This window comes from Anolis sagrei, chromosome X (assembly GCF_037176765.1).
Source record: "Anolis sagrei isolate rAnoSag1 chromosome X, rAnoSag1.mat, whole genome shotgun sequence".
NCBI classification, from domain to species: Eukaryota; Metazoa; Chordata; class Lepidosauria; order Squamata; family Dactyloidae; genus Anolis; species Anolis sagrei.
This window is the reverse complement of record NC_090034.1, coordinates 51,695,390-51,839,568: the sequence shown is the minus strand read 5'-3', so window position 1 is coordinate 51,839,568 and position 144,179 is coordinate 51,695,390. Positions and strand designations below refer to the sequence as shown.

Genomic DNA, 144,179 nt, shown 5'->3' with positions numbered 1-144,179 from the left:
CCCTCTGATGGTAGATACCAAAATGCACCTTATAATAGAAGAAATACACCTTATAAGAAATACAGTATGTATCTAAATAGATTGAGTAATATATTCCAGATGAGACCCATGGTTAGAAAATAGCATTCTCTAGTGGTAGATCCCAAGTACCATACAAATATATATACTATATATAACCTGATGCATTCCATGGTTAGAAAACAGCACCTTCTAGTGGTGATCTCAAAATGCAGACATTTGATAGCACCTTATAATGGAAGAAATATGGTATGTATCCAAATAGATAGAGTAAAATATTCCTGATGAATCCTATGGTTAGAAAACACTGCATCTAGTGGTAGGTCCCAGATACTATACAACCGCAAACAACTGATTGTCCCTTATATTGGAAGAAATAGGTATCTAAATAGATACAGAAATATATTCCTGATGACATCCATGGTTAGAAAATAGCGCATTCTGGTGGCAGATCCTGGGTACTATACAAATGCAAACAATTAGATGGTCCGTCATAATAGATGGAATACGGTATGTATTTAAATTGAGTAATATATTCCTGATGAGTCCCATGGCTAGAAAACAGCGCCCTGTAGTGATAGATCCCAGGTACTATATAAATGCAAGCAATTGATGGGCCCTTACAATAGAAGAAATACAATATGTATCTAAACAGATATGGCACCCTATAATTGAAGAAATACGGTATGTATCTAAATAGAGACAGATATATTCCTGATGAATCCCATGGTTAGAAAACAGCACCCTCTGGTGGTAGATCCCAGGTACTATGGAAATGCACACAATCAATAATAATAATAATAATAATAATAGTAATAATAATAATAAATTGTCGAAGGCTTTCATGGCCGGAATCACTCAGTTCTTGTGGGTTTTTTCGGGCTATATGGCCATGTTCTAGAGGCATTCCTCTAGAACATGGCCATATAGCCCGAAAAAATCCACAAGAACTGAATAATAATAAAGTTTATTTGTACCCCGCCACCATCTCCCTGATGGGGACTCGGAGCGGCTTACATGGGGCCAAGTCCGGTGGGGTATTATAATGGAAGAAATACAGTATGTATCCAAATAGAGATATATAACTCAATGAATGCCAAGGTTAGAAAACAGCACCCACTAGTGGTAGATCTCAAAATGCACACAAGCGATGGCCCCGTATAATAGAAGAAATACGGTATGTATCTGAATAGAGAGATAGATACATTCTTGAGGGGATAGAAAAGTGTGCCATCTAGTGGTAAACCCCGGGTACTATAAAATGCAAACAATTGATGGTGCCTTATAATTGAAGAAATGCGGTATATATCTAAATAGATAAATATATTCCTGATGAGCCCCATGGTTATCTCCCAGGTACTACACGAATGCACTTGCAAACCAATACCGTATTTCCTCAAGTATAAGATGCATTCTATAAACATCTCCGTACACTTACTTGTGTTTCAGCCCCCGGACCTCTTGAGCGTGGGTCTCCACTTCAGGGTGGTCCTGAGCGTTCTGCTTGGCCAATTGGAGCTGTGCCGTCTGGGAAAAGAGGGAATGAGGAAAAACGATGGACAGAGGACAACACCATGACATCATAATAATTTATTATTATTATTATTATTATTATTATTGTTGTTGTTACTATTATTTGAAACACAACAAGATGAGTCCAGAGTAGACAAAATCACTCTGCTGGCTGTTGTATTGGATCACACGTAGGATTATTATTATTATTATTATTATTACTATTATTCCTGGCATGGCATTCAGACGAGACGACCCTTGCAACTCTTCCAATTTTACAGCTCTAATTTATTATTATTATTATTATTATTATTATTATCATTATTTATTAGAGTCATAAAATCAGAAGAGTTGTGAGGGTCATCTCATCTATTAAGTGTGTATACACACACACACACACACACTTTCTGTCCTCCCTTCCTTTGTGGAAAAATATATTACTTTCATAGTACAGGTTGAGCCTCTCTTATGCCATCTACATTATTATTATTATTATTATTATTATTATTATTATGAACAGTTCATGCTACACTATTATTATTATGGGGAACGGCTGTTTACACTACTATTAATATTGTTATTATGGAGATCGGCTCAGTCTACACTACTATAAATACCATTATTATTATTATTATTATTATTATTATTATTTGAAACACAACAAGATGAGTCCAGAGCAGACAATCTCTGCTGCCTGTTGTATTGGATCACACGTTGGATTATTATTATTATTATTATTATTATTATTATTACTATTATTCCTGGCATGGCATTCAGACGAGATGACCCTTGCAACTCTTCCAATTTTACAGCTCTAATTTATTATTATTATTATTATTATTATTATTATCATTATTTATTAGAGTCATAAAATCAGAAGAGTTGTGAGGGTCATCTCATCTATTAATTGTATACACACACACACACTTTCTGTCCTCCCTTCCTTTGTGGAAAAATATATTACTTTCATAATACAGGTTGAGCCTCTCTTGTGCCATCTACATGATTATTATTATTATTATTATTATTATTATTGAGAACAGTTCAGGCTACACTATTATTATTATGGGGAACGGCCATTTACCCTACTATTAATATTGTTATTATGGAGATCGGCTCAGTCTACACTACTATAAATACCATTATTATTATTATTATTATTATTATTATTGAGATCGGCTCAGTCTACACTATTATTATCATCATTATTACAGAGAATGGCTCAGTCTACACAATGATGATGGAGAATGGCTCATATTATTGCTATTATTAATAATAATATCCTGTTTGGTAGTGATGTGCAGAGGAAGGGGCTTGCACTCACCAGTTGCAGCTTCTCACTCTCTTGCTCCTGGATGCGGGTCAGATGCCGGGCCAGGTCCCTCCGCCCATGGGGCCCCTCCAGTTGGGCCTTGATTCCCAGGATCTCCTGGGAGATCCCGGTGAAGGCTGCCGTGATCTCATGGACCAGCTGCCGGTACTGTGGGAAGTCGTAATCCGGACCACTCCGGAGGTAGGCCTGGTGACCCCTGCGGAAGAGGAAGAGGAGATGCAGTCATAGTAGAATAATAATAATAATAATAATAATAATAATAATAATAATAATATATGTGTGTGTGTGTGTGTGTGTGAAATCCAGTATATATATCTTGTTTGCTGTGTCATACTGTGTTTTGTGTACGTAAAATAATAATAATGTGTGTGAAAAATGTATCATCAAATCTTAAGACTTGGAAGAGACCTCCCTAAGGGCCACCCAGTCCAACCCCCTTCTGCCAGGAAGACACCTTCTGATCCCTCCAGACAGATGGCCATCAGCTATAGATATGACAGATAAGACTGAGAGATACGTAGGATAGGTATACCATAGAATCCTAGGGTTGCGAAAGACCCCCAAGGGCCATCCAGTCCTTCTGCCTGGCAGGAAGACACCATCAAAACCCTTCCAACAGATGGCCATCCTGAATCATACTCAACACATATAATCATCATCATCATCATCATCATCATCATCATATTATTATTATTATTATTCCAAATCAGCAACGTATCCTTCATCCTATTATTATTATATCCACATCTCCATCATCCTGTTGCTATTAGTATTAATATTAATATTCCCAATCAGCAATGTCTCCTTCTTAATCCTATTATATTTTATTATGATTATGACTGTATTATATATTATTCTATTTTCTTATAGTATTATTATATTGTTTTACTACTATTTTATTATATTTTTATATTATATATTTCCAACATTATTCTTATTTCTCTTCCTGTTACTATTATTATTCTTTTCAGATCAGCAGCATCTCTTTTTTCAACTTATATTATTATTATATTTCATTATGAATATGATTGTATTGTATATTATTATTATTATTATTAGTAGTAGTAGTAGTAGTAGTAGTATATTGTTTTATTATTTTATCATATATTACTATCATACATTTTTCTTATATTATTATTATTATTAGAATCATAGAATCATAGAATCAAAGAGTTGGAAGAGACCTCATGGGTCATCCAGTCCAACCCCCTGCCAAGAAGCAGGAATATTGCATTCAAATCACCCCTGACAAATGGCCATCCAGTCTCTGCTTAAAAGCTTCCAAAGAAGGAGCCTCCACCACACTCCGGGGCAGAGAGTTCCACTGCTGAACGGCTCTCACAGTCAGGAAGTTCTTCCTAATGTTCAGATGGAATCTCCTCTCTATTATTTTTGTTGTTATTATTATTATTATTATTATTATTATTTCTCTTCCAGTTGCTATTATTATTATTCCAGATCACCAACATTTCATCCTATTATTATTATGATTTTTGACTTTTTAATATTTTCTTATGTTATTATTAGTTTTCTTCACGTTGCTATTATTATTCTCCTTCTTCATCCTATTGCTGTTATTATTATTATTATTATTATTATTATTATTATTATATTTTCTTCTTTCCACATCTCCTTCATCCTGTTGCTATTATCATCATTGTTGTTGTTGTTATTATTATTATTCCAGATCAATAACTCACTCTTCAAAAAGGCGATAGGCTTCCACCCGTTCGCTCTGCAACGCATAGAAGCGGCGCACCAGGGCTTGTGTGTCCTCTCCCAGCTAGAAAAGTAATAGGGAAAAGGTCAATAAAAGGGAGCCAATGCACAAATACATTATTATTATTATTATTATTATTATTATTATTATTATTATTTTGCTTTCAAATAAACACAAAACAATGATTGGCCGCTGCTAGGTATTTATTTATCATGTCAGCAGCAAATTGAGAATACAGTTGGTCCTTTCATTACTGGCTATGTCCCTATGGATGTCAGGTGGTGTAATACAAACTGAACAGTATAATTTGTCCAGCAGGTTGAGCTTCCTTTGTCAGCTCCAGCTCCCCGTGTGGGGACATGAGAAAAACCTCCCACAAGGATGGTAAAACATCAAACATCCGGGCATTCCCTGGGCAATGTCCTTGCAGGCGGCCAATTTTATCACACCAGAAGCGACTTGCTTTTTCTCATGTCGCTGCTGACACAGGGAAAAAATATTATTCCTGCCTGGCATGGCATTCAGGCAGCTTTTTGGATTTTGTAGTTCTAACAACAACAACAACAACAACACCAAAACAACAATACCCACCTGTCCTCTCAGCTTGAGGCAAGGCAAACCATTGTTAAATTCATTATTATTATTATTATTATTATTATTATTATTATTTCTGTTTAGCATGGTATTCAGACTAGCTGACCCTTACAAGCCTACTGATTTTACAGCTCTAATTAATAACAACAACAACAACAACAACAACAACATGATTTGTAAGAGTTGTAGGTACTGGGATGTATAGTTCACCTGCAATCTAAGAGCATTCTGAACTGGAACTAACTTGGCACACGGAACGCCCATAACCAACAAAAAACACTGGAGGTCTTTGGAGGTTTAGAGGAGTTGCTGTTCACCTACATCCAGAGCACACTATGAACCCAAACAACAATGGATCTGGACCAAACTTGCTATGCATACCTGATATGCCCAGTTTAAAATACTGCTGGGTTATGAGAGGAATTGGCCTGGACATTTTGGAGTTGTAGGTACTGGGATTTATAGTCCACCTGCGAACAATGAGCAGGTGTTCCACCAAAGATGGAATTGGACCAAACTTGGCACACAGAGCCCCCATGAACACCAAAAAAATAGTGGAGGTCTCTGGGGGAAAATTCACCTTGATTTGGGAGAGATGTAGTACACCTACATCCAAAGACCACTGTGAATCCAAACATTGATGGATCTCCACCATTCTTGGTGCATGTACCCGATATGCCAAAATTTGATTACTGGGGGGCTTGGGGGGAACTGACCTTCCTTTCTGGGAATTGTAGTTCACCCACAACCAAAGAAACGGTGACCTACACCAATGACGGACCTGGACCCAACTTGGCACACAGAACCTCCACAACTAACTCAACCTACTGGAGGGGTTGGAGGTGACTGACTCACCATAGTGGGAGTTGTAGTTTACCCTACAGCCAGAGAGCACACTGAACCCCAACTTGCCCAACATAATAAACTTTAAGTACTGATGGTGTTTCAGGGGGTTAACTTTCATGATGTGAGTTGTAGTTCACCCACAACCTTATTACAGAATTGACTTTTTCAAATAACCTGGGCAACACAGGGTACCTAAGCTAGTGATTTAAAACAATGTTAATGCAATGTTAGCGGATTTAAATGGGCTCATTGGAAACAGAGCCTTTGATGGACATTCCTTGGATCCTGTCTTGTTTTGATGTTTATTTCTCACGGAATGGAAGCCAGTGCTTTTCATCCCGCCAAACACAGTAAAAGTTGCCAATTCTGTTGCCAAGAAACACCCCATAAGAAATGTTTTTTAGGATCAAAACAGCTGCAATGCTTTGGCGCAGCGCCTTGGCAAAACTTTGCAAAAGGTGGGATCTTTTCCAAAACGCTTCCCAGGAAAAAGACGCTCCAAAAGCCAAAGTTTTCCCCTAATTAAAAAAGAATCATCGCCATGTGGTCTTCAGGCCTCTTTTCCCCAAACCACACTAGGACCATTAAGATGTGCTATTATTATTATTATTATTATTATTATTACTTTTATAATTATTATTATCTGTGTATTTTTATATATGCATTTCATGGAAATATGTTTTAATATATGTATTTCACATGTCGTTTTCTAATGATATGTTAGAATCATAGAATCATAGAATCAAAGAGTTGGAAGAGACCTCATGGGCCATCCAGTCCAACCCCCTGCCAAGAAGCAGGAATATTGCATTCAAATCACTCCTGACAGATGGCCATCCAGCCTCTGTTTAAAAGCTTCCAAAGAAGGAGCCTCCACCACACTCTGGGGCAGAGAGTTCCACTGCTGAACAGCTCTCACAGTCAGGAAGTTCTTCCTCATGTTCAGATGGAATCTCCTCTCTTGTAGTTTGAATGACGAACAGATGACGAACAGAGCATACTGCAGGTGTTTATGGGGAGGACAGACCCACCCTGCGTGGGAGTTGTAGTTCACCCTCCATACAAGCACTCTGAACTCCACCAATGACGGATCTGGACCAAACATGGCACACGGAAACCTGATGACCAACACAACATACTGGCAGTGTTTGGGGGGGGGGGGCAACCCACTCGCATGGGAGTTGTAGTTCACCCTGCAACCAGGATACTCTGAACCCCAATAACAGATCTGGCCCAAACATGGCACACAGAACCCTAGTGTGCAACAGAACATACTGGAGGTATTTGTGGGGGACTGACCCACCTGCACGGGAGAGCACTCTGAACTCCACCAATGACGGATCTGGACCAAACATGGCACACGGAATCCTGGTGACCAACCAAGCACACTGAAAGAGTTTGGGGAAAGACTAGCCCACCCAGATGGCAGTTGTAGTTCATTCTGCACCCAGAGAGCATTTTCATGCCCTCAGTGGCAGATCTGGAATACACGTGGCACACAGAACCCTGATGGCCAACAGAATATACTGGAGGGGTTGGGGAGGGAATGACCCACGTGCATGAGAGTTGTGGTTCACCCTGCATTCAGAATACTCTGAACCCCATCAACAATGGATCTGGACCAAACTTGGTACACAGGTCCAACATGCCCAAATGTGAAGACAGGCGGAGTTTGGGAGTGATTGCCCTCAAAATCTGGGAATTGTAGTTCACCTGCATCCAGAGAAACTGTGACAATGGACCAGGACCAAACTTGTCAAAGAGAAGCCCCATGACCAACTGTAGTTTGAATGACGAACAGATGACGAACAGAGCATACTGCAGGTGTTTATGGGGAGGGGTTTGTGGGAATTGACATACAGCAGGGGTTTGTGGGAATTGACCTTGATTTGGGGAGTTGTAATTTACCTGAATCCCGAGAGCACTCAATCGGATCTAGACCAAACTTGGCACACAGACCCAACATGGCTAACTGTAAATGCTGACAGGGTTTGGGGGTGACTGCCCTTGGCATATGGGGGTTGTAGTTCACTTGCATCCAGAGAGCACTGAACCCAGTCATCGACGGATCTGGACCACACTTGACACACAGACCCAACATGGCCAACTGTGCATAGAGGCCTGCTTTGGCGAGGACTGACCCACGATTCTGGGAACTGTAGGTGACCCACAGCATTATGTATTTTCTAATGGGATCATTCATAAAAAACAAAATCAAAGACTGGCTTCTTTCTACTAGAGCTACAAATTAACTAAATGATATTAGCTAACACCCCAAAACAAACCATGCCTTTTTCAAATAACCTGGGCACCGCCGGGTACCCAAGTTAGTATTATAATAAATATAATTATTATTTGTATTATCATTATTTGTATTATTATTATATTTTGTTCTGTGTATTTTAATATATGTATTTCACAGAAAAAAATTGTTAAAAATGTGTTAAAAATGTAATACAATTGTCTGGTTGATACTGACACGATAAATAAATAAATACAGAAAAATGTTTTAATCATAATAATAAATGTTATTATTTGTATTATTAATTATAAAAATACATTTTATTAGAAAATGTATTATAATAAATTTTATTAATAGTAATTGTATCACTATTTATTTAATCTTTTGTTCTGGGTATTTCAATATATATATTTCACAGAAATATATTTTAATATATGCACCTTACATAATGTTTTATAGTGATGTGTTTTTAACTGTGTTGTGCCCCATCTTGAGGAGAAGCAGGTAAGAAATAATTATAGTAATAATAATAATAATAATAATATGTTCCAGAAGGAGACGAAATGGACTGTAGTTGAGTAAGTGTAGATTTTTTTTGGACAGGAATGAATGATTCAATACAAATAAATACATGAATAATATTGACATAAAATAATAATAGTAATATGTTTCAGAAGGAGATGACGTGGACTGGATTTGAATAAATGTAGATTTTTGGACATAAATGAATAAATCATTAAAGATAAATAAAATAATATTGTTGAGATAAAATAATAAAATAACAACAAATGAAATAACATACTAATATATAATAATAAAATAAATTAAAATAATAAGAATAATATTATCACAATGTTCCAGAAGGAGATGGCATTGACTGTAATTTAATATAGATTTTTGAACAAACGAATGAAATATAAATAAAATAATATGATTACCATAGAGCAGGGGTCCTCAAACTAAGGCTGACAGGGTTTGCTCAGGGTCAACCTAAGTCTGAAACGAAAGCACACAACAACAATCCTATCTCGTCAGCCAAAAGCAGGCCCACACTTCCCATTGAAATACTAATAAGTTTATATTTGTTAAAATTGTTCTTCATTTTAATTATTGTATTGTTTTAAACTGGTTTTTGCACTACAAATAAGACATGCGCAGTGAGCACAGGAATTCATGTATTTTCAAATTATAATCTGACCCTCCAACAGTTTGAGGGACTGTCAGCTGACCCTTTGTTTAAAAAGTTTGAGGATACCTGCCATAGAGCAATGAAATAATGAAATAATGAAAATAAAATAATAATAAATAAAATATGATGGCCATAAAATAATGAAAATAAAATAATGAATATAATGGTCAAAAATAATATAAGTAATAAAATATAATAATAATAATAATAATAATAATAATGAATATAACTGCAATAAAATAATATAAACAATAAAAATAAAATAAGATATACAACAATATGATTGGAAAAAAAATATGGGTTGTTGTGAGTTTTCCGGGCATGTTTGATTAGCACTGAATGGCCTTGCAGGTTCAAATCCTGCCTGGGAGAATCCTTTGTTAGGAGCTATTAGCTGGCCCTGATTGTTTCTTGTTTTTTGAGTGTTGTTCTTTATTTACTGATTTTAAATAAAGAACAACATTTTAGAGTTTTTTTTAATACTGCTAGCCAGATTTTGTTCATTTTCATGGTTTCCTCCTTCCTATTGAAATTGTCCACATGCTTGTGGATTTCAATGGCTTCTCTGTGTCGTCTGACATGATGGTTGTTAGAGTGGTCCAGCATTTCTGTGTTCTCCAATAATATGCTGTGCCCAGCTTGGTTCATCAGGTGCTCTGCTATGGCTGACTTCTCTGGTTGACTTAAGTCTGCAGTGCCTTTCCTGTTCCTTGATTCGCGTCTGCATTTGGTGTTCCCTATGTAAACTTGTCCACTGCTGCATGGTATACCGCAGATTCCTGCAGAGGTGAGAGGATCCCTCTTGTCCTTTGCTCAACACAGCATGTTAGATTTTCTCAGTGGGTATGTAGATAGTTTGTAGGCTGTGTTTCTTCATCAGCTTTCCTATGCGGTCAGTGGTTCTCTTGATGTATGGTAAGATCAGGAAGGAAGCAGCCAGGCTTTGAAACTGCAAGGCCATTCAGTGCTAATCAAGCTGGGCAACTGCAACATTCACACCTGCCTCAAACAGACAAGAGTTCTTTCTCCCATTTATTTATTTATTTATTTAGCAATTTTGTATACCGGTCTTCTCCCCTCTATCGGGGGACTTGGGCCGGTTTCCAACAATAAAATCACAAAACAATCATTAAAAACATCATATAACATACTCAATTAAAACGTTATAACAGCCAAATGCAATCACATAATAACAATGGTCAGTCGTCATAGTGAATTCGTTGTCCATCATTCATTGTCATCTATCCGATCACAGAAATATTGATTCATTCGTCGAAAGCCAAACCCCATAGCCAGGTTTTCACCCGTTTTCTGAACAACAGAATGGAGGGGGCAGTTCTGATCTCAAGTGGGAGAGAGTTCCAGAGTCGAGGGGCCACCACCAACAAGGCCCTGTCCCTCGTCCCCACCAGACGCGCCTGAGAGGCCGGTGGGACCGAGAGCAGGGCCCCTCCAGACGATCTTAACAACCTAGATGGTTCATAGGGGAGAATACGTTCGGACAGGTAAACTGGGCTGGAGTCGTTTAGGGCTTTATAGGTTAACACCAGCACTTTGAATTGTGCTCGGAAGCTAATTGGCTCGGAAGCTAATCTCCCACCCTGGACATTCCACAGATATATAAACCTCACTTGCCTAGTTTCCTCACAATTTATTTATTTATTTATTTACTTCGCTTATATACTGCAGTCCTCAGCCCAGGGGCGACTCACTGCGGTGTACAACATAGCAAAAAACAAGGTGCAAAATATAAGACACAGTATAAAATAATCCACAATTCAACATTATCAGAAAACATCCTCATCAAAAACATCATCATTACTACAAAAGCCATTCCGTGTCGTCTCATCGCCAAAACCACAATCCAGTATCAATTTCCGTTGTTCATTCCTATAGTCAATTACCAATCATTGCACTTCTTGTTCAAACGCCTTCTTAAACAGCCAGGTCTTTAATTTCCTGTGGAATATCAGCAGGGAGGGAGCTAGTCTGATGTCCACGGGGAGGGTGTTCCACAGCCGAGGAGCCACCACCGAGAAGGCCCTATCTCTCGTCCCCGCCAGCCGTGCCTGTGAAGCAGGCGGGATCGAGAGCAGAGCCTCCCCGGAAGATCTCAAAGTCCTCGTGGGCTCATAGGTCGAGAGGCGGTCAGTTAGGTATCTTGGGCCAACCTCTGAGGATGCCCGCCATAGACCTGGGCAAAACGTCAGGAGAGAATGCTTCTGGAGCATGGCCAGACAGCCCGGAAAACTCACAGCAACCCACTATAAAATAATATAATTGACATAAAATAAAGAACTAATGAATAGATTTCCCATAAAATATAATAATAATAATATGATTGCAATAAAATAATATTAAATAAAATAGGATGGCCATAAAGTAATAAAATATAATAATAAATACAATTGACATTAAATAATGAAATAAAACAATAGTAATAGGATGGCCATAAAATAATATAAATTAAAAAAATATGATTGATATAAAATAAATAATAAAATAATATATATAATAATATTATAATGTTCCAGGAGATGGCAGGGAGTGTATAGCCTTGAGTCAGGGTTCTTTCCTTAAGAGCAATAGCAATCATCATCATCCTGGAGAGGCCTTCACTTCCTGCCAAGCCTGCCTCCTTACCATGGCAGCAGCCAGTTCTGTCCTCACCTCAGAGGCAACTACAAGAGCCCATGCTCACTTTCCTATTCAACTTCCGGTCTGAAAAGGGGCGGGGGGTGCCTTAAAGGCGCCGCGACGTCTGCTGCCACCTTCAGGCCAATTGGGTCCATAGCAAGGAATGGCGATGACCGTGTGCTCTCTGCTGCCCTCTTCAGGCCAGAGAGAGCCATGGCAAGGCTAAAACTGCATGTCTTTGGAACTGTTTTCTTCTATAGAAGGCTGCAACTCCCACTTGTTTAACAGTGTTGAGGTGGGCTACATTATTAACACAGTAATAATAATAATAATAATAATAATAATAATAATAATAATAATAATAATAATAATAATATTTCAATAGTGTTTTTATCTCTTGAACATTATTAAAATATTAGGTTCTTGTAGGCTTTTTCGGGCTATAGGGCCATGTTCTAGAGCAGTGGTTCTTAACCTTCCTAATGCCGTGACCCCTTAATACAGTCCTTCATGTTGTGGTGACCCCCAACCATAATATTGCTTTCATTGCTACTTCATAACAGTTTTACTATTGTTATAAATCATAATGTAAATATCTGATATGCAGGATGCATTTTCATTCACTAGACCAAACTGGGCACAATACCCAATACACTCAAATGTGAATGCTAGTGGGGTTGGGGGAGGATTGATTTTATAATTTGGGAGTTGTAGTTGCTGGGATTTATAGTTCACTACCATCAAAGAACATTCTGAACTCCACCAATGATACAATTGGCTCAGACTTCCCACATGGAATCCCCATGACCATCAGAAAATACTGTGTTTTCTTATGGTGTTTGGTGACCCCTCTGACACCCCCTCGCGACCCCCTCAGAGGTCCCGACCCCCAGGTTGAGAAACACTGTTCTAGAGGCATTTCTTCTGACGTTTCGCCTGCATCTATGGCAAGCATCCTCAGAGGTAGTGAGGTCCAACAGACGCTGACAATATTACCATTGGCCAGCTGCAAAAGCCCACCCTACTTGGATCTGCACACATTATTCGCTGATACTTCACACAGTCCTAGACACTTGGGAAGAACTTTATAAAGGAGAACTTTATTCCAGGAGAACAATTGTGTTCTGTTATATTTGTAACTTAGTATTTGCATGTTTGTATTATATGAACATACTTGCTATTAAGAAACCTTCCTAGCCACTCTTTTCGTTCCACTTTAATAATAATAATAATAATAATAATAATAATAATAATAAAACTTTATTTATGCCCCGCCACCAGGGGCGGCTCAACCCATTACGCAAAGTAAGCATTTGCAGTATAGTTGATTTTGGTCAGGGGTGCTCTTGGGGGAAAATAGACCTTGACATATGCGGGTTGTAGTTACTGGGATATATAGTTCACCTACAATCAAAGAGCATTCTGAACTCCACCAATGATGGAATTGAACCAAATATGGCACACAGAACTCCCACGACGAACAGAAAATATATATAACAGTGATTGGTTGGGGGGGGGGGGTGCCAAAATACTGTTTGCTTACCGTTGAAAATTACCTAGGGCCACCTCTGCCCGCCACCATCTCCCCCAATGGGGACTTGGAGCAGCTTACATGGGGCCAAGCCCGAACAACAAATTACAATACAAAAAAATACAAAATTACAATAAAATAAACAACATAATAATAAAGGGGAAAAATCAAAGGATATAAACAATACACATAAAACATAAAACCAAAACATAATAACAGAGAGCGGGCCGCATGTACATAAAATGATTAAAAAACTCCGGGTGCGATAAGAGGGTAAAACTAACTGTAGGGAGAATTCATGGAGAGACGGGATGATAAACAAACCTACATACGGGGGGGGGGGGGGGGGGGAAATATGGTTTTATTTTGTAAAACCATATTTCTCCACCTGAAGAACACTTTGTATAAGTTGAAACCGGTCATGAGGAATATCTGTGCTCAGGAACTGATGCTGAACACGAATTTGGGAGGCCCTGCCTAGGCAGAGACCGACCAGACCCAAAAAGAGGATCCGGGACACCTGGCGAGACAGCAAGCACCAAGAAATATTTTCCCCTTAATTTTCCCAAACAAAGTCTCACCAGGTTGAAGCAAAAGCCACTGAGGTTTTATTTCATTCCAGCTGGAACAGATGATGACCGCAGTGATCTGCCCAAGGAGCCAACATGCTGGCTGGGCAGAGAAAAACAATATTTATAGGGCTGTCAGATTCAAAAATTCCCATGCCCACCCTCCTGAGCTGTGACGTCAGCAAGCCAGCAGGAGATCCAATGAAAGCCTGAGCCTTGCTTTGGCCGCTCAGCCAATGAGGTGGAATGAAGTGGGCAACAGGGAAACAATGAACAAAATGCCATGATGATGGGTTATGAATGGCCCTTTCCACGCCTATATTGATAAGGGGCCAAAGCGATAGCTACAGCCCTCAAGCTTCAGCCCAGGCGACAATAGCCTTTAGTCTTGAAATAACATCTTCTGCCTGGCCCCAAAAAGCCAGTTCCATTGTCTCATAGTCCTGTAATATTTACTTGATGATGGGAGTTGAAACACCTTTTCGGAGATTGGGAAATGGCACAGTGGGGAAGGTAGTGACACATCCCGGTTCCTCACGGTTGGGAAGTGTCCTTTGTGTTGGGTGATTCCATATGTCCATAGGTTCCATGGTCCTGGATGGTCTGGCCTATCTACCTTTCCATTACTGATCTACCTGCCTGCCTACCTTTCTATTTACCTATCTACCTGTATATTTTTCTACTTGTATATCTACCTACCTGTCTCATCATTCCGTTTTCCTACCTACCTGTCCATCTTTCTATATACCTTTCTATCTACCTGTGTACCTATCTATAATTTCTGGTTCCGAGCAGCCTTTGGGATCTCCATTTAGGGATGCATTGCGATCATTTCCTGGGAAGGAATGAGCTCCCCCCCCCCCCCCCATCTCCCTGTGTGAAGGATGTGAATCAGTCTCCAGGCAACTTGGACTTGGCAGAGCCTCCTCCTTCCTGGTGGCGTGCCTCCCGCCATTGAGATCCTGGCAAGATTTATTTATTTATTTATCATGTCAGGAGCGAACCAAAACAGTTGTATTGCATTTAAAAAACAGACAAACAAACAAACAAAACACAAAATTTGCAGATTTGGTATTCCATTAAATGTCCTTTGACCAGTATCTGGCCACTTGGAGTGCCTCTGGTGTTGCCGCAAGGAGGTCCTCCATTGTGCATGTGGCAGGGCTCAGGGTGCATTGCAGCAGGTTGTCTGTGGTTTGCTCTTCTCCACACTCGCATGTTGTGGATTCCACTTTGTAGCCCCATTTCTTGAGGTTGGCTCTGCATCTCGTGGTGCCAGAGCACAGTCTGTTCAGCGCCTTCCAAGTCGCCCAGTTTTCTGTGTGCCCAGGGGGGAGTCTCTCATTTGGTATCAGCCATTGATTGAGGTTCTGGGTTTGAGCCTGCCACTTTTGGACTCTCGCTTGCTGGGGTGTTCCAGCGAGTGTCTCTGTAGATCTTAGAAAACTATTTCTTGATTTAAGTTGTTGGCGTGCTGTCTGATACCCAAACAAGGGATGAGCTGGGGATGTCACTGCCTTGGTCCTTTCACTATTGGTTGCTACTTCCCGGCGAATGTCAGGTGGTGCAATACCGGCTAAACAGTGTAATTTCTCCAGTGGTGTAGGGCGCAGACACCCGTGATAATGTGACATGTCTTATTAAGAGCCATGTCCACTGTTTTAGCATGGTGAGATGTGTTCCACATTGGGCATGCTTACTCAGCAGCAGAGTGGAATAGGGCAAGGGCAGATGTTTTCACTGTATCTGGTTGTGATCCCCAGGTTGTGCCAGTCATCTTTTGTATGATATTATTTCTAGCGCCCACGTTTTGCTTGATATTCAGGCAGTGCTTCTTGTAGGCCAGAGCACGGTTCAGAGTAACTCCCAGGTATTTGGGTGTCCAGTGGGATTCCTTCCCAGGTAATCCTCAAGAGCTCGGGATGCTTTTCTGTTCTTAAGATGAAAAGCACGTCTGTGTTTTAGATGGATTAGGGATCAGCTGGTTTTCCCTGTAATAGGCAGTAAGAGCACCTAGAGCAATGGTTCTCAACCTGGGGTCCCCAGATGTTTTTGGCCTACAACTCCCAGAAATCCCAGCCAGTATACCAGCTGTTAGGATTTCTGGGAGTTGAAGGCCAAAAACATCTGGGGACCCCAGGTTGAGAACCACTGACCTAGAGCTTCGGAGAGCTTCTGTTCAACCATCTCAAAGTTCCCTGCTTGAGCAGTAATGGCACGATCATCAGCATAGATGAAACTCTCTGTCCCTTCTGGCAGTGGCTGGTCATTTGTGTAAATGTTAAACAAGATGACCTTTGATCTCTGGATCTAAGCCACTGAGAAAGAAAGGGAAGGAGGAAGAGGACAGAGTTGAAGGGTGGTGGAGGCCTCCTTCCCAGCCATGAAGCAGAGCAAGGCCCCTCTGGGCTAGCTGACAGAGTCCCCTTGCCCTTTCCTCTCTACCTTTCTATCTACCTTGGGGCTGGGTTCAGCACAGCAGGTTAAACCACCAGCTGCAGAAAATCTTGCCAATCAAAAGGTTGACAGTTCAAGCCCGGGTTGGGGTGAGCTCCCACCGTCAGACCAGGTTCTGCTCACCTAGCAGTTCAAAAACAGCAATGTGAGTAGATAAATAGGTACCACTTTAGGAGGCAAGAAAAGGCACCCATGCGGACATGCCAGCAATTCAATCAGAAGATGGAGCAACAGAACCCCCCGTGGCTGGAGTTGAGCACAGCCTCCAGATGCCCAAGATGGAAAGCCTTTACTTCTGTTTATGTACAGTCTGTCTTTGTCAGTTCCATTGGCCAGCCCATAGGGGCATGGCTGGGTAAAGGAACAGGTAGATAGAAAGGTATGTAGATAGGTAACAGAAAGGTGGATTTTAATGTTGAGATAAATGATTTTAATGATTTCAATGTTTATGTATAGTCTATTTATGTCCCGGCATTGAATATTTGCCATTTATACGTTGTGCTCTGTCCTGAATCCGCTTCAGCATGAGAAGGGCGGAATATAAATGCTTTAGATAAATTTAAATAAATAATATACTTTATTTATATTCCTTCCTATCTCCCTGAGGGGACTCGTGGCAGATTACAGTAGACATATACGGCAAGCACTCAATGCCGTTATACAATTTCTGGCTCCTCCAATCATGCTCTTGGGCCTTTTATGCAGGCCTTCATGCCAAAGAAATACGCTAATCCATTTGGTAGGATTCGAATTTGCCTCCCTGTTGAGCAGCCACTTTTTATGCTCCTGCATCAAGGTCTTGCAGAGCTATAAAAATACCTGTTTTATGGCCATCACGAGCCCTTTTATTCCCACTAACTTGGATATCAGGCCAGAGACCAAAGGAAACAGAGTCAACCCAGAGAAAACCAGGTAAGTCGACCATGGCGGAAATAGATTTGCATCCCTGGTTGCTGGAGAGAAATGGAGGAAACCTAATAATAATAATAATAATAATAACAACAATAATAGGGGGATTTTGCCTATGTAAAACAATCTAGCCACTAAAGAAGAAAGGACAAACGTGTATGAAAGCATTCAGAAAATGGTTGAAAACTTGAGCGTGAAGAGACCTGAATGGACATGTTTTCAGACAGGAAAGGCTGCTGCTTGGTTCAGACTCCAGCTGCAGGGCAGGCAATGAGGAAACACACAGGGATCAGGTGCAGCGGTTGAGCTTTATTGGAACAGGTAAAGGAGGGGAGAGGGAAAGGCTGCTTCCTGGCAGATCAAGAGGCCCAAAGCCTTTACTTGACCTTCTTCTTGGGGCGCAGGTTGTTGGTGTGGCCACACTTCTTCTTGCGGCAGTTGACAGCCCGGGGATGCAGGCGGGCATAGCACCTGCGGGAGGGAAAGTATTATTATTATGTTGCATGGACTCCACAATGCTGACTGAGCAGTTATTGGTTGGGGATGGTGGGAGCTATATAGCACCAGACACAAAGAGAGGCAGGCAATACAATTATTGTTATTATTTTGACACTACCCCATTCAAACCTGATTATTACTAAGTCACCACAGCCCTTAAAATCAAATGATTATAGTATTATTTTCATCATGATATATTATATTATTATTATCACCACCCCCTTTAAAAACCTAACCATTATTATTATTTGATACACAACAAGATGAGTACACAGCAAACAAGATCTCTATGCTGGCTTTTTAATTTGTTTACATGTTGTACACTTCCCAAGTGTCTAGGACTGTGTGATGTATCGGCGAATAATGCGTGCAGACCCAAGTAGGGTGGCCTTTTGCAGCTGACAGATGGTAAATTTGTCAGTGCCTATTGTTTTCAAGTGCAGGCCAAGGTCTTTAGGCACAACACCCAGTGTGCCAATCACCACTGGGACCCCCTTGACTGGTTTGTGCCAGAGTCTTTGCAGTTCTATCTTTAAATCTCTGTATTGTGTCAGCTTTTCCAGTTGCTTCTCATCAATTCTGCTGTGACCTGGGATTGTAACATCAATGATCCACACTATCTTTTTTTTCACGATCGTGAGGTCAGGAGTATTGTGCTCAAAAACTCCTGAATTCAGAAGTCCCAGAGCAGTTTAACGTTTTCATTTTCTGTAACTTTTTCCAGCTTGTAATCCCACCAGTTCTTTGTCACAGGCAGATGGTATTTGTGGCACAAGTTCCAATGGATCATCTGAGCAACGGTGTTATGCCTCTGCTTGCAGTCTGTGCAATCTTCTTGCAGCAGCTGAGGATGGGATCCATCGTTTTGCTTGCTTCCTTGCAGAGTCTACACTTGGAATCTGTCATCGACTTTTCAGTTCTGGCTTGGATGGCATCAGTTCTAATGTCTTGTTATTGTGCTGCCAGAATCAGGCCCTCCGTCTCCTTTTTCAGAGTTCCATTTGTGAGCCACATCTATGTTTTTTCCTTGTCAATTTTGCTATCAATTTTTTCCAGGAACTGTCCGTGGAGAGTCTTCTTTTGCCAGTTTTCTCTTCTGCTCTGCTTTGTATTTTTACGGTATTCACTCTTTTGTCTTTTCAACTTTAAGCAGTTTTCTACTATTGACTTCCATCAATGTTGGTTCTTGACTGCCATTCAATTTGCTTTTAAAAATTCATCTGACCATTTGGACATATTCTTTGCTGACCACATTTTTCACATGTCCATGCTTGATATTGTCCAGTTGTAGTATGCCCAGGTATTTATAGGCTTCAGGCCGATTTCACTTTTTGGTTTGTCGATTTGGTATCTCTATGCCCTTATCTGAGTAATTTTCCCTTTCTTTAACGCCATTCTGGTGTATTTGTCTAAGCCAAACTCCATACTGATGTCAGTGCTGAAGATTCTGTATTGGTCAGTGACTGGATTTCAGTTTCCGATTTTATTATTATTTTCTGATTATTATTATTATGTCGCCATCCCCTTAGAAACCTGATTTTGACTATTACTAAGTTGGCACCCTCTTTAAAACCTTATTATTTTTACTGACACAAAAACACAGCAAACGAGAGACATATGCTGGAGTCGAACACTTCCCAAGCGTTTAGGGAATAATATAATGATGATGATACTTATTACCATTATTACATTATTCCTATTATTATTATTATTATTAGGAGCTTTTTTTTTTTTTTTGTCGTGTCAGGAGCGACTTGAGAAACTGCAAGTCACTTCTGGTGTGAGAGAATTGGCCGTCTGCAAGGACGTAGCCCAGTAGACGCCTGGATGAATTGATGTTTTTATCATCCTTGTGGGAGGCTTCTCTCATGTCCCCACATGAGGAGCTGGAGCTGATAGAGGGAGCTCATCCGCCTCTTCCCGGATTCGAGCCTGCGACCTGTCGGTCTTCAGTCCTGCTGGGACAGGGGTTTAACCCATTGCGCCACCCATTATTAGGAGCTACTGGTGGCGCAATGGGTTAAACCCTTGTGCCGGCAGGACTGAAGACCGACAGGTCGGAGGTTTGAATCCAGGGAGAGCGCGGAAGAGCTCACTCTGTCAGCTCCAGAGGATGGGCTGGAGATGTCACTGCCTTGGCCCTTTTATTACTGGCTGCTACGTCCCCATGGATGTCAGGTGGTGCAATACCGGCTAAACAGTATAATTTGTCCAGCAGGTTGAGCTCCCTCTGTCAGCTCCAGCTCCCCATGTGGGGACATGAGAGAAGCCTCCCACAAGGATGGTAAAACATCAAAACATCTGGGTGTCTCCTGGGCAGTGTCCTTGCAGACGGCCAATTCTCTCACACCAGAAACGACTTGCAGTTTCTCAAGTTGCTCCTGACACAACCAAATAATAATAATAATAATAATTATTATTATTATTATTATTATTATTATGATGTCGCAATCCCTTTCAAAACCTGATTGTCACTATTAGTAAGTTGCCACCCTCTTTAAAAACCTAACTATTATTATTTTTATATTATGTCACCATCCTCTTCAAAACCTGATTCTTAGTAATCTTGTTCTTGACTCATGATTTTGAGACAGGCTTGGCTGAAAAGTAGGCCACTTAAGTGTTTCTTTTTTGGAGAGAAAGAGGGATACAAATAATAATAATACTGTATTTACTTGAGTCTAATGGTCCATTGAACCTAATGCCTATCCTAATTTTAGCTAAGTAATATTGCCAAAAAAGAGATGAAAATTAGATTCAAGTAAATAGATTAATAATATTAATATCATAATTATGAAGTCACGACTCCTTCAAAACCTGATTATCACTATTACCAAGTCGCTATCCCCTTCAAAACCTAACAATAATGATCATTATATTATTATTATTATTTCACCATCCTCTTCAAAACCTGATTATTATTATTATTATTATTATTATTTAGTTGCCACTCCCTTCGAAATCTGAAGAGCAGGAGGAAGTCTAAACAAAGGTTGATTAGGCCTCTGCACTGTATCTGCGTCTTTCTGCATGACAAGGGTTGAACTAGATGGCTTTTGGGGTCCCCTTCCAATGCGACAATCTCAAGGACGCAATTGCAACAATCTGTCTGAACAGCAAACCCTGTTGGAGCTCAACCACATCCTGCACAAGTATTTAGTCCCCCTCAAGGACTTCGATAGGCAGGGAAAAGCCCTCCTCCTACTGGCCAATCTGTCTTTCCCCGTTCCCTCCTCCTATTGCCTTTCCTGTTAGACTGATACTTCTCAGGGACAGGCCCCCTTGTTCAGAGCCCATTCTGTTCTCCTGTGATCATGGAGAGAGGCAAGGTGTCTGCTGGGAGTTAATATAGCTAAACCTTGTGTTGACTCCCCTATCTTGTGAATAAAGTTTTTGATAACTTTTTGAAAGTTTGACTCTGCTCCTGTAAATTGCTGAAGCTCAATGGCTCTACTGCTGGCACTCGAAGCTTCGGCCAAACTGCTGCTGATGCTGCTGAATGATTTTCAAATGTGTTTTCCTACTTTTGGAAATTAGCCCCCAACAAGCCCACCATAAACATCACCACATACTTGCGGCAAATCATCTTGTCGCAGTTGTACTTCTGGGCCAGCTGGCGGAGGGAAGGCTCGATGATCCCGCCACGGAGACGCAGAACTAAGTGGAGGGTGGACTCTATTTATGTCAAGGAGAAAGAAAGGAAGGGAAAGGTGAGGAAAGGAGGGGAGGAAGGAAAGGAAGAGGGAAAGGGAGGGAGGGAACAAAATGAAGGGAAGGAAAGAAATAAAGGAAAGAAGGAAGGAAAGAAGAGAAAGTAAGGGAAAGGAAGGAAGGAAATGAAGGAAAGGAAAGAAGGAAGACAGGGAAGGAAGGAAAGGAAAGGAAAGGAAGAGAAAGGAAGAGAAAGGAAGGAAGGAAAAAAGCAAACAAGGAAGGGAAAGAAAGGTAAGGAAGAAAGGGAAAAAAGGAAAGGAGAAAAAATGGGTTAGTAGCAGTTTGAGAAGTCTCCCAAATGAGGGTCAAGAGATCAAACGTCACATCTTCACCATGGGGGCATATATCAAGAACTTTACAAACTTTCCAAGTTGACTACACACCCTTTTGAGACATCCCTCCTTTCGCGACATCATTCAGTTTTACTAGCAAAGCAGAGGCTGAAGTATTATATATATTGTGTGAAACTCTTCTAAAGGGTTGGTTCAACCTCCACTTGTATAAGTTTCATCTAAACCTTTACTTATAAAAGTGAAGTTTGGGAATTTTCCCCTTTTGATGCCCTACAGTCTTGGGTAGATTTCCTCTAGAGCCGCTCCACGGGGTTCATCACAAACATTGATGTGAACAGATTTTCTTAAGTGGCAGCTGCTACAACTCGATCAACGAATGGTGGAAATTAAACCTTTCTGGAGGTATTTAAACGGAGGCTGGATAGCGATCTGTTTGGAGGATTTGGATTGTGCAATTTTCCTTGGCAGAAGGGAGTTAGACTAGATGCCCTTTGGGGACTCCTTCCAACTCTAGTGATGTATAGACTGCCTGGGATTCAAGAGGAGTCTCTTTCTCTTGATGTTTTTGAACTGGGCTTTGACTCTGTCTTCCTGCCTGAAAGGGGTTAGACTGGATGCCCTTTGGGGGTCCCCGCTGTAAAGATTACCTTTCTGGATGTTGTAGTCCGAGAGAGTGCGCCCGTCCTCCAGCTGCTTCCCTGCAAAGATCAGACGCTGCTGGTCGGGAGGGATACCTAGGAAAAGGAGGAACAATTATTATTATTATTATCATCATCAAATTTTGTTACATAGTGTTATGGGCCTTTAATGGCAGACAGCCTACATACTTTGTGGACAGACAAAGTATATATATACCCGCCCCCACACACACACACAACAGTCCCTCGAGTTGTTATTTAGGATATCATGGAATAAAACTGACTGGACGATGTCTGCCATATTTCCGTTATTATTATCTTTATGTATCCTGCTTTTCCCTTCTTAAAAATAGACACAGACTGGCGGCTCACAATAAAGGCTTTCAGATTTGTGTGTTTCCTCCACCATCTCTGTGTGTATGTGTGTGTATATATATATATATATACACACACACACACATATATATATCCATCTATCATCTATCTGTATATCTGAATACAGACAGTCCTCAAGTTATGAACAAGAAATTTGTTAAGTTAAATTTGTTTGTAAGTCGGAACAGAGACATGTTTAAAGTGTAACTTCAGCGAGATAGGTAGATATAAAAGCTTTGGCTTGCATAGGGAAAGGTGAACATCCCTGTGGTGTTTCCTTTGCTGTCTGTGGCCCTGTTCAGAAGATTTCACCTCACTTCCTCTCCCTGTGAAAACTGGATTTTGGGAAATGTGGCTTGTTGTGGAAACAAGGACTGGGGATAAAACTTTTGCGGAGACCCCTTTTCCCCATGATAACTCTTCCAGGAGTGGATTTACCTTCCAAGGAGTAGCTTGCTCTCACTTCCTGTTCTTTCAGCCCTGTTCTTAACTGTGAGTCGTTTGTAAGCGGGATGTTTGTAAATATTGTTATTGCACAGTACCCTTCAAAACCTGATGATTATTAGTATGTAGTTGCCACCCCCTGCAAAACCTGATGAGGAGGAATCTAAAGAGGTTGGATTGGCCCCTTCCTGAATGAAGGGGGTTGGACTAGATGCCCTTTGGGGAGTCCTTTCCAACTCTTTATAAACTCAGGACAGGAAACCCTGTTGGAGCTCAATCACATCCTGTACAAGTAGTCTGACAAGTTTATTGACAGCAAAAAGCCCTTCCCCTCCACTGGATGTGTTGCTGTCTTGTTTACTTTATTTATTCACCCCATTTCCTGGTCTGGTTTACTTTATTTACTCTCAGAAACATGCCTTTGTCTCCTTGGGATCCATTGAAGGCTCCTCCAGTACATTGCAAGTGCATTGATGACTTTCCTTTCTTCGTTGCCAATTGTTGACACCCATGTCTGTCTGTCTGTCTATCATCTATCGCTATATGGCTGTCAAAGCATGGCAGCAAGAACAAGACAAGGATCAATTTGCTTGCAATGTACTGGAGGAGGCTTTGATAGATCCGAAGAAGACAAAGGAATGTGCCAGAGAGTAAATGGAAGGAGCTGTTTTGGGAGACTGCTTCCCGCTCACCTTCTTTATCCTGGATTTTGGCCTTGACGTTTTCAATGGTGTCACTGGGCTCCACCTCCAAGGTGATGGTTTTGCCCGTCAGGGTCTTCACAAAGATCTGCATGATGGCTGCCTAGTCTAACCTGGAGGGAAAAAAAGAGAGAAGAAATCATTACAATATGCAACCCAAGTTTTGTCCCTGGGTTATTAATGTCATTTCCTCATTGGTTTGATCATAAAAACATGGACAAAGTTGATTAAACTGCACAAACTTTGTCTTTGCGGGAGCACATTTTGCAACAGTTTTTCAATGAATATCTCATTGAGTCTCAACCCATTCAACATAATTTGTGGTACAACGTTTCTGGAATAGAACAACTACTTGCAAATTAAGGACTGCACAACAGGAAATAACACTTTCAAACAAGAAAAAGAAAATGTTTCAAATCTTATTACATAGTGTTATATTATTGTTATATTTATTTATACCTGGCTTTATCTCCCCAAAGGGTAATATATAAGTTTTATTATATTTTAGATATACACACCTTTAAATATAATTACAGAATATGTATTATATATATAATGTACAATAGTCTCAAATCTGCACATGCCCACTTTTTTTGCCTACTGGTTGTTCGATGTCTGGTTTATGTTTTATGATGTTTTACATTTCATTGGTTTTACTGTTTTAATATATTTTACTGTTAAATGTTTTTAATTGTGTTATTTGTAACCTTTGTTTATATCGGGTTGGTTCCCCATGTAAGCCACCCCAAGTCTCTTCGGGAAGATAATCTCGACTTGCATATGTTTGTGCTCGCAAAACTTGAAAAGTAGTCAGTCAATTGACTTGGCATTTTGACACAACGCTGCTTTCCAATACATGCATTTTTTTTACAGGAAAATGAAATTTTGACAGCATTTGAATACATGCGAGTATTTAGCGTAAAACTAGCAGTCCGGGAATAGACACAGTGAAATCTGTGATGCCCAAAGCAACCGCTTTCATTTTACCTCAGTAGTATAAGTAATGAAAACTGAACTCTAGCAACCAATCGCTGCGCAGCTTTCCTTTTACCTCTGCAGTAAAATAAATAACCTATTTCTAAGCACCTTTCATTTTATCACAGCAGTATAAGAAATAACAACCAATCACAGCACAGCTTTCCTTATACCTCAACCATATAAGAAATACCACCCAATCACAGAGAATTTCACCTCAGCAGTATAAGAAATGTTATTTTACTATATAATTTTATAATATTTTATATTTATGGAAAAGGTCCCAATCTGGGGGTGGGTGCTCATGTCAATTTCTAAGCCAAAGAGCCGGCGTTGTCCATAAAAGTTTTCAAGGTCATGATTTGCATTTTCTCAGTGTTTTCTTGGTGAATCTATGTTCGTGGCAATACTTTTATTTATTATCTCATTCATTTCATATCAGACTGAGCCTCAGCGAAGTGTGGTCAGGTTTTGGTAGTTTTAAATATAGGTAAAGTCTCCTCTGACATTCAGTCCAGTCGTGTCTGACTCTGGGGGTTGTGCTCTTCTCCATTTCTAAACCGAAGAGCCGGAGTTGTCAGTACATGCCTCCAAGGTCATGTGGCCAGCATGACTGCATGGAGCGTCGTTACCTTTCAGCCAGAGCGGTACCTATTATTTTACTCACATTTGCAAGTTTACGAACTGTTAGGTTGGCAGAAGCTGGGGCTAACAGTAGGAGCTCCCCCAGCTCCCCAGATATGAACTGCCGACCTTTTGGTTGGCAAGTTCAGCAGCTCAGCAGTTTAATCTGCTGCACCACCGAGGGATCCTATTTTTATATATGCACATCTTTTTTAAAAATTACATGATATATATTGTATGTTAAAATATACCTTATATAATTTTATATTCATCTTTAAACATATAACTATATTATATACATATATAACTTTCACATATATATAATCACATAACATTATATATATATTTATAATATTTTACATATATACACATCTATATAAATAAAAATGTGATGTTCATTTGTGGGATTAACATAACTGAAAAACAACTGGACGAATTGACACCAAATTTGGGCACAATACACCTATCAGGCCAATGAGTGACCATCACTCATACAAACACTGAAAAACTTAAAATCCAAAAAAGCTAAAAGACACTACAGCGCATGCGCAAAAATGACTCCCCCAGCAAACAAAATACACAATAGCATATCCACACTCTCTTCCGGTCTACAGCTCCCAGCATCCCCTAGACCAGGCCCTTTAGGAGAGGATGATCCAAATGCACTTTTTCCTTTTAAAAAAATGTTTTATTGGTTTTTCCCACTCCCACCCTCCCCTCCTTCTACATGCAATTTATACATCAAACTACAGAAGTCACATTTGAAATATCAGTCTCAGTCTTAATTTTTCTACTCCACATCTTAACACATTCTCTAAATAATTCCTAACTGATTAATTGGTATAACTATATAGTTAATATGTTAAATGTGGAAATAACAAATTGCAAATGGAATAATACAGATAAAATTGAAAAGGTTACAATAACTAAGAGGATGTGGGAACCAACAAATGCACTTTTTCCAAGCTACAAGCTTTCTTCTCATTGGATTTCTTTGAGAGCATCCCAATCCCTGCATATTTACAATTTCCTATTCCTGGACTGCAACTCCCAGCAATCCTCCAGAAAAATAGATTAGATAGAGACAGATAGGTAGGTAGATAGATCACGAGGACTGCTGGGAGTTGAAGTCCAAGAATAGGTAGAGAAGGAAGAACGGGGAGAAGGGGGGAAGGGAAAGAAAAAGGGGGAAAGGAAGGGAAAAGGAAGGAGAGAAGGAAAGAAAATAGGGAAGGAAGGAGAGAAAGAAAGAAGGAGAGAAAGAGGGAGGGAAGGTTGGCCACAGCAACACGTGGCGGGTACAGCTAGTATTTAAATAAAATTATATCTATAACTATATTGTATTATGTGAGAGAATTGGCTGTCTACAAAGATGTTGCCCAGGGGGACGTCCGGATGTGTTACCATCCTTTGGGAGGATTCTCTTGTGTACCCGCATGGGAAGCAGGAGCTGGCAGACGTGAGTTTACTCCATCTCACGGATTACAAACACCGACCTTTTGGTCAGCAGTTCTGCCAGCACAAGGGTTTAACCCACTGCGCTGCGAGGGGCTCAATTATATATATATTATTTTGTATTTATGTATCTATTTGTATTTATACACATTTTAATATAATTATATATGTAATTTTATATATTATAATATAATACATATATTATAATATAATACATTATATATATATTTATATATTTATTTTAAATATACACATATTTAAATATAATTATACATATATACATGAATTGTAAAGATATACATATTTTAATATACTTATATACATATATATATTATATTTACACATATTTAAATATAATTCCATATATACTATATAGATACTATAATACTATGTAACTTTATATACTTATATACATACCATATATATATATATATATATATATATATATATAATATTTACACATATTTAAATATAATTCCATATATACTATCTAGATACTATAATACTATATAACTTTATATACTTATATACATACAATATATATATATATATATATTACATTTACACATATTTAAATATAATTCCATATATACTATCTAGATACTATAATACTATGTAACTTTATATACTTATATACATACAATTTATATATATATATTATATTTACACATATTTAAATATAATTCCATATATACTATATAGATACTATAAAACTATATAACTTTATATACTTATATACATACAATTTATATATACAATATATATATTTATATTTACACATATTTAAATCTAATTCCATATATACTATATAGATACTATAAAACTATATAACTTTATATACTTATATACATATATTTACACATATTTAAATATAATTCCATATATAGTATCTAGATACTATAATACTATGTAACTTTATATACTTATATACATACCATTTATATATATATATTATATTTACACATATTTAAATCTAATTCCATATATACTATCTTAATACTATATACTATATAACTTTATATACATACAATTTATATATATATATATATATATATATATACACATATTTAAATCTAATTCCATATATACTATAATACTATATAACTTTATAAATACTTATTGTATATCGGTTATATATCTTTTAAAAGGTATTGAGGGGCTCCTCATGCCCTTCCGAGAGCGACCCACCTTCCACGCGCCTCCTCGCGTCTCCTCGCCGACCGGAAAGAGGAAGCAACCCCTGCCGGAAGCGGAAATCCAGAGCGCACTTTCGCCCCGCCCCTTTTGCTTTTTCTGTCCGCCTCGCTCTCAACTTATAAGCCCCGCCCATTTGTGGTCGGAGTCATAGACGTCGCCGTGGTGACGGGCAGGGCGATGGCTCCGCCTCGCACGTGACGTCACCAGGAGACCACGCCTCCCAACCCAAATGGCTCTTCCCATATACTGGGACTCAAGGCAGGCTGCTTCTGCAATAGGAGTGTAAATGCCATCTATTATTATATTATTACCATTATTATTGTTATATTATTATTATCCTGCCTTTCTCCCCACTAGAACCTCCAATATGAGTGTAGATGCCATCGATTATTATGTTATTACCATTATTATTATTATATTAATATAATTTTATTATATTATAATTATAATCATATTATTATTGCCTCATTGGGACCTTATGCAATATGGATGTAGATGATATCTATTATATTATTACCATTATTATTATAGTATTATCTTGCCTTTCTCCCCATTGGGATCTTTTGCAATATGAGTGTAGATGCCATCTATTATATTATTACCATGTTTAAATTATTATTATTATTATTATTATTATTATTATTATTATTATTATCCTGCTTCCTCCCCATTGGGACCTTCTGCAATATGAGTGTAAAAGGTAAAGGTAGTCCCCTGACATTAAGTCCAGTCATGTCTGACTCTGGGGTGTGGTGCTCATCTCCAATATGAGTGTAGATGCAATCTATTATATTATTACCATTTTTAAATTATTATTATTATTATTACCATCATCATCTTGCCTTTCTCCCCATTGGGACCATCTGCAATATGAGTGTAGATGCCATCTATTATATTATTACCATGTTTAAATTATTATTATTATTATTATTATTGTATTATTATCTTGCCTTTCTCCCCATTGGGACCTTCTGCAATATGAGTGTAGATACACTCTATTATATTATTACCATTTCAAATTTATTATTATTATTATTATTATTATTATTATTATTATTATCCTGCTTCCTCCCCATTGGGACCTTCTGCAATATGAGTGTAGATGCAATCTATTATATTATTACCATTTTTAAATTATTATTATTATTATTATTATTATTATCCTGCTTCTTCCCCATTGGGACCTTCTGCAATATGAGTGTAGATGCCATCTATTATATTATTACCATTATTGAATTATTACTATTATTATTATTATTATTATTATTATTATTATTATCCTGCTTCCTCCCCATTGGGACCTTCTGCAATATGAGTGTAGATGCCATCTATTATATTATTACCATTATTGAATTATTACTATTATTATTATTATTATCCTGCTTCCTCCCCATTGGGACCTTCTGCAATATGAGTGTAGATGCCATCTATTATATTATTACCATTATTGAATTATTACTATTATTATTATTATTATCCTGCTTCTTCCCCATTGGGACCTTCTGCAATATGAGTGTAGATGCCATCTATTATATTATTACCATTATTGAATTATTACTATTATTATTATTATTATCCTGCTTCCTCCCCATTGGGACCTTCTGCAATATGAGTGTAGATGCCATCTATTATATTATTACCATTTTTATATTATTATTATTATTATTATTATCATTATCATTGTCATCATCACCCCACTTCCTCCCCATTGGGACCATCTGCAATATGAGTGTAGATGCCATCTATTATATTATTACCATTTTTAAATTATTATTATTTAAACAGAGACTGGATGGCCATCTGTCAGGGGTGATTTGAATGCAATATTCCTGCTTCTTGGCAGAATGGGGTTGGACTGGATGGCCCATGAGGTCTCTTCCAACTCTTTGATTCTATGATTCTATTATCCTGCTTCCTCCCCATTGGGACCTTCTGCAATATGAGTGCAGATACTATCTATTATGTATTTATTTGTTTGTTTGTTTCTATTCCCGCCTTGTCCCCCATAGGGACTCAAATCACACCACACTACTATTAAGTACGTAGCCGACTTTCCACATTTTCTTCTATATTATCATTACTTTGCAATTATAATTATTATAATATTATATAATTGTATTCAATTATTAATATATAATCAATATATAATATATTATAGAAATTATAATAATTATTATAGTATATTTTATTCTTATATATTTATTATATAATTCTATTATTGTCACTGCTATATTATTATTATATTATATTCTTGTATTCTTATATTCTTACATCTTATATAATTCTATTATAACCATCATATTCTTATTATAATTATTATATAATTCTATTATAACCATTATTATTGTTGTTGTTGTATTGTATTCTTATAGTGAAGGCAAAAGTTTCCCCTGACATTAAGTCTAGTCGTGTCTGACTCTGGGGGGTGTTGCCCATCTCCATTTCTAAGCCGAAGGGGTGCCGTTGTCTGTAGACACCTCCAAGGTCATGTGGTCGGCATGACTGCATAGAGCGTCATTACCTTCCCGCCGGAGCGGTACCTGTTGATCTACTCACATGTGCATGTTTTCAAACTGCTAGGTTGGCAGAAGTGGGAGCTCACCCTGCTCCCTGGATTCGAACTGTCAACCTTTCGGTCAGCAAGTTCAGCAGCTCAGTTCTTACCTACAAAGCTCTGAACGGTTTGGGACCTGCCAACCTGCACGGCCGCATTTCTGTGTACGAACCCACACGATCTCTTCGATCATCTGGAGAGGCCCTACTCGCGCTCCCACTTGCATCGCAAGCACGATTGGTGGAGACGAGAGAGAGAGCCTTCTCGGTGGTGGCCCCACGACTCTGGAACTCACTTCCTAAGGACACCAGGCATGCCCCAACTTTGGCAGTCTTTAGGAGGAGCTTGAAAATGTGGTTGTTCCAGTGTGCCTTCCCAGAATAATGAACCCTTAGCATTATGTTCTCTAAAAGCACTTTATACTGATTTAGGACTGCTTATACGTTTCCACCAACGCCCCACCTCCTCTGTCTTGTTCATGCCCAGCATTATTTTTTAACTTTAATTACATATGGCCCAGCCATAGATTTTAAATGTGTTTTGTGCTATTGTTCAATGTTTATGCTATTTGTGTATGAGATTTATTTTTAATTGCTTTGTATTACTATTTGTATTTGGCTTTGTATTGTGGTTGTTATTGCTTGTACTGATGTATTGTGGGCTCGACCTCATGTAAGCCGCACCGAGTCACTTGGGAGATGGTAGCAGGGTATAAATAAAGTATTATTATTATTATTATTATTATTATTATTATTCAGTGCCACTGTCAAACGTTTGTCCAAACCAAATTCCATGTTGATATCCATGCTAAAGATTCGGACAGCATTAGTCAGAGACTGGATTTCAGTTTTCCCATACAGCTTCAGGTCATCCATGTACAGCAGATGTGAAGTTTTGTGAGATTTCTGAGATGTTTGATAGCCAAGGTTTGTTTGTTATACTATTATAACAATTTATTATTATTATTATTATTATTATTATTTGGACGCCCAATTTCAGATTTATTATTATATTGTTATAACCATTATAATATGATTACTGTTGTTCTTATATTATATAAATGTATTATTCTATTCTTATATAATTATTATATTGTATTATTATAACCAGTATAATATTATTATTGTTATTACATTATGATATAATTGTATTCTTATATTATTATTATTATTATTATTATTATTATTATTATTATTTGGCCAGCCAATTTCAGATGTATTTCATATTCCAGGATAATACCAGTAGAGGAATGTATTGATCTGTTAAGTGTATTATATGTTAGATCCTCAAAAGCTGTTTAATAGATGAAAGTTACGTCTGGAAACTTATGTTGACCTTTGGGCTTCTATAGCCGACGCATAAGAAAAGATCGGGATGCAAACATAGCAAAAATATATATAAAATAGGCTCTTTAAAACATTAGAAAGAGAGCAAGACGTCAAGGGAGAAAAGGAGGGTCTGCGTCATACAGAGCGCGACAACATGCTTTGGGTTTAAATTATATACATATATAAGAGACTCCATAGAACCATAGAAAAGCCTCGGTGACCTCGGGCGACCTTCTCGGCCGATCGATATAAATTAAAGGCGGTTGGTCCGTTTGTTCTGCAGGAATAAATACCGGCGAAACCCAGACTGTCCGTTAATGGCAGCAAATGCCTTTTTGGGGCCAAGGAAGCAGAAAGCGGGCTTTAGATGTAATTTTCTTCGGCATCATCTTCTAGGTCCATCGAGGATTTGTTTGAGGCTGGAGAAACAAAGCGGAAAAGATGTCAACGTTTAATGTTTAAAATCTCCAAAAGGAGATGGTACCATTCTGCAATGCAAGAAGGATTTGGAACTCCCTTTGGAGCCTGGGCCCCGATCCAGTCTTACCTGCGCACCCGCCATAATGCCGGACCCCGATGGAGCGGCCCAGGAAGCAGGTGGCTCGGCGCAGGTGACAGGTGGAGGGGTAGGTGGCATTGTTGTTGCCACAGAGGGGCCGGTCCAGGGCGGTGGGCTCTGGGCAGGGGGCCGCACGGCAGACCACACAATGGGCGCTCCCTGTCTGGTCCACCACGCAGGTGTGCGTCCCCGGGCAGGCCACGGCCAAGCAGGACTCTGCGGAGGAAGGACACACTTCCCAATCAGTATTGCTATTCATAATAATAATAATATTAAATCTCTAGGCACATGTATGTTCCCTAGTGTGATCCTATTACTATTATTAATAACAGTAATAACTAGCTATCCGTTGCCACGCATTGCTGTGGCCTAGTCTGTTGATCTGGAAAATAAAATAATGAGAAAGTGTTGGTTTCTAATCTATATTATTTCTTTCTGCTTGTGGGTAAACAGTATTTCTTGTTGTTTCTTTGTCAGTGTTGATGTGGAGAGTGTCTGGTTTGCTCACCCTGGAACTGGGTGCAGTGCCTAAAGACCTTGGCCTGCACTTAAACACAATCAGCGCTGACAAAATTACCATCTGCCAGCTGCAAAAGCCCACCTTACTGGGATCTTCATTCATTATTCGCCAATACATCACACAGCCCTAGACACTTGGGACGTGTCCGATGTCTAATCCAATATAACAGCCAGCAGAGTGATCTTGTCTGCTATGGACTCGTCCTGTCATGTTTCAAATAATAATAATAATAGTAATAGTAATAGTAATAATAAATCTCTAGGTAGCTCTAGGATCCTAATAAAATGAGAGTTATCCGGAAAGTAAGATTACAAAGTATGTATACAATCATAGAATCCTTGAGTTGGAAGAGACCTCGTGGGCCATCCAGTCCAACCCCATTCTGCCAAGAAGCAGGAAAATCGCATTCAAAGCACCCCCGACAGATGGCCATCCAGCCTCTGTTTCAAAGCCTCCAAAGAAGGAGCCTCCACCATACTCGGGGGCAGAGGGTTCCATTGCTGAACAGCTGTCACAGTCATGAAGTTTGTCCTAATGTTCAGGTGGAATCTCCTTTCTTTCCTGTAGTTTGAAGCCATTGCCCCACATCCTAGTTTCTAGGACAACAGAAAACAAGCTTGCTCCCTCCTCCCTATGAATTCCTCAAATTTGGCCTAATTCGGACCGCTTATCTACATTAACAATCCCCAACCGGTCTCCTAAGGTAAATTGGTGTAACCAGGTGAGCGGGCCCTCTGGATTGAAGGTGGTGCTGTTGAACGCCAGATCTGTCAACGGAAAAACGACCTGGATCCAGGATCTAATTCTGGATGAGCGGGCAGATCTGGCGTGCATCACGGAGACCTGGTTGGATGAAGCTGGAGGCGTAAATCTTACCCAGCTTTGTCCTCCAGGCTTCTCCGTACAGCACCAACCGAGATCCGGAGGACGGGGAGGCGGGGTCGCAGTGGTCTATAGAGATTCCATCCATCTGACCAGGAGTCCCATCCCGCAGACTACAAATTTCGAATGCGTCCACCTGAGGGTGGGTGACCGGGACAGAATAGGGATTCTGCTAGTGTACCGTCCACCTCGCTGCACTACAGTCTCCCTACCTGAGCTAGCGGGGGTGGTCTCGAGCCTGGTGGTGGAGTCTCAACGGCTTCTTGTGCTGGGGGACTTCAACATCCATGCCGAGGCGACCCTCACAGGAGCGGCTCAGGACTTCATGTCTGCCATGGCAACCATGGGGCTGTCCCAACAAATAACTGGCCCCACCCACTGTGCTGGACATACATTGGACTTGGTTTTCTGCCAGGGATGGGAGCAGGGTGGCGGTGTGGAGGAGTTGTCCATCTCTCCGTTGCCATGGACCGACCACTTCCTGATCAGATTTAGGCTCACTGCGCCCCCTAACCTCCGCAAAGGCGGAGGACCCATTAAGATGGTCCGCCCCAGGAGGCTTATGGATCCGAATGGATTCCTGACGGCTCTTGGGGATTTTCCCGCCACCTCGGTAGGTGACCATGTCGAGGCCTTGGTCGCTCTCTGGAATGGGGAGATGACCAGGGCAATTGACATGATCGCTCCGGAACGTCCCCTCTCAAGTAGCCGAGCTAAACCAGCTCCTTGGTTTACTGAGGAGCTGGCAGTGATGAAGCGAAGGAAGAGGGAACTAGAGAGCGTGTGGCGCTCGGACCCAAGCGAGCCAAATCGAGCACGGTTTGTGTCCTTTCTAAGGGCATATGCTGCGGCAATAAAAGCCGCAAAGAAAACTTTCTTTGCGGCCACTATTGCGTCTGCAAAAAACCGTCCGGCGGAGTTGTTTCGGATTGTCAGAGGTCTTTTAACTCCCGCCACTTCAGGCGGGAGCCCTGACAATTCGGTCACGCGCTGTGAAGCATTTGCTCGGTTCTTTGCAGACAAAGTCGCTTTGATCCGTTCTGGGCTGGACACCATGTTAAATGCAGTCTCTGAGGATGTGACACGAGCACCTGCTTGTCCTATTTTGATGGATTCTTTTCAGTTTGTGAAGCCCGAGGATGTGGACAAGATACTTGGAGGAATGAGGCCCACCACGTCCATCCTAGACCCCTGCCCATCCTGGCTTCTGAAGGAGGCCAGAGGGGGATTGGCTGAGTGGGTAACGGTGGTGGTTAATGCCTCCCTTCGGGAAGGCAAGATTCCAGCGAGCTTAAAACAAGCTATTATAAAACCGCTGTTGAAGAAACCATCACTAGACCCCACTAAATTTGACAACTTTCGGCCTGTTTCCAATCTTCCCTTTTTGGGCAAAGTCATGGAAAGCGTGGTGGCCTCACAACTCCAGGTATTCTTGAGAGACACGGATTATCTGGATCCGGCACAGTCTGGTTTCAGACCGGGACATGGTACCGAGACGGTCTTGGTCGCCTTAGTGGATGATCTGCGCCGGGAGCTAGACAGGGGGAGTGTGTCCCTGTTGGTGCTCCTGGACCTCTCAGCGGCCTTCGATACCGTCGACCACGGTATCCTTCTGGGGCGTCTTGCGGAAATGGGTCTTGGGGGCACTGCTTTGCAGTGGCTCCAGTCATTTCTGGAGGGCTGTACCCAGAAGGTGTTATTGGGGGACTCCTGTTCAACACCACAGCCTTTGACCTGTGGGGTTCCACAGGGCTCTATATTGTCCCCCATGCTGTTTAATATCTACATGAAGCCGCTGGGTGAGATCATCCGGAGTTTCAGGGTGCGGTGTCATCTGTACGCAGATGATGTCCAACTCTGTCACTCCTTTCCACCTGCTACTAAGGAGGCTGTCGAGGTCCTGAACCGGTGCCTGGCCGCTGTAATGGTCTGGATGAGGGCGAACAAACTGAAATTAAATCCAGACAAGACAGAGGTACTCCTGGTCAGTCGCAAGGCCGAGCAGGGTATAGGGTTACAGCCTGTGCTGGATGGGGTCGCACTCCCCTTGAAGGCGCAGGTTCGCAGCTTGGGTGTGATCCTGGATTCATCGTTGAGCCTGGATCCCCAGGTCTCGGCGGTGACCAGGGGAGCATTTGCACAGCTTAGGCTCGTGCGCCAGCTGCGCCCGTACCTTGGGAAGTCTGACTTGGCCACGGTGGTACATGCTCTGGTCACATCCCGCCTTGACTACTGCAATGCTCTCTACGTGGGGCTGCCCTTGAAGACGGCCCGGAATCTTCAGCTAGTCCAGCGCGCGGCAGCCATGTTACTAACAGGAGCAGGACGCAGGGAGCATACAACGCCCTTGCTGTTCCAGCTCCATTGGCTGCCGATCTGCTACTGGGCCCAATTTAAGGTGCTGGTGCTATCCTACAAAGCCCTAAACGGTTCCGGCCCAAAGTACCTCTCGGACCGCATCTCGGCCTATGAGCCCACGAGGACCTTGAGATCATCTGGGGAGGCCCTTCTCTCGATCCCGCCTGCCTCACAGGCACGTCTGGCGGGGACGAGAGAGACGGCCTTCTCGGTGGTGGCCCCCCGGCTGTGGAACACCCTCCCTGCTGACATCAGACAGGCGCCCTCCCTTATGGCCTTCCGTAAGAGCCTGAAGACATGGCTATTCGATAAGGCATTTAACTGAGTGCTATAGTAACTGGAAATGACAACTGGAACGGACTACGACTACGAGATTGATTATGATTCTACGATAAGACGGAGCGGATTATTTTAGTGTAATTAGATGATGTGTAGTAGTGATATGTTGGTTTTGTCGTCTTGGCTCATTGTAAATTGTCTTTTGTGTGCTGTACACCGCTGCGAGTCGCCCTAGGGCTGAGAGCGGCGGTTAATAAATGCAGGAATAAATAAATAAATAAATAAATAAATAAATAAAATTCCCCTAACATATTTATCCATGGCTCTCATCATGTCTCCTCTAAGACTTCTCTTCTGCAGTCTAAACATGCCTAGCTCTTTAAGCCACTCCTCATAGGGCTTGTTCTCCAGACCCTTGATCCTTTGAGTCACTCTCTGCTGGACACATTCCAGCTTAGAGTCAACATCTCCCTTCAATTGCGTTGCCCAGAATAGAATAGAATAGAATAGAATAGAATAGAATAGAATTGAATAGAGGGGTAGCATGACTATCTTGGATCTAGGCACTAGACTCCTATTGATGCAGGACAAAATCCGATTGGCTTTTTTTTGCCGCCGCCGCATAACATTTTTGGCTTATGTTCACCTTCCTCCCCACAAGGACTCCAAGATTTTTCTCATACGTCCTGCTGTTGAGCCAGGCATCGTCCCCCATTCTGTATCTTTGCCTTTCCTATTTTCTGCCTAAGTGGAGTATCTTGCATTTGGCCCTGTTGAGTAGTTCAGTAGCTCATTGACTGGCATTGTGGTGAAGGTTAGAGATGAGCGTCCTCATCCCGTTTCCTTCCAAGTGCAAAGTTTGCGCTGTAATATACTACTTAAATGCTAAGGGTATGAATGCCACTGTGATTCATGTGAAATTGTTTCAGTTTATGGAGAGGACGTAATGTCAAGACAGCATGTGACAAAGTGGGTGCGGAATATATTGTGAGACTACAAAGAAACTTTGCAGAGCCGTCCAAAACAAATGTCGTGGGATGCTGACTGCAGGAGTCCGATTGGTAAGATGTACTGCTGCTGGTGACTAACCAGCTGTGCTAAAGCCCGGCCATGATGATGATGATGATGATGATGATGATGATGATGATGGTGATTATTATTATTATTATTATTATTATTATTATTATTATTTACTAGCTGTACCCGCCACGCTTTGCTGTGGCCAACCTTCCCTCTTTCTCTCCTTCTTTCCCTCCTTCCTTCACTCCCTCTTTCCTTCCTTCCTTCACTCCCTCTTTCCTCCTTCCTTCCCATCTTTCCTTCTCTTCTTCCTTCCTTCTCTATCTCTTGTCTTCCTTCCCCCTTTTTCTTTCTCTTCTGCTGTCTGTCTTTTCTTCCTTCTCTCTTTCCTTTTTTCCTTCCTTCCCTCTTTCTCTATATCTTCCCCCTTCCTTCACTCCCTCTTTCCTTCCTTCTTTCCCTTTTTTCTTTCCTTCTCTCCTTCCTTCCTTCTCTAACTTTCCTTCCTCCCCCCTTTTCTTTCCCTCCCTCTCTTTCTCCTCTTTTCCTTCTCTACCTCTTGCCTTCCTTCCCTTCCTTCGCTCCCTCTTTCCTTCCTTCTTTCCCTTTTTTCTTTCCTTCTCTCCTTCCTTCCTTCTCTAACTTTCCTTCCTCCCCCTTTTTCTTTCCTTCCCTCTCTTTTTCCTTTTTTCCTTCTCTACCTCTTGCCTTCCTTCCTTCTCTCTTTGCTTCCATGCTTCTTTCTCCCTTTCCTTCTTTCTTTCCCCCTTTTCTCCCCTTCCCTCCCTCTTTCTTCCCCTTTTCCTGTATTGTCTTTAGCTTTTCGTCATTTAGCTTTTGGGGGCTTTTTAAGTCCCTTCTGCTGTGTTTTTCAGTGTTTTTGTGAGTGAAGGACATACATTGGGTTGTTAGGTGTCTTGTGTCCAAATTTGGTGTCAATTTGTCCAGTGGTTTCTGAGTTCTGTTAATCCCAGAAACGAACATTACATTTTTATTTATATAGATCTCTAGGCCTCTGTATGTTCCCTAGTGTGTTCCTAATAGTAGTAGCAATAATAATAGTAGTAGTAGTAGTAGTAGTAGCCAACTTCCAGTAAAATAAGCCATATAATAATATTATTACTATTACACTAGGGAACATACAAATGCCTAGAGGTGTCATGCCAGAGTGCCTAAATAGAACACTTCAGGCATCTGGATGTTCCCTAGTGTGAGTCTAATAGAATTACTAATAAAATCAATAACAACAACAGTAACAACAACAATAATATTCCATAGCTTATCTCATTGGAAGTTGGCCACAGAATCACACTACAGAGCCTAAAAAGAACACTTAGATGTTGGCTATAGAGCAGGCCTGGACCAGTTTTGGCCCTCCAGGTGCTTTGGACTTCCAACTCCCAATTGTGGGAGTTCAAGTCCAAAACACCTGGAGGGCCAAAGTTGTCCCAGGCCTGCTATAGAGTCACGCCAGAGGACCTAGAGAGCTAGGATATGAATAGGATTCTAAACATCATCATCATCATCATCATCATCATCATCATCTGTGGGAACAACTTGCTTACTTTTGCATCGTCCCTGGTACATGACCTCCAGGTCCGGGTGGCCACGGCACTTGGCGGTCAGCAGGTCACACTCGTCCCGGTAGGTGAAGCCATCTGAGCCGCAGACCTGCAGCTTCCGGGGCAGACTGGAGCAATCCGGGGCGCAAGTGCAGTGCGGACGCCCGTGCTTCATGCGGCAGACCTTGCCTGGACCGCAGTCCACCCCATCACAGGTCTCTAGGAAGAAGAGAAGGAAGGACATGTCAAAATAGACGAAGCTAGGATGGCCACAAGCTGTGCCAAGAGTGTGACACAGCAGCGAAAAAGGCCAATTCGATTCCAGGCTGTGTCCTTAGGAGTCCAGTGTCTCTCATATGCAGTGTCTCCTATATATCAAGCTGAAATTGAACCTAGATTGTAACGCAGCAGCAAAAAAGGCTAATGTGATTCCAGGCTACATCTGTAGGACTCCAGTGTCTACATCAAGAGAAGTCATAGTCCATGTAAAAAGGATCTAGGGGTCTTAGTGGACCACAAAGTGAGCCACATGTGTGACGCAGCAGCGGAAAAGGCCAATGTGATTCCAGGCTGCGTCCATAGGAGTCCAGTGTCCACGTCAAGGGAAGTCATAGTCCATGTGAAAGGGATCTAGGGGTCTTAGTGGACCACAAAGTGAGCCACAGGTGTGACACAGGCCAATGCCATTTCAGACTGCATCAGTTGGAGTCTATGAATCCCTATGAGGAGCTGTTGAAGAAGCTGGGGAAGTTTAGCTTGGAGAAGAGAAGGTAATAATGAGAGCCATATTGAAACAAAAGTCCCATTGACGAGGAAGGGGGCTGGACAGCCATCTGCTGGGAGGACTTTGATTGTGCCTTCCTGCCTGACAATGAATTGGACTGGATGGTCTTTAGGGTCTTTTGCACTCTAGGAGGCTATGATAATCTATAAACATGAACCCCAATACTATGAAAATTAATAGGTTTTCAGGGGTTCGAAAAATGGGAAGGGAATGGGATTTCGTATTAGTATGTTTATTTATACCCTGATTTGCCCCCAAAACGTTCCGAACGAGACTCCGACCACGAACTGCCCTTTACTGGACAATGGGAGCTCCTGTTTGGGCTGCCGTGACACGAAAACATGAACGAGCTGGGAAAGAAAAGAAGGAAAGAATGAAAGAATGAGCGAGACAGACGCCGGCTTTGTGTCCATAGGTCATATGGGGTCAAAAAAAATGTCTGGTGGGGATAAAAAAAAGATCATTTCCCTTGAAACACAGCAGATGTCTGGCTGTGTGTTTGGGAGGAAAATGGGGAGAAAATGTAAAATTTGAAAGAGATCTAGGAGACTTAATAGATGAACTTGAGTCGACAGTGTGATGCGGCAGCGAGAAAGGCTAATACAATTCTAGGCTGCATCAATAGGAATCTAGTGTCTATGTATAAGAAAGTAATATAAATAAATGGTTTGATAAAAAGGATCTAGGGAGTCTTAACAGACCACAAACAGAATGAGAGCCATGAATGTGATACAGCAGCGAAAAAGGCCAATGCTATTCTAGGCTGCATCAATAGGAGTATAGTCTCTACATATAATTATAATAATTGATAATTATTAATAACTAGTTTGGGTACCTGGCGTTGCCCGGGTTGTTTGAAAAAGTCAATTTATTAATTGTACAAAATGCATAAGGTTGTGAGTGAACTACAACTCACATCATGCCAAGTTAACTCAGAGAAACTCAATCAGTACTTAAAGTTTGTTATATTGGGCAAGTTTGCTCTGGATGCATCATGGGTGGGGTTCAGTGTGCTCTCTCTCTGTAGGGTAAACTACAACTCCCACTATGGTGAGTCAGTTCCCTCAAACCCCTCCAATAGGTTGAGTTAGTCATGAGAGTTCTGTGTGCCAAGTTTGGCCCAGGGTCATCATCAGTGGAGGTTACAGTTTCTCTGATTGTGGGTGAACTACAACTCCCAGAAAGTAAGGTCAGTTCCTCTCAAAGCCCTCCAGTAATCATATTTCGGCATGTCAGGTATGTATGCCTAGTTTGATCCAGATCCATCAGTATTTGGGTTCACGGGGCTCTCTGGATATAGGTGGACTACAACTCCCCCAAATCAAGGTGAATTTTTCCCAAAGATATCCAGTATTTTTGCTGGTCATGGGTGCTCTGTGTGCCAAGTTTGGTCCAATTCCATCATTGGTGGAGTTCACAGTGCTCATTGATTGCAGGTGAACTATACATCCCAGTACCTACAACTCCAAAATGTCCAGGCCAATTCCCCTCAAAACTCACCAGTATTCAAATGTGGGCATATCAGGTATGCATGCCAAGTTTGGTCCTGATCCATCATTGTTTGACTTCATAGTGCACTCTGGATGTAGGTGAACTACAACTCCTATAAATCCCCCAAAGACCTCCAGTATGTTTTGTTGGTCATGGGGGTTCTGCGTGCCAAGTTAGTTCCAGGTCCATTGTTGGTAGGTTCAGAGTGGTCTTATATTGCAGGTGAACTATACATCACATAACCTAAAATTCCCTAAATCATGGTGAATTTCCCCAAACTTCTCTAGTATGTTCAGTTGCTGATCAATTCCTCTGTTTGCTGTGTGTCATAGAAAAGAATAGGAAAAGGTTAAGGGAGAAACAGTAGGTGGGGCTCATGCAAATTCCACACCAATGGGGAGAGTAAGGAACACTGGGATGTCTGTGGTGGAGGATGAAATGGTCCCTATATTAAAGACTTCTCTTGGGAGATGGGGAAGTATGGTGTTTGTGGAGGACACTGGCAGGGCTCTTGTTCATGGTGCTCTCTATAGCCTGCAATGTCATTGGAAGGAGGGCCTTTGGTATCTCAAGAGCAGTGGGAGCTGTAGTTGTTTGTGGAGGCAGGAGCTTGTTTGTGTAACTGGACACCCCAGCCACATACACACATACAGATTTTCACTTTTATTGTGTTTATAGATTTATAGATGGATGGATGTGGGAACACTTTCCTCAGCCTGCTGGTTCCTTGCCATCCCAAGCCGACCTCAAGGCCCTTGGGAGTTGTAGTTCCCCATAGATAGATAGATAGATAGATAGATAGATAGATAGATAGATATAAACATATATAGATATAGTCTTTGCTCCGCAGTGTTGTACCTTTGCAAGGATGGCAGGTGACCAGGCCAAGGATGCGGAGGAGGCTGATCTTGTTGTCTGGGTGGGAGGCATTGGACCAGGCCCGGTCAGCATTCCCGTTGGCACAACATTCCTCCCAGGAGATTCCCGTCCGGAGTATCATGGTGCACTTCGCCTCCCGGCCCTGCTGCAACCAGCAAATGCCTCCTGGTGAATAAGAGAAAGAAATACAAAAAAAAAGGGAAGTTGAATGAGGAAGTAATTTGTTAACTGGCGGAACTCTCTGCCACTAGGGCTTCGGAGGCATCCTTCCAGCATCCAAAGCCTTAGAATAGGAAGGATGGATTAAATTTGCTATTGGAAATAATTTAATTCAATTATGATATTGGCCTAGATGTATAGAGGGAATATATTACAGTTTGATGCTATGTGTGGAGGACAAGAATATGGGATTGGACTGGAGGTAGCCTTTGAGTTATTATAATGATGATGATGATTGATATTATTCTTATTATTGGTGGGCTTATTATTATTGGTATTATTGGTTTGATGCTATGTGCGGAGGACGAGAACATGGGACCGGACTGGAGGCAGTCTTTGAGTTTATTATTATTATTGTTGTTATTATTAGTGATATTATTATTATTGGTATTAGTGGTTTAATGTTATGTGCAGAGGACGAGAATATGGGAATGGACTGGAGGCAGCCTTTGAGCTAGTATAATTATTATTATTGATATTATTATTGGTTGTTGTTGTTGTTCATTCGTTCAGTCGTCTCCGACTCTTCGTGACCTCGTGGACCAGCCCACGCCAGAGCTCCCTGTCGGCCGCCACCACCCCCAGCTCCTTCAAGGTCAGTCCAGTCACTTCAAGGATGCCATCCATCCATCTTGCCCTTGGTCGGCCCCTCTTCCTTTTACCTTCCACTTTCCCCAGCATAATTGTCTTCTCTAGGCTTTGCTGTCTCCTCATGATGTGGCCAAAGTACTTCAACTTTGTCTCTAGTATCCTTCCTTCCAGTGAGCAGCCGGGCTTTATTTCCTGGAGGATGGACTGGTTGGATCTTCTCGCAGTCCAAGGCACTCTCAGCACTTTCCTCCAGCACCACAGCTCAAAAGCATCGATCTTCCTTCGCTCAGCCTTCCCTATGGTCCAGCTCTCACATCCGTATGTGACTACAGGGAATACCATGGCTTGGACTAGGCGGATCTTTGTTGCCAGTCTGATGTCTCTACTCTTTACTATTTTATCGAGACTGGACATTGCTCTCCTCCCAAGAAGTAAGCGTCTTCTGATTTCCTGGCCACAGTCTGCATCTGCAGTAATCTTTGCACCTAGAAATACAAAGTCTGTCACGGCCTCCACATTTTCTCCCTCTATTTCCCAGTTGTCAATCATTCTTGTTGCCATCATCTTGGTTTTTTTGACATTCAGCTGCAACCCGGCTTTTGCGCTTTCTTCTTTCACCTTGATTAGAAGGCTCCTCAGCTCCTCCTCGCTTTCGGCCATCAGAGTGGTGTCATCTGCATATCTGAGGTTGTTAATGTTTCTTCCAGTAATTTTCACCCCAGCTTTGCATTCATCCAGCCCCGCACATCGCATGATGTGTTCTGCATACAAGTTAAAGAGGTTGGGTGAGAGTATGCAGCCTTGCCGTACGCCTTTCCCAATCTTGAACCAGTCTGTTGTTCCGTGGTCAGTTCTTACTGTTGCTACTTGGTCCTTGTACAGATTCCTCAGGAGAGAGACAAGGTGGCTTGGTCTGCCCATCCCACCAAGAACTTGCCACAATTTATTATGATCCACACAGTCAAAGGCTTTAGAATAGTCAATGAAGCAGAAGTAGATGTTTTTCTGAAACTCCCTGCCTTTCTCCATTATCCAGCGGATATTGGCAATCTGGTCTCTCGTTCCTCTGCCTTTTCTAAACCCAGCTTGAACATCTGGCAACTCTCGCTCCATGTATTGCTGGAGTCTTCCTTGCAGGATCTTGAGCATTACCTTACTGGCATGAGAAATAAGGGCCACTGTACGGAAGTTGGAGCAGTCTTTTGCATTTCCCTTTTTTGGTATGGGGATGTAAGTTGATTTTTTCCAGTCTGATGGCCATTCTTGTGTTTTCCATATTTGCTGGCATATGGCATGCATCACCTTGACAGCATCATCTTTTAAGATTTTAAACAGTTCAGCTGGGATCCCGTCGTCTCCTGCTGCCTTGTTGTTAGCAATGCTTCTTAAGGCCCATTCAACCTCACTCCTCAGGATGTCTGGTTCTAATTCATTCACCACACCGTCAAAGCTATCCTCAATATTGTTATCCTTCCTATACAGATCTTCTGTATAATCTCGCCACGTTCTCTTGATCTCTTCAGCTTCTTGGTATTATTGGTATTATTGGTATTAGTGGTTTAATGCTATGTGCAGAGGACGAGAATATGGGACTGGACTGGAGGCAGCCTTTGAGCTATTATTATAATTATTATTGATATTATTATTGGTATTATTATTGCTATTATTGTTTTGATGCTATGTGCGGAGGACGAGAACATGGGACCGGACTGGAGGCAGTCTTTGAGTTATCATTATTATTGTTATTATTATTATTGATATTATTATTATTGGTATTAATTGTTTAATGCTATGTGCAGAGGATGAGAATATGGGACTGGACTGGAGGCAGCCTTTGAGCTATTATTATAATTATTATTGATATTATTGGTTTGATGCTATGTGCGGAGGACGAGAACATGGGACTGGACTGGAGGCAGCCTTTGAGTTATTATAATTATTATAATTATTATTATTTATTGGTGGGATTATTATTATTGGTATTATTGGTTTGATGCTATTTGCAGAGGATGAGAATATGGGACCAGACTTGGTATCATTTGTATTGTTGTTATTATTGTTCTTGTTCTTATTTTCACCTTGGGTGCATCTACACTGTAAAATGAATGTGGTTGGATACCATTTGGGCAAGCTCGGTGCTAAGGAACCCCGTGAGTCACAGTTTGACAAGGTCCTTGGCCTTTCTCTCCTTCATGCGTTTCCCATATCATTTCAATATATGGACCATGGATCTGTCACATGGGTGTATAATGTCAGTTGGCTCTACAATATTATTATTATTATTATTATTATTATTAGGGCCCCCCCAGGCAACACCACTTTCACTGCCATTATCTCAGGGCGATTTGTAGTTTTGGTGTTCTTAAGGTCAGTAAGATGAAGGCCCTTGAGAAACTACAACTCACAGCATCAATAAAGTGGTGGACGACTCCCTCTGGCCATCTGTTGGGAAGGGTTACGTGGTGCCGCCATTGCATTGTGTATAAAAACAGGGTTGGGGTAGATGACCTTTGGGGCTCCATCAGGGTTCCCGACCAAACGCAGGCGTCACAAATGGTTCAACTTTTCGGCAGTTCCCTGATCCCGGCCTCTTTCTTTTGCCTCCTCTTCCAGTCTGGAGCCGAGCATAGTTTCCACAAAGGCCGCCAGCCAGCTGGCAACCCAATCAAAAGCCTGTTTGTTCCTTTATCTCATGAACTAATCTCTCGTGTTTCAAGGAAACGAAGAAGGGGGGAAAAAAGAGAAAAGAAGAAGGAGGAGGAGAAGTAAAAGAGGAGGAGACTCTTCCATCCTTGCCCACGCTCCCACATTGCTGGAACACTGTAAACATTGGGTCCATTTCATAGAATCCTCGAGTTGGAAGAGATCCTAAAGGCTATCTAGTCAAACCTTGTTCTTCCAGGAATGACAATACAATCCGATCCCTCCCGACAGATAACCATCCAGCTTCATAGTCATTTGCAGGTTCATGGAGAAAGAGTGACATCGCATCCTTGAGTGGGATGGGACCCCCAAGGGTTATCTAGTCAAGCTCCGTTCTTCCAGGCAGGAAGGCCACCATCCAAACCCTCCTGACAGGTGGTCATTCAGTTCAACCCACTCCTGCCTTGTATCTCTCTCCCATAAGAAGAGATTTAGCTTGGGGTCAGTCTAGATGGCCCTTAGGGGTCCCCTTTTTGGCAAACTCTGAGAGCTCTCTCCGGAAATGGAGCCTCTCCCTCTGTTTTTTGCGGCTCTGGCGCCTGGGCCAAGAAAGGCATCTGGAGGCCAGGCCTCGGCCTGTGTCTGGATCGAGGCTTTATAGTTTCTGTTTTTCTCCGAAGAAGAGGCACAGCATATCTGATCCAAGACTGGATCCAAGCGGGTTCTTAAACGGACAGCGCCTTTTCGACCGAATCTCCGTGCAGCTCAGGTCTTGCAAAGCTGACCTGATCTACCTTTCTCTGGATGGATTCCATGGGAAGTACGCTTCCACTGACGATCCTCGTTTCAGCAATCCTATTATCCATCGATAATGGGATTTCTACATTCGGGTTCTGCGATCACGGCCTCCATTTTTCAAAAAAACACGATTCCCGGCCTTTAGAGTTATGCAAAACCCATCAATATTTGGGGGATTATGGGTTATTTTTGGTTCATGTTCTAATAGGATCCCGGAGGATGCAAAGCTTGCCCTAAATTTGCCAAGCGATGCAGGATTTCAGGCCTTGGCAGCGGCTGGTTTAGTCTGGATGTTTGGAAAGCCATTCTTCTTCTTCTGTTACTGTTGTTGTTGTTGTTGTTGTTGGCATGTATATCTGGCATTATCCCCCTGCTTCCATCCCTTCTTTCTCTTTCCCCGTTCCTTTCTTCCTCTTTCCTTTTTTTCCTTCCTTCCCTCCTTTTCTTTCCCTCTCCCTTCCTCCTTTCCTTCTTTCTCCCTTTCCTTCCTTTCCCATTTCTTTCTCCCCTCTGCTTTCCATCCTTCCTTCCCCTTTCCTTTCTTTCCTTCCTTCTCTCCTTCTTTTTCTTTTTCCCTTTCCATCCTTTTCTTTCTCACCCTACCTCCCTTCCCCTCACCTTTCTTTCCCTTCCCTCCTTTTCTTCCTTCTCCTTTCCTCCTTTTCCCTTCTTTTCCCCCTTTCTTCCTTCCTTCCTTCCTTCCTTCCTTCCTTCCTTCCTTCCTTCCTTCCTTCTTTCCCCTCTCCCTCCTTTCCTCCTATTTCTTTCTCCCTTCTACTTTCCTTCCTTCCCTTTTCCTTTTCCCTCCTTTTTTTCTCCTCCCACCTTCCTTCCTTTTTCTTTCTTTCCCTTCTTTTTCTCATCATCCTGTCTTTCCTTCCTCTTCCCTCAGTTTTTCTTTCTTTCTACCTTCCTTTCTTCTCCAATCTTTTCTTTCCTCCCTTCCCCTCATACACATGTCACCTTTCTTTCCCAGGGCCACTTCACCCAGCAGCAGCCCACCCAGGGGCCACTTCACCTATTGGCAGCCTCCATGGTACAGACATAGATGGATGGATGGATAGATTACAGTAGAAACTCCTTTCCTTTGAGGCCGAGAGCATGTCTCTAAGTCTGAGCAGGATTTGAACCCTGATCCCTGATGCCAGGCCTCACAAGCATTCAACAAACGCCACATCTTTCCTTCGCCCATGCGAATATTTGGATAACGAATCATTCCGAAGACCATGAACGGTTTGGAAATTGTCAGATATTGGCCGGGGTTGGGTCTTGCATAACAGAGTAAATTCCCCGCTTGCCTTGACATATCCGTCTATGGCACTTTGGACGCGCTCTGGTGCTACTCCAAGGCTTCAGGTGACCCTTTGGAGCCCTTTGGCCATTGGGCTGTGGCGCGTACAGTGCCGACGGACATTACCAAACAGCATCCAGAACACAAAGGCGAAAACCCTTCCGAAAACGAAAAGCCAAGAAAATTTGTTTTAGAATCAATTTTCGAGACACTCTCCAATTCGTTCTTGGGGCTCTGGGTGGTCCCTGCACCAAGGTGGCACTCTGCTTACGCTCAGAGGCCTTCTTGTTGCCGGTTTCCGACCCCGCTTACCTGGCAGAGGGTCTCCTTTCGCCGACCAAAAGACACTCAGTACCAAGAAGAGGACCTTCATGTTGAAGATGAGGAGGAAAAGGCGAGGCGGCAGGAAAAGTTTCGGTCTCGTTCTCCGTCCGATGCTCGTCGTCTTTTCCCCGGACGGTTTGAGAAACGGATCTGGACGGTTTCTCGCCTTTTCCCCCTTCCTAAAAAAAAGAAGCCACCCTCCTTTTCCTCTCCAGAGCGATTGTGTCTGAGTTGTGCGAACCCGCCGCTCTGAAGCCCAACTCTGGGGTAGGCGGCGTCGAGCGCAGCCAGTCGTCTGTCTGGGAAGGGCATTGTGTCTCTTCTTCTTTTTTTTCCCTCCGCTCTCGGGGGACGTCGGGAGCATCCATATCACAGGCATATGGTTGCGGTTTGGCGCTGGGTCGGTTTCCCCCCCTTCCCCTTTCCGCCTCGTCTCCAAGAGTCCAGAAACGAGACTCTCCGAACGATCTCCTTTATTCGCCGCTCGTTGTTATCACAGGGTTTATTAATCCCCCCTCTCTTTTCAATGACAAGGTTCCCATCTTCAGAGGGAAATCCCTGCAGGGACACCCAGTCTGATCCTCTTCGTCAGACAGGAAGGCACCATTCAAGCCCTCCTGACAGATGGCCATGCAGTCCAATCATCCTTTTTGGCAGGAAAGTACCATCTAAGCCTTCTTGACACATGGCCGTCCAGTCCGATGCTCTTCATCAGGCCAGAAGGCACCATCAAACCCATTCTGCCAAGCAGGCACCATGGAAGCCCTCCTAACAGATTACCATCCAATTTGATGCTCTTCGTCGGGCTGGAAGTCACCACCCAAACCCTCCCGACAGATGGCCATACAGTCCGACCCTCTTTGCTAAGCAGCAAGGCACCATTAAAGCCCACTCACATACTGCTGTCCAGTCTGATTCTCTTCATCAGGCCGGAAGGCACCATCAAAGCACTTGCTGTAGATGGCCATACAATCTGACCTTCTTTGTCAAGCAGGAAGGCACCACCAAAGCCATCCCAACAGATCCTCTTCTTCCCAAGCAGGAAGGCACCACCAAAGCCATCCCAAAAGATCCTCTTCATCCAGTCCGATCCTCTTCTTCCAGGGAGGAAGGTACCATCCAAGCCCTCGCAACAGATGGCCATGCAGTCTCACCCTCTTTGCCAAGCAGGAAGATACCATCCAAGTTCAGACTGGACAGATGGCCGTCTAGTCCAAACTTCTTCTCCAGACAGGAAGGCACCATCAAAGCCTTGCTGACAGATGGCCATTCAGTGCAATCCTTTCTGTCAGGCTGGAAGGCACCACCTAAACTTTCCTGACAGATGGCCATACAGTCTGACACTCTTCTGCAAGCACGGAGGCGACACCAAAACTGTCCCAACAGATGGCCAAGCAATCCAAACCTCTTCTTCCAAACAGGAAGGCAACATCAAAGCCCTCACTACATGTGGCCATGCAGTTCAACACACTTCACCTGGTAAGGAAGCACCACCAAAGTCCTCCCGACAGATGGCCGTACAGTCCGACCCTCTTCGCTGAGCAGGAAGGCACCATCAAAGCCTGTCCAACAGATGGCCAAGTAGTCCAAACCCAGTCTGCCAAGAAGGTACTGTCAAAGCCCTCCCAACAAATTGCAGACCACTCCGATGCTCTTTGTCAGACAGGAAGTCACCACCCAAACCCTCCCGACAGATGACCATGCAGTCCGACACTCTTCATCAGGCAGGAAAGCACCATCAAAGTGCTCACTACAGACAGCCTCCAGTCTGATCCTCTTCTTCCAGGGAGGAAGGCACAATCAAAGCCCTGCCAATAGATGGCCGTCCAATCCGACCCTCTTCATCAAGCAGGGAGGTGCCACAAAGCCTTTGCTACATATACAGTCCATATGTACAGACCCTCTTCTTCCAGGCAGGAAGGCATCATCCAAGCCCTCCTGGCAGATGGCTATATTACTCCAACCTGCTTTTCCAAGCAGGAAGATACCATCCAAGCCCTTCAAACAGATGACCATCCAACTGATCCTCTTCTTCCAGGCAGGAAGGCACCATAAAAGGCAGGAAGGCTATAGAGTCCAATCCTCTTTGCCAAGCAAGATGGCACCATCCAAGTACTACCAACAGATGGCCATCCAATCTGGCCCTCTTCTCCTGAGCAGGAAGGCACCATAAAAGCCTTCACTACAGATGGCCGTATAGTCCAATGATCAGACAAGAAGGCACAATCAAAGCCCATACTACAGATGGCTATGCAATCAGACCTTCTTCTTCTGAGCAGGAAGGCACCATCCAGTCTCTCCCAACAGATGGCCACCCAGTCCAACCTCCTTCCACCATTAAGGAAGGCACCATCCAATTCCTCCCGACAGAGGACCATCCAGTCTGTGGGGATTAATGACCCAAACCCTTCTCTTTGCAGCACCCAATGGAACCCTGTGGGCCATCCAGTCCAACTCCATTCACCAGCATTCACCTGGCAGTGAGGTTTGCCTTCCTCTGAGGCCGGGAGAGTGTAGCTAGCCTCTGCTGAAAGAAAGAGGGGATCAATGGCTTGAAAGATCACAAAGTCGATAGATTTGGGGAGGAAAAGAACCCCAAGGAGATCGAATCGGGATTCAGAAGTAGACAGAAGAGAAGAGCATTGTTGTGCCATCCAAGTGGGACTGGTCCAAATGATCCAAAATTGTCTTTGTATGAAGGAAACTGAGAGGGGTAAACGTAAGGTTATTTGGCCAGTTAATTTTGCGTCTGAACCAGGATTCGAACCCAGGCCCAAAACTTCACTAGGCTCGATTGTAGCTGAGGATTCGTTCATGGGTTCTCCATCCGAATGAATGCTGGGAAGAGACGTTATTGTTTTGTATTTTCCCCCATCAGGGCTGAGTCTAGGAAAGGGAACAGTATGTCTAGAGACCCTTTGTTGAAATCCAGACGGATCTTAAAAGATTTGTCCCTCAAATCCCCCTTTCCGGCTTTCAGTATCATCGGGAGACGCACATCCAAGCAAGCCATCAAACTATATAAGGAAAAGGCAGGAGGATTTTGCATTCCTACCAGACTTGTGTCATCACGTCTTTCTTACAGCGGCTGAATTTTGGCTTTTTAATCTGCAAAAGGAGATTCAGTGGGGCCGTGGTCTACTCCGAAGGACCAGCGTTGATGCTAAAAAGCGACCAGTTCTTTATCTAAGTCACAGGAGCCAAAATCCTAATTATTCAATGGGATTTTGGTGATGGAGGAGCCGGATTCCCACACCAAAAAGAACTTGTCACATCATGACTGCTTTCTCTGATAAATTATAAATATATCAATCACTAGCTTGGGTCCCTGGCGTTGCCCGGGTTATTAGGAAAAGTCAGTTTTTTAATGGTAAAAAATGCATACAGTTGTGGGTGAACTACAACTCCCATCATGCCAGGTTCACCCTGAGAAACTCCAGCAGTGGCCTTGCAGGAATGGGGCTTGGAGGTACTGTTTTGCAGTGGCTGCGGTCCTTCTGGAGGGTCATTCCCAGAAGGTGTTGTTGGGGATACAACTCCATTTGAGCTCTGCAAGTGCAGCATTTTTCCAAATGAAGCAGAGAGTGTTTGAGGATCGGGGCATCCGTAGAGAGACCAAGGTGCTTGTTTATAAAGCTATTGTCCTCCCAACCCTGTTATACACCTGCGAAATGTGGACTGTCTACAGACGGTCCTGCAATGATTCCATCAGCGTTGCCTCTGAAAAATCCTGCAAATCTCTTGGGAAGACAGGCGGACAAAGGTCAGTGTGATAGAAGAAGCAAAGACCACCAGAATTGAAGCGATGCTCCTATGCCATCAACTCCGCTGGACTGGCCACCTTGTCCAAATGCCCAAAGATCACCGTCTCCCAAAGCAGTTATTATACTCCCAACTCAAGAATGGGAAACATAATGTTGGTGGACAGGAAAAGAGATTGAAAGATGGGTTTAAAGCCAATCTTAAAAACTGTGGCATAGACACCAAGAACTGGGAAGCCCTGGTCCTTGAGCACTCTAACTAGAAGTCAGCTGAGACCAGCAGTGCTGCAAAATTCGAAGAGGCATGAATGGAGTTTGAAAGGGAGAAACGTGCCAAGAGGAAGATGCATCAAACCAACCCTGATCGGGACTGCCTTCCACTTGGAAACCAATGTTCTTACTGCAGAAGAACATGTGGATCAAGGAAAGGGCCCCATAGCCACCTACTAACCTACTGCCAAGACACTTAACTTGGAGGACCATCATCCTTGAGCTACGAGGGATGGCCTAAGTAAGTAAGTAAGTGTTGGGGGACACCTGCTCGGCTCCGCTGTCTTTGTCCTGTGAGGTGCCACAGGGCTCAATATTGTCCCTCATGTTGTTTAATATCTACATGAAACCACAGGGAGAGATCATCCAAAGTTTTGGAGTTCGATGCCATCTGTACATAGATGACGTTCAACTCTGCTACTCCTTTCCACCTGCTACTAAGGAGGCTGTCCAGGTCCTGAACCGGTGCTTGGCGGCTGTGACGGTCTGGATGAGGGTGAACAAATTGAAACTGAATCCAGACAAGACAAATGTCCCCCTGGTCAGTTGGCAGGCTGAACAGGGCATGGGGTTACAGCCTGTGCTGGATGGGGCTACACTCCCCCTGAAGGCACAGGTTTGCAGCTTGGGAGTTCTCCTGGAATCATTGCTGAGTCTGGAACCCCAGGTTTCGGCAGTGGCCGGGGGAGCTTTTGCACAATTAGAACTTTTGTGCCAGTTGTGCATATACCTTGAGAAGCCAGGCTTGGCTATGGTGGTCCATGCTCTTGTAACATCTCAAATAGACTACTGTAACGCGCTCTACATGGGGTTGCCTTTGAAGACGGTTCAGAAGCTTCAAGTGGTCCAATGAGCAGCTGCCAGATTCCTGACTGGGGGAGCATACAGGGAGCATACAACTCCCCTGTTACATCAGCTCCATTGGCTGTCTGTCTGCTACTGAGTACAAATCAAAATGCTGTCTTTAGGCTATAAAGCCGTAAACGGTTCTGGTCCAACTTACCTGCCCGAATGCATCTCTCCCTATGAACCATCTCGGAGGTTAAGATCTTCTGGGGAGGCCCTGCTCTCAGTTCCACCTCCTTTGCAGGTGCGGTTGGCGGGGACGAGGGACAGGGCCTTCTCAGTGGTGGCCCCTCAGCTATAGAACTCTCTCACCAACTGCTGCTCTGGGCCAGAGTGAAGAGACGGGGGGCCAGGGGACAGTTCCATCTTGTCTCCTGCATATGTCATCAGTTGGGGACCCCTCCCTCCAGCACCAACTACTGCTCTAGGCCAGAGTAAAGATGGGGGTGGGCAGGGGGCAGTTCTACCTTGTCTCCTGTGCTATGATAATAATATATAATATAATAAAATATATTGTATATACATATAATATTTATAATATTATAATGTTATATAATATAATAATATGATATTATAATTATATATTTTATGTTACATGTAATATTACTAATAATATTACAATATAATGGTATATTACAATATAGCAATATTTTAATATACCAATATAGTTACAATATAGTAATATATAATATATAATACAATATATATAGTAATATATAATGCTATGCTAATAATATAATTGCCATCTTGAAGCCAGGCAAAGACCATAATGATCCAAAAAGCTACAGACCAACTGCTGTGCCACCTCTACAAAGTTCTGGAGAGACTTATTCTGCATAGAATTATGGGAAAAAAATAGACCCCTGCCTAATTCCACAGCAAGCTGGCTTCAGGAAAGGCAAAAGCTGCACATCGCAAGTGCTGAACCTGACTCAGCACATAGAAGATGGCTTTGAAAGGTAGCAGATCACAGGAGCTGTCTTCATAGACCTGTCAGCAGCCTATGATACTGTGAACCACCGCCTCCTCCTGAGAAAAATGTATAATATCACAAAGGACGACCACCTCACCCGCCTCATTGGAAACCTGCTACTAAACAGGAGCTTTTTTGTTGAGTTCCAGGGCCAGAGAAGCAGATGTCGGAAACAGAAGAACGGCCTGCCTCAGGGGAGCGTGCTTGTTCCATCCATGTTCAACATCTACACAAATGACCAGCCACTGCCAGAAGGGACAGAGAGTTTCATCTATGCTGATGATCGTGCCATTACTGCTCAAGCAGGGAGCTTTGAGATGGTAGAACAGAAGCTCTCCGAAGCTCTAGGTGCTCTTACTGCCTATTACAGGGAAAACCAACTGATCCCTAATCCATCTAAAACACAGACATGTGCCTTTCACCTTAAGAACAGACAAGCATCCCGAGCTCTGAGGATTACCTGGGAAGGAATCCCACTGGAGCATTGCAGCACATGCAAATACCTGGGAGTCACTCTGGACCGTGCTCTGACCTACAAGAAGCACTGCCTGAACATCAAACAAAAAGTGGGTGCTAGAAACAATATCATACGAAAGCTGACTGGTACAACCTGGGGATCACAACCAGATACAGTGAAGACATCTGCCCTTGTGCTATGCTACTCTGCTGCTGAGTACGCATGCCCAGTGTGGAATACATCTCACCATGCTAAAACAGCGGATGTGGCTCTTAATGAGACATGCCGCATTATCACAGGGTGTCTGCGCCCTACACCACTGGAGAAATTACACTGCTTAGCCGGTATTGCACCACCTGACATCCACCGGGAAGTTGTAGCCAATAGTGAAAGGACCAAGGCAGAGACATCTCCAGCTCATCCCTTGTTGGGGTATCAGCCAGCACGTCAATGACTTAAATCAAGAAATAGTTTTCTAAGATCTACAGAGACACTCGCTGGAACACCTCAGCAAGCGAGAGTCCAAAAGTGGCAGGCTCAAACCCAGCACCTCAATCCGTGGGTAATACCAGATGAGAGACTCCCCCCTGGGCACACAGAAGACTGGGCGACTTGGAAGGCGCTGAACAGACTGCGCTCTGGCACCACGAGATGCAGAGCCAACCTCAAGAAATGGGGCTACAAAGAGGAATCCACGACATGCGAGCGTGAAGAAGAGCAAACCACTGACCACCTGCTGCGATGCAACCTGAGCCCTGCCACATGCACAACGGAGGACTTTCTTGCGGCAACACCAGAGGCACTCCAAGTGGCCAGATACTGGTCAAAGGACATTTAATCAACTACCAAGTGTGCAAAATTTGTGTGTGCGTGTGTGTTATTTATCTGTTTGTTTTGTTCTGCTAGAAATGTAATACAATGTTCTGGTTGCGGATGACACGATAAATAAATAAATAAAATATATTGTATGGATATATATTTTGTAACCCTTCGGGGTGAGAAGGGCGGTATATAAATGTCGTAAATAAATAAATAAATAAAATCAGGTCCACTCCTGCCCTCCTGATCTTCAGAAAGAAATTAAAAATATGGTTGTGGGACCAAGCCTTTGAGCAATAATTCATTGTAATAAGTGGATACGGAATAAAAGCAATTACGACTGAAATGGCTCCTGGGCTATGATTTTGGATTGTGTACTCATAACTGTTGGTTTCAATGTTTATGCATTTTTTAAGTTTTGGGTTTTTAATGTATATGTTTCATTTTTATGTCTGTTTATGTAGCATCGAATTGTTGCCTACTTGTAAGCCCTTCTGAGTCCTGTTCAGGGTGAGAACGGCGGGGTATAAATGTACTTACTTAGGCAATCCCTCGTTGTCCGAGTAGGATAGTCTTCCATGATCGGTGTACTGGTGGGGTGACTGTGGAGCCCTATTCTTGATCTGCATCTTCTCCCGCAGTATTTCCAGGTGGGAGGCAGTCCCTGTCAGGGTTGGCTTGACACGTCTTCCTCTTGGCACGTTTCTCTCTTTGGCACTCCATTCGTGCCGCTTCAAATTCTACAGCACTGCTGGTCACAGCTGACCTCCAGTTGGAGCACTCAAGGGCCAGAGCTTCCCAGTTCTCATTGTCAATGAAAGAATTTTTAAGGTTGGCTTTGAGCCCATCTTTAAATCTCTTTTCCTGTCCTCCAACTTTCCGTTTTCCATTTTTGAGTTCGGAGTAGAGCAACTGCTTTGGGAGACGGTGGTCGGGTATCCGGACAACGTGGCCGGTCCAGTGGAGTTGATGGCAGAGGACCATCGCTTTAGTGCTGGTGGTCTTTGCTCCTTCCATCACGCTGACATTTGTCCGTTTGTCTTCCCAAGAGATTTGCAGGATTTCCCAGAGGCAGCACTGATGACATGGTATAAATGTAGCAGATAAATAAATAGATTAAGAAGGAAGTGTAAAGGCAAAAGTATCTATCTATCTACAAATATATTGATATGGAACTGTAAAGTATCGATCGATCAATTGATATATAGATATAGACAAGGAACTGTAAAGGCGGAAGTATCTATCACTAACTATCACTGTTGATATACAGATTAGATACAGATAATGAATTGAAAAGGCAGAAGTGTCTATCCATCTACAAATATAGATACAGATAGGGAACTATATATATTTATTGATCGATCGATACACAGATACAGATATAGTTAAGGAACTATATATATTTATTGATTGATCGATCGATACACAGATACAGATATAGTTAAGGAACTATATATATTTATTGACTGATCGATCGATACACAGTTACAGATATAGTTAAGGAACTATATATATTTATTGATCGATTGATACACAGATACAGATATACTTAAGGAACTATATATATTTATTGATCGATCGATTGATACACAGATACAGATATACTTAAGGAACTATATATATTTATTGATCGATCGATTGACACACAGATACAGATATACTTAAGGGACTATATATATTTATTGATTGATCGATTGATACACAGATACAGATAAACTTAAGGAACTCTATATATTTATTGATCGATCGATTGATACACAGATAGAGATATACTTAAGATATAAGTAAAGGCAAGAGTATCTATCTATCGATATACAGATACTTATTTAGGTGATCCTTTGTTGTCCGAGTATGATGGCCTTTCAAGTGTAGTGTCTTGGCAGTGGATTTGTAGGTGACTGTTAGAGCCCTTTTCTTGACCCACATGTTCTTCCACAGTTTCCAGATGGAAGGCGGTTTTGGACAGTGTTGGCTTGATGCACCTCCTTCCTCTTGGCTCATTTCTCACTTTCGACCATCATTCATGCCTCTTTGAATTCTGCAGCACTGCTGGTCACAGCTGACTTCCAGTTAGAATGCTCAAGGGCCAGGGCTTCCCAGTTCTTGGTGTCTATGCCACAGTTTTTAAGGTTGGCTTTAAGCCCATCTTTCAATCACTTTTCCTGTCCACCAACATTATGTTTCCCATTCTTGAGTTGGAAATATAATAAATGCTTTGGGAGACGGTGATCTTTGGACATTTGGACAACGTGGCCTTCGGTCCAGCAGAGTTGATGGCATAGGAACATTATTTCAGTGCTGGTGGTCTTTGCATCTTCCATCATGCTGACCTTTGTCCGCCTGTCTTACCAAGAGATTTGCAGGATTTTTCAGAGGCAGTGCTGATGGAATCGTTCCAGGAGTTGCGTGTGACGTCTGTACACAGTCCACGTCTCGCAGGCGTATAGCAGGGTTGGGGGGACAACAGCTTTATGAACAAGTACCTTGGTCTCCCTATGAATGTCCCGATTCTCAAACACTCTCTGCTTAATTTGGGAAAATGTTGCACTCGCAGAGCTCAGGCGGTGTTGTATTTCAGTGTCAATGTTGACTTTTGCGGAGAGGTGACTGCCAAGGGAGTGGAAATGGTCAACATTTTTTAGTAGTACACCATAAAGCTGTATTTCTGGCATTACAGAGAGATTGGCTGGTGACTGCTGGAAGCGCACTTTGGTTTTCTCAATGTTCAGTGAGAGGCCAAGCTTCTCGTATGCTTCTGCAAAGGTGTTTAGAGTGGCCTGTAGATCATCTTCTGAATACGCACAGACTACGTTATCACCAGCATATTGGAGTTCTAGAACAACAACATGTTATAGATAATACAGATAGGGAACTGTAAATGCAAAGGTACCTGCCAGTAGACGGACAGTGAAGAGCAGAATTTGACAGAGACACAGAGTCTTGCAGAGCTTTAAATGTTTATTCTAATGCTTTAATCCAAGAGCTTACAGCATTTTCCTTTCCAAAGGAAGGGGGGCAGGTGGCTTCTGGTGGGATCCCAAAACTGCTGGCAATCAAACTGTCTTGATGACATGACGGACCCAAGAGATGTACTTGGAGACCTGAGTGTAGACATCGGGGCGCCGGCGGTCCCCGCACCTCCTCCCGTTGAAGGAGACAATGCCATGCACTCGGGCCCCACACAAAAGGGGCCCCCCAGAGTCCCCCTAGGAAAAAAAGAGAGAGAGGCCTTGATGAGGTTGGCCTGGGTTTGAAGCCCCGGAAACGACTATGTACTTATGCAATAGGCATTAAAATGGTTCTAAATTCCTTCCAAAAAACAAGGGCACTGGTGCTTCATTTCTAAAGTCTTTCTGAATTTTGGGTGGTGAAAATTTCAGAACTTAACAAAACTTAACAAATATGTGATATGTAGGATGCATTATGCAGCTTCGGGGCGAGGGTCACACTTGCTTTGAGTCTCCTTTGGGAGTGAGAAAATGGAGTATAAATACATAATAATAATAATAATAATAATAATAATAATAATGAACACGTCAAACTACTCTGGGACTTTCGAATTCAGACTGACAAGAGTTTTGGAGCACAATACTCCTGACCTCACAATCGTGTTAAAAAACAAAGTACAGATTGTCAATGTTACAATCCCAGGTGACAGCAGGATTGAAGAGAAACAACTGGAAAACCTGACACGATATGAGGATTTAAAGATCGAGCTGCAAAGACTCTGGCACAAACCAGTCAAGGTGGTCCCAGTGGTGATCGGTACACTGGGTGCAGTGCCTAAAGACTTTGGCCTGCACTTAACACAATCGGCGCTGACAAAATTACCATTTGCCAGCTGCAGAAGGCCACCTTACTGGGATCTGCACGCATTGTTCGCCGATACATCACACAGTCCTAGACACTTGGGAAGTGTCCGACGTGTGATCCAATACAACAGCCAGCAGAGCGATGTTGTTTGCTGTGGACTCATCTTGTTGTGTTTCTAATAATAATAATAATAATAATAATAATAATAATAATAACAATAATAATGGATTTCTGTCCCGAGACTCACTGAGCAGAAGCCGCGCAGAGTTGGACTGCTGTGGGAGGCGCAAAACATCTTGCTATAGACATGGCCAGCCCACGATGCATTGCAGGCGCCCCTGTCGATCACAGTCACGTTGGTTTCCATCAGCTTGGAGGGAATCGTTCCAAAATTTGTGATGTCCCCCCAACCAGCCACTTTGCAGGTGACGCCAGGGAGGAGGAGGCTGTTTTTTCGGGGGAGCCGAACGAGCTTGACCTCCTGGTTGAATTGGACAGACTGGTTCAACTGGAAAAAGAACAGCAAAAGGAAGGAAAGGTTGGACTTCGTCGCCATCTAGTGGCAGAACCTTGTTAAGGTTGTCCTTTGTCTCCATCTAGTGGCAGAAGTGTGTATTTTTTGTTTCTGAGAAACCCATGTTATTTATGAGTATGGCTGTCATAGAATCAAAGAGTTGGAAGAGACCTCCTGGGCCATCCAGTCCAACCCCATTCTGCCAAGAAGCAGGAATATTGCATTCAAATCACCCCTGACAGATGGCCATCCTGCATAAGAGCTTACTAGGGGTGTACAATAGACTCCTGCTCTGTTGCATTCTCTGCTCCATTTTCTGACATTGGAGAGTTGAAACAATTTAGATTAGCCATATATTCCTGTACTACCTTTGCTTTTCCTCTATTGCGCTGTTTCTCAACCTTCCTAATGCTGCAACCCTTTAATATAGTTCCTCATGCTGCAGTAACCTCCAACTATAAAATTATTTTTGTTGCTACTTCATAACTGTAATTTTGCTCCTGTTATGAATCGTAATGTAAATATCTGATATGCAGGATGCATTTTCATTCATTGGACCAAATTTGAGACAAATACTCTATATACCCAAATGAGAATGCTGGTGGGGTTGGGGGAATTATCTTGTCATTTGGGAGTTGTAGTTGCTGGGATTTATAGTTCACCTACAATCAAAGAGCATTCTGAACTCCACCTATGATGGAATCGAACCAAACTTGGCACACAGAACTTTCATGACCAATAGAAAGTATTGGAAGAGTTGTTGTAGTTTTTTCGGGCTATATGGCCATGGTCTAGAGGCATTCTCTCCTGACGTTTCGCCTGCATCTATGGCAAGCATCCAGGCTTTTGATGGGAGGATTTTGATGGGAGGATTTGCGGAGGGACAGGCGGAGAGATCTTCAGCCTTCTCTGCCAAGGGGGTTTCCAAGACCATCAGGGTTTTCTGATGATCTTTGGTGGCCCCTCTGAAACCCCCTCATGACTCTCCCCAAGGGTCCCAACCCCCAGGTTAAGACACGCTACTCTATTACATCCTCTGCTCTATTATCTGGCCCTGAAGACTTGAATCAATTTAGAGTAGTCAAAATTTCTTGTACTGCGGTGGCCCTACCCATTTCCTTGTTTATGGCCATAACAAATAAAGCCTTTTACATTGTTTTAACCTCTCTGAGTCCATCCTGAGCTTTGGCTTTTTCTCACACAAAGAAATAACGTTTGCCTGCTCTGTGTTTGCAGATCCAGGTTTGCGGCCCGTACCTTGAGTAGGCGGATATCGTTCCGGACTGTCACAGGGTCATAGTTCTGGTGGGCCACTGATTCCTGGATGCTGAAGGCTTGTTGAGAGGCCTCAGGCATCTTGAGAGAGTGGGCGCCCAGCACCACACGCACCATGGGCAACCTGCGGGAAAGGGTCACAAACAGTATGTATGTGTTTACATAGCCACACATCATACAACATGACCCACAGAGCTGTTTGTGTGGTGCTTTCTCACTCTGACATACCGGGGAATGAGGCAGTGAGCAGCGGTCAGGACCCACCGGCGCCGCACCAAGAATCCGCCACAGAAGTGCTCCCCATTGAGTTGGATGGAGGCAATGAAGGGCCATGAATGCGGCTTGGCTTCCTGGCCCCCGATGATCCAGCTCCCCATAGCGAAGGAGGCAAACCACAGGCCTACCGGAAAGGCGAGAAGGTTATCTATAAATTCATCCATCCATCCATCAGTCCATTGATTAGTCTGTTTATCTTTTCATCTATCTATCCATCCACCAATCCATCCATCTACCCACTGATCTATCTCTCTGTCCATCCATCTGTCCATCAATCCATCTATCTACCCACTGATCCATCTATCCACCTATCCATCTGTCCATTGGTCAGTTGTCCGTCTATCCATCCATTGATCCTTTTCTCCATTGATCGATCTATCCATCCACCTATCCATTGATCTACCCACCCATTTATCCATTGTTTGGTCTGTTCATCCACTCATCCATTGAACTATCTATCAGCCCTTTTATTTTTTTTCATCTATCTATCCATCCACCAATCCATCCATCTACCCATTGATCTATCTGTCTGTTCATCCATCTGTCCATCAATCCATCTGTCTCCCCACTGATCCATCTATCTATCAATCCATCTATCCATTGGTCAGTTTATCCATCCATCCACTCACTGATCCATCTATCTATTCACCCACCTATTCATTGATCTATCCACCCATCTATCCATTGGTCCATCCTTTGATCTTTTTATCCTTTGATCTACCTATCCATCCACTTATCTATTGATTTATCCACCCTTCTATTCATTGGTTGATCTGTTCATCCATCCGTCCATCCATTGATCTATCTATCAACCCATTAACTTTTCATCTATCTATCCATCCATCTACTCATTGATCTATCTGCCTGTCAATCCACCTGTGCATCCACCCACTGATCCATCTGTCCACCTATCTATCCATCCACTTACCTATTGATCTATCGATCCACCTGTCTATTGATTTATCCACCCATCTTTCCACTGGTTGATCTGTTCATCCATCCATCCATTGATCTATCAACCCATTAACTTTTCATCTGTCTATCCATCCATCTACCTGTTGATCTATCTGCCTGTCAATCCACCTGTGCATCCACCCACTGATCCATCTGTCCACCTATCTATCCATCCACTTACCTATTGATCTATCCATCCACCTATCGATTTATCCACCCATCTATCCATTGGTTGATCTGTTCAGCCATTGATCTATCTATCAACCCATTAACTTTTCATCTGTCTATCCATCCATCTACCCATTGATCTGCCTGTCAATCCACCTGTCCATCCACCCACTGATCCATCTGTCCACCTATCTATCCATCCACTTACCTATTGATCTATCCATCCACCTATCTATTGATTTATCCACCCATCTATCCATTGGTTGATCTGTTCATCCATTCAGTTCTTGTGGGTTTTTTCGGGCTATATGGCCATGTTCTAGAGGCATTTCTCCTGACGTTTCGCCTGCATCTATGGCAAGCATCTTCAGAGGTCTGCTGGAGCTGGGAAAAAGGGGTTTATATATCTGTGGAATGACCAGGGTGAGACAAAAGGCTTTTGTAAGTTGGGCTAGGTGTGAATCTTTTCAACTGACCACCTTGATTAGCATACAATGGGCTGACAGTGCCTGGAGCAAACTCTTCTTGAAAGGTGATTAGATGTCCCTGCCTGTTTTTCTCTCTGCTGTTTTAATTTTAGAGTTTTTTAATACTGGTAGCCAGATTTTGTTCATTTTCATGGTTTCTTCCTTTCTGTTGAAATTGTCCACATGTTTGTGGATTTCAATGGCTTCTCTGTGTAGTCTGACATGGTGGTTGTGAGAGTGGTCCAGCATTTTTGTGTTCTCAAATAAAATGCTGTGTCCAGGTTGGTTCATCAGGTGCTCTGCTATGGCTGACTTCTCTGGTTGAAGGAGTCTGCAGTGCCTTTCATGTTCCTTGATGCGTGTCTGGGCAATGCTGCGTTTGGGGGTCCCTATGTAGACTTGTCCACAGCTGCATGGTATACGGTAGACTCCTGCAGAGGTGAGAGGATCCCTCTTGTCCTTTGCTGAACGTAGCATTTGTTGGATTTTCTTGGTGGGTTTGTAGATTGTTTGTATGTTGTGTTTCCTCATCAGCTTCCCTATGCGATCAGTGGTTCCCTTGATGTATGGCAGGAACACTTTTCCTCCTGGTGGATCTTCATCTTTACTCTTGTGGCTTGTTCTTGGTCTTGCAGCTCTTCTGATGTCTGAGGTGGAGTATCCATTGGCCTGTAGAGCCCAGTTGAGGTGGTTCAGTTCATCTTGGAGGAGGTGGGGTTCGCAGATTCTTTTTGCACGGTCTGCCAAGGCTTTAATGGTGCTTCTTTTTTGACTTGGGTGATGGTTGGAGTTTTATGTAGATATCTATCTGTGTGTGTGGGTTTTCTGTAAACGGTGTGACCCAATTGTTGATCAGGTTTGCGGATGACTAGGACATCTAGAAAAGGCAGTCTTCCTTCCTTTTCTTTTTCCATAGTGAACTGGATGTTAGGGTGGATGCTGTTAAGATGTTCCAGGAACCTGTTGAGTTCTTCATCTCCATGGCTCCAAATGGTGAAAGTGTCATCCACATATCTGAACCATATAGTGGGCTTTTTGGTTGCTGTTTCAAGAGCTTGTTTTTCAAATTGTTCCATGTAGAAGTTAGCTATGACTGGGCTGAGAGGGCTCCCCATAGCTACTCCATCTTTCTGTTCGTAGAATTCATTGTCCCCCACATATGACTTAGCCAAATTTCTTGCTGCACAGTTACAAAGCCACATTGGGCTCACAACACACTACATCAAGGACTCAGCCCACTTCATTGAAAAAATCAGCAATCTCAAGCTAAATCCAAATGACAAACTGATCAGCTTCGATGTGGTGTCTCTATTTACCATGGTCCCAGTTGCAGACACCATGGCACTCATCAACCAGAGGTTCCCAGAAGACATCACGGCGCTGTTTCACCATTGCCTCACCACCAGCTATTTTCAGTGGGACAATGAATTCTACGAACAGAAAGATGGAGTAGCTATGGGGAGCCCTCTCAGCCCAGTCATAGCTAACTTCTACATGGAACAATTTGAAAAACAAGCTCTTGAAACAGCAACCAAAAAGCCCACTATATGGTTCAGATATGTGGATGACACTTTCACCATTTGGAGCCATGGAGATGAAGAACTCAACAGGTTCCTGGAACATCTTAACAGCATCCACCCTAACATCCAGTTCACTATGGAAAAAGAAAAGGAAGGAAGACTGCCTTTTCTAGATGTCCTAGTCATCCGCAAACCTGATCAACAATTGGGTCACACCGTTTACAGAAAACCCACACACACAGATAGATATCTACATAAAAACTCCAACCATCACCCAAGTCAAAAAAGAAGCACCATTAAAGCCTTGGCAGACCGTGCAAAAAGAATCTGCGAACCCCACCTCCTCCAAGATGAACTGAACCACCTCAACTGGGCTCTCCAGGCCAATGGATACTCCACCTCAGACATCAGAAGAGCTGCAAGACCAAGAACAAGCCACAAGAGTAAAGATGAAGATCCACCCAGAGGAAAAGTGTTCCTGCCATACATCAAGGGAACCACTGATCGCATAGGGAAGCTGATGAGGAAACACAACATACAAACAATCTACAAACCCACCAAGAAAATCCAACAAATGCTACGTTCAGCAAAGGACAAGAGGGATCCTCTCACCTCTGCAGGAGTCTACCGTATACCATGCAGCTGTGGACAAGTCTACATAGGGACCACCAAACGCAGCGCCCAAACAAGAATCCAGGAACATGAAAGGCACTGCAGACTACTCCAACCAGAGAAGTCAGCCATAGCAGAGCACCTGATGAACCAACCTGGACACAGCATTTTATTTGAGAACACAAAAATGCTGGACCACTCTCACAACCACCATGTCAGACTACACAGAGAAGCCATTGAAATCCACAAACATGTGGACAATTTCAACAGAAAGGAAGAAACCATGAAAATGAACAAAATCTGGCTACCAGTATTAAAAAACTCTAAAATTAAAACAGCAGAGAGAAAAACAGGCAGGGACATCTAATCACCTTTCAAGAAGAGTTTGCTCCAGGCACTGTCAGCCCATTGTATGCTAATCAAGGTGGTCAGTTGAAAAGATTCACACCTAGCCCAACTTACAAAAGCCTTTTGTCTCACCCTGGTCATTCCACAGATATATAAACCCCTTTTTCCCAGCTCCAGCAGACCTCTGAAGATGCTTGCCATAGATGCAGGCGAAACGTCAGGAGAAATGCCTCTAGAACATGGCCATATAGCCCGAAAAAACCCACAAGAACTGAGTGATTCCGGCCATGAAAGCCTTCGACAATACATTGTTCATCCATTGATCTATCTATCAACCCATTAACTTTTCATCTGTCTATCCATCCATCTACCCATTGATCCATCTACCCACTGCCTGTCAATCCACCTGTCCATCCACCCACTGATCCATCTGTCCACCTATCTATCCATCCACTTATCTATTGATCTATCCATCCATTTATCTATTGGTCAGTCTGTCCATCCATTCACCCATTATCTATTCATTGGTTTCTCTATCCATTGATCTATCTATCTACCCACCTATCAATTTATTTATCCAGCCAGCCAGCCAGCCATTGATCAATTGATATATCTATCGGTCTGTCCGTCCATCCATTTATCCACCCACCGATCTATTGCTCTATCCACCCATCCTTTCGTCCATCCATCTAGCCATTGATCAATTGATTGATCTGTCGAAGACTTTCATGGCTAAATCACTGGGTTGTTGTAAGTTTTTCGGGTTGTATGGCCATGTTCCAAAAGCATTCTCTCCTGATGTTTCGCCTGCATCTGTGGTAAGCATCCTCAGAGGTTGTCTGTCTATCCATTCATCCTCTATTGTATCCATCCATATATACATCTCTCCCTCCCTCCGTCTTTCTAGAGTTCATTGTGACCCATTCAGGGTAGTTGGGCTAGAAAAAGTATGGACCATTCATTTGCAATGTCACCCTGGTTGCTTCAGAATCATAATACTAAAAACGGGAAACGGTTGGGTGAAGCGAGGCCAGGTGAGGAAACCGTTGGAAGAGGAAGAAAGGCAGGAGAGTCCAAGCAGGCAAATTTTGGCAAAGGAAGAATAAATGCTACACTCTATGAACCATCCATCTAAACGGTATACACCTGAAGGTCAATTTATATACCCCATATTTTGAAACATATATTGAACCATCCAAAAGCTGCTTTGAGTCTTTTGAATCCATCCCAATTGAGGGGGGAAATATATTAAGTGTTTACCTGCTTGGAGCACGAGAAGGACTCGTCTCTTCGGGGTTTTCATCCTCGTTCAGGATCCAAAAAAAGCCTAAAGTATCCAAGAGCAAGGAACTGGATCTACCCTCCAGAATGAATGCTGGCGTTGTAAGGTGGCCTCTTCCTCTTCAACGGAGAGGAAGTTGTTGCTCAAGGCTCCAGACGGGGAAATGAGGGCAATTTCAGGACCGTGCGGTCGGGAAAGAAAAGGAAGAACCAACAGTCGGAGGTAACCTCCGCCATAAGATGCTGGAGGAACATCAAGCCAATATAGAGTTTATGGTAAGATATAATAGGAATTAGGGCAGTTTGTAGGAGAAGTTTGGTTGTAAGTTCAAAACATGAGTCGGGAATTTATTTATTTATTTATTTATTTGGGGTTCTTTTACCCCGCCCTTCTCACCCCGAAGGGGACTCAGGGCGGCTTACAAAAGCAAGGCACAATTTGATGCCTGCATCATAAAAACAATCAAACACAAAATTACATCAATACACAGTTAACACCAAATATACATTATAACCATAAAATCAATAATACCAAATACAAAGCCAGTTTCTCCTCTTACATGGTCAGCGTTCGCTACTCATAGATCTAGTTTTACGTTCCACTTCATCAATCCTGCTGGTCTTACTCACCTGATTGTCTGATTTAATTGCCGGAGTGCCCAAAGGCCTTGAATTTTGACCTTGAATTTTGGAGTTGTACTTCACCTACATCCAGAGATCACTGTGGATTCAAAAAATGATGGATCTGGACCAAACTTGGCACAAATACTCAGTATGTCCAAATGTGAACACTGGTGGAGTTTGGGGAAAAATAGACCTTGACCTTTGGAAGTTGTAATTGCTGGGATTTATAGTTCACCTACAATCGAAGAGTATTCTGAACTCCAACGATAGAATTGGGCCAAACTTGGCACACAGAACCCCCGTGACCAACAGAAAATACTGTGTTTTTTGATGGTCTTTGGTGACCCCTCTGACGCCCCCTCGTGACCCCCCCAGGGGTCACGACCCCCAGGTTGAGAAACACTGCCTTAAATCAAGAAATAGCTTCCTAAGATCTACAGAGATCTACAGATATACTTGAACCTCAGCAAATGAGAGTCCAAAAGTGGCAGGCAAAAAAAAAAAAACCTCAGAACCTCAATCAGTGGCTGAGGTTCTGAGAAATTTCCTCCTGGGCACACAGAAGGACTGGGCGACTTGGAAGGTGCTGAACAGACTGCGCTCTGGCACCACAAGTTGCAGAGCTAACCTTAAGAAATGGGGCCACAAAGTGGAGTCCACGATTTGCGAGTGTGGAGAAGAGCAAACCACCGACCACTGATTACAATGCAGCCTGAGCCCTGCCTTCTCACCGCAACACCAGAGACATTCAAAGTGGCCAGCTTCTGTTCAAAGGAAATTTAGCATAATTCCAAGTTTTGAGCTTTGTTTGTGGTTTTTCTATACATTATAACTATTCTCAATTTGCTTGACACGATAAAAAACCCTCCTTTCCTTCCTTTCTCATCCCTTCTTTCCTCTCCTCCTCTCATACCTTTCTCCATTTTTCTTCCTTCTTCTCCTTCATCTTCCTTATTCCCCTTTTCCATTTCCTTCCCTCATACCTTTCTTTTTACTCTTCCTTCTTCTTCCCTCCCTCCCTCCCTTTTCCTGTCCTTTTCTTTCCCACTCCATACCTTGCTTTCTTTCCTCTTCCCACCCCATTCTCTTTCATTCGCCTTTCCCCCTTTGCTTACTGCTGTTTTCCTCTTTTTTTTCTTTCTCTTTCCTGCCTCCCTTTCATTTTTTTCCAAATAAAGAACACCTTAGAAAGCCCTAGAATTGAGAGACTAACACTACCAGTTTCCCAATATCAGGGAAATTCAAAGATGGAGGGGATATTTTATAACCTTTTTACCAGGGTTTGGGGTATTTTTGGCAACCAAAACATATTTATTTTATGAGTCCATTATAATCCTAAGAGGAAATTTCAGCATCATCAGTTATTTGCCCTTTAATGAACTTCATTTGCTGGGGATAATGGGAATACTTCACAGGACACCGACTATGAGGAATCGCTTGTTCTTAAATTCTGGGTTAAATTCGAGTCTTTTTGCACTTGTAAGGAGCCCCCGGTGGCGCAGTGGGTTAAACCACTGAACTGCTGAGCTTGTTGATCGAAATGTCACAGGTTTGATTCCGGGGAGCGGCATGAGCTTCCACTGTCAGCCCTAGCTTCTGCCAACCTGGCAGTTCGAAAACATGCAAATGTGAGTAGATCAATAGGTACCGCTCCGGCGGGAAGGTAACGGCGCTCCATGCAGTCATGCTGGCCACATGACCTTGGAGGTGTCTACGGACAACGCTGGCTCTTCGGCTTAGAAATGGAGATGAGCACCACACCCCAGAGTCAGACATGACTGGACTTAATGTCAGGGGACTACCTTTACCTTTACCTTTAAACCAACCAAATTACAAATCTATAAACCAGGCAGGGCAAACTTTCTAACTTGGGGGCAGTATTAACATTTCCTGCTAAGAGGACTGGCTGCCCGGTGATGGAAAGAAGGAATGGAAGGAGAAAGGAAAGAGAGAAGGAAGGAAGGATGAAAGGGAGTTAATGAAGGGAAGGAGGGAGGTGAGGAGGGAGGAAAGAGAGAAGGAAGGAAAATCAAAAGGGAAGGAAGGACGGAAGAGAAGAGAAGGATGGAAGGAAGAAAGGGAAGGATGAAGGTAAGAGAAAAGGAAGGGGGAAAGGGAGGAAAGGGAGGATGGAAGGAGAAAGGGAGGTAAGGAGGAAGGAAAGAGAAGGAAAGAAAGACAAAAGGGAAAGAAGGAAGGACGAAAGGGTGGAAAGGAGGAAGGAAAGGGAGGAGGAAAGGACAAAAGGGTGGAAGGGAATGGAGGGAGAGGAAAAGAGGGAGGGAGGAAAGAAAAGAAGGAAAGGCAAAAGGGAAGGAAGGAAGGAGAAAGAGGGAGGAAAGAGGGAACAAAGGAAGTACGAAAGGGTGGAAGGAAAGGAGGGAGAGAGGGAAAGAAGGGAGGGAAGAAGGAAAGAGAGAATAGGATGGAGAGAGGGGGGCCTGAGAGAAGAGCCCAAGGGGCCACATCTGGTCCCCGGGCCTGGGTTAGCCTATACATGCTATAAACCAATCACAATACAATCAAATCTTACATGAGAGTCTGTCCGCTGCGTTCTCTGAAGCTCGCTCCACATTCTTGCCTTTGAACGGAAGCCTTTCTATAGGCTTTTCTTGACTGACGATCAATCCAGATGTCTGCCTTTCACTGAGGCTGAGAGAGTGTGACTTGTCCTGCAATTCTTCTGCAACCGAGTTTGGATTTGGACCCTGATCTGCTGGACTCTACACTCAACACAGTGACTTACAGACATACCTAGTACAATCTTATATATTATTATGATTATTAGCCGTTTCCTGCCACTTGTTGCTGTGGCCCAGTCTGTGTATATGTGTTTTGTGTGTGTATATATGCATATATGTGTGTATATATTTGTGTATATGTGTATACATTTCTGTTTACAAACCAACGCGATCTCTCTGATCATCTGAAGAGGCCCTGCTCTTGCTCCCGCCCACTTCGCAGGTGCGATTGGTGGGGACGAGGGAGAGGGCCTTCTTTATGGTGGCCCCTCGACTCTGGAACTCACTCCCCAAGGATATCAGACAAGCCCCCACATTGGTAGTCTTTAGGAGGAGCCTGAAAACGTGGCTGTTCCAGTGTGCCTTCCCTGAATAAAGGAAATAATGCCCTGTTCTGACCAATTCCCTGCAAAATGTCCTCAGAAGTACTTTATCTACCCGTTGGGTTGATCTCTCTACATTACCCTTTAAAACCTCCCTACTTAGATATACCCTACCTTTGTTCACACCCAGTGTTTGTTTTTAATTTTTTAATCTATTACATCTGGCCCGGCCATAGTGTTTTAAAAGTTTGTGTGTTACTGCTTATATGTTAGTTATATTATTTGTACTGTTTTATTTGCTTGCTGCTTTGTTGTTTTACTGGTGTTGTTGGGCTTGGCCTCATGTAAGCCGCCCCGAGTCTCCTTGGGGAGATGGTGGCGAAGAATAAATAAAGCATTATTATTATTATTACTATTATTATTATTATTATTATTATGGTTTTGCGCATGCGTTGTAATGTATTTTTTATTTTTTGGCTTTTTAAGTCCCTTCTGCTGTGTTTTCCAGTATTTTTGTTTGTTGTTCTCATGATGCACTTTCCCCTGTCCTTAATGAAGGCCAAACCCCACTGATCCTCTTTTTTGGGCTCTTTCCTCATAAATACACTTTTTCAATTCCTATCTCACCCAGGGTTTTAATGTTTTAACTTTTTTATTTTGCACATTTGGCCCACCCTTTGTGTTTTTTATTCTGTTATTTTGCAGTTTATTTTGTTACTTTATGTATTTTGTTGTGATGCAATTTTTCTGTTGTTTTGTGTCTAACTTTGCTGTATTATTTTTGGGCTTGGCCTCATGTTAGCCGCCCAGAGTCCCCTTTGGCGAAATGGTGGCGGGGTATAAATAAAGTTTATTATTATAAGATTATTATTTTTATGAGCGATGGTCACTCGTTGGCCTGATAGGTATATTGTGTTGAAATCTGGAGTCAATTCGTCCAGTGATTTTTGAGTTACGTTAATCCCACAAACGGACATGACATTTTTATTTATATAGACTAGAGAAGTTATTAAGCTATGTAAAACGGGTAAAGCACCTGGCCTAGATGACTTACATACTTACTTAAGTAAGAAAGATGACTTAATGATGGAGCAAATCCAACGCTTTGGCCCCAAAGCCGAAAACTGGATTTTAAAATTTTACAATAAATGCTTGGCACACAAACGGATTCCCAGATTATGGAGGAAAACTAAGATCATTACAATTTTGAAACCTGGTAAAGACACTTCCAATGCCAGGAGCTACTGACCAATGTTGCTCCTATGTCATCTATATAAAATATATGACAGCCTGGCCCCTTTTCTTTGTGCTGCTTCAATGCTCTGAGACCCTAGGTGCAGCCGCTTCCTTCCATCCATCCATCTTTCCTTCCTCCCTCCCTCCCTCCTGGCTGGCGGCTTTGCATGACTAAAACTCCCATGCTTCCCTCACGGAGGCAAGGCGCTCTGGGGCCCAAACTGCATCTATTTCACAGTGGAGATGTGCCATCCTTTGCAAAACACAGGCTTTGTTTGTGCTTTTCCTGCACAAAGGCAGGCAGAAAGAGGATGGAATGGATGGCATTTGAATGGCTCTTCCATCTCTGGGATTCTATTATTCTATGACCTTGGGATTGATTTGGAGTCACCAAAGCCTCCTGAAACACAGGAGGGATGGGGGTCCCTTAGTCTTGCCCCCCTCTTGGGCTCACCGGGCCTCTCTTGGGCTCTTCCTCCTCCTCCAGACCTTTGGCTACTCCCTCCTCAGGGCACAAAGTGAAGGTCCGGCAGGAAGAGTGAGAGGGAAGAGGACACTGCCTGAAGCAGCATCTTGGAAATATGTGTTTTCTGATTATCTTAGGCAACCCCTGTTAAATGATCATTTGACCCCCAAAGGAGTCGCGAGCCACAGGCTGAGAACCGCTGTTCTAAGATCTCAAGCAAGAGGAGATTCCATCTGAACATTAGGAAGAACTTCCTGCCTGTGAGAGCCGTTCAGCAGTGGAACTCTCTGCCCCGGAGTGTGGTGGAGGCTCCTTCTTTGGAAGCTTTTAAGCAGAGGCTGGATGGCCATTTGTCAGGGGTGATTTGAATGCAATATTCCTGCTTCTTGGCAGGGGGTTGGACTGGATGGCCCATGAGGTCTCTTCCAACTCTTTGATTCTATGATTCTATGATTCTAACCGGCACAAAAAAAATACCAAAGAAATAATATTTTAAATAAACTCAGCAAAACTTTTGTCAGATGAAGTTTGTCTTCATCGGCGTTTAATTACTGGATTACAATATGGACATCAAGTCAATCCAGAGTTTATGAGATAGTATATTATGGGATGCAAGTAGAACTATCACTCTCAAGCAACCAGATATGACATTTATTTGGCATCAATCAATCCCCATGAGTGTCAGATAATTGGGCATCTAGTACATTTATTAGGGCCGGGCTTTAGCACACCGAGTTAAACCACGAGCAGCAGAAAATCTAGCTGATCGAAAGGTTGACAATTCAAGCATGGGTTGGGGTGAGCTCCCACCGTCAGCCCAACTTCTACTTACCTAGCAGTTCGAAAACAGCAATGTGAGTAAATAGGTACCGCTTTGGCGGGGAGGAATTGCCGGCATGCAGACATGCCGGCAATTCGATCAGGAAAATGTCTATGGACAACAACAAAGCAACCACAGCCTCCAGATGCTGGAGATGGAAAAAGATGGGAAGCCTTTACCTCTGTTTATGTACTGTCTTTGTTAATTGTGTAACGGCATTGAATGTTTGTTGCATATGTGTACTATAATTTGCCCTGAGTCCCCTCAGGAAGATAGAGCAGAATATAAATAAAGTATATTATTATCTTGCCCCTTTCCCGATATAGGTACACAAGGCAACCCTATGCCTGGTCTCAAGGCTTCTGGATCAAGCTCAATAGTGATGTATAGGATATGATTTATCTTTTCCGGCATCCGTTAGGCAAGCTTAAATAACCCAGGTCATTTATCTGCACAAAGGGTGGTTTCAGCAGCATACACTTGAAGATAGGGAAACGACCAGGGAAGAAAAGGCACAACCTCAAATGATTTCACGGTCCTATTTTATTGGCTATTTCCCCAAAAATAAAATAAGGGAAGGAATGTCCAAAGAGGAACGAGACTTCTCTCCCAACAGATTTCAATGCAGAAATTGCACCATTCCAGATCAGGCTCCATCTGTTTTAGTCTCCCCCCCAAAAAGGGAAATGTGTCTTTTTGGGAAGAAAGAAACCTCAATTGTCTACAGACGGCCAGGCAGAGGAGGAAAACACAGACATTTGTCTTAAATAAGCGCTTGGTAATAAATTACACAGGAAAAACAATGAAAGTAACCCATTTGCGTCTCCTAATATTGCCTTCTATTCCTGCCACATCCTTTATTTTGGCAACAAGGAGTGGCCCGTTCCTAATTTTAGATACCCTTGAAGATATGGCGAAATGTCCTCCCATCGCCACTAAAGGGGCCGTAAGTCTCTAAGTGAATATATATATATATATATATATATATATATATATATGGTTGTTCCTCAAAGGCTCCTAAACGGTTTGATGGATCAGGACCAAACTTGGGCACATGCCCCCTTCATGATCCAAACTGAAACACTGGTGGGTTTTCAATGCAAATAAAATCAACCCTGGGTAGTTGTAGGGCCCTCAAAACGAATACATGGGAATGTATGTAGGCACCACTTTCAGAGGCAACCACAAGAGGGCAGTATAGAGATAGAAAGGTGACATCAAAGCGAGAGATGGCCAATGGAAGATATGCATAAATTTGTTTCTCAAAGGCCCATACATGGCTTGATGGATCTTGACCAAACTTGGACAGACCTCCCCTTCATGGTCTAAGTTAAAATACTGACAGGTTTTTAAGAACCCACCTCTTTTCTTTTTTGCCTTAGTTTTGAAACAACCTACGCTGTAGGCCCATGAGCCTCAACCTGCAGTGCAACCGCAAGAGGGCAGTATACAGATTGAAAGCCAACATCAGAGACAGGGATGACAAATTGAAGAGGGATAGAAGGTTGTCATTGAGGCACTCTAGGAGGGCCCTGGCATTGCTATGGAAACGTTCCAAGGGATGCCTTCTCAAAGATGGAAGCAAGCTGGAGAAGGAAGAACGCAATCCTTAAGCTTGTGTCTTATAAAAACTTCAGAGCTGGAGAAGGGAGATTGGAGGGAAGAGGAAGGAAGCGCACGCTTATGTATGCGCTAGTATTTGAATAAACAAAGACTGAACTCCCATCTATGCCCATCACATCTGTAGGATAATGCTGCCGATTCACCCAAATGCATTGGACTACAACTCCCACCCTCCTCATATCATTTGGGACCAACAGTTGGGAAGATGAGGCAACTTCAGGCCTAAAAAGCTACAGTGTTTATGGAGTTCAGGCTGGAGGTAGGCAGAGTCTGGGACAATCCTTTCCATATTCCACAACCAGAATGATGGGTAGCATAGTCCAAAAATAGGAAAGCTGCAGTTTTCCCTAAATCCAGACTTAAGCATCACATTGTTCCTATGTTATTTACAGAGAAGGGGAAGAAAAGAAACCCAGCAAAGGAACCATTTATACAGGGATGCATTTCTGTGTATATATGTTATGGGTAGATAACACATACAGAGAGAGAGAGAGAGAGAGAGACATACACAGCCTCTGGTTTTACATCCAAGACTACACAGCGGTATACACAACGGTCGGTATTTCTGGGCAGAGGGAGGCAACCTCTCCACAAAAAAAAAAAAAAAAGCCATTTGCAAGGAAAATCCAGTTCAGGGACTGAGTCGCTGCCCTGTTCTGGTACATGAATCCTATACATTCTTTGTACAAAGCACACGTCAAACATGGAGTACTGAGGTTCCAAAACAAATATGCAATGAGAACGACAATGAAACCTATGACAAATTAACCATATACATAGAGAGCGCATATGTGTGTATACATAACAAAACCAAAAACAAGGTATAGATATATACATTATAGGGTCTAATGTAGACGTCTAAAGTAGTCCAATCAGCAACATCATTTTCCCCTATCGACCTGAGAACGGATTTGTCTTCCTTTGGGGATTTGGGAAAGGAAGAAAGGTTGGCAGCCCTCTGAGGCTGGGGTTGGAAGGGGGTTTCCACTGAAAAAGCCATAAAGTCCAAGGGAAGGCACCCCTCGGTGGGACTCGATCCCAAACCCTGGCTGCATTAATGGGGGCGGCTGTGAGAGAAAAGCTGGCTGGATTCGTCAAGGATCTGGGCAAACGTTCTTGCTTTCCATTGGACAATGAGGCAGACGCATTCCCCTCTTCATTGCTCTTCTCAAACTGAAAAAATAATAGGAGGGTAATTATTATCCTCATCCTTGTAGATTTGACAACACCGGATCTTCGCAGTGCTTTATTGCCGCCAAAAAGAAGTGCCTTCCAGATTGACCCAAATGAGCCTCTCTCCTGCTTCTTTGGTGTTTTCATCTCAACTGGGAAAAGGGCAAAAAGCTTCACGTTCTGTCTCTCCAAGGGCTCCCTTTCTCTTACTGAATGTGACCCCAAAGCTGTGATGAAATGCACAGCGAAAGGATCCCTTTCCAATTTCCCATTTGGATCGCCAAAGGTTGCTTCATTTTGGCCCATCGAGGAAAGAGAAGTTTCTCATCCCCTGGCTCTGAAAAGGGGCAGAAAACGATGTCGAGATGAAGCCGACCTTGAGCCAAACAAAAAGATTTCCTTTCATCTCGCCTTTTTGGAGGGAGAAGCAATCTGCCTCGTCTTTCAAGGAAAACTCCCCCAATCTGGATTCTCATGGATGAGGAATGTGTACAGCCCTCCAGATGTGAGGGGACGTCTGGAAAGCAGCTGCTGCGCATTTCACAAAACGGAAGACTATGATGAATTTCTCATTCGAAATTGGTTCGCTCTAGCCCTCTCTTCCAATCCAAACAAAGCCTTTTCCACTCCAAAGGAGATGCCGCAGAACAGTTTGAGGAAGACGGTGAAGAAAACATGCCCTCAGGAGGGACAACCGTGGCTCTCTGTGGACTGAATATGGCAAGCACAGGAAGACTGTTTCTCTTCTGATCCACCTCCGGATGCCACTTGATATTTGCCAGGATTTCTATCTTCCTTCCTCAACTAAAGGAAGGCAACCAAATCCTTGTTGTGTGTGTTTTGTTTGCCTTGGAGAGGAAACTCCATCCCAAAAGATGCTGGAGAAGCTTCGGTTGTGCATTTCAAAGCTCTTCCATGTTTCTAATGGACCCAGGACCTGCTGGTTCTCCAAACGGGTGGCCATTTTTCCCCCGTGTGATAATTCCTCCACTCGAATTCCCAGGAAACGAGACAAATTCAACAAAGCTCCCTGACCCAGCAAGCCCCAGGCAGGCCTAAACGTTTGCCTTCTCGCAGATAGGTAAGAAGGCAAAGAGGAATGAAATAAATACATGATTTGGAGACAAAGCGGCAGGGAAAGCAAAAGGAGCTTCACAGTATCACATACAGATAGGTAGCTATAAGTAGTGCACTTTTGGGCAAAGGTGGCCTTCTGGCCCAGAAGTCCGCCGCCCGGCTCAGCTTCAGGCGTCCCAAAGGGCCCTGATTTGGGATGGATATAAATACACGTTTTGGAGAATGGCAGGAAGAACGAGACGCGCCACCTGGCTTTTTTCACTCAGTCCTCTTGTTCCTCCCATCCGAATGATGGCAGGCTCGGCCAAAAAGGAATGCCTCCATCCGGGGCGGCAGTCGGAATGAATGCGCTCCTCTTGGGTCGCCGTTGGGGATTGCATAGAAGTTACTGTGAGAGAGAAATGGAGAAAGAGATTAGCGGAAGGTGGAGAATCGGGGAGTTTGAAGGGGGAAATACCAGTTGAAGAGCCTCAAACAGCATCTGTTTGAGGCTCTTCTGTTTGCATGGAGGCATGGGCTTGCTATCTCGCCAACACTGGAAAATGGTTCTTAAATCTACACTGATCAAAAATCACCAAACTTTGAATCCACAATTGGAACAGAAAAGGTTGTGGGCCCAAATTTACCCACCACTTTGGGGGAAGGACCAAACTGTCCCGTCAAGGACAGGCATATGCAAACTTTCTAACCGGGGGCCACATGCTAGCACTCCCTGCTAGGAGAACTGGCTGTCCGGGTATGGATGGATGGCAGGAAGGAAGGAGGAAGGAAAAAGAAAACAAAGGAAGGACGAAATGGAGGAAGAGAAGGATGAAAGGAGAAAGAGAGAGAGAGGGAAGGGGGGAGGAAAGAGGGAAGGAAGGAAACACAAAAGGGAAAGGAGGAAGGAAGGATGAAAGGGTGGAAGGAAAGGAGGAAGGAAAAAGAAGGAAGGGAAGAAGAGAAGGACAGAGCAAAGGAAGGGAAGGGGGAAGGAAGGAAGAGAAAGACAAGGAAAGAGAGAAGGAAGGAAAGACAAAAGGAAGGAAGGATGAAAGTGAGGAAGGGAAGGCAAAAAGAGGAAAGAGGGAGCAAGGGAAGGAGGGAAGAAAGGAAGGGAAACGAGAAGGACGGAAGAAATGGGGGAAGAGAAGGATGGAAGGAAGGAAGAGAAGGACAAAGGAAAAGAGAAGGAAGCAAAGACAAAAGGGAAGGAAGGCAAAAGATGGCGAGAGGGGGGAAAGAGGGAAGGAAGGACGAAAGGGTGGAAGGGAAGGATTGAAGGAGAAAGGGGGAGGGTGGTACCGAGGAAGGAAAGAGAAGGAAGGAAGAAGAAAGAGAGGGGAAAGGAGGATGGAAAGGAAGGGAAGTTGAAAGAGGGAGGGAAGGCAGAAGGAAAGAGAGAGGGAAGGAAGGATAGGACGGTGAGAGAGAGGAGGGTCTGAGAAAAGAACCCAAGGGGCCGCATTCGGCCCCTGGGCCTGGGTTTGCCCATACTTGCTCTAGAATATCCATTGACGCTAACAATTGTGGCCAAATGGAATATGTGGCTGCCCCAAATTACATTATGTAACAACATTTGAAAATGTTCTATTCCTGGTTAGAAAGTCTTATTTCCTGTTTAATTGTGCGGTCCTCCAGAAACTTCATTTTTATGGTTGCCACAAACTAGGTTGAATTGGTTGAGACTTCATGAGAGATTCATTGAAAAACTAGAGCAAAACGTGCTGCCGGATGTCCCTCCCTCCCACAGAAACAAAGTTTTGCCAGTTTAATACACTTTCCCCATGTTTTTAATTACGAAATGACGTTCATAACCCAGGAACAAAAATGGTGTTACATAGTGTTGTGATGAGACATTCTGGAGCTATGGGCAAACTTCATTTCGCCTTCCTAAAAAATGCTATGTGGCCTTTGGATTCCTCAAATGTTTGCATCAGTAAAACCAGTAGCAAAGGCAGCATACAAGGAAATACACCACAAATTTGTGGCTGCTATAGATCAGCAGCCAGGGGCTGATGGGTTCACTGATGATTCAGAAGGGATTGTGGGATTTCCTGGGGTTTAAAGTGATGTAGATTCAGGTCAGGGAAATGAAACTGGCTCAGACAGTGCTGAGCTCCAAGGTCAGTCACAGGACCTAGAAACAACATCATTAGATAAGGGGTTGAGTGAAGAATTAAGTGAAACGGAAAACTCTCAAGGGAAAGCACCTGGTATTACAGAAATAAGCAAAAGTCTTCGTTTACAGATTAGATCAGAGAACCGGCTCTGTAGGTCCAAGAGATGACGTGGAAAAGAGAGAAAACTCGTGGGAAACGAATGAGTGCTTATTAACAGCCAGTTGTTTACCTTAAAGTTAGTTGGCTTGTGTCAAGTCCTGGTTTTAGATTCAAGTATCCTGGAAGTTTTCTATATTCTTACTTTATGATTCTTGCTCAAGTTTTTCTAAGTATAGCTTTTGTTTATAGATTCATGCTGTACTTGTGAGTTTTGGCTATTCCTGGACTGTATTACATTTGGATTTTTATGAGACATTTGGATTCCTGTGTGGCTATCACCTATTGCTAAACCTGTTTTGGGATTATTCCTCTCCCTTCTTTTTTTAGATATTTTTATGTGTTTTTGCAACGAACTGTTTGCTTATACTCTGGACTCTTGTGTGGTGCTGTGGTCATAGGTGGCTTCAGGCCTGGGGTGCAACAGTGGCAGGTTAAACTCAATCCCTGGGAAGCCAGCCTTCTCCCAGCCCCCAAAAGCCCATGCACGTTTTAGAAAAAAGGAAAGCCACTTACTGTATCACTCTCTGCGTCGGAGACTGACTGGGTTTGAGTGTTATAGTGGAGAGGAGAATAGACCCAGCTCCGCTCATCTGTCGGCGGCTGGACGGCAAAGCAGAAAGCGAGAGGAGGCAAGGAGAGACAGAGAAGAGGGAAAAAAGAGCACAAAGTCAAGAAAGAAAGGGGAAGCGAGAGGAATGGGAAAGAGGGAAGAGAAAGCAGAAGCCTGAAACTCACAGCCAACTCTCTCACCTCGGTTTGTATCTGATCAAGTCACCATGTGTTCGCCAGCTGCTTCCTTTGAATAGATAAGGCTCCAAATGTAACCCTTAGTTTTTTTAGCCTATCTAAGGGACCCTATTGCCCGGTATGAGTCTGTTCCGATTGTAAAATCTTGCAATAAATTTTGCCAACTGGAAGGTTGACAATTCGAAGCCCAGGTCAGGGTGAGCGCCTGACCTTTAGCCCAATTTCTGCCTACCTAGCAGTTCAAAAACAAATGTGAGTAGATAAATAGGAACTGCATTAAAGTGGGGAGGTATTTTAGGTATGGCGTTTCGGTCAGAAAAAAGAGGAAGTTTGCAAAGCAAAGAAAGCTCTTTGGCAAGGCGATGATGCAACAGCATCCCCTGTGGCCGGAACCGAGCACAGCCTCCAAAGATGCAGAAAGGTGGGGAAAGCCTATATATACCCCTATCTGTTGTCTGTCTTGTCATTGTATAATCGGCATTAAATGCTTGCCATATATGTGTTCTGTGATCTGCCCTGAGTCCCCTTCGGGGTGAGAAGGGCGGAATATAAATACTGTAAATAAATAAATAAATAAGGAAGATCCTTCCTTCAAGACTCGTTGGGAGGATGAGAAGGCTCTTTGGATAATGTTCCAACTGGACTGCATAATCTATTAATTTGGAATTTGCTATCTTATTAGTATTGGCTGAGCAAAGGGCTGTTCTAAACAGGGAAGGGAGCTTTGAACGACAACTGGACATCATCCCCTACCCACAATGTTTGAAAAGAAATAATGCAATTCTCTTTTTTAAAAAAAAACACTCTCTGTAAATTAAGAGCAAGGAACATCTTAAAATTTAATCTGCTGAAATTCAAATTTGGAGATGTTTTGTTGGGGTTGCTGGTGCAGCATCAGTCAGGGGTGGGATTTAACAAAGAATATCAGCGTAGTTTAGCTCAAAGCTTGCAAAGGGCCCATAACTCAGCTTTCTCTCTGATTATTCCACTTCAGTGGCCCTGTTTCACATCCCATGGGATCCTGGGAGAGGCGGCTGAGGGACTTAAGGCCCCTTCTATATTGTCCTTATATCCCAGGAGGGTCATTCCATGCCAAGTGGTCTAAAACAAAAGAAGTTCCCACCATTATGTTCTCCAGTTTTGTTCAACTTTTAGCTGTAGCGCCAATCAGGCGTTAAACTAAGTTTACCAAAATGTGAGGTCTCTAACTGCAATAGTTGCTGATCTAGACTCTCTAACCTGAAGGATAGTCAGGCTTCATGTACATGACATTTAACAAAATGCCATTTTGGGGGTCTAATAAAATTGAAACTAATTTATAAGAATGGCTAGTAAGTTGAGACCCCGTACAGTTTTTTTCTGCTGATTCCGATGAAATGAATTTTAACATTATGAATGCAAAATCTAGTCAGACAAGTTGACTCAAAGTGTGCATCAAAAGTTGTGACAAATTTTGACCAATATTCAGATTGCAACAATTGCCATGCAAACAAAGTTACGAACTTGTAACCATTATGCTTGTGCTACACATAATACTGCCAGATTTGGGCCGGGCTTTAGAACAGCTGGTTAATCACTAGCAGCAATTTATCTTTCCCAACCGAAAGGTTGGGAGTTCGAGCCCGGGTCAGGGTGAGCACCTGATCTTCAGCCCAGCTTACTGTCCACCTAAGCAGTTCAAAAAAAGCTGTAGCTGTGAGTAGAGAAATTAGGGACTGCTTAATCTGGGAGGTATTCTACAGCATCATAAAAAAAGTCAGTGATCAAAGAACAAGAGGAAAGTATGTGATCATAGAGCATGAGGTGAGATCACCCCCCTGGAATCGAGCATAACCTCCAGGATGCTGAAGTTGGAAAAAAATGCAGAGACACATACCTCTATCTGTCTGTCTGCCCTGTTATGTCTAACGGCATTGAATGTTTGCTGAGTATGTATTCTGTAATCCGCCCTGAGTCCCCTTCAGGGTGAGAAGGGTGGTATATAAATAAATAAACAAAAGTGCAACTATCCAGCATCTATAACCACCCTGCAGGATCTCTTCAAATTTGACACTGTCAGCACAAATGATAAAATTTACCAAAGTTCAAAACCAATTATTAAAAAAGAGTCTACCTGAATATACTTGTGAATAGTATCATTGGAAACAGAAAAAAATTGCTCTACAAGACTGATACGTATTTGTTTTGCAATGCAACCATTAAGCATCCGTTTACTCAGGTGAAAGTATGTTATATTTTGTGCATTTATGGTCCTGCTAGTACATTTTATTGGCTGCTAAGACAAGATACTTGCTGGATTCCAGAACAACTTATCATTACTGTTATTCCAGCTCAGTGTTTCTCAACCTGGGGGTCGGGACCCCTCATGAACTATAAATTCCAGCAACTACAACTCCCAAATGACAAAATCAATCCTCAGCCCCACCAGTATTAAAATGTGGGCGTATTGGGTATTTGTGCCAAATTTGGTCCAGTGAATGAAAATACATCCTGCATATCAGATATTTACATTATGATTCATAAAAGTAGCAAAATTACAGTTATGAATTAGCAACAAAAATAATGTTATAGTTGGGGGTCACCACAACATCAGGAACTGTATTAAGGGGTTGCGGCATTAGGAAGGTTAAACTACAATCAAAGAGCATTCCGAACTCCACCAACGATGGAATCAAACCAAACTTGGCACACAGAACTCCCATGGCCAACAGAAAATACTGGAAGGGTTTGGTGGGCACTGATCTTGAGTTTTGGAGTTGTAGTTCTCCTACATCCAGAGAGCACTGTGGACTCAAACAACAATGGATCTGGACCAAACTTGGCACGAATACTCAATATGCCCAAATGTGAACAATGGCGGAGTTGGAGAAAACAGATCTTGACATTTGGGAGTTGTAGTTGCTGGGATTTATAGTTCACCTACAATTAAAGAACATCCTGAACCCCAGCAACGACAGGATTGGGTCAAACTTCCCACATAGAACCCCCATGACCAACAGAAAATATTGTGTTTTCTGATGGTCTTTGCTGACCCCTCTGACACCCCCTCATGACCCTCCAGGGACCTCAACCCCAAGGTTGAGAAATGCTGCTGTAAATAAATCAATAAATGCAGTAACAGCCACGGTGGGCATTTTTATTGCAGGATCTCAAGCCTGATTGTGAGTTTTTTTTACTGCAGGTTCCCAAGCTTGTCTTCATCATTCTGAAAGGATCACTGATCTGCAAGAGAATGATTTCAGTGAAACTATATTGCCGACCAGATGATGTCACTGATGGAGCTGGTACAAAAGCAATAACTTGTTCTGGAATCCAGCAAGTATCACATCTTAGCGGCCAATCAAATGGTCCATGACAATGCATAAAGCATAATGTATAAATGCACAAAATGTAACATACTTTGACCTGAGTAAATAAGGTCACATTGCAAAACAAAACATATCAATGGGTTGCTGTAGTTTTTTTCGGGCTATATGGCCATGTTCTAGAGGCATTCTCTCCTGACATTTTCCCTGCCTCTATGGCAAGCATCCTCAGAGGTAGTGAGGTCTGTTGGAACTAGGAAAAAGGGTTTATATATCTGTGGAATGAGCAGGGTGGGACAAAGAACCCCTGTCTGCGGGAGCTAGGTGTGAATGTTTCAACTGACCACCCTGATTAGCATTTGATGGCCTGGCAGTGCCTGGGGCAATCTTTTGTTGAGAGGTGATTAGATGTCCCAGATTGTTTCCTCTCTGTTGTTTTGCTGGCACTGCCAGGCCATCAAATGCTAATCAAGGTGGTCAGCTGAAACATTCACACCTAGCTCCAGCAGACAAGAGTCCTTTGTCCCATCCTGGTCATTCCACAGATATATAAACCCTTTTTCCTAGTTCCAACAGACCTCACGACCTCTGAGGATGCTTGCCATAGATGCAGGTGAAATGTCAGAAGAGAATGCCTCTAGAACATGGCCACATAGCCTGAAAAAACCTACAACAACCCAGTGACTCCGGCCATGAAACCCTTCGACATATTAAAACATATCAATCTTGTAGATCAAAATTTTCTCTAAAATTTGAACAAAATTGGAGACAGGATGGTGGAAAGGTTTAGACCACTTGGCATGGAACAACCCAGGATCTGATCCCAGATTATCTGATTTCCCAGATTATATGGCAGTGGAGACTGCTATAATCCAGTTCAAGGCAGATAGCCTGGAATCAGCTCCTGGGATATAAGAACACTGCAGAATGGGCCTTAGCAGAAGAAAAAGGAGAAAAAAACAGAAGCAGAAGAGGAGTGTCTGTCATCCTAAGAACTCTAGAAAAGACTACAAAATCCAGGATCCAATGGGATAGAACCACGGGAATTCGAGTAGAAGGTTAGCGTTCAAAGAGGCCTTTCGAAGCCAGCTGTATTTGCTGGCGAGTACACTTACATCCTCAGAGGACACTGAGGTGGCCCGGAGCCTGCGCAGGCGAGGGGAGTAAATCCAGTACCTTCCGTCTGTGAACTGGATGCGGATGAGTGAGGGATGCGGCAGGATGAAGAAGAATGGGAGAAAAAAAGAGGGGAGAAGGAAGGAAGGAAGGAAGGAAGGAAGGAAGGAAGGAAGGAAGGAAGGAAGAAAGATGAGAAAGGGCGAAAGAAAAATAAACAAATGATAATGATGCTGGACAGGGTGAGCATGTATGAGCATGGGAGACAAAGTCCAGAGGAAAGGATGTTGCTAGAGCCCAGCGGCAGAGGAAGGCTTTGGCTAGAGCCTCACAGCATCAGGATTTCCCATAGACAAGACATGCATGGTACAGTATGGAGTTCCTGACAATTGTGGACATCACCGAATGCCACCAAATCACCTGAGGTTTGGTCTGAGGATACCCAAAGAGTGGTCCCAAAAGATCTAGAAATCCCTAGAACAGGCATGGGCAAACTTTGGCCTTCCAGGTGTTTTGGACTTCAACTCCCACAATTCTTAACAGCCTACCGGCTGTTAGGAATTGTGGGAGTTGGTGTCCAAATCACCCGGAGGGCTGAAGTTTGCCCATGCCTGCCCTAGAAGCATCCTCTGATAGTGCCCTCAAACCACAGCAGACAAGCAAAGGGCCACTTTCAAACTCTCATGCATCTCAAAGCCACACCAAGCGCCTTTTTATTCAAAGTTAATGCCTTCGAAAAGCAGCACTCCAAACAAGTTCCTTCCGCTGAGACCTGGAGCGTACAGATATGTCTGTTCACTTCCCTCCCAACTTCTCTAAGGTCTCCAGAATGGCTCAGGAGGCCAAAACAGTTTTGAATCTCTTTTATGGATTTTAATCCTAATTATATTTAATTCCATTTGAATGTTTCTATATTTGTAGATTTTCAATTGTATTTTTTTTTAATGTAAGCTGCTTTGAGTCTCCTCATGGAGAGAAAAAGCGGGGTGTAAATACACATAAACATGTATTGTTGAAGGTTTTCATGGCCGGAATCACTGGGTTGCTGTGAGAGTTTTCCAGGCTGTCTGACCATGTTCCAGAAGCATTCTCTCCTGAGGCTTTGCCCACATCTATGTCAGGCATCCTCAGAAGTTGTGAGATCTGTTGAAAACTAGACAAATGGGGTTTATATATCTGTGGAATGATGTCCAGTGTGGGAGAAAGAACTCTTTGAGGCAAGTGTGAATGCTGCCATTGGCTACCTTGATTAGCACTGAATTGCCTTGCAGCTTCAAAGCATGGCTGGTTGCTGCCTGGGGGGGCCCTTTGTTGGGAGGTGTTAGTTGGCTCTGACTGTTTCCTGTCTGGAATTTCCCTGTTTTTTGAGTGTTGCTCTTTATTTACTGTCCTGATTTTGGAGTTTTTTAATACTGGTAGCCAGATTTTGTTCATTTTCAAGGTTTCCTCCTTTCTGATGCAATTGTCCACATGCTTGTGGATTTCAATGGCTTCTCTGTGTAGTCATGATGGATGGTAGACTGGTCCAGGGTTTCTGTGTTCTCAAATAATCTGCTTGTCCAGGTTGGTTCATCGGGTGCTCTGCTATGGCTGACTTCTCTGGTTGAATTAATCTGCAGTGGCTGTTCTGGCCCAACTTATCTGGCCCAGCTTATCTATCTGAATGTATTTCCATCTATGAACCACCTTGGAGATTAAGATCGTCTGGAGAAGCCCTGCTCTTGGTCCCACCTTTGCAGGTGCAGTCGGTGGGGACAAGGGACAGGGCCTTCTCAGTGGTGGCCCCTCAGCTGTTGAACTGTCTCCCCAGCGAAATCAAGTCAGCCCCCTCCCTCCTGACCTTCAGAAAGAAATTAAAAATATGGCTCTGGGACCAAGCCTTTGGATAGAAATGCAGTGCAATAAGTGAAGATGGAATGTGTAGAATCATGACTGGGATGGCCTTGATTATGATTTCAAATTGTTTGGATTTAATAACTGGTTTTAATGTTTATATTGCCCCCTGGTGGCGAAGTGGGTTAAACTGCTGAGCTGCTGAACTTGCGGACCGAAAGGTTGGGGGTTCGAGTCCGAGAAGTTAGCCCCAGCTTCTGCCAACTGAGCAGTTTGAAAACATGCAAATGTGAGTAGATCAATAGGTACCGCTTCTGTGGAAAGGTAACAGCACTCCATGCAGTCATGCCAGCTACATGACCTTGGAGGCGTCTACAGACAACACTGGCTATTTGGCTTAGAAATGGAAATGAGTACCAGCCCCCAGAGTTTGATGTGACTAGACTTAATGTCACAGGAAATCTTTACCTTTTACTATTGCTTTTTAATTGAATGTTTTTAATGTATATGTTTATTTCTATTATGTTTGTTGATATGACATCGAATTGCTGCCTATTGCTGCTCTGAGTCCCCTTCAGGGTGAGAAGGGCAAGGTACAAATACAGGAAATAAAATAAATACTGGGTTTGTGAGTATCCTTCTTTCTCTGAAAGTGCCTAATGCAATCTGTCTTGCTGAAAACAGATTAAATAACATTTTTAAGATTTAAAAAGTATCCATGAATGACAGCCTTGTTTCCGTCCCTCTGGGACTCCCTTTGTGTTTGCCAAGCGCTAACAGAACGAACCGGGCCCAAGATGGCTTCCCTCCCACCCGTCTCAACAGCACACACACACACACACATGCACAGCACACCCCTGGCTGACTTACTCCCCGTCTCGGTCTCCCTAGACCTCCTCCTCCAAACCTGTGTCCACCTGCGGGAGAGGTGGGAAGGAAATGAATCAATTTGCCTACCATTCCCAGAACAACCATAGCATTGATCCTTCATGGAACTGTTGTACAACCCATGAGGAAGGAAACTGGAGCTTGGGAAATGTTTCTACACCTCCCAGAATCCTAGTCTGATGATGTATTCCCCATACTCTCAAAGGTGCCAGGCTTTAGCACAGCAGGTTAACCACCAGCTGCAGCAAACCTTGCTAATCAGAAAGTTGGCAGTTCAAAGCCCAGGTCGGGGTAAGCTCCTGGCCTTCAGCCCAGCTCCTACCAACCTAGCAGATCAAAAATGGCAATTGTGAGTAGATAAATAGGTACTGCTTTAAAAGCTGGGAGGTATTTTAGGCACTCATAAGGAAATGCCAGAAATGCTGGCAATTCAATCAAGGAGGAACTTTACAAACAAAGCTCTTCAACAGGGAAAACAGAATGACAGCACCCCCCATCGCTGGAACCAAGCACAAGCCTCCAAGATGCCAAAGATGGGAAAAGCCTATATATACCCCTATCTTGGTACAGCTGTCTGTCTTGTCAGTGTATAACGGCATTGAATGTTTGCCGTATATGTGTCCTATGATCCGCCCTGTGTTCTCTTCACAGTGAGAGGGTGGAATAGAAATATTTTAAATAAATAAAGGAACTGGGGCCAGCCAAGACCCTTAAATGAAATGAACGAATCAAGGGATGATAATTTCATGTTGAATCAAAAAAATTGAGTCCATTCGTCCTGAGGCTCCCTGACTGGTCTCCATCTTGACCCCTCGAGGATGAAGCTGAAAAAGGGGTACCGAAAAGAAGAAAGTATATATTTTTAAAGGTTCACTTACAAAATAAATATCTGGGACTGGCAACTCCTCCTCGTCCGAAGCTTGGCTGGCTGGTTCGGAGGCCTGGCTGGCTGTCTCCACTTCTGCCATTGCAGATGGTAACGCGGCAGCACACGCGACAGAGGCAGTATCCCTGCAAAAGGGACAAAGAGTGGGGGGGTGATGGGGATTCCAGCAGCAAAAAAAAGAGGTATCTCTGCAGTGGAAAACTTCCAGCTTTGTTCCTTGTGGCAATAATAATATAATGATAAAATTTTGTTTGCATTCCGCCCTATCTCCCCAAAGGGACTCAGGGCGGATCCCAATCACAAAAAGGCAAACATTCAAGGCCTGATTATGACAACCATCTATCTATACACATAATAAAAGTGAAAATATGTATGTGTGTATGTGACTGGGGTGTCCACTTAGACAAGCTCCTGCCTCCACAAACAGCTATAGCTCCCACTACTCAGGAGACACTAAACCGCCCGCCCCATGACATTGCAGGTTATAGAGAGCTCCATGAACATGTCCAAGAGCCCTGACAATGTCCTCCACAAACCCCATACTGCCCCCCACCCAAGTGAAGGCTTTCATATGGAAAAAAATTATCCTAGATTTTATTTGTTTCCTTCCCAGCAAACATCCCAGTGTTTCTGACTCTCTCCATTGGTGTGGTATTTGCATGACCCCGTCCACTGCCTCTCCCTTAACCCTTTCCTATTCTTTTCTATGGCACACAGCGAACAGAGAAATTGATCAGCAAATGAAAATACTAGGGAGGTTTGGAGAGAATTCACCCAATGGACCTGGAACTAAGTTGGCACACAGAACTCCCATGACCAGCAAAAAATAATGGAGGCCTTTGGAGGGATTCATAAGAGTTGTAGTTCACTTACATCCAGAGAGCACTATGAACCCAAACAATGTTGGATCTGGACCAAACTCGACATGCATACTCGATATGCCCAAATTTGAGTACTGGTGGGTTTTGAAGGGAATTGTTCTGGACATTTTGGAGTTGTAGGTATTGGGATGTATAGTTCATCTGCAATCAACGAGCACTCTGAACTCCACCAAAGATAGAATTGGACCAAACTTGGCACACAGAGCCCCCATGTCCAGCAAAAAATTCTGGAGGTCCTTGGGGAAAATTCACCTTTATTTGGAGGAGGCATCGGTTCAGGACCAGGACAGCATTCTTGGAAAGTAGAGTTGGCTGTCTTCTGCATAGATTTGACACCAAACCCCAAAACTCCGGATGATCTCTCCCAGCAGTTTCATGTAAATATTAAACAGCATGGAGGACAGAATTGAACTCTGAGGGACCCCACGGGCCACCATGAAGGGAGTTGAACCGGAGACACTCAGACCCACTATCTGGGTCCGATCGTTCAGGAAGGACCCGAGCCACTGCAAAACAGTGCCCCCAAGCCCCATCCTAGAGATACAACCCAGAAGGATACCGTGGTTGATGGTATCGAATGCCGCAGAGAGGTCCAGGAGAACAAGCAGGGCCCCTATCTAGTTCTCTTCGAAAGAGACTTGTTTGAAACACTGCAGGGATGTTGCAGATTGACCCATCCTCACTATTCTCAAACCTTTCTAGTCCAGAGAAACCCTTGAAGGAAGTCTAGGGTCTCTGCATTGAAAAGGGAGCTATTTAAAATATGACACTTGGCTCTCCACATTGACTAGGGTTAAGGGTGTAGGACACCCACAAAAATAGGGAAACCTACTGCTTTTATCTGTTTGCACCAGAGAACCTGTAGATGCTGGTGCAAAACCCCCAAATGCTGGTGTAATAGGAAAGGGACGAGAACACCTGAAAAGACATATTGGGAGCCCAGGATGGCCAGATTCAGCCTCAGGACTGGATCTGGAACCTTCTGCATGCAAAATGGGTGCCACGAGGCAAAAGGATACTCTCATTCTCACCCTGCGGCAGCCATGTCGGGTATCGCGATCTCGACGTCACACTTGGGCTTCAGCTCCACCGTGATCTGTTGGAGCTCATCTTCTCCCCGGATCTGTTCCCGAGACCTACAGATTTGGGGCCAAAGAAAGCATGTGATTCGGGGCGGAGGAATATTGCCTTCCACTTTCAGCTGGGACCCCTGCCAAAAGTAGGAAATCCTGAGGAAGAAAAAGGCCAAAAGAATGCATCTCTAGGAATCCCTAGGCCCAGAGCTGTGCTGATGTCCTACAAAACCCTATACGGTTCCGGCCCAGTGTATCTGTCCGAACGGATCTCCCTCTACATCCCACCTTGGAGTCTAAGATCTTCTGGGGAGGCCCTGCTCTCGACCCCGCCTCTATCACAAGTGAGATTGGTGGGGACGAGGAGCAGGGCCTTCTCGGTGGTGGCCCCTCACCTGTGGAATTCACTCCCCAGGGAAATTAGATCAGCGACATCCCTCCTTTCCTTTAGGAAAAAATTGAAAACTTGGATTTGGGACCAGGCATTCGGACATTCTGGCAGATAAAGAAAGGACTTTGACGATGGACAGGAATTGACTAAGCAGAATGGAATTATGGAACTCTGAAAGATGAACGCTGAGCATGAGATTAGTTTTATTGATTGTGTTATGTACCGATTGTTTTTAACTATGATAATTGTTTTAACTGCTGTTTTGTATGTATGTGTATCTTGTGTAGACATCGAATTGTGCCTTTTTTGTAAGCCGCCCTGAGTCGTCCCCCCGGGGGTTGAGAAGGGCGGGGTAGAAGTACCCCAAATAAATAAATAATAAATAGATCTTTCAGAACAACTTTATGGCAGAAGTTGATCATCAGCATTGCACTGGAGGACCTACAGAGTCTGTACTAATCAAATTTTCAAATAACCAAGTAACATGTAGAGGGTCTCCCATAATGAGCTTGAGTAGAGTATAAATTGTAAGTCGCTCGGAGCACCTTGGTGGAGAGTGACTAATTAAGAAATAAAGTGAAGTGAAGTGAAGAAAGAGAGGGAGCATGGAGGAGTAGTTCTTGAGGGAGTTCCATTCAGCCATGGAAACCTACTAGATGACTTTGGGCAAGTCTCACTCTCTCCTGGCCTCTGATGAAACCTGGCCAAGGAAACTGTATGATAAATGTGGGAGACTGTTCGAGGACACACCACAATAACAAGAACTTGGGAAAAGTCACTTTTGGGAACCACAGTGTCTGGAATCGCACAGCCAGCTCTGGCTCACCTTCCATCATGCTCGGAAGACTGTGTACGCCGCCTGTGAAAAAAAAACAACAAGGGGCCAAGGTTCGTTTCAAGCTCAAAGATTTAACTCAAGATCTGTCTCCTTTCTCCCATCCCCTCAGCAGCTGACACTCTGGGTGATCCTTATCCAAGTTGCAGGGCAAGAGACCCCGCTAGCATTTCACAAATAAGACTCTTACCTATACCGGGGCTGCTCTGAAGACTCTGAAGGAGACCTTTCAGGGACGGAGAGAGACGTGGAGGAGAGTGTCGTAGCAATGGAAGCCGTGGTTGCTTCTTCGAAAGAAGGAGGAGTGCAAGGGAGCAGGTCGGGACGGCCTGTGGCATCCACAAGGTGGGAAGGAGGGGGAAAACAACACGGAAACTGTTATCTATCCACAGGAGCAACACAATGGTAGTTGACTCTCTCCTTTCTCCATAGAACGATCCATAAGTCTGGCCCCAAAATCCACTGTTAACTTACGAATAAGGTCCGCTTATACAATAGCATGCATTCCAAAAGTTTTTAACTATGTTTTATTATGTGATTTAATAGGTGTATTTAACTATGTTATGCCCCGCATTGAGCTGATGAGAGAGGTGGGTAATAAATTTATTATTATTATTATTATTATTATTATTATTATTATTATTATTAAAATCATTCTACACAGTGGGATGCAACCGCATGCTTCCTAGACCCCTGCCCATCCTGGCTGGCAAAGGAAGCCAGACAGGGGTTGGCAGAGTGGGTGAAGGTGGTGGTTAATGCCTCCTTACAAGAAGGCAAGATTCCAGCGGGCCTAAAGGAGGCCATCATAAAAGATGCTGCTGAAAAGACTATTACTGGACCCCACTCATTTGAACAACTTTCAGCCAATTTACAATCTCCCCTTTTTGGGCAAAGTCATGGAATGTGTGGTGATCTCTCAACTTCAAGTGTTCTTGGAGGAAACTGATTATCTGGATCCAGCACAGGGTCATGGAACTGAAATAGCCTTGGTCGCCTTAGTGGATAATCTACGCCGGGAACTGGACAGGGGGAGTGTGTCCCTGCTGGTTCTCCTCGATCTCTCCGTGGCCTTTTATACCGTAGACCAGGGGTCCTCAAACTAAGGCCCGGGAGCTGGATATGGCCCTCCAAGGCCGTTTACCTGGCCCTCGCTCAGGGTCAACCTAAATCTGAAATAGCTTGAAAGCACACAACAACAACAACAACAACAACAACAACAACAACAACAATCCTATCTCATCAGCCAAAAGCAGGCCTACACTTCCCATTAAAATACTAATAAGTTTATATTTGTTAAAATTGTTCTTCATTTTAATTATTGTATTGTTTTTAAGGGTTTTTTTTGCACTACAAATAAGATATGTGCAGTGTGCATAGGAATTAATTCATGTTTTTTCAAATTATAATCCGGCCCTCCAACAGTTTGAGGGACTGTAACCTGGCCCTCTGTTTAAAATGTTTGAGGACCCCTGCCGTAGATCATGGTATCCTTCTGGAACACCTCGTGGGAATGGGTCTGGGAGGTGCTGTCTTACAGTGGCACCAGTCCTTCCTGGAGGGTCATTCCCAGAAGGTGTTGTTGGGGGACATCTGCTTGGCCCTGTAGCCTTTGTCCTGTGGGGTACTGCAGGTTCCAGTATTGTTCCCCCATGTTGTTTAATATCTACATGAAGCCACTGGGAGAGATCATCCGGAGTTTTGGAGTTGGATGTCATCTGTACATAGATGACGTCCAGCTCTATTCCTCCTTTTCACCTGCTGCTAAGGAGGTCGTTCAGGTCCTGAACTGGTGCTTGGCAGCTGTGACGGTCTGGATGAGGGCAAACAAATTGAAACTGAACCCAGACAAGACAGAGGTACTCCTGGTCAGTTGAAAGGCCGAACAGGGTATAGGGTTAAAGCCTAGTGCTGGATGGGGTCACATTCCCCCTGAAGACACAGGTTTGCAGCTAGGGAGTTCTCCTGGATTCTCCCTTTATGAGCCAGTTAAAGCATTAAGATCAGCTGGGGAGGTCCTGCTCTTGGGCCCGCCACTGCTGCAGGTGCAATTGATGGGGACAAGACAGAGGGCCTTTGCGGTGGTGGCCCCTTGGTTGTAGACACCCTCCCCAGTGAGATTAAATCAGCCCCCTCCCTCCTCATCTTCAGAAAGAGAGCAAAGACATAGCTGCGGGACCAAGCTTTTGGTCAGTGAGGAGTGCAGGAATTGAATAGGGAATATGTGCAATCAACAATTGGAATGGCTTCGGATTATGTTTTTGGATTATGTGATTTTAATGCTTGTACTACGATGTTTTATTTCTATGTTTTAATGTCTAAATGTTGTTTATGCTTTATATTTTAAGATGGTTAATGTGTCTAATTTATAGTTATATGTTACTGTCTAGATATTACGCTTTGGTTTTCACTTGTATGAACAGCACTGAATTTTGCCATTATTATGTTGAAAACCACTCTGAGTCCCCTCAGAGGCGAGAAAAGGAAATGCAGCAAATAAATAAATAAATATGAGATATATGCCAGGGATTGGAAAAAAACACCATACGAAGTGAAAGGCGACACACATACCCACTTATGGAGATGAGTCAAGATATCAGTGCGGCACCTTTCCCATCTCATTGTAAGCAAACTAACTAAATTCTTATAACAGAAGGCCGCAAAGAGAACAGAGAAGACAAGACAAAGCCTACAAGGAAATGCGTGAGAGACTCAACAACTCACATAGTTTCTAAGGGAATAACAAACACATAGGATGGAAATGACGTCACATGTCCTAAATATGACCAGGGGTTTCTAAACATAGAGGTTACAACTAAGAACCATTTCCTCCCTGATGCCATTCCCGTTCGGGGAACTGTAGACAGCTTTTGAGAGCCCAATCAGGAAGATAAAGTGGAATCAATGCCTTGGTGTAGGTTTGAATTGAAGGCAATCTTAAAGTGATCCTCACAATGCTGCCGCCATCTCTGGTCCCCTGAGCGGTAAAGGGACACCTGGGACTACTTTCTACTGACTCACAGAGAGAAGGATCCACATTCTTACCTTCTTTCTTATCATCGTTAACTTTCACGCCTGCAAAAGCATAGTGAAAAGTTGACGGAAAACAAGGGCGGTGCCTAACATATGAGGATTATTTTGACGTCTCCCATTCCCACCCCTCCCTCCACCATTTGCAGCATTGAAAGAGCTTCAAACTAGCCACCCAAAGTAAAAGGTGAAGGAAAATGGAACCAAGTAAACATCCAAGAGAAGAGTGAATGGCTTTCAAGGACTCTCTGGAATGCTGTAAATTTAGGGTGCAATTCCTATTTGAGAGGGCAAGGCCTTCAATTTGGCTGCCCTTGGGAGCTCCTTGGCTCGACTCAGTATCCTCTAAAGCAATTGGTCTATGTCTCCCATCATCCCCAACCAATGTGAATGATTGGAGTTAAGGCCCAACGCATCCATTTGGAAAAGGCCACACCAAGGAATAGGGGTCAACTAAGGGAAGGGCCTTACCTTCGTCATCTAAAGTGGGGTAACTCCTGGCACCCCGGAGGTCATACTGCGTTTCTTCTTTCTCGGAGGGGATTTGGCTTGCTGAAAAGGCAGCCATTGGGCCGGATGGCTTTACAGCTAGCAAGGCGCTCCTCCCTTTCTTGGAGGGAGAGGCTTTCAGGGCTGGAAAAGAAAAATAGGGCCAAATAACAGGTTTGTGTATTCAGAGGATGGAACCACATTCCTCTTGCCTATGGGCTGGTTCTGGACCACATATCAATGTATTGTACGTTCTAGCCATCTCAGTAGCCAGGCAGTTTCCATAGCGAGAAGGGACCATCACCGCCCTAAGTCTCCTATGATTAATCAATCTACAAAGGGTGAGTCAAAAATTATCTCCACTGTGGTTATATTCAAATTCCATTGGCCACACTGTCTCATTAGCCAATGGAAGTTTGAAAATAACCAGAGTGCAAATACCGCATATACTTGAGTATAAGATGAGTATTTCAGCCCTTTTTTAGGTTGAAAAAGGCCCCCTTGGCTTATACTCGATATTTATTATTTTACTCTTTTTATTAGTATTATTTGTATTACATGTATTACTTTACTCTATTTATTATTATTACATTTATTATTTTACTCTATTTATTATTATTACATTTCTCATTTTACTCTATTATTACATTTATTATATTATTCTATGTATTATTATTATTACATTTACATTATTTTACTCTATTATTTTATTACAATTATTATTTTACTCTATTATTACATTTATTATATTATTCTATATATTATTATTACATTTACATTATTTTACTCTATTATTTTATTACATTTATTATTTTACTCTATTTGTTATTACATTTCTCATTTTACTCTATTATTACATTTATTATATTATTCTATGTATTATTATTACATTTACATTATTTTACTCTATTATTTTTATTACATTTATTGTTGTTCATTTGTTCAGTCGTTTCCGACTCTTCGTGACTTCATGGACCAGTCCAAGACAGAGCTCCCTGTCGGTCGTCACCACTCCCAGCACCTTCAAGGTTTACATTTATTATTTTTATCAAGATTACATTTATTATTTTACTCTATTTATTATTGTTATTATTACATTTATTTATTCTATTTATTATTGTTGTTATATTTACATTATTTTATTTCATTTATATTATTACATTTATCATTTTACTCTATTACTATTGTTATTATTACAGTTATTATTTTACTCTACTTATTATTACACTTATCATTTTACTCTGTTTATTATTACTATTACATTTATTATTTTAATCTATTTATTATTACATTTATTTATTTATTTATTATTTACTTTATTTGTATACCGCTGTTCTCAGCCCTTAGGCGACTCACAGCGGTTAACAACAAGAACAGCAAAAATTCAATGCTATCAACACACGGTATAAAAGGCAGTTAACAGTTATTGTTATTACATTTATTATTTCACTCTATTTATTATTACTATTACATTTATTATTTTACTCTTTTCTTATTATTATTACATTTATTATTTTACTCTATTATTACTGTTATTATAACATTTCCATTGTTTTACTCTATTATTAATATTTTATTACATACATTATTTTAGTCTCTTTATTGTTATTGGAAAGATATATAGCACATTTACATTTAGGTCGGCTTACACTAGAGTATATATGGTAATCATATCAGAATGATCTACTGCCATACCTATAAAAACTTCCTTGGCAAAAATGGTGTCACAAAAAGATAAATCTGGTGATTGCTTCTATTTCCGTGCATAGCAAGGTGGACACAGAAGGAAAAGCATTCATTAATAGAATCCCTTCTAAAGTCTATGATTATATTTCCTGAAAACTTGTGCTTGCATATATCTCTGGCCACAGGACAACCAGCCCCACGGAAAAGCAACACCCACCAATTCCCAGCCAGCTGTGAATGATGGGAATCTTTGAGCATCACAACCCCAGAATGGAGAAGCCTCCCTCCTAAATGCACGGCTGAAACAGAAAGAGAAAAGAAGTCTTGCACTTACAGGAGCTCTTCCTGAAGACTGTGTTGGTCATGAACTTAAAGAACCTCTCTGCGTAGAAGCTGGGCCGGTGGACCGAAACCGTGTCCTGCAGAAACAGGGAAAAGAGAAGGGTGTTATAATGATGATGATGATGATAATGAGGTTGGTGGGAGAGGCTTTATCAGCTGCCCGGAGACAAAGCCGTGCAAAGCTATGGGTCGGCGGAGGCATCAGATAACTGCACTTTGCTGAGTTATAAATAAATCTGTGACTCGCTGCCTTTTTGGATTCTGCCGCTGCCTGCTATGACTATGACTGTGCTAGAATTAGGATGTATATCGCCAAGAGGGAGCCCTTGGGATGCTTTTCGATGGCAACTCTCATTAGCCAAGGGAGAGAGAGATGCTCCAGATCCCTTCTGAGCTTGGAAACTTATAAGCAGGGGTCAGGCCTGGTGACAATTTGGATGGGATAGCAGGTTCTCTATGCTCCGTTCCACAGGAAGGAAATGGCAAACCATCTCAGAGTATTCCTTGTCTAAGAAAAATCTCTCAAATTCATAGGAACACTCTAAATCAGGGGTCCTCAAACTACAGCCCGCAGTCCAGACCGGTCCACCTCAATCTTTGCTCCTTCCCACTCCAATTCGTCCTACTTTTCCAGCTATCCCCTTTCCACCTCATTTTCCCACTTTTACAAACACCCCTTCCCATGCTTTCTTTCCCACCTCCTTCCCAAGTCAATCTTTCCCACTTTTCTCATTCATATACACACAGCATTCCCCCAAAACATATACTGTAGTTAAAATAAACTATGGTGATTATTGGATTATTATTGGTTTTGTTGTTATTATTACATTTATTATTTTATTCTATTTATTATTATTATTATTATTATTCTTATTCTCTATTATTGTTATTACATTTATTATTTTACTCTATTGTTGTTATTACATTTATTAATATTATTATTACATTTATTATTTTTCCCTATTGTTATTGCATGTATTACTTTAACTATAGTCCGGCCCTCCGGTCTGAGGGACAGTGAACTGGCCCCCTGTTTAAAAAGTTTGAGGACCCCTGCTCTAAATCAATAGACAACTTGGACATACATGAAGAGCCAACTCGAATGTGAACCTTCAGGAGCAAGGCCAGGAATTAGAGTAGTGGGATTTATGAAATGATACACATAACCATATACTTTTCTGAGCTTTAGAACAGCAGGTTAACAACTAGCTACAATAAATCTTGCCAATCAAAAGATTGACAGTTCAAAACTCCTGGCCTTTAGCCCAGCTTCTGCCTACCTAGCAGTTCGAAAACAAATGCAAGTAGATTATACATAGGTACCACTTTAAAGTGAGGAGGTATTTAAGGCACCCATAAGGAAATGCCAGAAAAATGCTGGCGATTTGATCAAAGGAGGACGTTTTATGAACAAAGCTCTTCGGCAAGGAAGATGGGGCGACAGTACCCCTCTATGGCCAGAACTGAGCACCCTCCAAGTTGCCGAAGATGGGAAAAGCCTGTATATACTTCTATCTATGTACAGTTGTCTGTCTTTTTAGTGTATAACGGCACTGAATGATTGCCGTATTTGTATTCTGTGATTTGCCCTGAGTACCCTTTGGGGTGAGAAGAGTGGAACATAAATACTGTAAATAAATAAATACCATAGATACCCGAGTATAAACTGACCCGAAAATAAGCCAAGGCACCTAATTTTGCCACAAAAAACTGGGAAAACGCATTCACTCGACCATAAGCTAAGGGTGGGAAATGCAGCAGCTACTGGTAAATTTCAAAATAAAAATAAGATACCAATAAAACTACATTAATTGAGGCATCAATAGGTTAAATGTTTTTGAATATTCACATAAAAGTGTAATTTAAGATAAAACTGTCGAACTCGGATTAAATCATTATTATAACCTTCTTCAACGTAAATGTGCTTCTGTATCCTTTCCATAATAAGAGAGCAAAATAATAAATGTAATAATAATAGAATAAAATAATAGAAATGTAATAGTAACAGGAATAATAGAGTAAAATAATAAATGTAATTATAACAATAATAGAGTAAGATAAATGTAGTAATAACAATAATAGAATAAAAAATAAATGTAATAATTAAAAAAGTAAACTAATAAATGTAATAGTAACAATAATAGAGTAAAATAATACATGCACCGGGACTGTGGCGCAGCTGGCTGGAAGTCAGCTGCATTAAGATCACTACTGACCAAAAGGTCATGAGTTCAAAGCCAGCTTGGGTCGGAGTGAGCTTCCTCCAATCAATTTGTGTAGCTTGCTGTCGACCTTTGCAGCCCGAAAGACAGTTGCATCTGTCAAGTAGGAAATTTAGGTACCGCATATGTGGGAGGCTAATTTAACTAATTTACGACATCATAAAAATCTCCAGCAAGCATGCAAAGAATGAGGAAGTATTTCATCAGTGTCACAAATGGACGGTGAAGCGACAGCTCCCCTGGTGGCCAGAATACCCTTATCAAAAAGCTGTGTGTCTGTCTATATATGTTGTGTGTCTATGGCACTGAATGTTTGCCATGTATATGTACATTGTAATCTACCCTGAGTCCCCTGCATGGTGAGAAGGGTGGAATATAAATATTGTAAATAATAAATAAATATAATAAATAATAATAGAGTAAAATAATAAATGTAATAAAATAATAATAATGGCAGAGTAAAATAATAAATAACCTTGACTTGAGTATAAGCCGAGGGGAGTTTTTTCAGCCTTAAAAAAGGTCTGAAAAACCTGGCTTATACTCAAGTAAAAGGGAAAACAAATATTTTGAAGCTGAGTCAGAAATGTAGTCAAAACTCACCCCATCATGAACTAGAGCCTTCCACGTATGTTCCAATTTCTTGATGAACCTGGATTGTGCCAAAAGAGAAAGAAAGTGAGATTAGAAATGTGTGAAATTGGCAGAAAGATTCACACTGCATCCCCTTCCAACTCTAAAGATGATATGGTTGGCCTTCCACATTTGTGGGTCCAATTTTGCATAGGTTCATCCAATTGCCATTCACAGGTGATATCACGAGTGGAGCTGCTTTGTGGCCTCTAGGCACTCACCTGTAAGACTGGAGGATATCGATGATGCCAACGTGAAGGAGCAGGCGTTCCCCTTTGCCGTTCACAGCCGGGATGCCACCCATCCTGAAGAGGAAAGAGAACAGATGTGGCTTGCCAACATTTCTTTGTCACTCAAACTTTACAATAAAACGTGAACGTTCTATCATTGGCAAGAGATGCTACAATGCGATAAAACACTCCTGAAAGATGTCCACCCAGCTGATGTTTGAAGACCTCCAAAGAAGTAGAGTCCATCAGTGTGGAATAACTGTTATAGTTGAGAATATATTCCTAGCATTTATGTGGAATCTTCTTCCTCATAGTTGGAATCTGATCTAGTTATAGTTGGGTCAGTGTATTGTACAAGATGGACTGATGATCTTGTGAAAACAACATTTCCATTTCTGGATTCCCAACAATAGTAGGTAGGCCTTTTTCAAACTCTGGTACTTCCAACGTTCCAGTCTAGATCCCTCTCTGGATATAACCATCTTCAGCTGAGCGATTCCACCAAAGCGGGCACACGTTTTATGTTCAGAGATGTCATTGCATACTACTTACGTGTCATCTGTGTCAATAGACTCTCCACGGGCGGCTCCTCCCTGGATTGACTCCATGGCGGTGGAGTATAGGGCCTTCTGGCCCACAGGGCGCTTCTCATCTGAGGTACTTTGAGCCCCATCCACTTGTCGCTCCCGCTCCTGCTGGTCAATGTTGTGGACCCCAAGCAGCAGGCTGTAGTCCATAATCTTGAAGCTCTCAAGCACCTGCACAAGTGAAGGACAAAGAAGGCAAAAAGAAACAAAATATTTATTTACAGTAGTTTTATTCCGCCCTTCTTACCCTGAAGAGGATTCAGGACGGATCAAGAGAACACATATATGGCAAACATTCAATGCTGATTATAACATGACAAGACAGACAACAGATAGAGGTATGTATAGGCTTTTCCTCATCATTCGGCATCTTTTGGAGGCTGTTCTCGGTTCCAGCACAGGGAGGTGCTGTCGCTCCATCTCCTTGCCAAAAAGCTTTCTTTGTTTGTAAACCTTCCCTTGAAATGCCATGCTTAAAAAACCTCCCTGCGTGATGCGCGTCCTATTCATCTACTCACATTACTCTTTTCGATCTGTTAGGTGGGCGGGGAGCTGGGATGAAGGTCAGGAGCTCACCTTGGATTGCAAGGAGAAGGAGGTGGTCCAAGCCTGCCATTCAAACTCCATCACTGGCTCCTCGTGAGGAAGAAAGGTGAAGGAAGGAAGAATGTGGCACGCTTTCTCCCTTTGGCTGAGCCAGTGGAAGGAAAACCTCTCAGGAGCCTATTCTCCCAGGCTGGATCTTGAAGCCCAAGAACAGGAGCCTAATACTCAGGCTTCAAAAGCCAGTCTGGGAGTCTGCTACTATCAAGATCCAGTCTACTATTACTCAATGCCACAACATGCACATGGCATTGAGAAATGCAAACTCAAAAATCACATTAATTTTTTTCATTACGTCTCATTATGGTGTTTTGTCTTCATATCACTAAATTATATATATATGTGTGTGTGTGTGTGTGTGGATGTTAATATGATGATGAAGACATTCTAGTTATTTAAAAAACTTTTTACATTAATTTTTGTTTGGGTGGAGGGGAGAGGGGTTGATTGATCTTGATGGTCCAATTTTTATCTCAGTGGTCCATGGTCTCTTAAAAGGTTGGGAACCACTGTTCTAGAGAGATGGGTGGAATATATAGTCTGCAGCTGACCTACCAAGCAGTCCCTCTGCAGCGTCTTCACCACGGCGCTGAAAGTGTCTGCATCCAGCATGATGCCTTCCGCATTGTCCTGCATGAAGTCCAGGTCCTTGTAGGTGGGGCTGGACTTCTCCTTCTCCTTCTTGGACGCCCGGCGCTTGTAAGTGGAGCCCTTGAGGTCGTACTTCAGGTGCATCTTCACCACCCGGGGCAGGATGTTGTTCATCACCACCACCCGGATGTTCTTTCCCCCAGACTGAACGCAGTAGAGGCCGTAGAACTTGGGCAGCAGCGTCCGGGGGTTCTGGTTCAAGTTCTACGAACAACAGGAAGGGGGAAATGGCAAAATAAACAGCAGGGAAAAGGGGAAGAAGAGGTGGAACTCCTTCCTAGCAGGGCCACTGAAATGCCCTGGCTTCTCATCCTTCCTTTTGCTTCTCATCTCTACCGTATGATCCCAGTATCTTTGGGGAGTATGTCTTCAGACTTTGTGCAGATATGCAGAAAAACCAACTCAACTAATGACCTACCACAGAGTTGTGATGGAGGATCTAGTCCTAGGAAATGCTTAGCAAGAATTCCAATCTAATCATTAGTAATAACAGTAATAATAACTTTATTCTTATATCCTGCCCCCATCTCCCTGAAGGGACTTGGGTGCCTAAAGTACCTAAAAATAAAACACATGCACATATAAAACATCAACTCTGACTCAATCAAACCGCGGTCCTCTAACTGTGGTGGTAAATTGCTGTAAACTTGGCCAAGCTATAAACATTAGGAATAAAATAAGTGCCAGCTGCAGTAATGGAGAGAGGGCATGGGATAAAGTGCAGGATGTGTAACTACTACGCAGGACAACATGGGACTGTCTAATCTCCTTGGGGAAAGCGTTCCAGAGCCAGGAGACCACCACCAAAAAGGCCTCTCCCTCATGCCCACCAACCGCACTTGCGACAGTGGGGTAACCGAGAGGACGGCCTCCTCGGCAGATCTTAGAGCCTGCGCCACTTCAAAAGGGGAGATACAGTCACAAAGATAGGCAGGATCCACGCTGTTTAGGGCTTTTGTAGGTCATAATCTGAACTTTTAATTGGGACCAAAAACCTATTGGCAGCCAATAGAGCTGCTTTAGTAGGACCATCGTGTACTCCCTATAGCTAGCTCCAGATAGTAGTCTGGCTGTCAATCTTTGTACCAATTGAAGTTCCTGAGCCTTCTTCAAATGCAGCCCCACATAGAGTGCATTGCAATATTAATCTTGATGCAACTAAGGCATGGACTACTGTGGCCAAGTCAGGCCTCTCAAGGTATGGTCAAGCTTGCACACCAGTTTTAACTGTGCAAAGAAGGCCCTCCTGGCCATCACTGACACCTGAGTTTCAAGCTTCAGTGCTGAGTCCAGGGGGACCCCAGACTGCAGACCTGTATCCTCAGGGGGAGTCTAACCCCTTTGAGCACAGGTTTCTACCCTATTACCCTGATCGGCCTCCCAACTGATCAGGAGGACCTCTGTCTTGTTTGGATTAAGCCTCATCTTGTTGGTCCTCACCCATCCATCACAGCTGCCAAGCACCGGTCCAGGATTCAGGGGGCTTCCTTGGATTTTAGTGGAAAGGAGTAACAGAGTTGAGTGTCATTTGCATAGAGATGGCACTGAATTCCAAAACTCCAGATGACCTCACCCAACACTTTCATGAAGATATTAAAAAGCATGGGGGACAGAATGAATCCTAGGCTTCCATAATACGAATAAACAAATACATAGTAGCTTTACAAGCAGCAGCCTTCACACTGGAGCTTTCTCACATGAGGCTTCTCTCACACAGAGGTTTACCTCACACTCCTCAGGACAACGCTCGCTTTGGCCCACTAACTTTAACAGGTCAAAGGCCAAGGGTCCAAGCAGGTGTCCCCCAGAATCACCAACTGGGTGCAATCGATCCTCCAGAAAGGAACGGAGCCACTGCAAAGCAGTGCCTCCAAGACCCATTCCAGAGAGCTGACCCAGAAGGATACCATTGTTGAACCTGCTGAGATTTCCAAGAGAACCAACAAGGACACATTCCCCTTATCAAGCTCTCTGCAGAGGTCATTCACCAGTAGGCCTTCAAAGGTCAATTTCCAGTGGAAGCTTGCTGCAGAATGGTTTGAGGAATTAGAAAACTCCTAAAGAGTCTGTATTTTATAAGCTCATACCAGTTCTGCAACTACAAGGGCTGTACTATGGAAATTTCATTCTGATTTTTCTGACTTCAGGGCATTGTGCAGAAAACTCAGCAGGTGATATGAACTTGAATGTTCCAAACCACTTATTCCATGTAATCCTGAGATTTCATCCTGTTTGCAAAGTTCACTTGGTACAGGGAAAGCTCCAACCAGAATATGACCGAGAATAGTTTACAGGGTTCATCCCTTCCCATCTTGGCTTATAAACGGTCTATTGGGTGAGTGGGCTTATTAACAAAAGACCCTCTTCATAAATGCATAGCAAACTTATCAGCAGCAGCATGACCCAGCTCCAATAGCCCAAAGTAATAAAAAGAACAAAAACACACGGACCAATGTTATCTCTTCCATAGGAGGCTTTTCTTTGTAGCAAAATAATATGGTTGCACTATTTACAAGAACTAGGCTTCCATAACACGAATAAACAAATACATACTAGCTTTACAGGCCGCAACCTTCACACTGGAGCTTTCTCACATGAGGCTTCTCTCACACAGAGGTTTACCTCACTCTCCTTAGGAGAACACTAGCTTTGGCTCACTGATTCTAACAGGCTTTGACCTACTAACTCTTTCAGTGCTTAACTCACACATTTGAAATCAAAATACCTAGTTAATTTTTAACATTTCTGACACGGTCCTTATTACCACCATCCACTCCATCCCAACCCAATCTGGCACGCACCATGTAGTAGCCTGGTAGCAGCTTCTGGAGGAACTCTGCCTCTTTGTGCATCACGGTTTTGATGATGAACTCGTCATCGCTGGTAACGTAGAAGAGGGACCCACTGGCTCCAGGGTTAGAAAGCTCAATCAAAGGTTCGTTACATAATGAATACTAGTTGGGAGAAAGGAAAAGAAGAGGAAGAGAGTCTTTGAGAGCAGGAAGGAAACTAAAACTGGCAGGGAAGACTTAGAATCAGGGGAAGATCCTGAGCTTCTGGATTCTCAGAAAGCCAGCAGGGAAAACTTTTGGAAGCTGTAGCCTAAGGAAGTATTTGTTTTTTTATTTATTTTATTTATACACCACTCTTCTCACCCTGACAGGGACTCAAGGTGGCTTACAAACTACGGCAAAAATTCAATGCCATATTGTGCACATAACATCAATAACAATAAACATATATTAAATTATCGAACAGTTAAAACATAAATACAATAAAACAGATTAAAAACATATAAAATGCCGAGTCGTGATTTCCATACTTCTTGGTTTTCCCATAGTCATTGTTCAGACTGCTAGGTTGAGGTTGAATTCCGTATTACCCTGCTCCTCGAATGTTTATGTACAAAACCAGGTCTTTAGCTTTTTCCTGAAGACCAAGAGAGATGGGGCCAGTCTAATGTCACTGGGGAGGGGGTTCCACAGCCGAGGGCCCAACACTGAGAAGGCCCTGTCTCTCATCCCTACCAGTCACATTTGTGAAGGGGGTGGGACCAAAAGCAGGGTCTCCCCAGCAGATCTTAAAGTTCTAGTTGGATCATAAAGGGAGATATGTTTGGGCAGGTAAGTTGGAACAGAACAATTTAAGGCAGTAGTTCCCAACCTTTTTTTTTTTGACCAGGGACCCCTTTGACCAGGAACCACTCTCCAATTTTAGTACCAAAAGGGTTTCAAATCAGTTTTTAATCAACTTTAGATTTGGTTTGGTTATTTGGGGTGCTGATTCAGAAAACTGCATTGGATAGACCACATCAGCTCTAGTTTCTGATAAAGAACATATCCCATCCAGCAGTCGCCATCTGCTTGCCCAAAGAAACCCATATTTAATAATCTAGAGCTGATGTGGTAGTAATAATCTTTGGTGGGTAGTCAGCCTTTCCCCTCCCAACATCCCTGTTGCCTCGGTACTAGAAGAGGGTTTTGCGAAACCAGTCACTCTTGTTGTTGCGTGGTTTCTAGGCAACGGTGTAGTAATGGTGAGGCCGTGGACCATATTTTTGTTCTTATGTACCACTGGTGGTCCATGGTTGGGAACTACTGGTTTATAGGCCAAAGCCTAACTCTAACCCAAAGCCAGCACTTTGAATTGGCTAGAAAAAAATGGCAGTCAATGAAGCTGACACAACAGGGGGACTGTATGCTCCCTGTATGCCACTCCAGGAAGGAATCTGGTTTCCACCCATTGGACTACTTGAAGCTTTCAGTCTTCAAAGGCAGCCACGTACAGAGCGCATTGCAGTAGTTTATTCAAGATTTAACAAGAGCATGGACGACCGTGGCCAAGTCTGGCTTATCAAGGTACAGGCGCAGCTGGCACACAAGTTTTAATTGTGCAAATACTCCCCTGTCCCAGGCTCAGTGATGAATCCAGGACCCCAAGCTGTGAACCTAGTTCTTCAGGGGGAGTGCTACCTCATCCAAGTATATGGTAGTTCGCTTAGGCTGAAAAGTACTGTCTCAAGAGTGGTGCTAGATTTCCCTCTGTTCATGCCTTACGCTGAAACAGACTATTATGATTATTGCCTTCATCTGGGTCTCCCTTATCTTGGGAACAGAAGAGTTTTTCATATTTTGGAATACCTGTCTTTGCCTGTGTGTGCATCACGAGATACTTTGGAGATGTAATTCAGTCATGTTTTGTATACACCTGGAGGTCATTTTATACACCACAGTTTGTTATAATTTTGGGTATGCTACCAAGTTTAATACAGAGACTCCAATGACAAGCCGCAAGCCGAGTTTTACAAAGTTACTTTTAGGGACTATGAACTAGCTATGGAGTGAAATGATATTTTAAAGCATAAGCAAAGTCCACTAAGAAAGACAAATGGCAGGAGGGCTTCAGACATTGATTGCTTGGCATACTAAATGGAGATCTGGAAAGAGAAAACAAATAATTACCAAATAATCATCTGGACGAATGCCGAAAAGTTCTCGGAAATAGCGGAATGCCACGGGTGCATAGGTTTTGAACCTGAAATCTGGGTAATGGTGCGCCGGAGTGAGGTTGCTCCCTTCACTGCATTTGAGAAGGAGAAACAGAAACACTTATTTTACGAAGTGCCCAAACCCTCTTTGTAATATAGCAAAGAATAGAGCTCTTCTGCGCAACATTTTAACACTCAAACCAAAACACAAAGATTCCTTACGATGAAGCCATGGCGAGATACGCCTTGAAAGGAAGACAAACTCTACCCCGACTCCCACGCACCCTGGATGAGCTCACCTGGGAAAGAAAATGCTCTCCACCACATAGAAGTCCTGCATCAAGACGTCCCGCTCAGGCTTGGAGCTGAGGTTTCCCACGGTGTAACCAATCCCAAGCTGGATAGCCCCTTTGAGTGTGGTAGATGTGGTCTGTGGGAGCCAAATGAGGATGAGGTCAAGGGGAGTTCCTTACAGAAAAAGGCCCCCTCCTCCTGCCTTCCCCCAAGATATTCCTAGATTGAAACCGCCATTGCTCATCACCATTCTGGCTAAGGCTAATGGTAACTGCAATCCAACATCCACCCTTGGGGTGGAAAATAATTTGGGTGGAGGCAAGAAAAGGCATCGGTGACACTTGTTCTTCCAAACACACCGTATCAAGCCTAGAAGGATAGGCCGCTTGCCCATAGTTCCTCTCAAGTGGTCAGCTATGAACTCACTTAACGTTATTTATTTATCGCTTTTCTCACCCCTAGGGGGACTCAAAGTGGTTTACACATAGATAATGGCAAACTTCAATGCCATACAACTACAACAGTAAAACCACACATTAGACATAAATTATATTAACACAGTACATCACCAAATATCAAAACAATTATTAAAACCGTAAAACAATCTCAACAGTCAAGTCGCCGTTCCAGTCCTTGTCCCACTAAAAGCTGCATAGATCTATTGTCCGAAGACCTGGTCCCAGAACCAAGATTTTTTTTTCTAAAACTCAGGAGTGAGGGAGTAGATCTTACCTCCTTTGGGAGTGTGTTCCATAAGCGAGGGGTCACAGCCGAGAAGGCCCTGCTCCTCGTCACCGCAAGACGAATTTGCGCTGTTGACGGGAGCGAGAGCAGGGCCTCCCCGGATGATCTTAAATTACGAAGTGGGACATAGGGGCAGATGCGTTCACACAAGTAAGCTGGGCCAGAACCATATAGAGCTTTATAGGTCAAAACCAGCACTTTGAATTGGGCTTGGAGATGGACCGGCAGACAGTGGAGCTGGCATAATAGGGGGGTGGTATGCTCCCTGTATGCTGCCCCAGTTAGTAATCTGGCTGCCGTCTGTTGAACTAACTGAAGTTTCCAAGCCGTCTTCAAAGGCAGCCCCACGTAGAGTGCGTTGCAGTAATCTATTCGGGATGTAACCAGAGCGTGGACCACCGTGGCCAGATCAGACTTCCCAAGGTACGGGCGCAGCTGGTGCATGAGTTTTAACTGTTCAAAAGCTTCCCTGGCCACCGCCGAAACCTGGGGTTCCAGGCTCAGCAATGAATCCAGGATCACTCCCAAGCTGCAAACCTGAGTCTTCAGGGGGAGTGTGATCCCATCCAACACAGGCTGTAACCCTATGCCATGTTCGGTCTTTCGACTGACCAGGAGGACCTCTGTCTTGTCTGGATTCAATTTCAATTTTCTAGCCCTCATCCAGTCTGACACAGCAGCCAAGCACCAGTTCAAGGTCTGGACAGCTTCCTTAGTAACAGGTGGGAAGGAGTGACAGATTTGGACGTCATCTGCATACAGATAACACCTTACTCCAAAACTCCGGATGATCTCCCCCAGCGGCTTCATGTAGATGTTAAATTACATCGGGGACAGTACTGAACCCTGAGGGACTCCACAAGACAACGGTTGTGGAATTGAACAGGTGTCATCCAGTAACACCTTCTGAGACCGACCTTCCAGGAAAGACTGGAGCTACTGCAGAGCAGTACCTTCAAGTCCCATCCCTGAAAGGCGTCCCAGAAGGATACCGTGGTCGACGGTATCAAAGGCTGCTGAGAGGTCCAGCAGAACCAACAGGGACACACTCCCCCTGTTCAGCTCCCCGCGACCAAGGCTGTTTCAGTGCCATGTCCCGGCCTAAAGCCAGATTGTGACTGATCTAGATAATCAGTGTCTACCAAGAACCCCTGGGGTTGCGAGGCCACCACGCGTTCCATGACTTTGCCCAAATAGGGGAGAGTGGAAACTGGCTGATAGTTGACTAATTGAGTGGGATCCAGTGATGGTTTTTTCAACAGCGGTTTTATAACAGCCTGTTTTAGGCTGGCTGGAATCTTGCCCTCCTGTAAGGAGGCATTAACCACCACCTTAACCCACTCTGCCAAACCCCCTCTGGCTTCTTTGATCAGCCAGGATAGGCAGGGCTCTAGGATGCATGTGGTAGGCCTCCAGTGGATCGTACCTTCTTGTATGTCGTTTCCCCGGATGCATCAACTCCTCGGTGACCAATCTTCTTTCCCTGCCCGGCGCTTGGCTGACCAGTGAGTGACGGGGCCTAAGAAGGAGAGAGTTTGGAAGTGAATGGCAGCAAGTGGCCCTGAATAGCAGACAGAGAAGTGAGGATGGGCCAAAACTAACAAAATGAAGTTCAACAGGTACAAATGCAAGATACTCCATTTAGGCAGAAAAAAATGAAATGCAAAGAAACAGAATGGGGAGAGATGTCTGGCTCGACAGCAGGATGTGTGAAAAAGTTCTTGGAGTTCTCGTGGACAGGAAGGAGAACATGAGCCAACAATGTCATGCGGCAGATAAAAAAGTCAATGGGGTTTTGGCCTGCATCAATAGAAATCTAGTGTCTAGATCCAGGGAAGTCATGCTATCCCTCTTGTCTGCCTTGGTCAGACCACTCCTGGAATCACACTGTGTCCAATTCTGGGCACTGCAATTTAATCATCATCATCATCATTATCATCTTTATTTTTATACCTGCCTATCTCCCCAAAGGGACTCAACATGCAAGGTAAGCATTCAATTGCCATAAAGAAACCATAAAGACAATTACATTGAGATAAACACATTCAACAATATAACACAATCTAATTAAATTTAACAGACAAAAAAACCCTGAAAACATCACAAAATACAAAAGATTCTACTACAACACATCAAAGATAAAAATATTAAAAACTCATTTCATTATGGTTCAACAAAACCAATGGCCAGGGTTACAAATGGATGTGGCCAACTATAAGAGGGCTGGGCATGGGATAGTGTAAACAGCAAATCATAGGGCTAGGGAAGTGGATGAAGTGCTGGACAGACTGCTATCTGGCTACCTGGGAATTGGGCATGGGGACTAATCATTCTCGAAAACTTGCTGGAACATCCAGGTCTTCAAATCCCTGCACAAGGAGAACAGTGTGGGGGCCTGCCTAATCACCCTGGGGAGGGAGTTCCAAAGTCAGGGGGCCACCACCGAGAAGGCCCTCTCCCTTGTTGCTACCAACCGTACTTGTGACGGTGGTGGAAGTGAGAGGATGGCCTCCCTGGCAGATTTTAGAGCCCATGCCGGTTCATTAGGGGAGATGCGATCCCTATCTAGGCAGGGCCCGAACTGTTTAGGGCTTTGTAGGTCATAACCTGCATCTTGAATTGGGATCGGAAACTTATTGGCCGCGTGGATTTAAGGGAGATGTTGACAAGTTGGAATGTGTTCAGAGGAGGGTGATTAAAAGGATCTGGAGAAAAATCCTTATGAGGAGTGGCTGAAGGAGCTGGGCATGTTTAGCCTGCAGAAGAGAAGGCTGAGAGGAGACATGGTGAAAGTCATGGATAAAGAGGTGAGGGGAAATCACAGGGAGGAGGGAGCAAGCCTGTTTTCTGCTGCCCTGGAGACTAGAGTGCAGAACAATGGCTTCAAACTACGGGAAAGAAAGGAGATTCCACCTGAACATTAGGAAGAACTTCCTAACGGTGAGAGTTGTTCAGCAATGGAACTCTTTCTCTGCCCCAGAGTGTGGTGGATGCTCCTTCTTTGGAGGTTTTTAAACAGAGGCTGGATGGCCATCTGTCGGGGGTGCTTTGAATGCAATTTTCCTGCTTCTTGGCAGAATGGGGTTGGACTGGATGGCCCACGAGGTCTCTTCCAATTCTAGGATTCTATGATGGCCCAGCTGACAACACCTACGGCAGGTGAGAATAACCTCTTAGGCCTTGACTCTGTATGTTGTAGAACCCAGAGATTCCTACAGAGATGTTCTCTGTTTTTTAAAAGCATGTTTAAAATCCTCAGTTTTTCTACTTTTGCATGTATGTAACCCCCAAAGAAGCAAAGGGCATAATGTAGCTTTTAAAATGCCCACCCCTTTCCCCAAATCAAGATACCCTAAAGCAGTGGTTCCCAAACTTATTTGGCCTACCCCCTGGAAATCAATTTTTCTAAATCTTCTCTTTTTTCTTTTATGCTTTCACCGCCGCCCCCTTACAGTTATTCATCGCCTCCAAATGCGCCTATGGCCACTACCGCCCCCCCCCCCCGATCGCTGAGCGCCCACCAGGGAGCGGTAACGCCCACTTTGGGAATCACTGCCCTAAAGGTACCAGAATCTGTCTAGTCTTGGAAGCTAAGAATATCCGATACTTTTTAGGCTATATTTTAGAGGCAGGTGATGGCAAAGTACCACTGAGTACTCCCTGCCTAAGTAAACCTAAGGAAATTCATGGGGTCACCATAAGCTCACTGGCAACTTGCAGGCATGAGTGGCATGAGTACTTCAATAATTCTGACTTCTGGATACACAATCCTAGGTTTGTCCTGTTTTTATCAAATTAGCTGGAGGCTCATACTGTATTGGCCTACAACTCCTGTTATCCTCAGTCATGCTACACAACACTAATCTCTGTCGCCTAATCAGATACGCTAAATGCCCTTGTTTACCATAAAGAATGCAGTGTGTGTAGTCAGAAGTATGTCACATAGAGGTGGGCCAAAATCACCCTGTGCATCTCCCCCTCTATGATATCTTGGCAGACGTTGTCAATGGCTGAATTGGGCATTATGGCACTAGAAATGAGATGACATGGGCAGGGAACAGGCCAATTTCAATCCTTCCCCAAAGCCTCCAGGAAACATGATTCATCTCTAAAACAAGACGCCTGCGGACACGTCACTTTGGCTTAATGTCTCAATGCAGCCTTTGGCAAAGGAGAAGTGGGCTTTCCAACTCCGCAAAAGGCAGCTCAGGTTCAGCTGCAATGAAGAGGGCTGCTAAAGTGGACTGGTGCAGATGGTCAGACTCACCAAAACAAAATGAATCAAATGCTGTTAAATACAACAAATAAGTCACCCATCACACGGTCCATAATATTTAAAGATATCCAAAAGGTGGATGTCATACTAAAAAATGTGACCATTGATAAAATACAATGGGATTGGTCTTCTGAAGGCAATCTCATTGCTTACGCCAACATACAAGAAACTCCACTACTCACCTCTGTAAGAACCATCTTCTTCAGCGCCAGACCTGAGAAAAGACGGAAAATGACACAGTAAAGGGTTTGAATATCTGGGTGCATGTCAGTCACATGTCAGTCTTCCAGATTAGAAGCTTAACTGAGGCTATTGTACTTTGGACACATCAGAAGATGACACAGGAACAAACAATAACACCAAAGACTACTAGTAATTAGTAGTAGTAGTAGTATCATAGAATCCTAGAGTTGGAAGACACCGCATGGGCCATTCAGTCCAACAAACTCCCAAGAAGTAGGAAAATCGCATTCAAACCATCCCCGACAGAGGGTCATCCAGCATCTGTTTCAACACCTCCAAAGAAGGAGCCTAAACCACACTCTGGGGCAGAGAGTTCTACCGCTGAATAGCTCTCACCATTAGGAAGTTCTTCCTAATGTTCAGGTGGAATATCCTTTCTTTCCTACAGTTTGAAACCATTGTTCCAAGTCCTAGTCTCCAGAGCAGCCGAAAACAAACTTGCTCCCTCCTCCCTATGACTTCCCCTCACATATTTATAAATGGCTCTCATCATGTCTCCTCTCAGCCTTCTCTTCTGCAGGCTAAACATGCCCAGCTCATTAAGTTACTCCTCATAGGGCTTATTCTCCAGACTCTTGATCATTTTAGTCACCCTTCTCTGGACACATTCCAGCTTGTCAACATCTCCCTTAAATTGCGGTGCCCAGATCTGAACACAGTTTGATTCCAGGTGTGGTCTGACCAAGGCAGACAAGAGGGGGAGCATGACTTCCCAAGATCTAGACACTACGCTCCTATTGATACAGGCCAAAATTCCATTGGCTTTTTAAGCTGCTGCGTGACATTGTTGGCTCATATTCACCTTCCTGTCAAGGAGGACTTCAAGATCTTGAGGAAAAATGCCTGTCAAGCCAGGCATTGCCCCCCATTTTGTCTCTTTGCTTTTATTTTTTTCTACCTTAGTTGGGTATCTTGCATTTGTCCCTGTTGAACTTCATTTTGTTAGTTTTCGCCCATCTCTTAAATTTGTTAAGATCATTTTAAATTCTGTTCCTGCCTTCTGGAGTATTAGCCATCCCTCCCAATTTGGTATCATCTGCAAACCTGATGATCATGACTTCTGACCCTTCATCTAAGTCATTAATAAAGATGTTGAACAGGACTGGGCCCAGGACAGAACCCTGCTTCTGGCACTCCACTCATCACTTCTTTCCAGGATGAAGAGGAAGCATGGGGAAGAATCACCCTTTGAGTTTGTTCGCTTAACCAATTACAGATCCACCTAATCATAGCTTTGCCTAGTCCACATTTGACTAGTTTCCTTGCCAGAAGGTCATGGCGGATCTTGTCGAAGGAAGGCCTTGCTGAAATCCAGATACGCTACATCCACAGCACTCCCTGCATCTACCCAGTTTGTAACTCTATCGAAAAAAGAGATCGGATTAGTCTGCATGACTATTAGCAATTAGTCTGCATGACTATTAGCAATTACTGTATTCCTTTATAAGTGTTTGCAGACCACTTCTTTATTATCTTTATTTCTATCTAAGTTTTCTCCCCATAGGACCCAACCGGATAGGACATCACAATTGCGACTCTTGAGTTTGCAAGACATGAGCAGCTGTCTAAAGAACAGGGCCTTTGAGGAAGTCTCCCAATCCTCTTGTAGCCATCTTGGCAGAACTTAACAACAAAGAATCATTTTCTATCTGCCAGGGTTACATAGAATCACAACTGCATCTGGAGAGCTATTCCTGTGAGCAGTAGTATTGGGGACTTGCCTCCCAGTTCGGTTTGATGTGCCATTGTAAGTTTCAACTTGTGCAAAGTAGGATTTTATGTAGGAAATCAGTTCCGAAATGTTGCTTTCCTTGTCAGTATGGCATTGCACTAAACAAATTAGCTATCGTTGGGGGGGGGGGGGGATATGTGTGTGTATGTATGTCATTTTCTTTCACCAGACCATCTGTCAGCCTGCTTAAGAGATAAGTGCCCACTTAATTCCCCAACGGAGGACTTCTTTTTCTGCTGTTCCCATGCCTAGCTTGCAAATCGGATTTCCTCCTTGCGCATTTGAGTGAGTTTGAAACCCTCCTTTCCTCCAGGTTGCTGACTCGGCCCTTCTTGAAATCCACCCCGCCTCCCACCCCCCAAACAACCTGGGACCAGGGTTTGGTCCTGGAGTTTGAGTAGGTGCTTAGCAAAGCCGATTGTGGTGGTAATTGCAAAATTAGAGCTAATCTCCTCTCCTGGACATTTGACAAGTGTGTGGAAAAGAGATTAGCCAGTACAGTTTTCCCTAGAATCGTCCTAGCAGTCAAGAGAAGGTGTCTATATCTGCTTGTATGCCAAATATTTTCTAAATTCTTCATCTTCAGGACAGTTGTAGGAAACCACATTAACTGATGTTGTTATTCCTTAGTCTTACTATGGAGCTCTGTATATAACTGTGGGGGAAAATATGTTGATACCAGTTGCTTGAGAAATGTACTTCTGCTTTAAATCTATTTTTACATCCAAATTCCCTAACCCATGAGGCTGGGAAGAAAGATTTCAAGTAATGGAACAGTTAGTTTGAGAATAAGCTTTTGGGAAGCCATGGTCACACATAAGATACGGAATATATGGCTCAGCAATACAACATGTCTAAAGGACCTTGGATTACCGTGGATGACAAGTTGAATTTGAGCCCACAGCAAAGAATAAGAATGCTAAAGAGATCCTAGATAACCGGAATCCCAACCAACAATGCCAACAAATCACGTTAAGGTAACACAAACCCAAAAGAGAAAAACAGGGCCAAGGGAAAAGGACAACTGAATGTACAAATGGCACTTCTCCGCTGCGTACTTCGTACAATCTGCTCTGCATCCAGCTCAGAAAACACAAAGACATTAATAAGAGCCCAGGAAGAGATCTCCCAAGTCTAGACAACCAAGGGCAGGAAGGTTGCAGCAAGAGATGGTTTCAGAACAGGCCGTCCTCAAAACTGGCAGCCTCTCCAGGCCAATGCGCCCTTGCATGAAAAACAGCGCCCATCACTCTGTTTTGGAAACTAGGACACAATGGAGCAATGGATTCAAATGGTAGGAAAAGAGATTAAACCGAAATATTAGGAAGAACTTTCTGACAGTAAAGAGCTGTTGGATAGTGGGAAACGTGTGTTTGAATCTCCTTTTTCTGCTGTTCCCATGCCTAGCTTTTTCAGATGAGGTTAGATGGGCCATCCATTCAGAGCACTTTAATTGGGTGAAGGGGGCTGGACTGGATGGCCCTATGGGTCCCTTCCAACTCTTAAGATCCGACATTCTTGTCTTTATATACAAAAGCCAACCTTGCTGCTCTCAAGGCTATGCCCCCCTCCCTCTCTGCTTCCTACACTCATTCAGTATAATCTGCTCAGGGTGAAGAACAGCTTTTCTGCAGCCGCCTAAGCTACTTAGCACCCTTGAGTCATACTGCAAACAAAGCAACTCTAAAACTCAAGGCATTGATGCACCATTTCTCCCCCTCGCCCCGGCTTCAAAGCACACGCCGTACCACTCAAGCACCTTCCAGCAGAAAGAAATATGATTTGCAGCATCGACGTTTTACTGAGATCTGTGGAGGGCCGGGTGCATGCAATCTGCAGCCACAAAGCCGTGCCAATTGCCGTTTGCAGAGCTTCACACACGCTCAGTGCTGAAAATAGCACAAGGAGAGCTCAGTCCACAAAGCCTATGACAGTGAAGCAGCCTTTTCTTTATGAAGGCTTTTTCACCTGCTTGGCCCCCTTTGCCAACTTTATTAGCACCAGTGAAGGAAAGATGGTGATGTGAGGACTTTTTGAGCGCTGGGTTGTGGCAGTAAACAATGCAAATAAACAAAGACAGAGATGGAAAGAAAACATTTTCTATCCTTATGTGTGCCTAACTACCACAAGCAAGGTATGCAGCAGCTGTGCATCCACAATCATAGTGTCCTACAGTTAGAAGAGACCTCCAAGGGCCATCCAGTTCAACTTCATGCCATGCACAACCCAAGCCCTCCTGAAAGTTGGCCCCCAGATCTCTGCTTTAAAAAACCTCCCGAGTATTTGAATGTTGACTTATTTTGGAAACTAGGATTCAATTTCCCACTTGACCATGGGCATGATGTACTCTCTGAGACTCAGAGGAAAGCAATGGCAAACTTCATCGGAACAAATCTGGGCAAGAAAAGCCCATGATAGGTTTGCCTGAGGATCACAATTGGCTAGAAATAACTTGAAGGCACAACAACAACATATATTGTCCAATAGCATTTAGGGTAAACGACTTCTTCACCAATTTTTAACAATTCCGATAAACTCTAGCAATACTGGGTTGTTGTAGGTTTTTTCGGGCTATATGGCCATGTTCTAGAGGCATTCTCTCCTGACGTTTCACCTGCATCTATGGCAAGCATACTCAGAAGTACCTTTGAGGATGCTTGCCATAGATGCAGGCGAAATGTCAGGAGAGAATGCCTCTAGAACATGGCCATATAGCCGGGGGAAAAACTTCAACAACCCAGTGATTCCAGCCATGAAAGCCTTCAACAATACACTAGCAATACTGATAAGAATGTGGGACTCCTGATTCTGAATAATGAAAATGCACTCATTCTTGGTCACTATCAATGGCAGCAATGGCACAATAACAAGGAAACAAATTGGCAAATACCATGGGGGTTCCCCAAACCCCATCCCGTGTAATACAAACTGTTTCATTTGTCATTTGAAAGAGCAATTAATATTCAGAGATTTTATCAATACAGTGGCCCCTTGATATCCGCAGGGTATTCAGGCACCCTATGGATATCCAAATCCATAGATACTTAAATCTTATTATATACAATGGTGTTGTAAAATGCTGCCTCTTATGTAAGTTAGAAAATTAAGGTTTGTCTTTTGGAATTTTCTTTGGTGGTTGTATCTGTGGCTGCACAATCCATTGATACTTTCCTGCTGTTATTACTGTCTCCTGTGGCATTATTTCTCTTAATAACCGTCCCATGGTTTCCTTTCCTCCTATTATCCAGTACCTGCCATATGTTTGTCACTATTTATTGTAGTGCGTTGTCAGAGAAAGGCCAGGAAAGAATTAAAATACATGAATAAATTTTAGGCATTACCAGCCTTACTAGGGATTCTATTAATATCCTGACAACTGATTCTATGCATTTCTTTCTCACTCCTCCACAGCGTATCCTACTGTTACTACCATAAACACTAGACATCCTTAATTACATTAATGACATATACACACACATACACGTGTGTGTGTGCGCGCATGAAGCATCGCTAATAATATTTTAAATAACTGGTCCACCATTGCCCTCCTACTATGCAACACATCATGTTCTCAATGTCATCAGCGTCATAAAACAAAATTAATTATTGCTAGCATTACGAATAATTTCTAATGATTGTATTAATATGCGCTATCTTTCAATCTCAATATCTGTGTCTCTGCATAATGCAGTATAATAATAGCTGTCAGGTCTATTCCAGAGGAAGGAACTGGTAAAACCACCACTGAGTCTTCCTGGCTTAAGAAAACCCTGTGACATTCATGGGTTTGCCAGATGTGTGAGTATTTAGGGCCTATAGACCCTAAAAGCACCAAATCCCATCTTGTCCTGGCAGTTAAGAAAGGGCAGTCTTGGTTAAGATCTTGTTTAAGACCAGAGACTTTAAAGGCATAACTAGCAATGACATGTATTTTTTTTCCTTTACAATTTGACCCGCCGTGTCAAAAAAGTTCTGATAAATGGATGGGAACTCACCAAGGAATATCCACCCTGTGGAAGGAACTGGCAAAACCACCTCTGAGTATTTGTTTCCTAAGAAAAGCCATTAAATGTATGGCATCATCGCAGGTCGACTTGTACTCTCATGTTGTAAGGAGCAATAGCTGTGTGATTGCATTCCATAATAAGTGGCTGCTACTACTTTTGATGGGAATATTTCTTTCTCGGCCATGCTGCAAAGATCTTCAGGGTGATGTTGTACAGCTAACGAAGCAAGACTAAGCTATTTAAAACAGTCCAAAACTATCGTTCGTTTTTATTACTCTCATTGCTGATGGGATTCTATCAGAGGAGGGGAAACATATGGTTATTGATAATGTGATTGGGAATGCTTGGAAGTGATGCTGCCTCTATTGATAATATGATGGAGGAAATGATAATGATGTGTGAAGGAGATTAGTAATGTTTTTAGGAATCGTAGGAGGCCTTAATGCTGTTGATGATCATCTGATTCAGAAATGCATTGCTGTTTTTGCAGTTGTGTGCCTTCAAGTCAGTGAACCCACCACAGGGTTTCCTTGGCAAGATTTGTTCGGACAAACTGCGTTCCTCTGAGGCTGAGAGTATGACGCTCTCAAGGTCACCTTTCCATGCCCAAATGTGGATTCGAACTCTGTTCCCCCAATGCTCAGATCTGTACACACATCTAAACACAAAATTCATTCAGATTTCATATGCACTTTATAGCCACAACCCGAAAGTCCTTTTATACAATATATTAATGATTCGTGTGTGTACCATCAGAAAGCAAAGCAGCCACGATCTCAGCCAATTTGGGGATTTTGGATAAAGGATGCATATCCTGTTGCCTCATGATGTTAGGAACATTACCAAGCGTTAACATTATCCCTGTTAACATTATTAGCCATAATAGGCAATGCTGCTAATGTTACTTTGAAATTAATACCAATTTGGATGACTTTGCTACGACTTTGTTAGTATAAATGCCATCACTGACAATGCTATGAGGAATGCTTAGTGGGTATGAATAATGATCATTCCTACTGTTATTAGGAAAGCTAGCAATCATTTATAATTATATTATTAATCATACACATATACATACATCTAATAATAATAACCAGCGATTAATAATAATAATCAATAATTAACTACTAGAAGTATGCAACAAATAACTACCATGCAGGCACATATATGTGCTGTATTATAGTCCGTGACCGGCATCAAAAAATGAACAAACGTCGGAATAGGAGCATAGATAAATATGTATGAGAGTGTGAAAGTGTGTGTGTATGTGTATATATACATATACACACATACATATTCCCTCTTAAAAATAATAACTAACAATTAAAAATAATAACCAGTAATTAACAAATAGCAGTATGCAACAAATATACATCCTCCTAAAAATAACCAACAATTAGAAATAATAATCAGTAATGAAGAACTAGCAGTATGCAACAAGTAACTACTATACCTAATAATTATAACCAGAAACTAATAATAACTAGAAATTAACAACTAGCAAACTTCAATAAATTTCTTCATGCACACTTATATGTATAAATAATAATAATAATAATAATGTTTAATTAGCAGTACAATATTTAGCAACTAGGCAGCAAATACCACACACATGAATGTATACACCTAATAATAAAAATAATGACAAGCAAATAATAATAAAATTAATAAGTATTTAATAACTAGGCAGTATGCAACAAAAACCACACTCAGAGAGACTTATATACCCTAAGAAAAGTAATAACCAACAATTAACTATAATAATCAGCAATTAACAAGCAAAAAGTTCAGAACACACATATAGATACCTAAAAATAATAACCAGGAAATAATAATAGCAACCTAATAATAATCACCAGCAAATAATAATTATCTTTTGGTTGATCAACACCACGAAATTACTGCCAAAGTTGCTAGCTTTTGTGCAGCAGCAATAGCTTGTTGATGCAAGGTGCTGTCACAGTCTGTGAAGGTTTTACTATTTATTTCAGTATTTTCCATTGTCAGCATATAAATGTTTAATATCGTTTTAACTACCACTTTTCAACAATGGGTTTTAACCTTGCTTTTGAAAATGTTTCTTAATATCTAAATGTCTATGTTCCTATTCCGACGTTTGTTCATTTTTGGTGCTGTTCATATATATGTATGTATATGTATATAAAACCTAATAATAATAATCACCAGCAAATAATAATAGCAACCTAATAATAATCAATAATATCACAGACTTAAATACTCACTTACTCATAACCAGATAACAGAAAAACCAACAGATAATAATGCATAAATGCATGCCTAATAAACACCAGCAAATAATAATAGTAACCTAATAATAACCACCAGCAAATAATAGCAACTTAATAATAACCACAAGCAAATAATAATAAAAACTTAATAGAAATACCACATACATACACAATAATATCACATAGACTTAAATACATACTTAAACATAACCAGATAATAAAATAATCAGCAAATAATAATAATAATGACGCATAAATAACATGCCTAATAACCACCAACAAATAGATTGGAGCCCCTGGTGGCGCAGTGGATTAAACCCCTGTGCCGGCAGGACTGAAGACCGACAGGTCGCAGGTTTGAATCCAGGGAGAGGCGGATGAGCTCCCTCTATCAGCTCCAGCTCCTCATGCGGGGACATGAGAGAAGCCTCCCACAAGGATGATAAAAACATCAAATCATCCAGGCGTCCCCTGGGCAACGTCTTTGCAGACGGTCAATTCTCTCACACCAGAAGCGAACATTACATTTATATGCAGTTTCTCAAGTCGCTCCTGACACAACAAAAAAAACCCAAAAAACCCAACAAATAATATCAAGCTAATAATAACCAACAGCAAATAATAGCAACTTAATATTAGAAATACCACATACACACATAAATATACAATAACAATATCACATAGACACTTAATCATACACACTTAATCATAACCAGATAAAAGAATAATCAGCAGATAATAATAATGTATAAATACATGCCTAATAGCCACCAGCAAATAATAATACCAATTTAATAAAAATAACACATACACACATAAATACATACACAATAATAATCTTAAAGGTAAAGGTTGTCCCCTGACATTGAGTCCAGTCATGTCCGACTCTGGGGGTTGGTGCTCATCTCCATTTCTAAGCCAGAGAGCTGGTGTTGTCCACAGACACCCCCAAGGTCATGTGGATGGTAAAACTGCATGGAGCACCGTTACCTTCCCGCTGGAGCAGTACCTATTGATCTACTTACGTGTGCATGTTTTCGAACTGCGAGGTTGGCAGAAGCTGGGGCTAACAGTGGGAGCTCACCCCGTTCCCCAGATTCGAACCTGCAACTTTTTTATCAGCAAGTTCAGCAGCTCAGCAGTTTAACCCACTGCGCCACCGGGGGCTCCTATAATAATAGCAATAATAATAGCAACCTAATAACCACCAACAAATAATAATAAAAAGATCACATAAACATATGCAATTATATTGCATATATTACTAATAATACTGCAGAATAGTATAGTACGACATAATATATTATATATACATAATAACATTAATATTATAATGTAGTACAATATAACACTACTAATAATACAATGCAGTAATATATAATAATATTGTAATATAACAACACTAATATATACATTAAATATAATAAAAAGGTAAAGGTTTCCCCTTGAGATTGCGTCAAGTCGTGTCTGACTCGGGGGGGGGGGGGGGGGCGGTGCTCATCTCCATTTCTAAGAGTCAGCACTGTCCATAGACGCCTCCATGGTCATGTGGCCAACATGACAGCATGAAGCACCGTTACCTTCCCGCCGGAGCGGTACCTATTGATCTACTCACATTTGCATGTTTTCCAACTGCTAGTTTGGCAGAAACTGGGGCTAACAGCGGAAGCTCACCCCACTCCCCGGATTCGAACTACTGGCCTATCGGTCAGCAAGTTCAGCAGCTCAGTGGTTTAACCCGTTGTGCCACCAGGGGCTCCAATAATTACAATAACTAGCAAATAATAATACCACATACACATCTAAAAATAACAACCTACAAATACTAATAGCAACCGAACAATAATAATGCCATGTACACATATAAATACACAGGAAAATAATAACAGCAACCTAATAATAACCACCAGCAAATAATAATACCAACTTAATAATAAAAGACCACATACACACAAAAACAAGCACAATAACAACCTAATAATAAAAAGACCACATACATATATGCAATTATATTTCATTTAATATTGCTAATAATATTGCAGAATAGTAGTATAGTACAATATATTATATATACATATATTTATAACTAGCCATCCTCTGCCACGCGTTGCTGTAGCCCAGTCTGTGTATATGTGTTTTGTGTGTGTGTGTGTTTGTGAATATGTGTGTTTGCATATAGATATGTGGCTCTGCGCATGCGTTGTAATGTATATTTTGTTTTTGGCTTTTAAAGTCTCCTTCTGCTGTATTTTTCAATGTTTTTATGAGTGGTGGTCACTTGTGTCCAAATTTGGTGTCAATTCGTCCAGTGGTTTTTGAGTTATGTTAATCCCACAAACGAACATTACATTTATATTCATATAGATGTATTACAACATAATACTAATAATACAATGTAATAATATATAGTAATATTTTAATATAACAATACTAATATATTAAATATAATACTACTTATAATATATAATAATACTATTTCATCTATCTATGTATATAAAAATGCTCTGTGCATAATGAGTTCCTTAAAAACAAAAGAACCAATGAACGAAATCACACCAAATTTGGCAACAAAACGTCTCTCAACACAAGGAGTGACCATCACTCAAAAACTTACGATTTTGTCATTTGGGAACTGTAGTTGCTGGGATTTATAGTTTACCTACAATCAAAGAGAATTCTGAACTCCATCAACGATGGAATTGAACCAAACTTGGCACACAGAACTCCCATAACCAACAGAAAATACTGGATGGGTTTGGTGGGCATTGACCTTGAGTTTGGGAGTTGTAGTTCCTCTACATTCAGAGAGCACTGTGGACTCAAACAATGATGGATCTGGACCACACTTGGCATGAATACTCAACATGCCGAAATATGAACACAGATGGAGTTTGGGGAAAATAGACCTTGACATTTAGGGGTTGTAGTCACTGGAATTCACAGTTCACCTACAATCAAAGAGCATTCTGAACCCCATCAATGACAGAATTGGGGCAAACTTCCCATACAGAACCCCCATGGCCAACAGAAAATACTTAAGGCCATCCAATCCAACTCCCTTCACCAGGGCAAGAAAACATAATGAAAGCCCTCCTGACAAAGAGCCATCCAGCCATAGATAGATATAGTTAGACAGACAGACAGACAGATAGATAGATCGATAGATATTATTCACACACAGAGAGATATACTATCATAGATTTGAAAGGGACCCCTAAAGAAGGATAATTATATGTCGCATGTTCCAGAGTAGCAAACCAGACAATCTCCATATCAACACTGACAAAGAAACAGCAAGGAATACTGTTTACCCACAAGCATAAAGACATTACATAGATTAGAAACCAACACTTTCTCATTACTTTATTTTCCAGATCAACAGACTGGGCCACAGCAACGTGTGGCAGGGGGCAGCTAGTTATTGTATATTTGTGTAAGTTGTAATGTTTTTAATTGTGAGCTGCTGAGTCTACGTATGGAGAGAAAAAGCGGGATATAAATAAATAAATGCACACACAAATACACAATAATGATGTCACATAGACTTAAATACACAATCATAACCAGATAATAAAATAACCAGCAAACATTGATAATAACGCATAAACGCATGCTTAACAACCACCAGCAAATAATAATACCAACTTAATAATAAAAAGACCACATACACACATAGATACACAATATTTGTACCACGGACATAAATCCACACTTACTCATAACCAGATAGTAGAATAACCAGGAAATAATAATAATAAATGCATGTCTAATAACCACCAGCAACTAATAATAATAGCAACCTAATAATCAATAAGAATATCACATAGACATAAATACAGACCTACACATAACCAGATAATAGAATTACCAGCAAATAAAAATGCATAAATACATGCCTAATAGCCACCAGCGACAAATAATAATAATAGTATCAACAATAATCAATAATAATATCACATAGATTTAAAAAGACCCTGACTCATAACCAGATAATAGAATAACTAGAAGATCATAATAATACTAATGTACACATGCATGCCTAATAACCACCATAATAACACTAATAATGCTAGGCCTCCAGTGCAGGCTCAAGCCGGGGGCTTTCCTAGCGGCCGTGGTCACCCACCTCCGGGGGTCTCCTTGGGCGGTCCCCACCCTCCGGCCTCGGAGCTGAAAGCTCCGGCTCCGGCCTCGGCCCCCCCTGCGCTGCTGGCCTCGCCCGAGGCCTCGGGCTCCATGGCCGGCGGCGGGAGGAGAGGAGGGCGCGGGCCCGGCCGGGGCTCCGCTCCGTCCCCTCACGACCTGCCGCTGCCTCGCCTGAGGAGAACTGAGGGGGAGGCGGCAGGGCGCATGTGCGGGATGTGAGGCGGAAGAGCGCATGCGTGGGCTGGGACCACTCAGCGGCTGCCGCAGCTCGAGCCTCTCCACGGCTACAGCGGCTTCCGGTTTGGCTCTAAGGTCCCTTGGAGCCCGATTTGCGCAGGCGCAGTTTGATCGCTTTGGCAGTCCAGGTTGAAGCGTGCCTTAAACTTTGGAGATACAGTATTTGCCTCTTATCAAAGAATCGGTGCAAGAAAAATAATATTATAATTATATATTTTATATTACATGTAATATTACAATATAATGGTATAGTACAATATAGTAATATATAATACTGATATTGTAGGGTAAAAAGGTAAAGGTAGTCCACTGACATTAAGTCCAGTCATGTCTGACTCTAGGGTGTGGTGCTCATCTCCATTTCTAAGCCGAAGAGCCAGCGTTGTCCGTAGACATCTCCAAGGTCATGTGGCTGGCATGACTGCATGGAGCGCTGTTACCTTCCCGCCGGAGCAGTACCTATTGATCTACTCACATTTGCATGTTTCCGAACTGCTAGGTTGGCAGAAGCTAGGGCTGACAGCGGAAGCTCACGCCGCTCCCCGGAATCAAACCTGCGACCTTTTGATCAACAAGCTCAGCAGCTCAGTGCTTTAACCCACTGCGCCACCGGGGGCTCCTACTGATATTGTACTATGCTAATAATATAATATCAATGTATTGTCGAAGGCTTTCATGGCTGGAATTGTCCTAATTCCAACAGACCTCACTACCTCTGAGGATGCTTGCCATAGATGCAGGCGAAACGTCAGGAGAAATGCCTCTAGAACATGGCTCTATAGCCCGAAAAAACCCACAAGAACCTAATATAATATCAGTATTATATATTACTATATTGTACTATAGGAGCCCCCGGTGGCGCAGTGGGTTAAAGCACTGAGCTGCTGAGCTTGTTGATCGAAAGGTCGCAGGTTCGATTCCGGGGAGCGGCGTGAGCTTCCGCTGTCAGCCCTAGCTTCTGCCAACCTAGCAGTTCGAAAACATGCAAATGTGAGTAGATCAATAGGTACCGCTCCGGCGGGAAGGTAACGGTGCTCCATGCAGTCATGCCGGCCACATGACCTTGGAGGTGTCTATGGACAACGCCGGCTCTTCGGCTTAGAAATGGAGATGAGCACCACACCCCAGAGTCAGACATGACTGGACTTAATGTCAGGGGACTACCTTTACCTTTTTTATATTGTACTATGGCAACAAGAATGATTGACAACTGGAAAATAGAGGGAGAAAATGTGGAGGCCGTGACAGACTTTGTATTTCTAGGTGTAAAGATTACTGCAGATGCAGACTGTGGCCAGGAAATCAGAAGACGCTTACTTCTTGGGAGGAGAGCAATGTCCAGTCTCGATAAAATCATAAAGAGTAGAGACATCACACTGGCAACAAAGATCCCTCTTGTCAAAGCCATGGTATTCCCTGTAGTAACCTACGGATGTGAGAGCTGGACCTTAGGGAAGGCTGAGCGAAGGAAGATCGATGCTTTTGAGCTGTGGTGCTGGAGGAAAGTTCTGAGAGTGCCTTGGACTGCGAGAAGATCCAACCAGTCCATCCTCCAGGAAATAGTCCCGGCTGCTCACTGGAGGGAAGGAGACTAGAGACAAAGTTGAAGTACTTTGGCCACATCATGAGGAGACAGCAAAGCCTGGAGAAGACAATGATGCTGGGGAAAGTGGGAGGCAAAAGGAAGAGGGGCCGACCAAGGGCAAGATGGATGGAGGGCATCCTTGAAGTGACTGGACTGACCTTGAAGGAGCTGGGGGTGGTGACGGCCGACAGGGAGCTTTGGCGTGGGCTGGTCCATGAGGTCACGAAGAGTCGGAGATGATAAACGAATGAACAACAACATATTGTACTATACCATTATATTGTAATATTACATGTAATATAAAATATATAATTATATAATTAATATATAATACTGATATTGTACTATGCTAATAATATAATAGGGAGCCCCCGGTGGCGCAGTGGGTTAAAGCACTGAGCTGCTGAGCTTGTTGATCGAAAGGTCACAGGTTCGATTCCGGGGAGCGGTGTGAGCTTCCGCTGTCAGCCCTAGCTTCTGCCAACCTAGCAGTTCGAAAACATGCAAATGTGAGTAGATCAGTAGGTACCGCTCCGGTGGGAAGGTAACGGCGCTCCATGCAGTCATGCCGGCCACATGACCTTGGAGGTGTCTACGGACAACGCTGGCTCTTCGGCTTAGAAATGGAGATGAGCACCACACCCCAGAGTCAGACATGACTGGACTTAATGTCAGGGGACTACCTTTACCTTTACTAATAATATAATATATTGTATGTGTGTGTGTGTATGTGTATATATATATACACACACATCCTATATTATTTATTTATTTACGACATTTATATGCCACCCTTCTCATCCCGAAGGGGACTCAGAGCGGCTTTATATATTTTACTTGAGTATAAGCCAGGTTTTTCAGACCTTTTTTAAGGCTGAAAAAACTCCCCTCGGCTTATACTCAAGTCAAGGTTATTTATTATTTTACTCTGCCATTATTATTATTTTATTACATTTATTATTTTACTCTATTATTATTTATTATATTTATTTATTATTTACAATATTTATATTCCGCCCTTCTCACCCCGCAGGGGACTCAGGGCGGATTACAGTGTACACATATATGGCAAACATTCAATGCCAATTTTTGAGATACAAACATACACAGGGGCTATTTAACTTTTTCTGGCCGCCAAGGGAGCTGTCGCTTTCATCGTCCATCTGTGATGCTGATGAAGCACTTCCGCATTCCCCGCATGCTTCCCCGCTGGAATGTTTTGCTGGAGTCTTCTTTATGGCCTCATAAATCAGTTAATTTAGCCTCCCCACACTTTAAGGTGGTACCTAATTTTCCTACTTGACAGATGCAACTGTCTTTCGGGTTGCAAAGGTCGACAACAGGCTACACACAATTGGTTGGAAACCCACTTCAACCCGGGCTGGCTTCGAACTCATGACCTTTTGGTCAGAGTGATCTTAATGCAGCTGACACTCAGCCAGCTGCGCCACAATCCCGCACCACAATATATAAAATAAGCCGCTCTGAGTCCCCTTCGGGGTGAGAAGGCAGCATATAAATGTCGTAAATAAATAAATAATATAGGGTCGCCATACATAGGGGAAATAGTCCTTATATACTAGGTTAGGGACCCAGCGGTGCTCGGGTTATTAGAAGAAGCATTGTTCGTTTTGGGATGTCAGGTAATAATCACTTAAGTTTGGTCCGGATCCATCGTTGGCTGTGTTCAGTGCTCTCTGGGTAAAGGTGAACTACAACTCCCAGATTCCCAGAACAATCACTCCCAAACCCTGACAATATTCACAGTTGGCCATGTTGGGTCTGTGTGCCAAGTTTGGTCCAGATCCATCGTCGGCTGGGTCCAGGGCTCTATGGATAAGGGTGAACTACAACTCCCAGATCCGAGGTCAATCACCCCCAAACTATGTCTGTATGCACAGTTTTCCATGTTGGGTCTGTGCACCAAGTTTGGTCCAGATCTGACGTTGGCTGGGTTCAGGGCTTTCTGGCTGTAGGTGAACTACAACTCCCAAAATCAAGGTCAATTCCTAGTAACCCCTGCCGTATGTTCAGTTTGTCATGGGGCTTCTCTGTACCAAGTTTGGTCCCAGTCCATTGTCAGTGGGGGTCACAGTATCGCTGGATTTACATTGATATCGCTGGATTTACATTGATGGGAACTATAACTCCCATCAACTTCAATTTCCCTCAAACGTCTTGTTGGTCATGGGGGTTTGTGTGCCAAGTTTGGTCCAGGACCATTATTTGTGGAGGTCGCAGTGGTCTCTGGAAGCAAGTAAAGGTACTGCAAGTTCCATCATCCCTAGCAAGTTTTGTCCAAATGCATTGTTGGTTGTGTTAACAGTTCTCTGGATGTAGGTGAACTACAACTCCTATAAATCGTGGTGATTTCTCCCCAAACCTCTTGTTCAGTTGCTGATCAATTCCTTTGTTTGCTGTGTGCCATAGGAAAGGGTAGGAAAGAGTTAAGGGAGTGGCAGTGGAAGGGGTTATGCAAATTCCACACCAATGGAGAGAGAAAGGAAACCTGGGGTCTCCATTCTGGAGGAACAAAAGAACATCTAGGATCCTGCACTTGGGTGGAGGGCAGTATGGTGTTTCTGGGGGACACTGGCAGAGTTTAGGCTACATATCCATGGTACCCGCTATAACCTGAAATGTCCTTGTAGGAAGGGCCATGGGTGTCTCCTGCTCAGTGGGAACTATAGCTGTTTGTGGAGGCAGGAGGCTGTCTGTGTAAGTGGACATCTCCACCACATACATACATACATACAGTACATATACAAGTTAATATAGAAGATACACACACAAGCTTGGGTACACGATGTTGCCCAGGTAATTTTTAAAAGTCAATTTTTAATAGTACATTTTAATAGTTGTGGGTGAACTACAACTCACATCATTAACCCTGAAAAACTCAGAACTGAAAGTTTGTTATGTTGAGTAAGCTTGCTCTAGAGATGCATCATTGGTGGGGTTCAATGTGCTCTCTGGCTGTAGGGTAAACAACAACTCTCACTATGGTGAGTCAGTCCTCTCAAACCCCTCCAGTAGGTTGAGTTAGTCATGTGTGCCAAGTTTGGTCCAAGTCCATCATCAGTGAAGGTCACAGTTTCAGTGGTTAGGGCTGAACTACAACTCCCAGAAAGGTAGGTCAGTTCCCCCCAAACCCCTCCAGTAATCAAATTTTGGCATATCAGGTAAGTGTACCAAGTTTGGTCAAGATCCATTGGTGCTTGGGTTCTCGGGGATGAGTGAACTACAACTCCCCCAAATCAAGGTGAATTTCCCCCCCAAAGACCTCCAGTATTTTTCCCCCAGACCCTCTGATGGATTGCACTCCAAGGATGAAAAATGGATATGTGTGGCCAAGCAGCCTCAGATTATGCTCAAGTTATACATGAGGAAATAAAGACCCCACTGCTCTCTGGAGGGAAGGATAGTAGAGGCAAAGATGAAGTACTTTGGCCACATCATGAGAAGAAAGGAAAGCTTAGAGAAGACAAAGATGCTGGGGAAAATGGAAGGAAAAAGGAAGAGGGGCCGACCAAGGGCAAGATGGATGGGTGGCATCCTTGAAGTGATTGGCTTGACTCTGAAGGAGCTGGGGGAGGTGACAGTTGACAGGGCACTCTGGCGTGGGATGGTCCATGAGGTCACAAAGAGCCAGAAACAACTGAATGAATGAACAACAACATATATGTGTGTGTATGTGTATATAAATACACACACACACACATATACATATTATCTATCTATACATGCTATATATTTATCTATTCCTACTGGCTGTTAGGAATTGTGGGAGTTGAAATCCAAAACACCTGGAGGGCCAAAGTTTGCCCATGCCTGCTCTAGAGGGCTACCATGGAGACCTAAATCGGGTTTCCATAGTTCCTGAGGGACAGAGAAAGTACTGCTTTGTGTTATACAGGTATCTCTTCTGTCTCTCCTTGTCTTCCCCTCTTCCCTTCTTTGTTTTTCTTTCCTTCCTTCCCTTCCTTCATACCTTCTCTCCTTTCCTTTCTCTTGCTTCCCTTTTCTTTCTTTTTTTTCCTCCCTCCCTCCCTTCTTTTTCTCTTTCTTTCCTTCCTTCCTTCTTGCTGGATTGGAACAAAAGTATATATAGTGCATCATTCATGATTGGTCAAATGTATGTCCGAAGCAGCTTCGGACCCAGAGACTCCATGTATTTGTACTTTATTTATCCAAGGATTTTAGCCTTCTCTAATTAAGACTGCCAAACTACAACTTACAGGACTCCAGGGCAGTTTGAGTGGTAATTCTACAGGCACTTTTAGCATTGAGCAAGTGGTAATTCTAGCACAGAATTGAGCAAGTGGTAATTCTACAGGGAAGATGCCCCTCAATTCAAACTACAACTCCAAGGATCCTGCAGCATTGAGCTAGGGCAGTTGCAATGCACATTCTACAGGGAAGAGGCACCTCCAGTCAAACTACAGCTCCCAGGATCCCATAACATTGAGCAAGTTATAATTCTACAGGGCGGAGCACCTCCATTCAAACTACAACTCCCATGATACCATAGCATTGAGTCAGGGGCAGTTCCAGTGGTAATGCTATGGGGCAGAGGCACATTTAGTTGAACTACATCTCCCAGGATCACACAGCATTGAGCAAGTGGCAATTCTATGGAGCAGAGGCACCTCTGGTCAAACTACATATCCCCGGATCCCATAGCATTGAGCCAGGGCAGTTCAAGTGGTAATTCTACAGGGCAAAGGCACGTCTGATCAAACTACAACTCCCAGGATCCCATAGCATTGAGCAAGTGGTAATTCTATGGGAAAGAAGCACCTCCAGTCAAACTAAAACTTTCATGATCCCATAGCATTAAGCAAGTGGTGATTCTACAGGACAGATGGACCCCCAATCAAACTGCACCTCTCGGGATCCCATAGCACTGAGCAAGTGATAATTCCATGGGGAAGATGCCCCTCCAGTCAAACTACAACTCCCAGGATCGCACAGCATTGAACAAGTGGTAATTCTACGGGGCAGAGGCACCTCCAGTCAAACTATAACTCCCAGGATCCCATAGCATTGAGCAAGTGGTAATTCTATGGGGAAGAGGCACTTCCGGTCAAATGATAACTCCTGTGATCCCGTAGCCTTGAGCCAGGGCAGTTTGATTTGGCCCCTGTTCCTCACACCAATGTGGAGTCCTTCCCGGAGCTGGCCGGTTTGCGAGCGAGGGCATTCTTCATTTCCTGCGCCACACTGTTCCAGGGCTTGCCCTGCACCGCCAGGAGGGCTGAGTCAGCCGAGAGGGTCCGGTGCATCCGGGGTGCGGCATAGCAGTCCTCCTCGGAGGCCGGGCCAAGGCCACTGGATGAGGGGGCCTTGCCACCACTGCAGGTTGAGCCAGTCAAGCACATCTCCCTGGCATTGTTGAGGTGGGCGGCGGGCAGAGGCAAATCGAGGCCAGCAGAGCCATTTTCGTACAAAGCATGCGGCAGGTGGATGTGCCGGGAAGCCCGGGAGGCCCGGATCAGGACGTGGGTGACAGTGAGGATGAGGACCACAACACCCGAGGATAAGATGCAGGCCCCGGCGACACCTGTCTCCAGCTCAAACAGCACCAGCATGTACATGGAGAGTGCTGCAAATGGGCAGGAAAGAGAGAAAGACAGCAGTTGCATTTGTAAACCCATTAAAAATGCATGCGTTCTCCAGTGCGACTCTGTAATATCATAGGGACAATCTTTGCTTTGTAAACTTTTATTATTGGGATTAAAGACCCTGAGTATCTATGAGATAGTAGTCTTGTCAGTGTGTTTGACTGTGCCCTAGCTTTAATTGCGCATGATAATGGACTAAACTCACTTAACAGAGATCTCTTGTCTCTAGTGACTATTTGGGACTTGGATACTAGAGATCCTTATCAATTGTCTGGCAGATGGGAAACAGATCTGGGTCATTTCATCAGGAAACCACTCACCAATGGCAGAAGGCATATTGATCCGGGTAAGAAGGCAAATTGTATGAGTCATAATTGGATTAGAACAAGACAGTAGGAGAACGGGTTCCAATGAGCCCACTTACCTGCCAGGTAGACAGAGACCGCGCAGCAGAAGAGACCCACGGCGACATGACGGACTTTCCGGCTGTCCAGAAGAAACCGGTCACTGCTGTATCCCCCAAAATAGAGAGAACAAAAGACTTTTATTGCCCAGATCAATACCATCGCAAATGCAGTTGGTAGGGACAAGAGACAGGGTCTTCTCGGCAGTGGCCCCCCAGCTGTGGAACTCTCCCCCCAGGGACATCAGGCTGGTCACCTCCCTCCTGTCCTTTAGAAGAAAATTGAAGATTTGGCTTTGGGACCAGGCGTTCAATTAGTGGACAGCAGCAACTGGAAAGAAGACTTAGGATACCGCGACATTGAATTAACCCAGACTTGGATTTGGTTTTAACTGGTGTGTTTAATCTATTGTTTTAATGAATTGCTTTTAATGTTTTAATATATTTGTTGACTATTTATATGATGATAGCATCGTACAGTGCTTGTGTGAGGCCGCCCTGAGTCCCCCCTCGGGGGGAGAAGGGTGGGGTAAAAGTGTATGAAATAAATAATAAATAAATACACTGTTGGGATGCTAACTATTATAATTTGTAATAATTATTTTTCTGCAAAAGTGCCACTCTCTCAGCCACTTGTGCTTCTAAACCCACAGATTCACATTCCAAAAAATATTTTACCTATTATTTTAATTGTAAGAAGAGACGGGTAACAAATATAATATTATTAATAGTCAGTATTAATAATATTAATTGCTATTAGTAGTAACTACTATTAGTAGTAACTACTATTAGTAATTACTACTAGTAGTAACTACTAATAATTACTATTAGTAGTTACTGCTATGATTAATTACTATTAGTAGTAATTACAAATAATAGTAGTTACTATTTATTAATTAGGAAATTTCTATATCATCTTTTTCCAAGGACCCAAGGAGGTTTACAACACTGGTTTTAATTCTAAGGAGAGACGGGTAACAAAGATATTATTAATAATACTCAATATTAATAATATTATTTACTATTAGTAGTAACTATTATTAGTAGTAACTACTACTGGTAATTACTAATAAAATAAGTTTGTTTGTTTATTAGGAAAATTCTATATCGTCTTTCTCCAAGGACCCAAGGCAGTTTACAACAACAGCTAAACATGAAATATAAAATTTAAGCCATTAAGATAATCTCATATGTTCCCGTTGAACATAAAATTGTCATAAAAGGATAATTACTATTAGTACTAATAATAGTAATTGTCCTTTTATGACAATTTTATGTTCAACGAGAACGTATGGGATTATTTCAATGGCTTAAATTGTATATTGCATGTTTGGCTGTTGTAAGTTTTAATAGTAGCTATTACTATTAGTATTTACTATTAGTAGTAGCTGCTATTAGTAGTAATTACTATTATTAGTAATTGGTATTAATATTATAATTAATCCCATGCATTCCTGTTGAACATAAAATTTTAATTGAAGGGACAATTACTACTAATAGTAATTACTAATAGTTACTACTAATAGAATTTACTATTAGTTGTAGCTGCTATTCATAGTAATTACTATTATAAATTACAAGTAGTAATTATTATTCAGTTCTTGTGGGTTTTTTCGGGCTGTATGGCCATGTTCTAGAGGCATTTCTCCTGACGTTTCGCCTGCATCTATGGCAGGCATCCTCAGAGGGTGAGGTCTGGAGCTGGGAAAAAGGGGGTTTATATATCTGTGGAAAGACCAGGGTGAGACAAAAGGCTACTGTAAGATGGGCTAGGTGTGAATCTTTTCAATTGACCACCTTGATTAGCATACAATGGGCTGACTGTGCCTGGAGCAAACTCTTAATGAAAGGTGATTAGATGTCCCTGCCTGTTTTTCTCTCTGTTGTTTTAATTTTAGAATTTTTTAAAACTGGTAGCCAAATTTTGTTCATTTTCATGGTTTCTTCCTTTCTGTTGAAATTGTCCACATGTTTGTGGATTTCAATGGCTTCTCTGTGTAGCCTGACATGGTGGTTGTGAGAGTGGTCCAGCATTTTTGTGTTCTCAAATAGAATGCTGTGTCCAGGTTGGTTCATCAGGTGCTCTGCTATGGCTGATTTCTCTGGTTGAAGTAGTCTGCAGTGCCTTTCATGTTCCTTGATGCGTGTCTGGGCACTGCGTTTGGTGGTCCCTATGTAGACTTGTCCACAGCTGCATGGTACACGGTAGACTCCTGCAGAGGTGAGAGGATCCCTCTTGTCCTTTGCTGAACGTAGCATTTGTTGGATTTTCTTGGTGGGTTTGTAGATTGTTTGTATGTTGTGTTTCCTCATCAGCTTCCCTATGCGGTCAGTGGTTCCCTTGATGTATGGCAGGGACACTTTTCCTCTGGGTGGATCTTCATCTTTATTCTTGTGGCTTGTTCTTGGTCTTGCAGCTCTTCTGATGTCTGAGGTGGAGTATCCATTGGCCTGTAGAGCCCAGTTGAGGTGGTTCAGTTCATCTTGGAGGAGGTGGGGTTCACAGATTCTAAGGACCAGGAAAGCACATCTACTGTGCTCCCTGACTTTCCTTCTACGCTGCAGAGACACAGATACCATCCCACAATTTCTCGCAGCCAAAAGGACTTTCAAAACACCACAGGCTCACCGGATCTATGACCGCCTGGAACGCAACCTCTTAAGAGAGAGAATCCACACCATCCGCAAAGAACTCGCAAACACAGACAAGGAACTGCTGCATCTGCATATCAATATCAGCCAGAAGATGAATTCCCAAGACTGGGACAAAATAGACAATCTCACTTACAGGAAAATGGAGAAGAATATGGTTGTCCACACCAATAGACAAAAACAAAAATTCCACAAACGACAAAAGCAACAGCCGAAACCAGAACTGGATACATCACGGACCATCATCAACCTGACAGACAGACAACTCTCTGAAGACCAAGTATCCATACTAGCGAAAGGAGGAAACTTTGCTGTAACCTCTACCAGGATCCCAGTAGAAAACATCATTGCCAATGTCGAATCAGCAATTTACCGCCTACCAGAGGAAGAAGCAGAAGAAGTACGAGCGGAAGCAGCAAGGATCCTGAAAAAGGCAAAACTCCCCTCCAGTAACATTACTAGGAAAGAAAGAGAAGCCATTCGAGACCTAAATTCAGATCCTGATATCCTCATTCTGCCAGCAGACAAGGGGAATGCCACAGTCATCATGCATACAGAGCAATACAAGGAGAAGATCAGAAAACTCCTGGACCCTACCATATACAGAAAGCTTAAGCAAGACCCAACTTCCAAAATAACCAGAAAAACCAACACTCTAATTAAAAACTCCTCCATCAACTTCGACATACGACAGCAGCTATGTAAATCGGAAGCCCTTCCACCCAGGCTTTATGGACTCCCCAAAATCCATAAGGACTCCACCCCACTCAGACCAATCGTGAGTGCCATTGGGTCCCCCACATATGACTTAGCCAAATTTCTTGCTGCACAGTTACAAAGCCACATTGGGCTCACAACACACTACATCAAGGACTCAGCCCACTTCATTGAAAAAATCAGCAATCTCAAGCTAAATCCAAATGACAAACTGATCAGCTTCGATGTGGTGTCTCTATTTACCATGGTCCCAGTTGCAGACACCATGGCACTAATCAACCAGAGGTTCCCAGAAGACATCACAGCGCTGTTTCACCATTGCCTCACCACCAGCTATTTTCAGTGGGACAATGAATTCTACGAACAGAAGGATGGAGTAGCTATGGGGAGCCCTCTCAGCCCAGTCATAGCTAACTTCTACATGGAACAATTCGAAAAACAAGCTCTTGAAACAGCAACCAAAAAGCCCACTATATGGTTCAGATATGTGGATGACACCTTCACCATTTGGAGCCATGGAGAAGAAGAACTCAACAGGTTCCTGGAACATCTTAACAGCATCCACCCTAACATCCAGTTCACTATGGAAATAGAAAAGGAAGGAAGACTGCCTTTTCTAGATGTCCTAGTCATCCGCAAACCAGATCAACAATTGGGTCACACCGTCTACAGAAAACCCACACACACAGATAGATATCTACATAAAAACTCCAACCATCACCCAAGTCAAAAAAGAAGCACCATCAAAGCCTTGGCAGACCGTGCAAAAAGAATCTGTGAACCCCACCTCCTCCAAGATGAACTGAACCACCTCAACTGGGCTCTACAGGCCAATGGATACTCCACCTCAGACATCAGAAGAGCTGCAAGACCAAGAACAAGCCACAAGAATAAAGATGAAGATCCACCCAGAGGAAAAGTGTCCCTGCCATACATCAAGGGAACCACTGACCGCATAGGGAAGCTGATGAGGAAACACAACATACAAACAATCTACAAACCCACCAAGAAAATCCAACAAATGCTACGTTCAGCAAAGGACAAGAGGGATCCTCTCACCTCTGCAGGAGTCTACCGTGTACCATGCAGCTGTGGACAAGTCTACATAGGGACCACCAAACGCAGTGCCCAGACACGCATCAAGGAACATGAAAGGCACTGCAGACTACTTCAACCAGAGAAATCAGCCATAGCAGAGCACCTGATGAACCAACCTGGACACAGCATTCTATTTGAGAACACAAAAATGCTGGACCACTCTCACAACCACCATGTCAGGCTACACAGAGAAGCCATTGAAATCCACAAACATGTGGACAATTTCAACAGAAAGGAAGAAACCATGAAAATGAACAAAATTTGGCTACCAGTTTTAAAAAATTCTAAAATTAAAACAACAGAGAGAAAAACAGGCAGGGACATCTAATCACCTTTCATTAAGAGTTTGCTCCAGGCACAGTCAGCCCATTGTATGCTAATCAAGGTGGTCAATTGAAAAGATTCACACCTAGCCCATCTTACAGTAGCCTTTTGTCTCACCCTGGTCTTTCCACAGATATATAAACCCCCTTTTTCCCAGCTCCAGACCTCACCCTCTGAGGATGCCTGCCATAGATGCAGGCGAAACGTCAGGAGAAATGCCTCTAGAACATGGCCATACAGCCCGAAAAAACCCACAAGAACTGAGTGATTCCGGCCATGAAAGCCTTCGACAATACAGTAATTATTATTAGTCGTAATTGATATTCATATTATTCATAATTAATATTAATATAAACAACAGCAATATTATGATCATTGTTGTTATTATTCTTATTATTTGGTTTCTACCCCAACCAGCATACAGATGGAGCCCCCGGTGGCGCAGTGGGTTAAACCCATGTGCTGGCAGGACTGAAGACCGACAGGTCACAGGTTCAAATCCGGGGAAAGGCGGATGAGCTCCCTCTATCAGCTCCAGCTCCTCATACAGGGACATGAGAGAAGCCTCCCACAAGGATGATAAAAGCATCAAATCATCCGGGCATCCCCTGGGCAACGTCCTTGCAGACGGCCAATTCTCTCACACCAGAAGCGACTTGCAGTTTCTCAAGTCGCTTCTGACACGACAAAAAAAAAAAGCATACAGATCTGACTTAAGCAGCCAAGTTTGGGGAAGTTATTTTATAGGAGTTTCCTCAGAGACTCATCCACTCAATATGAAAGGGATTATGGGTTTTATAGTCCTGGAAAATCACTTTGTTGAGCTTCGAGAGCTCCATCGGCTACGTTTCCATCTTTGAACTCATTTTTTAAAAAGTGCACAAGGGCTTCTGTTTCCAAGATGCTTACCTGAAAATGGGACCTTAAGGTGTTAATGATTATTTTATTTTAACAGTAGCATGGGTACCTGGTGTTGCCTGGGTGGAGGTGGAGATCACAGTTTCCCTGGTTGTGGGTGAACTACAACTTCCAGAAAGAAAAGTCAGTTCTCCCCAAACTCCTCCAGTAATAACATTTCAGCATATCAGATATGGGTGCCAAGTTTGGTCCAGATCCATCATTGTTTGGGTTCATAGTGCGCTCTGGATGTAGGTGAACTACAACTCCTATAAATCCTTCCAAAGACATTCCGTATTTTTTGCTGACCATGGGGATTCTGTGTGCCAAGTTAGTTCCGGGTTCATCGTTGGTGGAGTTCAGAGTGCTCTTAGATTGCAGGTGAACTATACATCCCAGGACCTACAACTTCTATAAATCATTGTGAATTCCCCCCAAACCTCTCCAGTATGTTCAGTTGTTGATCAATTCCTCTGTTTGCTGTGTGCCATAGAAAAAAATAGAAAGGGTTATGGGTGAGGCAGTGGGCACACAAATTGAGAGAGTAAGAAATCCTGGGATGCCTGTGGTGGAGGAAACACATGACATCTGGGATGAAATTGTCCCCATATGAAAGCCTTCATTTGAGTGGTGGGCAGTCTTTGGCAGGGCTGTTGGACATGTTCATGGGGCTCACTATAACCTGCAATGTCATTGGAGGGGAGGGCCATTGGTGTCTCCAGAGTGGAGGGAACTAGAGCTGTTTGTGGAGGCAGGAGCTTGTCTGTGTAAGTGGACACCCCAGCCACACTCACACACATACATATTTTCACTTTTATTATGTGTATAGATTTTTGGCATCTTGTTTACAGGCCTTGGCAAGAAGCGGGAGGCCTTGGGAGGGAAACGATTGTGTTGTGCAAAAAGGTTTTGTTTTTAAAAAAATTCTTCCATTGTCCCACAGAATAGAGGGACCTTTGTTCGGTCAATTCATAGGGATGCAAAAAATAAAAAAAATAAAGGGGACACAAATCACTCGGTTGGACTTTGTTGGCCCAGAGCATCGGAGTTGGAAGAAAAGCTGAATCCATAATGCACAATGACAGGAGCAAACATGGGAAAGATGGAGCGATAATGAGCAAAAACGCCCTGGATTTTTGTCCCCCAACGGCTCAGCGAAATGGAATTTGTGGATTATAATATGAATAGACTGAGAGGGAGTAAGCAAAGCTGGCATTTCGTAGTAGCGGGATTTAAAAGGCTGGGCCTCCCCACTCCCATGGATACCCAAACAAATCCATCGATGCTCAAATCCCATTGTGTAAGATGGAAAGTACCAGGATTTGAGCATGGGCTGGACTACTTTGATGCTCTTTCTTTGGAGGTCTTGGAACAGAGGTTGATGGACATCTTTTCAGAAGGCTTGAATTCTGTCCTCCTGCAAGGCAGAACAGGGGCGGACTAGATGGCCTTTGGGGTCCCTTCTGACTGTGATTTGTTTAATACATTTAAAATACCCCCCCCCCCAAACGCATCCACTTCTTCCCCAAAACTGTCCAAACTCAGCCCCAAAAACTCACCCCTTCCATTCCCAAAGCTTACCCATTCCTTCCCCAAAACTCACCCTTTCCACCCCAAATCCCACCCTTTCCATCCCCAAAACACAACCCCCAAAACCCACCCTTTCAGTCTTTAAATCTCACCTTTCCATCACCAAAACACATCCCTTCCATCTCCACAACTCACTCTTTTCATCCACAAAACTCACCCCAAATATCACCCACTCCACCCAAAAACACACTCACTCCACCCCCAAAACACAACCCAAATCTCACCTATTCCTTCCTCAAATCCCACCCTTTCCATCCTTAAATATTCACTTTTCCCATCTCCAAAACTCACCCAAAACCCATCCACTTCATCCCCAATTACTCACATTTTCTCTCTTCCAAACACACGCCAAATCTGGCCCTTTCCATCCCTAAATCTCATCCCAAAATCCACTTATTCCTTTCCCAAATCCCACCCTTCCATCCTCAAATTTCACCCCAAAACTCACCTTTTCCACCCCCAAATCACAACTTTTCCATCTCAAAACTCACCCAAAACTTATCCACTCTGTCCTCAAATCTCAAAAAGTATCACTTCTATTTCGAAATCTCACCTTTTATATCCCCAAAATTTACCCACTCCATCCTCAAATCTCACCCCAAAACTCACCTATTCCTTTCCCAAATTTTTCCTTTTCTATCCTCAAAACTCATTCTAAATCCCACCCTTTCCTATCCAAAACGAACCCACTCCATTCTCAAGTCTTACCCCAAAACGCACCCATTTATTTCCCAAATCCCACCCTCTCCATCCTCAAATCTTATTACAAAATTCATTCTCAAATCTCACCTTTTCATTCTCAAATCTCACCTTTTCTATCCCCAAAATTTACCTACTCCATCATCAAATCTCACCCCAAAACTCACCTATTCTAGTTTCAATCCTCACCTTTTCTTGGTTGTTGTAAGTTTTTTCAGACTGTATGGCCATGTTCCAGAGGCATTCTCTCCTGATGTCTCACCTGTATCTATGGCAGGCATCCTCAGAGGTTGTGAGGTCATCCTCAGAGGTTGTGAGGTCATCCTCAGAGGTTGTGAGGATGCCTGCCATAGATGCAGGTGAAACATCAGGTGAAAATGCCTCTGGAAGATGGCCATAGAGCCCGAAAAAATTACAACAACCCAGTGATTCCGGCCATGAAGGCCTTCGACAATACACACACCTTTTCTATCCCCAAATTTCACCCTCTCCATCCCAAAACCCATTCCAAATCTCACCTTTTCCATCCCTGGATTTCAGCTTTTCTATCCCCAAAACATACCCACTCCACCCCAAATCTCTTCCGTTCCATTCTCAAATCTCACCTTTTCTACCTCCAAAATTCACCCAAAACGTATCCACTCAACTCTCAGATCTCACCCCAAAAACACATATTCCTTTTCCAAACCTTGCCCTTCCATTGCCAAATCTCACTTTTTCTATCCCCAAAACTCACTCCAAATCCCATCTTTTCTCTCCCCAAAATTTACCCAAAATGTACCCACTCCATCCCCAGATCTCATTCCAAAACTCACCTATTCCTTTCCCAAATCCCACCCCCAAACTCACCTATTCCTTTCCCAAATCCCACCCTTTCCATCCCCAGATCTCAACCCCAATCTCACCTATTCCTTTCCCAAATCTCACCTTTTCTATCCTCAAATCTCATCCTCTCCATCTCAAAAACATAATCCAAATTTCACCTTTTCTATCCTGAAATCTTACTCAAAATATACCCACCCTACCCCCAAATCTCGTCCTTTCCATCCTTAAATCTCACCTTTTCTATCTCAAAAACTCACTCAAAACTTGCCCTTTTCCATCCCTGAATCTCACCTTTTCTATCCCCAAATCCCACCTTTTCCATTCCCAGATTTCATCCCCAAATTCATCTCTTCCTTTCCCAAATCTCACCTTTTCTATCCTCAAATCGCACTCAAAATGTACCTACTCCACCCCAAATCTCATCCTTTCCATCTTCACATCTCACCTTTTCTATCTTTTCTAACACTCACTCAAAACTTACCCAATCTACCCCCAGATCTCACTCCTATACTCACCCTTTCCATCCTCAAACTTCACCCCAAAATACACCATTTCCATCCCTGAAACTCACTTTTTCTATCCCCAAATCCCAACCTTTCCATCCCCAGATCTCACCCCTAAACTCACCTGTTCTTTCCCCAAATCTCACCTTTTCTATCCTCAAATTTCATCCTCTCCATCCCCAAAAAGCAATCCAAATCTCATCCTTTCCATCCTTAAATCTCACCTTTTCTATCTCCAAAACTCACTCAAAACTTACCCACTCCATCCCCAGATCTCACACCTATATTCACCTCTTCCTTTATCAAACCTCACCCTTTCCATCCTACATTTCACCCCAAAAGGCACCCTTTTCCATCCCCAAATCTCACCTTTTCTGTCCTCAAATCCCACCATTTCCATCCCCAGATCTCACCCCCAAACTCACCTATTCCTTTCCCAAATCACACCTTTTCTATCTCCAAAACTCACTCAAAACTTACCCAATCCACCCCAGATCTCACTCCTATACTGTTCTTTTCCCAAACCTCACCCTTTCCACCCTCAAACTTCACCCCAAACGAAACCCTTTTCCATCCCTGAATCTCACCTTTTCTATCCCCAAATCCCACCCTTTCCATTCCCAGATGTCACTCCCAAACTCACCTCTTCCTTTTCCCAAATCTCATCTTTCTATCCTCAAATCTCACTCAAAATGTACCCACTCCACCTCCAAATCTCATCCTTTCCATCCTCAAATCTCACCTTTTCTATTTCCAAAACTCACTCAAAACTTACCCACTCCATTCCCAGATCTCACTCCTATATTCACCTCTTCCTTTCCCAAACCTCACCATCCTACATTTCACCCCAAAAGGCACCCTTTTCCATCCCTGAATCTCACCTTTTCTGTCCTCAAATCCCACCCTTTCCATCCCCAGATCTCACTCCCAAACTCACCTATTCCTTTCCCAAATCTCATCTTTTCCATCCTCAACCCTTTCTGGACCGTTTCTGTCCTCAAATCCCTCTTCCTTTCCCAAATCACCTCTTCCTTTCCCAAATCTCATCTTTTCCATCCTCAACTCTCACCTTTTCTATCCTCACTCAAAATGTACCCACTCTACCTCCAAATCTCATCCTTTCCATCCTCAAATCTCACCTTTTCTATCTCCAAAACTCACTCAAAACTTACCCACTCCATTCCCAGATCTCACTCCTATAGTCACCTCTTCCTTTCCCAAACTTCACCCTTTCCATCCTCAAACTTCAACCCAAAAGGCAGCCTTTTCCATCCCGGAATCTCACCTTTTCTGTCCTGAAATCCCACCCTTTCCATCCCCAGATCTCATCCCCAAACTCACCTCTTCCTTTCCCAAATCTCACCTTTTCTATCCTCAAATCTCACTCAAAATGTACCCAGTCCACCTCCAAATCTCATCCTTTCCATCCTCAAATCTCACCTTTTCTATTTCCAAAACTCACTCAAAACTTATCCACTCCATCCCCAGATCTCACTCCTCTATTCACCTCTTCCTTTCCCAAACTTCACCCTTTCCATCCTCAAACTTCAACCCAAAAGGCAGCCTTTTCCATCCCGGAATCTCACCTTTTCTGTCCTGAAATCCCACCCACTCCATCCCCAGATCTCACCCCCAAGCTCAGCTTTTCCATCCCTGCATCTCACCGTTTTGTATCCGGAGACCTGCCCATTTCCACCCCGAGAGGGAGATCACTCCGTCTTTCCCTGGCTCACCTGTGGGGCCCCGGGTGGGGTTCTGGCTGGGGGGCGCATCGCTCTGCGGCGCAGTAGGAGTGGAGGAGGGCGAGGAGGAGGCAGGCCAGGCTGAGGGCGAGGCAGAGCGCGGCGCCCACGGCCGAGAGCGAGAGCAGCGCCCGGCGGGAGGCTTCGGGGAGGGCAAGGGAGGCGGGCGAGGGGCCCGGCGGGAGGACCCCGGCCCGCGCCTGGAAGAGCAGCAGCGAGCCCAGCACCGAGACCAGCCCCGAGCCCGTGCCCAGCAGGCTCAGCGCGCCCAGGGCCCGGGGGGCGTACTGCGAGGAGGAGGAGGAGGACGAGGCCATGGCCGGACCGGGCAGGGAGGGAGGCTGGGGATGGAATGGGGAGGGAGGGGCCAAGGGGGCACAACCCTTCCCCCTCCCACCCCCCACCCCTTCTTCATCACCTTCAGCCTTGCCCACTAGTCATTGGACTTGCTCCTTTCCTACTAGCCACCCTTGACCATTCATTCAAAAGGACCAATAATGAAAACGATCTTGACAGATTAGAGAGATGGGCCAAAACTAACAAAATGAAGTTTAACAGTGACAAATGCAAGATACTCCACTTTGGCAGGAAAAACGAAATGCAAAGGTACAGAATGGGGGACAATGCCTGGCTCGAGAGCAGTACGTGTGAAAAAGATCTTGGAGTCCTCGTGGACAACAAGTTAAACATGAGCCAACAATGTGATGTGGTGGCAAAAAAAGCCAATGGGATTTTGGCCTGCATCAATAGGAGCATAGTGTCTAGATCCAGGGAAGTCATGCTACCCCTCTATTCCGCTTTGGTTAGACCACACTTGGAATATTGTGTCCAATTCTGGGCACCGCAATTCAAGAGAGATATTGACAAGCTGGAATGTATCCAGAGGAGGGCGACTAAAATGATCAAGGGTTTGGAGAACAAGCCCT

The 144,179-nt window shown here is 43.0% G+C and overlaps 6 protein-coding genes across 6 annotated transcripts in view; all 6 read right to left on the bottom strand.

The window, feature by feature from the left end:
* Positions 1–12,190, bottom strand: part of REX1BD (required for excision 1-B domain containing) — a 14,724-nt gene extending 2,534 nt beyond the window's left edge. Inside the window, exons 1-4 of the mRNA XM_060785107.2 lie at positions 12,098–12,190; positions 4,564–4,646; positions 2,855–3,059; positions 1,457–1,545 (exon numbers count right to left, since the gene is read on the bottom strand). Coding sequence (XP_060641090.2) covers positions 1,457–1,545; positions 2,855–3,059; positions 4,564–4,646; positions 12,098–12,100 — 380 coding nt within the window. The 5' untranslated portion in view covers positions 12,101–12,190. The remainder of the gene's footprint in view (positions 1–1,456; positions 1,546–2,854; positions 3,060–4,563; positions 4,647–12,097) is intronic.
* A 5,656-nt stretch (positions 12,191–17,846) lies between these two features.
* Positions 17,847–28,566, bottom strand: UBA52 (ubiquitin A-52 residue ribosomal protein fusion product 1). Its single transcript, XM_060785108.2, has 5 exons — positions 28,463–28,566; positions 24,212–24,333; positions 22,710–22,796; positions 21,628–21,730; positions 17,847–18,028 (listed from the first exon to the last, which is right to left on the bottom strand). The coding sequence occupies exons 2-5, from the start codon at positions 24,312–24,314 to the stop codon at positions 17,935–17,937; spliced, it is 387 nt and encodes a 128-aa protein (XP_060641091.1). The 5' UTR covers positions 24,315–24,333; positions 28,463–28,566; the 3' UTR covers positions 17,847–17,934.
* Positions 28,567–32,417: 3,851 nt separating this feature from the next.
* Positions 32,418–49,108, bottom strand: FSTL3 (follistatin like 3). Its single transcript, XM_060785110.2, has 5 exons — positions 48,542–49,108; positions 42,667–42,852; positions 39,537–39,752; positions 32,901–33,128; positions 32,418–32,772 (listed from the first exon to the last, which is right to left on the bottom strand). Exons 1-5 carry the CDS (start codon positions 48,930–48,932, stop codon positions 32,717–32,719), a joined length of 1,077 nt encoding a protein of 358 aa, XP_060641093.2. The 5' UTR covers positions 48,933–49,108; the 3' UTR covers positions 32,418–32,716.
* A 9,550-nt stretch (positions 49,109–58,658) lies between these two features.
* On the bottom strand, positions 58,659–67,266 carry LOC132781132 (serine protease 57-like). The gene is made up of 5 exons (XM_060785112.2): positions 66,887–67,266; positions 61,510–61,681; positions 61,264–61,405; positions 59,740–60,000; positions 58,659–58,885 (listed from the first exon to the last, which is right to left on the bottom strand). The coding sequence occupies exons 1-5, from the start codon at positions 66,927–66,929 to the stop codon at positions 58,733–58,735; spliced, it is 771 nt and encodes a 256-aa protein (XP_060641095.2). The 5' UTR covers positions 66,930–67,266; the 3' UTR covers positions 58,659–58,732.
* A 6,376-nt stretch (positions 67,267–73,642) lies between these two features.
* PIP5K1C (phosphatidylinositol-4-phosphate 5-kinase type 1 gamma) lies at positions 73,643–124,714 on the bottom strand. Its single transcript, XM_060785115.2, is given in 20 exon segments — positions 73,643–77,378; positions 79,765–79,851; positions 84,419–84,493; positions 88,019–88,151; positions 89,939–90,043; positions 91,198–91,230; positions 91,397–91,535; positions 94,708–94,869; positions 96,746–96,830; positions 99,579–99,627; positions 99,830–99,913; positions 100,391–100,596; positions 101,584–101,883; positions 104,481–104,633; positions 106,641–106,758; positions 106,966–107,096; positions 109,131–109,223; positions 112,163–112,194; positions 124,338–124,464; positions 124,466–124,714. Coding segments are annotated over 20 exon segments (2,241 nt in total). The 5' UTR covers positions 124,592–124,714; the 3' UTR covers positions 73,643–77,375.
* Positions 124,715–128,997: 4,283 nt separating this feature from the next.
* TMEM221 (transmembrane protein 221) lies at positions 128,998–143,612 on the bottom strand. The gene is made up of 3 exons (XM_060785120.2): positions 143,245–143,612; positions 132,228–132,313; positions 128,998–131,784 (listed from the first exon to the last, which is right to left on the bottom strand). The coding sequence occupies exons 1-3, from the start codon at positions 143,568–143,570 to the stop codon at positions 131,330–131,332; spliced, it is 867 nt and encodes a 288-aa protein (XP_060641103.1). The 5' UTR covers positions 143,571–143,612; the 3' UTR covers positions 128,998–131,329.
* Positions 143,613–144,179: the final 567 nt, after the last annotated feature.

Bases quoted from the DNA above. Each gene is read 5' to 3' on its own strand.
- UBA52 (XM_060785108.2), bottom strand. From the start codon at position 24,314: ATGCAGATCTTTGTGAAGACCCTGACGGGCAAAACCATCACCTTGGAG. The intron at 22,797-24,211 runs GTGAGCGGGAAG...TCCTTTTCCTAG, and splicing joins CAAAATCCAGGATAAAGAAG to GTATCCCTCCCGACCAGCAG. The intron at 18,029-21,627 runs GTATGTGGTGAT...TCCCTCCCGCAG, and splicing joins GACAAGATGATTTGCCGCAA to GTGCTATGCCCGCCTGCATC.
- FSTL3 (XM_060785110.2), bottom strand. From the start codon at position 48,932: ATGCCTGTGATATGGATGCTCCCGACGTCCCCCGAGAGCGGAGGGAAA. The intron at 33,129-39,536 runs GTAAGCAAGTTG...CTTCCTCCGCAG, and splicing joins GTACCAGGGACGATGCAAAA to AGTCCTGCTTGGCCGTGGCC. The intron at 32,773-32,900 runs GTAAGACTGGAT...TTGTTTCTCCAG, and splicing joins GCATTATGGCGGGTGCGCAG to CCTCAAACAAATCCTCGATG.
- LOC132781132 (XM_060785112.2), bottom strand. From the start codon at position 66,929: ATGAAAACCCCGAAGAGACGAGTCCTTCTCGTGCTCCAAGCAG. The intron at 60,001-61,263 runs GTACGGGCCGCA...TTCTTTTTCCAG, and splicing joins ACGATATCCGCCTACTCAAG to TTGAACCAGTCTGTCCAATT. The intron at 58,886-59,739 runs GTGAGTCTCGGG...TTTTTTTCCTAG, and splicing joins CTCTGCGCGGCTTCTGCTCA to GGGGACTCTGGGGGGCCCCT.
- TMEM221 (XM_060785120.2), bottom strand. From the start codon at position 143,570: ATGGCCTCGTCCTCCTCCTCCTCCTCGCAGTACGCCCCCCGGGCCCTG. The intron at 132,314-143,244 runs GTGAGCCAGGGA...TGGGGGATACAG, and splicing joins CCCCACCCGGGGCCCCACAG to CAGTGACCGGTTTCTTCTGG. The intron at 131,785-132,227 runs GTAAGTGGGCTC...GCCCATTTGCAG, and splicing joins GGTCTCTGTCTACCTGGCAG to CACTCTCCATGTACATGCTG.